The 127,505-nt window shown below is 43.7% G+C and overlaps 15 protein-coding genes across 21 annotated transcripts; 6 read left to right on the top strand and 9 right to left on the bottom strand.

Moving 5' to 3' along the window:
• Positions 1-6,485: 6,485 nt before the first annotated feature.
• LOC127766896 (DELLA protein SLR1) lies at positions 6,486-9,049 on the top strand. Its single transcript, XM_052292065.1, has one exon. It carries the CDS (start codon positions 6,751-6,753, stop codon positions 8,626-8,628), a length of 1,878 nt encoding a protein of 625 aa, XP_052148025.1. The 5' UTR covers positions 6,486-6,750; the 3' UTR covers positions 8,629-9,049.
• Positions 9,050-27,413: 18,364 nt separating this feature from the next.
• LOC127767681 (outer envelope protein 64, chloroplastic) lies at positions 27,414-37,299 on the bottom strand. The gene is made up of 13 exons (XM_052293094.1): positions 36,932-37,299; positions 33,300-33,452; positions 33,001-33,125; positions 32,292-32,417; positions 31,980-32,162; positions 31,734-31,872; positions 31,026-31,185; positions 30,090-30,224; positions 29,190-29,390; positions 28,580-28,707; positions 28,407-28,458; positions 27,971-28,040; positions 27,414-27,828 (listed from the first exon to the last, which is right to left on the bottom strand). The coding sequence occupies exons 1-13, from the start codon at positions 37,135-37,137 to the stop codon at positions 27,746-27,748; spliced, it is 1,761 nt and encodes a 586-aa protein (XP_052149054.1). The 5' UTR covers positions 37,138-37,299; the 3' UTR covers positions 27,414-27,745.
• A 7,021-nt stretch (positions 37,300-44,320) lies between these two features.
• LOC127765598 (phospholipase A2 homolog 3) lies at positions 44,321-45,925 on the top strand. Its single transcript, XM_052290536.1, has 4 exons — positions 44,321-44,861; positions 44,971-45,019; positions 45,114-45,236; positions 45,355-45,925. The coding sequence occupies exons 1-4, from the start codon at positions 44,715-44,717 to the stop codon at positions 45,525-45,527; spliced, it is 492 nt and encodes a 163-aa protein (XP_052146496.1). The 5' UTR covers positions 44,321-44,714; the 3' UTR covers positions 45,528-45,925.
• A 1,941-nt stretch (positions 45,926-47,866) lies between these two features.
• On the bottom strand, positions 47,867-51,344 carry LOC127765742 (phytanoyl-CoA dioxygenase 1). Its single transcript, XM_052290689.1, has 9 exons — positions 51,182-51,344; positions 50,898-51,016; positions 50,670-50,730; positions 50,354-50,422; positions 49,629-49,747; positions 49,400-49,547; positions 49,162-49,306; positions 48,993-49,079; positions 47,867-48,233 (listed from the first exon to the last, which is right to left on the bottom strand). The coding sequence occupies exons 1-9, from the start codon at positions 51,327-51,329 to the stop codon at positions 48,191-48,193; spliced, it is 939 nt and encodes a 312-aa protein (XP_052146649.1). The 5' UTR covers positions 51,330-51,344; the 3' UTR covers positions 47,867-48,190.
• A 1,386-nt stretch (positions 51,345-52,730) lies between these two features.
• Positions 52,731-54,365, top strand: LOC127766036 (uncharacterized). Its single transcript, XM_052291044.1, has one exon. It carries the CDS (start codon positions 52,754-52,756, stop codon positions 53,948-53,950), a length of 1,197 nt encoding a protein of 398 aa, XP_052147004.1. The 5' UTR covers positions 52,731-52,753; the 3' UTR covers positions 53,951-54,365.
• A 6,073-nt stretch (positions 54,366-60,438) lies between these two features.
• Positions 60,439-64,465, top strand: LOC127765262 (uncharacterized). The gene is made up of 9 exons (XM_052290128.1): positions 60,439-60,745; positions 60,892-60,961; positions 61,097-61,164; positions 61,867-61,928; positions 62,601-62,682; positions 62,768-63,001; positions 63,320-63,448; positions 63,540-63,601; positions 63,905-64,465. Exons 1-9 carry the CDS (start codon positions 60,695-60,697, stop codon positions 64,020-64,022), a joined length of 876 nt encoding a protein of 291 aa, XP_052146088.1. The 5' UTR covers positions 60,439-60,694; the 3' UTR covers positions 64,023-64,465.
• Positions 64,466-65,055: 590 nt separating this feature from the next.
• On the bottom strand, positions 65,056-65,842 carry LOC127766390 (peptidyl-prolyl cis-trans isomerase FKBP17-2, chloroplastic). Its single transcript, XM_052291442.1, has 2 exons — positions 65,637-65,842; positions 65,056-65,410 (listed from the first exon to the last, which is right to left on the bottom strand). Exons 1-2 carry the CDS (start codon positions 65,840-65,842, stop codon positions 65,056-65,058), a joined length of 561 nt encoding a protein of 186 aa, XP_052147402.1.
• Positions 65,843-66,024: 182 nt separating this feature from the next.
• On the bottom strand, positions 66,025-70,591 carry LOC127765261 (DEAD-box ATP-dependent RNA helicase 21). 4 transcript variants are annotated; one of them, XR_008016099.1, is made up of 3 exons: positions 68,211-70,591; positions 67,877-67,953; positions 66,025-66,741 (listed from the first exon to the last, which is right to left on the bottom strand). XR_008016099.1 is itself a non-coding variant. In XM_052290125.1 (1 exon), the coding sequence occupies exon 1, from the start codon at positions 70,531-70,533 to the stop codon at positions 68,302-68,304; it is 2,232 nt and encodes a 743-aa protein (XP_052146085.1). In that variant the 5' UTR covers positions 70,534-70,591; the 3' UTR covers positions 68,028-68,301. The 4 variants fall into 4 exon arrangements, 1 of the variants encoding a protein (XP_052146085.1); XR_008016098.1 differs by having other exon boundaries at positions 66,025-66,756; XR_008016100.1 differs by lacking the exon at positions 67,877-67,953 and having other exon boundaries at positions 66,025-66,756.
• Positions 70,592-72,182: 1,591 nt separating this feature from the next.
• LOC127767342 (myosin-binding protein 3-like) lies at positions 72,183-77,050 on the bottom strand. 4 transcript variants are annotated; one of them, XM_052292646.1, is made up of 4 exons: positions 75,436-77,050; positions 74,374-74,925; positions 72,957-74,277; positions 72,183-72,564 (listed from the first exon to the last, which is right to left on the bottom strand). In XM_052292646.1, exons 1-3 carry the CDS (start codon positions 76,460-76,462, stop codon positions 72,959-72,961), a joined length of 2,898 nt encoding a protein of 965 aa, XP_052148606.1. In that variant the 5' UTR covers positions 76,463-77,050; the 3' UTR covers positions 72,183-72,564; positions 72,957-72,958. The 4 variants fall into 4 exon arrangements, with proteins under 4 accessions (XP_052148606.1, XP_052148607.1, XP_052148605.1 ...); XM_052292647.1 differs by having other exon boundaries at positions 72,949-74,277; XM_052292645.1 differs by having other exon boundaries at positions 72,183-72,668; positions 72,949-74,277.
• A 5,605-nt stretch (positions 77,051-82,655) lies between these two features.
• Positions 82,656-86,153, bottom strand: LOC127765431 (probable transcription factor At5g28040). The gene has a single exon (XM_052290335.1). It carries the CDS (start codon positions 85,940-85,942, stop codon positions 84,815-84,817), a length of 1,128 nt encoding a protein of 375 aa, XP_052146295.1. The 5' UTR covers positions 85,943-86,153; the 3' UTR covers positions 82,656-84,814.
• Positions 86,154-87,909: 1,756 nt separating this feature from the next.
• On the top strand, positions 87,910-92,972 carry LOC127767554 (zinc finger protein VAR3, chloroplastic-like). Its single transcript, XM_052292928.1, has 6 exons — positions 87,910-88,406; positions 88,978-89,095; positions 89,293-89,654; positions 92,030-92,146; positions 92,233-92,331; positions 92,410-92,972. Exons 1-6 carry the CDS (start codon positions 87,997-87,999, stop codon positions 92,807-92,809), a joined length of 1,506 nt encoding a protein of 501 aa, XP_052148888.1. The 5' UTR covers positions 87,910-87,996; the 3' UTR covers positions 92,810-92,972.
• A 719-nt stretch (positions 92,973-93,691) lies between these two features.
• Positions 93,692-95,663, bottom strand: LOC127767555 (uncharacterized). Its single transcript, XM_052292929.1, has 4 exons — positions 95,435-95,663; positions 95,246-95,321; positions 94,987-95,159; positions 93,692-94,132 (listed from the first exon to the last, which is right to left on the bottom strand). The coding sequence occupies exons 1-4, from the start codon at positions 95,545-95,547 to the stop codon at positions 94,048-94,050; spliced, it is 447 nt and encodes a 148-aa protein (XP_052148889.1). The 5' UTR covers positions 95,548-95,663; the 3' UTR covers positions 93,692-94,047.
• A 1,703-nt stretch (positions 95,664-97,366) lies between these two features.
• On the bottom strand, positions 97,367-98,545 carry LOC127767885 (basic blue protein-like). Its single transcript, XM_052293361.1, has 2 exons — positions 98,078-98,545; positions 97,367-97,968 (listed from the first exon to the last, which is right to left on the bottom strand). Exons 1-2 carry the CDS (start codon positions 98,271-98,273, stop codon positions 97,769-97,771), a joined length of 396 nt encoding a protein of 131 aa, XP_052149321.1. The 5' UTR covers positions 98,274-98,545; the 3' UTR covers positions 97,367-97,768.
• Positions 98,546-99,137: 592 nt separating this feature from the next.
• Positions 99,138-103,220, top strand: LOC127767883 (probable disease resistance RPP8-like protein 4). The gene has a single exon (XM_052293358.1). The coding sequence runs from the start codon at positions 99,854-99,856 to the stop codon at positions 102,728-102,730; it is 2,877 nt and encodes a 958-aa protein (XP_052149318.1). The 5' UTR covers positions 99,138-99,853; the 3' UTR covers positions 102,731-103,220.
• Positions 103,221-103,755: 535 nt separating this feature from the next.
• Positions 103,756-105,616, bottom strand: LOC127767884 (chemocyanin-like). Its single transcript, XM_052293360.1, has 2 exons — positions 105,310-105,616; positions 103,756-104,199 (listed from the first exon to the last, which is right to left on the bottom strand). Exons 1-2 carry the CDS (start codon positions 105,497-105,499, stop codon positions 104,000-104,002), a joined length of 390 nt encoding a protein of 129 aa, XP_052149320.1. The 5' UTR covers positions 105,500-105,616; the 3' UTR covers positions 103,756-103,999.
• Between the last annotated feature and the right edge of the window lie 21,889 nt (positions 105,617-127,505).

Genomic DNA, 127,505 nt, shown 5'->3' on the forward strand with positions numbered 1-127,505 from the left:
CTCTCTTCGCGATAAGGATTAGCCCTCGTGAACCTATTGCCATCGAGACCCGTACCGGCCGGCCGGGCCGGCGCGCCCCTGTGAGACCGAGCGATCGAGCGGATGCGCGCGCACGAATCGCAAAGGCGTGCGTGGGGACGGGACGGGGAGGGGATCCCCCACGGAAACCGTCCGTGGCCCACGGCAGCGAAGCCGTCCCTGATTGGGTTGCGAGTTAACTGTATTGCAGCAGAAATAATGGATGCCCGAAGAATAAACAAAAATAAGTGGAGGTCGGGGTCCAACAACAGCCCACACCCGTCGGGGGTAGCCGTTTCTGCGCCTTCGCGTCGTGTGTGCCCACCTGTGGCTTTCGGTGAAATATCTACAGCAACAATGATTTCCTTTTTTCTTGAAATTAAACCGTCGATGCCCCCACGTGTATGATTTATGTGATCGGTCGTGCTTTGATTGTCACTTATCAAGGTATCATCAAAACTAGCATGGTGGCCCGCGCAGATTGCGCCGCTAGCGTTATTATATTTTCTCTCATATAATAGCATATATATTTTCTCATTATATTATTTAAATATATTAAAATGACATCATAATTTTAAATTTTGCAATAACTTTACGAAACTACAAATGTGTAATATTCATATTGTATTTTATATACGTGTTAGTTATTAATTATTTTTAATATCAATTTTAGTTATTTGCAAATTATATATATTTCTATATGGACTCTAGACTTGTCTTTTAATATTTCTTTTTTTAATTCCGAATTTTCTGTAAATTGTATAGACTCTAGGCTCTTCTTCCAATATTATTTATTTTTATTTCTGAATTTTTATTATTTCTAATTGCATTTCTATGTGGACTCTAAACTCATCTTTCAATATTCCTTAATTTTTAATTTTGAATTTTAGTTACTTCTAAATTGTATTCCTATATTGACTTTAAACTCTTCTTCCCATGTTTTTTTTTAATTTCGAATTTTAGTTATTTGTAAATTGTATTTTTATACGGACTCAAAACTCTACTTTTAATTTTTATTATGTTTATTCCGAATTTTAGTTAGTTTTAAATTCCTATATGGACTCTATACTCTACTTCTAATATTCCTTATTTTTAATTCCTAATTTCTATTTTTTTTCTTAATTGTATTTCTATATGTCTATATTTTTAATTCCGAATTTCTATTATTTTCTAATTGTATTTCTATATGGACTATATACTCTACTTCTAATATTCCTTATTTTTAGTTCCGAATTTCGGTTATTTCCTAATCGTATTTCTATATGGACTCTATACTCTACTTCTAATATTTTTTATTTTTAATTCCGTATTTTGGTTATTTCCTAACTATATTTCTATATGGACTCTGTACTCTACTTCTAGTATTCTTTATTTTTAATTCCGAATTTCAGTTATTTCCTAACTGTATTTCTATATGGACTCTAGTCTCCCCTTCTAATTCCTTAGTTTTTAATTCCGAATTTCAACTATTTCTAAATTGTATTTATATATGGACTCTAGTCTCCTCTTCTAATATTTCTTATTTTTTAATTCCGAATTTCAGCTATTTCTAAATTGTATTTCTATATGGACTCTGTTTTTTCTTTTTCTCCGATTAATGTGAGAATTTCAAGGCCATGAGAGCGAACGTGGAGGCTCCTTTTTCTATTACTTTAATAATATAATAGATAGATAGATTGATTGAGCTAGTTGGACGTGTATGGTCAACTCCGGTAATAGCAGGTTGCTACTCCTCTACAATATTTTTTTTTCCAATGAATGGTCGCTACTTCATGAGTAAATTTGATCGGCAACAAAAATCGATTGTGATTTTATTTCCATTATAACCTTGCCTCAATTTATATACATGACCAGTGATCCCAAATTTATGGATACATCTTTATCTAATCGGGCATCCGTGGGCAAGTTAAGAGTACATTAGTAAACGATACGCAAGTAAGCGTTTGAATGATACATAGAACAATCTCATTCATGAGGAGCACAATGGTGGCGTAGATTTTTCAACCATAGATAAATTTGTGGAATAAAGATAGCCTACTTGAATCATGTGGGACATTTCAAAGGCATAGACAAATTTGTGGAATAAAGATAGCCTACTTGAATCATGTGGGACATTTCAAAGGCATGTTTTAGAGCTCATGTGTGTTTTCTATTTCTATATTTTTAAACTATTGCATTGCAAAGTATATCTGAGATATTTTGGCTATAAATTTGATTATACCGTCTATTGAATAATTCTAAAAGGTTTGTCTTGTCTTGAACTTAACCATCGATACCAACGTGCAAAAATTTATGGGATCCGTTGCGATTTGGTTGTCCCTTTTCATCAAAATTTGGACTACATAAGTGGCATGGTTGACTGTATAATTAGCGGGTGTTTATAGCCATACTATGTTTCCGATTAAATTATCTCTACTCTACTAGTTAAACTGACACAAATTAATGAGATTTTGCTAAAATATGATGAGATGCAAGTCAATTCAGTTGTTACTTACAATACCACCTTACCTAATTTTGCATGTGACCAGAGATCCTAAACTTTAGATACATCTTTATCTAATTGGGGGATTTGATGGCGAACCAAGAGTACAATGGTAAACGAGGTGCAAGTAGACATTCAAATGATAGGGAGAGCAGTCTTATTTGTGAAGGAGCACAACGGTGGCGGAGGACTTTTCAACTATTGGATAAATTTATGAAACAGGCTAGACCCTATACTTCACCATGTGGAACTTCAATACATGTTTGATGCTTGTAATTGTTTTAGATATTTTTATTCAAAATTTGGTAATATTGTCTATTGAATAATTATAAAAACGTTATTAAAAAATATGTACTCTAAAAGTTGGAGCATCAGCTTTCAATTTGATTACAAACCTAAACACCGCCTCCAGATTATAAAATTATTTTTTTCAAGCTTGAAAGGCATTAAACTTAACTTTTCATTCATTTTAGCAATATATTATCTGCCAGCAACCTTCATTATCAATAAGATTAATAACATATGTACATGGCAAGCAATTAGAAATAGAATGTCCAATAAGTTTCATAGCATGATTCTTGCCTCTTTCAATTTCATAGGAATTCAAACAAAACAAAATCATCTGATGTTTCTCATAAGATGCTAAGGAACCTATGGACATGATTCTGCCCAATTTCTAACTATGCGTTTTTTTAGAGTAAATTGCATTCACGGTGCGTCAACTTGGTAGGTGGGTGTAATTTAGTGTAATAATTTTAGAAAAGAGCGTATTAGTGCAACAACTTGGTAGATGGGTATAATTTAGTTTGAGAACTTTATAAGTGAGCATACGAGTGCAATAACGTGCAAGATGGGTGAGATTTTGGTACAACAAATTAAAAGTTTATGTGGCAACTTAATTATTCCAAATATTTTTTATACATATTCAATTTAAGTATACTAGCACAGAATTTGTATAAACATATTTAAAATTTCATTCTAATATACGAAAGTCAATTAAACTTTACTATGTAGAAAATATTGTATTTTCTTTGAGATTCAAGAAGGGGAAGAAAAAAAAAATCCAAACCATCGATGCAAAATTGATGTCCAATGTAATTTTTAAAGATTAAATTCAATACTATAAGGTAATATTAGTAGGATTGCTACGTGATGGCATATTGACATCGTGAAAAAAAACTCACCTAACACTCATTAATGAACTCAACACATATTTAGCCAAGTTGCTGCACAAAAACACTAAATTATCAAATTCTTGTACTAGAATGCACCCACTTATCAAATTGATGCACTCCGACGTTCAATTGTAAATTTCGTATATTATATCACACATATCTGCCAAGTTATTGTCCCATGGTCTAATTTAATTTGTATTTACCTTTTTGAAATGAGTGAAATACATGGCCGGTCCCTAAACTTGTGTGGTGGTGTCACTTAGGTCCGTGAACTTGAAAATTGCACGTTTAGGTCCATGAATTTGGTTTAATGTACCACCCCAGTCTAAACGTCCTTTGACTGCGTTTGACCGCCAACGTGGCATGCCACGTAGGCAACACTTTTGCTCTCAGCCCCCTCTACATCACAACACGTCGCATATATCTCGTTGTAGCTATATAGTGACACCAGAACCCCCCCCCAAAAAAACAATCCTCAAATCGTTCTTCCTTCTCATTCTTCTCCTTGCATGTATAGAAAATACGGTCCCAATTAGCAATTGCCATTACACTGCCTCCTGCCGCTAATCTCACCGTCGAGGCCGCCACAGCCGCTATGGATATTTTGGGGGATTTGGGTTGAAATACACTGGTCAGGGCAAGTTATGCGCGAAGATATATCTGGAGGAGGTTGAGCACAAAAAGTGTTGCCTACGTGGCATGTCACGTTGGCAGTCAAACGTGGTCAAAGGACAATTGGACCGGGGTGGTATATTAAACCAAGTTCACGGATCTAAACGTGCAATTTTCAAATTCACGGACCTAAGTGACACCACCTCACAAGTTTAAGGACCGGTCATGTATTTCACTCTTTTGAAATTATGCAACTTTTTAAGGAGCCACGATATATCATGTTACAACTCCTTTTTTTAGAACATAGGAAAAGCTCACAAAATCCTCAGAAATTCCATCACTCAAGGAGGCCTAACAAGATTTCCAAAATATATGTTCACAATGGAAAAAACAATCCATGGTATCAAGTTACATTGAGCTTGTATTATGCTCAATTAATCCATTAATTGTTAGGGTGCATACTCACTCATTAGTACTTAATATTGCCTACAGTAAGTTTTATAACGAGTCCACTCACTTAAGGACTTGTTATTTCCCATGATATAATCCATAGTATCAAAGGAACATAGTATTTGAACACAATCTTTACGTGCACACACCTATTAGAGAAATGGGAACTAGAATCCCCATCTTCGGTTGCTTGGGGCACATCCGTCCCCAGATGCGGCCCCTGTGGGCTGTGCTTAGAGCACATCCACCTTCGAGCGCGGCCCCCTTTGGGCTGTGATCAGGGTGCATCTACCACATCCGCCTCCGGACGTGGCACCCTGTGGGTTGAGCTTAGGGCACATCCCCCCCGGGGGGCGTGGCCCTCCGTGGGCTATGCTCGAAGTGCATCTACCACATCTGCCTCCGGGCCATATCATGACATATAGATCTACGCCTTCATGGTATCAATAACACGTCGCCACATAGGTGATCTACATCTTCATGGTACCAAGAAGATAGTCAAGACCTACAAGATCTACATTTTCAAGGTGTTGAAGATGCAGCTCACGATTTGTTGCATCTCCTTCACCACGTGTCCACACGCTCTGGAGCTTCCCCATGCTCCTTGTCATACAAGATGCCCGTTCTCGGGCACAAACAGATGTTGCGTAGTCTACTTTGAGGGCCCATTTTTCTATTGCGCGATTTATCACCCTGTTTTGGTGCACCTGCTCCCTGGTCGAATCTCCGAGGGGGAATACTTGCTTCCCCTCCTGCGGAGTCTCACACTTCGACAAACAACTAAAAAATAAGTCAGAAAAAATAAGAAAAAATGTATGTGTACTTTCTATAGTATTATATCTACGTGTAAAATGACATTGAAAGAAAAAAAAATTCTAAAAGATTTATTGTCTTAAAGTTGTAAGAATATTTTTACAGCTAAAATATAATGAATTTGATGTTAAAACTTTGCAAATAGGTCTAACACTATTGATAGTATATGAATATTTTTTTCTAGATTTTTTTCGATATTTGTTAGTTAGTATGCATAGAGTGTGTACGCGAAATTTATATGCACAACATACGTTTCCTAGTATCAAATCAATTAAAGGTCATATCTACTCTTTACCTAGACTAATATAGTACTATGTAGTTTAAAATTTTATAACCAAACTTATCGTTGCATCTTTATCTGTCAGTTTTGTAAGATGCATTGGCATAAGTTCATGAGAAACCATAAAATTTCCCTAACGATAAATAAAAAAAGAAACATTTAAGTATTATATCGGGCATAGTTATATTACTCCTTTTCGATCATACTTAGGAAGTAGTTTTAAGCCCTTATGAGCTTGATAAAACATACTCCAGTAATTTTAAATCGAACTTTTTTAATGAAATGTCTCCCAACTTAAAAAGGGTACAAAGAGATATCAGGATGTAATAAGCCGCACCTTGGGCTACACAGATCGCAGGCACAGACTGGGAAAGAATTCGGCTCGCCGTTGTCTTCCGAGATGGAGAAGTGAGCCGTAGGCGTAGAGCCGCATTTCTCATCACTCCTTTTTAATTCGCGGCGATTTTTGGGGTGGTGGGCCGAAGATTTGTAACTGGATGGTGAAGTCTGTCTGGTGAAAAGGATGGCCGCGACGAATCCGTCCATCGATCGATCCAGCGCTGTGCGTGTGTGGGTGGTGTGTTGGAGAGAGAAAAGGGATGGGAGAGAAGGCACCGGTAGGGCCCACCGCGCAGTGAGAGTCTATAGATAGATGCCTTCCTCTCTGATCACCTGATGCCCTTCCTCTTCCCCCCCCTTGCTACTACTAGTTGCTTGCCTCTTCCCACCTCACCTCGCATTGCAATCTCGCATCGCCTCTTCCTTCTCTTCTTCCCCTTCTTCTCCCCTTCTCATCCAACCTCGCTTCCCAACCCTGGATCCAAATCCCAACCTATCCCAAAGCCGAAACCGAGGAGAGGAAAAAGGTTACGCGCAATTATTACTAGCTATAGCTAGGTAGGTTTGGGGGAGGCGAGATCATGAAGCGCGAGTACCAAGAAGCCGGCGGGAGCAGCGGCGGCGGGAGCAGCGCCGATATGGGGTCGTGCAAGGACAAGGTGATGGCGGGGGCGGCGGGGGAGGAGGAGGACGTCGACGAGCTGCTGGCGGCGCTCGGGTACAAGGTGCGGTCGTCCGACATGGCCGACGTCGCGCAGAAGCTGGAGCAGCTGGAGATGGCCATGGGGATGGGCGGCGTGAGCGCCCCCGGCGCCGCGGATGACGGGTTCGTGTCGCACCTGGCCACGGACACCGTGCACTACAACCCCTCGGACCTCTCCTCCTGGGTCGAGAGCATGCTTTCCGAGCTCAACGCGCCGCTGCCCCCTATCCCGCCAGCGCCGCCGGCTGCCCGCCATGCTTCCACCTCGTCCACTGTCACCGGCGGCGGTGGTAGCGGCTTCTTTGAACTCCCCGCCGCTGCCGACTCGTCGAGTAGCACCTACGCCCTCAGGCCGATCTCCTTACCGGTGGTGGCGACGGCTGACCCGTCGGCTGCTGACTCGGCGAGGGACACCAAGCGGATGCGCACTGGCGGCGGCAGCACGTCGTCGTCCTCATCGTCGTCTTCCTCTCTGGGCGGTGGGGCCTCGCGGGGCTCTGTGGTGGAGGCTGCTCCGCCGGCGACGCAAGGGGCCGCGGCGGCGAATGCGCCCGCCGTGCCGGTTGTGGTGGTTGACACGCAGGAGGCTGGGATCCGGCTGGTGCACGCGTTGCTGGCGTGCGCGGAGGCCGTGCAGCAGGAGAACTTCGCGGCCGCGGAGGCGCTGGTCAAGCAGATCCCCACGCTGGCCGCGTCCCAGGGCGGCGCCATGCGCAAGGTCGCTGCCTACTTCGGCGAGGCCCTCGCCCGCCGCGTGTACCGCTTCCGCCCCGCGGACAGCACCCTCCTCGACGCCGCCTTCGCTGACCTTCTGCACGCCCACTTCTACGAGTCCTGCCCCTACCTCAAGTTCGCCCACTTCACCGCAAATCAAGCCATCCTCGAGGCTTTCGCCGGCTGCCGCCGCGTCCACGTCGTCGACTTCGGCATCAAGCAGGGGATGCAATGGCCAGCTCTCCTCCAGGCCCTCGCCCTTCGTCCCGGCGGCCCCCCATCGTTCCGCCTCACCGGCGTCGGCCCCCCGCAGCCGGACGAGACCGACGCCTTGCAGCAGGTGGGTTGGAAGCTTGCCCAGTTCGCGCACACCATTCGCGTCGACTTCCAGTACCGGGGACTCGTCGCCGCCACTCTCGCGGACTTGGAGCCGTTCATGCTGCAGCCGGAGGGCGAGGCGGACGCGAACGAGGAGCCTGAGGTGATCGCCGTCAACTCGGTGTTCGAGCTGCACCGGCTGCTCGCGCAGCCCGGCGCGCTGGAGAAGGTCCTGGGCACGGTGCACGCGGTGCGGCCAAGGATCGTCACCGTGGTAGAGCAGGAGGCCAACCACAACTCCGGCTCATTCCTCGACCGGTTCACCGAGTCGCTGCACTACTACTCCACCATGTTCGATTCCCTCGAGGGCGGCAGCTCCGGCCAGGCCGAGCTCTCTCCGCCGGCTGCCGGGGGCGGCGGCGGCACGGACCAGGTCATGTCCGAGGTGTACCTCGGCCGGCAGATCTGCAACGTCGTGGCGTGCGAGGGCGCGGAGCGCACGGAGCGCCACGAGACGCTGGGGCAGTGGCGCAACCGCCTCGGCCGCGCCGGCTTCGAGCCCGTGCACCTGGGCTCCAATGCCTACAAACAGGCGAGCACGCTCCTCGCGCTTTTCGCCGGCGGCGACGGCTACCGGGTGGAGGAGAAGGAGGGCTGCCTCACGCTGGGCTGGCACACGCGCCCGCTCATCGCCACCTCGGCATGGCGCGTCGCCGCGGCGTAATCGCAAAGTTTTTGGGACGCTGCACCACGTGTTTGCCGCCGATCACGGCGCGACCCCCCCCCCCCCCCCCCCCCTTCTCTCTCTCTCCCCCGGCTCACCGGCGGCACAATTGAAGCTTGACGTCAACGAACGCTCAATTGCAGCGACCGATCGGGCTTACGGTTCTCGCCGGCGTGAAGAGATCGACGACTGGACTCCGACCAGACCGACGGCTTGTTCGTTCTCCTTTCCCAATTACCCCGTTCCTTGGTCCTCCTAGCCCATCTATTATGTTTAAATGTCAATTATTATGTGTAATTTCTCCAATCGCTCATATTAAATAAGGACGAACCGAACTGGATTTCATTAGCTCCAATGAGAATTTTGTATACAAGGCACCGATCTAAAAATTGAGCTATATGTTCATGAGTTACAGAATGCCCCCTGATGCTCCTGTGAACATGTCGAATGCGTTTGCTGCAACAACGGCTGCTTTGCTTGTGAAATCTACCGACCTAGGATACCTTAGATTCACGAGTCCAGCTTGCATATGTTTGTGCGTTGCCATAAATGGTTTCCCAATATTGGAGAAGCAACCAGTGATGCGTCTTACGGTTGCTGGATTGGAAACATCTCGTTAAGTTTCCTCGAGTGTACTCCGCCCTCGTGGCCGTCCTACGCTGGTAGTTTTCTATCTAAATATGAGCTTGAGCTTTCCCCCGTTAGAACTGCCTAACCACCAATCTTTCTCCTCTCCATCAGTGCTGAAACAAATCAGTACTAGTATTCATCACTGCACCTTTATCTAATTAGTCTCTAATTAGTGTGTCGCATTCTCCAGATAAAGATGGTACATAACCATAGAACTACAACATGTGTAGTAGAACCTAAAATTACAGTTTCGAATCAGACTAGTAGCAAAGAATCGAAGTCCATGCGAAAGGACTGGATCTAACTAGTGTGGACACCACACAAAGCACAGCACATATAGCTCCACTTGGTACTCCCATTTACCAAATGGAGACAGCTGCTTCGGTAGTCCCCTCTACACCGTATTAATCCCCACATAACCACCGTCGTTCAATTCTACGTCTGGTACAGGAACTTTTACTGCTCGCTGGGCTCGGATTGGCGCAGGGAGAGAGAGGGAGGAGCAGTGGCAACCTGAGAGGCCACTGGCCTGCTGCTGCACAGTACGGTACGGCACATTGCCACTTCTGTTGAGGTCTTGTCCTCCCATGGGGCACACCATGCAGCGTGGCCGCCTCCCACGGCCCGCTCGCTTTCGAAATTAACCGCGCGGCGCGCGCCGGAAACAGAGAACATTTCACGCCTTTCTAGTCTTTCACCCCAACAAACGCTGTAGCTCGCCAGTGAAAAACGCCCGTGGGGGCGGAGCGAAAACTCACGGTAAAAGCTCGGGTTTTCGGGGTGATTTTTACGGGGGTTTTCTGGGCAGCCAATGGGGAGAAAGAGAGGAAGAAGGCAGCGGTAGAAGTTGAGACGGGAACGGGAGAGAGGAGGCGGGCGGCAGCAACAGCTGTCCAATCGGGATCAGGTGGCTCATGTCAGGAGATGATGGGGCGCTGCGTGGTGGTGGGGCCCACACGTCGGCCCCTCTCTCTCTCTCTCACCCCCCGTCCGAGTCACACAGCTAGCTATAGCAGTAGTAGTAGTAGGAGTAGCTCTTGAGTCTCTGACTAGGACACCCCCTTCTCTAGCTCGGGCTGGGGACATATGGTGGGCCCACCGAGATAAAGAAAAGAAACGAAAAAGGGGAGGAAAAATCCTCCTCTCGGTGAACCGGGCGAAGGGGGGCCCCGGCGCCGGCCGATCCGGTGGTGGACTGGCGGAGGGGGACGTTTGCGCGAGGGGGGTCAATTCGGGTGTGACCACGACGGGATCGCGCGCCCGCCGTGCCGTGCCGTGCCGTCCCACTCCAGCGCGCGTTCCGTTCGTTCCGTTCCTCCCCCCTCGCCCGCCTTCCCGTCGCGGGCGCGAGAAAAAAAGAAGCGCGCGCGCCCGAGCGTACGTACCACTCCCGTACAGAGACAGTTGCGCGCGCCGCGCCGCAGCAGCCGCAGCCGCGACGTTTTCCGCTCCTCTTTTGCGGCTCTCACCCACATGCCACCCCCCCCCCCCCCCCCCCCCCCGCGCGCTGCCTATGGCATGGACACCGTCACACCCACCCCGCGGCGACCTCGCGCGCGCCGGCTCGTCCCTATCCAGTAACCAGCACGACACAAGTTCTTTTCTTTACACAAACCCGCCCCATATCCCCCGCGGCGCCCGCTCGCTCACGCCCACGCCGCGGCGGCGGCCTGCGCGTCCGCGCGTGGAATTTCGTCCGGTGCGGCCTCCCCCAGCCGGCCGCGTGTGCTGGCAGCGGTCCGCGTGGAGGCATCCCGTGCGCGCTCGCGCGGAGGGTGGGTGGGGCGGGGTCGATTCGGCGAACGATTCGGTGCGTCGTCCCCGCGAGATGTGGTGCGTGCAAACGCGATGGTGAGATGGGTTGGGTCGGCGTCGTGGCGGGTCAGGGGGGGGATGGTGATATGGTGATAAGCTAGGTTGGTTAGCTGTGGGCGAACCAACGTGAGGGGGAAATACGGGCCCGGGCCCGTGCCCGTCAACTCGTAAATGGTGGGATAAGGTTGACAAGATATGGGGTAATGTTATCTTTCTTATATTTCGTTCTTTTTTTCTTACTTACGGAACAGAAAAGAAAAAGGGGGGGGGGGGGGGGGGGGGAGGTAACGGAAAGCAATAATTTCCACGTGTTTGAAGTCTTTATATTTTGTTTATGGAGGGAAAGAAACAGAAAAGATTAAATTAGTGTACAACATAAATAGACCGGTTTGGTTGAAATCAGACCCGTACCTTATCAAGTGGTAGTGATAATACTTGACATGACTTATTTTAAGTAAACATTCCTGTAGATACCACAACAATTGGATGCACATGCTGTGTACTTTGTGTTTATTCATTTTGAAGATGAAATGTTGTACGCGATAATGCATCTGAATTTTTTTTAGATAATGAATGCATTTTGATCTAATGAAGGTCCTCAAACTTTTTTTTCAACGACTTTGCAGTGTCTCAAAATTTAGTCGTCAATCGAGTTGGACGAATATTTATCTATGGATTTTTCAACATAACAAAGTGTCCTAGCTACCTATAGAAAATTTTGCAAAAATGCTATACCACTTCCTGTAGCACCTACAGTAGGGGTGGGCACAATTAGACCGAACTGAAGAACCGAACCGAAAAGACCAAGACCGAGAAATTCGGTTAGTAGTTTGGTTTCAGCCATCAAAAGATCGAATTTATTTCTGGTATTTCGGTCATTGGGCTCGGTTAACCGAATTAACCGAGATAACCGAATTGTGGCCAAATAGGCCTACGAGGCCCAATAAGCCTAGTAACATAAACCCTAATCCTACCCTATCTCTCACTGCCTGCCTCACGCGTCACGCCCCTCACTCCCTCCTCAGCGCCGCATTCCTCCCCATCCACCGCGTGTTCGCGCTCACCGCCGCTCGGCCTCCGCCTCCACCGCGCCGCTTCCACCCTCCACCTCCAACCTCCACCGTGTCGGCGCCGCCTCCAGCCAGGACGTCTCCGCCTCGGCACCGCCCTTTCACCTGTCATGGCGGAAGAAATCGTGCACCCTCCGGTGACCCTGCTGCGCCGGAGACCTCGATAGCTGAGGAGGCCGGTCGAGGATGAAAGCGACTGTGGGAGATCGACGGGATCTAGAGCTTCAGGTGGAATTGTTGAGATCAACGGGATCCAAGTCATGGCAAGATCGATTTGCTTTTTCTTTTTTCTGAATCATGCTCTAGTGGCATCGTATTGTAGTTCTTCATCCGAGTTGCTTCGATTCATTGATCTTGTATAGAGTTTTTTTTTTGTGATTAATTTTTTTTGCTGTTTAAACTGCTGTTATGGTTAGTTCGGTCTATGATCGAGACCGAACCGAACTAACCGAAGACCGAAGTGCTTGGTCTTGAGTTTTCTTGAAAACCGGTCGGTCTTGTGATTCGGAAGACCAAATTTTCCAAAAGACCGAGGAACCAAACCGAATTTTTCGGTTAGACCGAATGCCCACCTCTAACCTGCAGCATACCCCACGTACCAGATATCACCATGTTTCCAACATGAAAAAATAACCGAAAGCTCGCCACACAACTCAATCAGATCATCCTTCTTCCGGCAGAATATTTCATCTGCATAGGTTCATGAACCTCAATCTCTGGCTCCAAATATCCCCCATTATCTTCACAAACCGAAACGATTAAAAAAAAAACTGCATCCAGTGTCACCTCCAACGCTTTGGGCTAATCATTCCAGCATTTGGACCTACCATGTCGATCGATCGATCGGCCGCTAGCTACGCACATCTCGAGATCCTCGCGAAGAGATAGCTGCTTAAACAAAGAGGCGATCGATCGGTGGTTGCATGAGGGAGCTATGACTAGGCGAGAGGACTACAACGCAACGCATCGCCAAGGATAATAATAGTATTAGTACTAATCTAATACTGCTACTACTGCTAATAATAATGCTGCTGCTTGAGATCATGAGATGCTATGTGTGGGTGTTAGCGTGTGCAGATCAGAGTTGTTTAGCCCCCTTTTTTTTTTCCTTTACTCGCACAGAATCTTTAGATTGGTGACTGCCCCCCGCAAAAAAAAAAAAAAGATTGGTGACTGCCAGGTGGTCCCCTCCGGCTCCTAACCGAGGTGTCAGAACCACACCGGCTGTGTCTAAATCTGCTCGTAAACATCTCGTTTCATTCCTGCAAACACATGGCCTGGCAGAGGAGTATCCTTTTTTTCCCCTCCTCGCTTTAATAATCTGAGCTCGTAGTTGTACTACTACTCCTAGTTCTGTATTAATTCTGTATTAGTATTCACTATTCAGACTGTAGAGTGCAATTCAGAGGGGGAGGATTCCTTGATTCCCTTGTGTCTCTTGGGATGCATAATTAACTTAAGGGTTACATTAACTTAAGAGTGCAATTAGTTGGAGCCTGAGATCGGAGTTGTTTAAGCAAAGCCTACGTACACCTTGGAAAGGTGAGTGATTGTCCGGGCGTTAGTGTCTTCATTTGCATGGCCACTTCGAGGGGTCTTGTGTGGCCAATGGTTGCAAATGCAGAGAGCAAAAGAAGCATTTCGTACCGGCGTGTATGTCTTGGGACAGGCCTGAACTTCTTCGGTGCTGGAGTATTTAGCAATTAGTATTGGGTTGCACTTTTTTTTGAGTTAATTGTACTTTGTATCAGTATTTATTGAGAACTTTTACGGTGTTTGTGTTCCAAAAAGATAAACATCCAACGCTCCTCGATAGCAGGTACCATGTGAAAAGTATTTAAGTTTTAGTATAGATACTTAGATACCAAGGATAAAAACATAAATATACTAGTTGAGAGAAACGGTAGAATTGTCCCTAAATATTTATTGGTACCGCATAGGTACCAGTTAAGTGATTTGCCGGTACTAGTTGTTCTCATTTTCATGATTTTCTATATATTTATGTTGTGCCTTTTGAGATTCTCATTTGCATGATTTTTTTATATTTATATTTTGTTCCAAAGAAAACATTATTGGAGTAAAAGTTTTCATTTGCGTTCATTTCTCTAGATTTACGTTACGTTCTCAAGAAGACGTCAAAACCCCTCTGTTTAATTCTTTTGAGATTTATATCTTTTTTACTAGAAGATATTTGTATTGTGTTTCAAAAACATGATCGGTTAAAATATCACCGAAGGTTTGCGTTGATTAAAATTATACAATATTTTATCAATTTATCACTAAAAAGCATGAAACTTCTTCCTCGACTACATAAATAACTAATTAGCTGCATAAATAAGTCATGGATATCTTCGAAGGTAGAGAAGAAAGGAGATATGATCTTTGATTTTTTTTCTCTCTTCGATACAGATTGAATCAATCGCTAAATTAACGGGGTAGCCATGATTTAGGTTTTTATTTCTCTATAATGATATCGATCTGTACAACGATACCAGTCAATAGAACCAGGTATTCAATTCACATTAAATACATATAATTACCCCACTACCATCATGTTACAATAATTTTATTCCATACCTTACCCATCTTTTGATCAATGGTTTACCTCTTTCCATCATTATGAGTCTTGCTTTATACTTGTGTGCATTGTCTTCTCAACATCTACCTTAATAAGCCCCAGGTGGACTTCCAATTTGAAAAAACACAGTCTATAGATGGATTTTCCCCCTTTTTGGATAATAAAAAAATATTATTTGCAAGATATTTTCGAAAAGCCTTTGCGTTTCAGACTAGCATTAGTTTCTTGTTTGTAGGAGATAGCCCAACAGCAAGAAACAACTGACCATCACCACTAATTTTGTGATAGCTTAGCTGAATTTGGTTCCATGTGCTATAGTTCTACGTACCGTGTGATAAACCCTAGTAGTCACCAACCATTACATAGTATAGGTCTATAGTGTAAAATATTAGAAATCGCCTTTGAAATTATAGACGCTTGTGTCAAAAGAAGGGTCCACATCACTTTCAGCTTGCCAAATATTATTTTTATTTTTAGATTATAAAAACACAATTGAGAATCAATTCCCAAGGAATTTCCCAGTAAATGCAACAATTTTCTTCCAAAATATCTATATAATTGGCCATTTTATAGGAACTTTAAAATAAACTATAGTGTTCAATCTTTAGGGCCCCTTTGAACCACAGGAATGAAAAAAAACGGAGGAATAGGAAAAACGTAGGATTTTTATAGGAATGCAACTGTAAAAACAGATGATTGCAAAACATAGAAAAATTATATTACTAACCCTTTGACAGTATAGGAATTTCACAGGAAAGAGAGTGTCAGGAAGTGTATTAATACAATAATACATGTCACTTTGGCCTTATCCACAATATCACAATGTATATTTTCTTCTAAAAGAATAACAATGATGCATAGGTCTGTCATTTACCTCGATCCTATGCACACATGATGGAAAAAAGAGGTTAGGGTGGATGTTTTCTTTTCCTATGTTTTTCTTGTGAAATGAGTTCTATAGGAAAATTTCCTCTAACTTTCCTATGCCATAATCCTGTGAATCAAAGGCTGCTACAGTGCCCAATCCTAAATCATACATTTTTCCCATGAAATCCCTATGAATCAAAGGAGGCCTTAGTTTTAAAGTCTCTCCTGTAAATTTCTCCTATGGAATTGAACTTCCTAAGGACCCATTTGAATCGTAGGATTGAGAAAACGTAGGAATAGGAAAAACGTAGGATTTTGATATGAATGTAAGTGTAAAACAGATGAATGCAAAACGCAGGAAAAACACAGGAATGACCGTTTGATTGAACCACGAGAAAAACATAGGAATTGGATGAGAGAGATAGACTCAAAAGAAAGTTAGCAAGAGGTTGAAGCTCTTGCTAAATTTCCTCCAAAATCTCTTTAGGATTATCCATTCCATAGGAATTTCAAAGGATTGGATAGGATTCAATCCTTTGTTTCAAAGGGCTTCATAGGAAATTTTCCTATAGGATTGAAATTCTCTAAAATTCCTATGTTTTTCCTCCAAATCAAAGAGCCCTAAGTTTACTACTTCCTCCGTCCAAAATGTAGAAATTCTTTTAGGTTGGCATGTATATTAAGAAAATAGATGAGAATATCTGGAGGAAGTGTGTAATTGGTTATGAAAGAGAATGGTTATGATTGATTGAGAGGAGGAGATAGGTGGAGAAATAGTTTTATTTTAGGATAATGTGCTGTGTTAGAAATATCTATATTTTGGAACGGTGCTAGTATATTTTCATACAAATCAGACGGGACGTAACTCTGTTGCAACTTGCAAAGCACTACTGAAATACACCCTCCATTCCTAATTGATCTTCATATATGGTTTGTGCATCAATACCAAGACAATCTTGCGGAGCACTTAATCAACATTGAAAACATGCATTAGCGTTTTGTATCCGTGTATGCAGCGCCATCAATTTTGCATGCCGTATGGCTGGCGAATCAGTTGTGAGCGTATTAAATCCATGCATGCAGCGGCTCCTAATTAATTTTGCATGCCGCATAGCCTGGCCAATCAGATACATGCAGTGTTCGTTAGAAAGTGTCATTAACGTCCTTCACAGGATTTTCATCGCCTCCCTACCGTAATATGAAAATCAAAGTGGAATTATCATTTTTTTTGCAATACGATGATGGAAAGGGAACGGAACGAGTAAGTCCTATCTGTTACTCACCTGGAGACCATAGTTCACCTGCTGGGTGGCGATTAACGTGGCATGGCACCATGCGGATAATAATAATTCAAAATGATATGGGCCCAAAACTCTACTACTTCTACTACTTCTACTCAAAAGGGTGATATCCTGATATAGTAGGAGTATTGACAAGAGTACTCGTACGGCGCCTCCGTCCAAACTCTCCAAACAAGTGTGCGCCTGTCTTTCACGTTGCGAGCCAAGAGAATGGGAATCGTCTGCGTGCAACGCCTTTTTTTTTTCTTCTTCGACAACACCCATCCATCTTGTTGCGTCTCGTCGTTGCCACGGATGGCATTCGCTCGCTCGTGCAGATGCTTTCCTATCGATCGGATGGCAATTTGCCCAAGTGGACGGAATATTGCCATTTGCCGTCGGATCATCACTAGTGTGGGGGATCATCACCCGCAAAGATAAAAAGGCCATTGCCCGCTGTGCTACCACCAGATATTCTCCCCTATCGTCCACCAATCAATCGGAGTTGTTTGCCTATATACCGAAAAATTTGGCGTCGTACTGTCACTTAGTAGTAGTGGCAATGGCACCGTTGTCACGTCCAACTCCTCCAAACTTTTATTATCGGAAAAAATACGGTGCGTATGCCATCGTAAACTCGTTGATCGATCTGCAGTTGGGTGTAGAAGATCCGAGCTATCTTTTGGTTCCCAATGGCTGGCAATCTCTGATCTGATCTGGGGGCTGAGCTGAAAGCTGATCTGATCCCCGCTTTGGCCATTGATTTGTGTGCAAAAAGGATCAGAAAACCGGCGTACTACTACCAGCACCAGCAGTGCACCAGTGAATGGTGGCGCGCCCACTATTGGGAGCCGCGATTTGCATCGTCTCTCTCTCTCTCTCTCGTCTTCCCCCGATATATACCCTACTCTCCCTCCCCTCACGTGAACGCCCCGACCCCCCTTTTTTGCCGATCGAGCATTTGCAGAGATCTCAGCAGTTGTGCCCTTGTGACATTCACCATCCTCCCTCTCCCTCTCTCTCTGAACCCAAGGCACGCACACATGCAAACGCAATGTAGCCACTGCGTCGGCGAGGGACCACGCCACGCACGCACGACCACCATTGGTCACCCAGATGCAGCTGGTGAAAATCGTTGTAAAAAAATCACTCCTCCTAATAATAATAATAATAATAATAATAATAATAAACTGTTTCACTCCTTGTATACAGGCCTTCTGATAGGCACGAAAGCAACTTCACCAGAAGAAACTCATCAGGAAAACATAGCAGAGAGGAGAACTGTTTCTTTTTTGCGCCGGGGTGAGGTGACGTCTACACTTTGGCAGGTCCCATTTGGACATGCGCCCAACACTTGCCGTTTTGTAAAAAATCGCAGTAGCCAATCGGTTCAGGCTCTCGAGTCCAAAGCTCAAGAGAAAAACTCTGGCTCTCGTCCGGTCGTTTTCGAGGGAACGGGCTTCGACCGGCCGTCCCGGAGAGTTACGGGACGCTGGGTTTTCTTTAATAATTTCTTTAGTGTGTGTAACGTGACACCATAATTGTAATGGCAACGAGCGCGACAGGGCTTGGTCGTTTGATCGGTTCGCCAATCCATGTCTCTCCAAAGCCATGTTACCATCAGAGCAGAAATAATGCCCATTGATTAAGAGATATACAGTGCTAAAAATACTATAACGTCTCAGTTCTAATCATGATCGGCAATTTGACCTGTCTATGTAAATACTCCGTAAAATTTCTGTGGCAAGTCGCTACTAGATTTTTTACACAAGTTGACGGTTTGACACATCATCGACCTCTCCTGGTGCTTGTTGCCAAAACGGAGATCAGAAGCAGCAACGCTTTTGGTGCCCTTTTTTATACGAGTACTACTACCACTGCATCCTTTCCCTACCCTTTTTCCTTGTTTCTATTCCATTGGGACTTTGCCTTCAACTTTCGCATCCAGCTTGCCAACTTCGTACTACTACTGGCCAGTGGCCACTACCCACTTCGATGCAAGGTGAAAGACGCAACAAAAAGCATGCAGAGGCGAGGCGCTTGTACGGGAGGGCAACCCCCTCGTCATCGTTAGCTCGCAGAATTGCTTCTGTTGCCAGCGCTCGCGTGTGCGTGCGAGCCTGTGTGCCACCGTGCCTATCCATCCAATTCCAAACCCCGGTTTGAGATGGTCTTTGCTTATCGCCCAGATCACACAGGAGTTTTGGTGATATACAATCGTGTTGAATTGGAGACAACTTCACATAAAAAAGGACGCTTTGGAATCTGTGGGTCTTCGTGGAGTAGTAGGCTACTATTTCAAGCTAAGTCAAGCTTGGAGGGAAAAAGTGTGTTTTATTTATTTCACGTTTGGTGTTTTTCGCGTTTGGTGTTACATGTACGAACGTAGCACGTCCAAGAGCCAAGTAAAGGCTTAAGAAAAAAGGGTGCCAAGATCAAAAGGCTTTTGTTTTGACAGAATCAGAGGATAGCAAGTGATGTCTTGTCCGGTCGGGCTTGGCTTTGTGTTGGTTCCACATACTAACACCGTAGTACCACCACCACCCAGCGAGCATCATCCGTTCGGTCCCGTCAGCTTTGTTGGCTTCAGCGAGTGAGCGAGCGAGGCCGTCTAAAGGTGTTTTTAAGAATTTTTTATAGTTATAGCATGTCCTACAATTGAAAGTTTTTCTAAATAATTTAGTTTTTCATTCAGATGCTAAAATATATAGTCACAAAATCTAAAAACGAACTAGAAGTAGGATTCTCGGTTTATTGGTTTCTCCATATTCTTAAAACTAGCTGCCAGTGCCAACCATATCTTTCTCACAATTTGAAGCCCATCGAACAAGACCTAAGAACCTAACACCACCACGCCGCAAACGATTCATCAAGACAGATGAAAAAACTCAACCTGATAATATAATAAGAAAATAATAGAACAATCTATTCGTTACCATTATGTGAAAATCACAGAGATTAAAAATACCATCATATACGTTGCTGATAGGTGGATTCAAAGCCCCACATATCGTTTCCACGTACGATTGTATTTTACACCTCACACGTATCTCTATTTTCCATTGACCGTCTACGACGGGTATGTGATCACTGGCCGGGCGTCCGGTCCCGCGCCGCGAGCACCACGATCCGGACGAGACCGACGCGCTCGCGGGGTAAAGCGTAAAAAAAAAAACCTCGTCGTTGTCGCGGCCATGTGCGGGGCGCGCGAGCCGGCGCTGTCGCGACGAGGCGCCATGCACCCGGACGCGGACTACACGGGGCGTGGGTGGAGCCGAGCTAGACCCAGCCGAGGGTTGTTTGAGTGTAGTGTGTGAGCTGTTGCGGTTGACGGCGATCTGCCTGTGGCTGTGGCTGTGCGTGTGTGTGCGCGCGCCACGGCCTATGCTGGATCTAGGCGCACGGCCCGGTCGGCCAGGGCGTACGTTAATTTGCACGGTGCGCCACAGGGGTTTGGGGTTGAGACGACCGATCGTCGTCCGGTGCGTGTGTGTGCCGGTTTTCGTCTACATTAGGTGGTCCAGTCCGGTGCTCGATCAAATCGAGCGTTGAAACGTACTACACGACCGGTCACACAGGATTCCGATGAAATAAATACTACTCCCTCCGTCCCAAGAATATATAGAGTTTAAAGTTGAACACGGTATTAAGGAGGTACATTGAACTAAATAGCAAAGAGATTGTGATTAGTTGAGAAGTAAAGGTATGTGGGAAAAGTGAATAGAGGAGGGTTATAATTAGTTGGGAAGAGAATGTTGGTGAAAAAATTATTATATTTTGAGATAAATTTTAAATGCAAAAAATTATTATATTTTAGGACGGAGGGAGTATCTAAATCTTATGTGGTTGAGGGAAGGGAAGCACCGAAGACCAATGATATGATATGCTGTGAAGTCGTGGGCACATAACGTTATTCATGGTTCTAATAGTCGGAGTTTATACAATACCGACGGAGACCAGCCGTTTCTTGCAAAAACTCGTCATGGTTTTGAGGGGGATTTTGAATTATTTTTTAGAAGGTCAAATTTGATACAGTATATTTGGTCAAATTTTCCAATTTTGATATTTTGCTAGGTTCGACCATCGACGGTAATATAAACCCAACTACCGTCTAGAGATATTATACATACATATGTATTTTCAAATAGAAATCAATAAGGTCAAGGATTTGCCATTGTTATCGATCTCTTCGAGGTGGTTACACAGTGTTTCAAATTTGTTAGGGCAACAACAATGTATATTGCAAAAGTAGTCTATATAGATGGGACTCACACATATGGACTATAACTATTGTTATCTTCACAATGTATATAGATAGCAACTAGTATTAAGAGGAGAGAGGAAATAGAGAGGAATACCATATTTTATTCTATATGGGCAACCCATATGCTTATGGGTGGCTTTTGCTATTTTCTTGCTATGGATTAGTTCCACAATGTTGTTAGGTGGCTGAATGGAATATTTTATTGCTTATGGACTAGTTTTAGACTACATTGTGGATGCCCTAAGTAATGTTCGAGGGAGTATATTAGAAGTCGTTTTGTGTAGGTGTGAAAAAAAAAGACGCGGATATTATGAAAGGATCTAATATCAAATAATTAGAAGAGGTGAGGCTTCAAACACAGATCGTCTAACCCACCACCTTATAGAGTTAAACAGAAGACCTCTAGACGTTTCTCCTTGTGTGGGTGTGTAATCCGGATACACATGTACGCTATTTTTATAAACTGGAATTCACCTTTGTAATTAACCGTATGTCAACGTCTTTCTGCATGACGATAAGATCTTCTGGTTGTATGGAGATTACGTTAAGGTCAAGTGCTAGCTAGCAATGAAAAAAGATAGTTAATGGGTCCAATTGTAGTAAAGAAGGGTCTAATTATAGTAGATTAAAAGGCACATCGAAAGCAATCTTTGTACGGAGAAACTTAATTATAGTATTTGGTGTTGTCGGCCCAAGGACGCGTGGGGCTACAGGCAGGCATGCTTAACTCTACAGGGACTAAGACCGAACAAACAGTTAATTATTGGCTAATTGGAACGTGGTCAGCTTAATCTCACGAAGTTTATAATTTTTTAAATTTAATAATCACTTTTATATACGTATAAGTTGCATACAATTAATTATTCCTGCTCTCACAACCAACACAAAACATGAGAACCACAAGCTTTTTTCCATGCTTGTGATAATTAACAATAAGGGCCCCTTTGAATAGTAGGGTAGAAAAAACGGAGGAATAGGAAAAACACAGGATTCTGACAGGAATTGAAGTGTAAAACAGAGGATTGCAAAACATAGGAAAAACACAGGAATGGTCGTTTGATTAGAGCGCAGGAAAAACGTAGGAATCGGATGAGAGAGATAGACTCAAGGAAATTTTCTAAGAGGTTGGAGCTCTTGCTAAATTTCCTCCAAAATCCACATGCAATGTGCCATTCCATAGGAATTTCATAGGATTTGGAAAGCTTCAATCTTTTGAATCAAAGGGCCAAATAGGAAAATTTCCTATAGGATTTGAATCCTATGAAATTTCTACATAAATACTTTGATTCAAAGGGGGCCTAAGTGATATTGAGACAAGTCTAATCTGATTGAGGAGTCTATCCAGCAGCTACAGCTAAGCTACGCTATAGCTACACGACTAGCAGAGGGAATCGAAACTGTGGATCTGGACGTGAGAGGCTCACTTCGCAATAACTCGCCACTGTTTAATCCTAGCTCCTGACGGAGAACGCGGCACTGTTTGTGCATTGTTTCGGCTAAGCATATCAACGATTTATTTTGTTATAAACGGAGCAAAAATAAGGTGATATACAGTATTATGAATCTGACTGATAGATGAGAGATCAGAGAGAGCAGGAAGCAGTAGCAGGCAACTTTGATTGAGACTGGGCAAGTAACCATACGATTGTTTTTCGTTTCCTTTTGCTCTTTAGGGCAGGGAGGTGACCAGCCTAGATACTAGAGTGAGGCTCAAGATGATCACGAAGAGAATACTTCATGATCAACTACTGCCTCCGTCCTAAAATATAGTAACTTTTAGCTAAAAATTCATAGTTAAAAATGTTTACATTTTGAAACGGAGAGAGTAGTTAACACTATATGTCTTATTTAATTTCCTTATCCACTTTATCATCTGAACAATCACAACCATTTCTCATCTTACCCTTGATTTTCGCTAAAACTTTCAGAAATACTTGTAGGGAATTTCTTACATGTGACTTAAGTTTTCACTGACCTTCCTTTTATACATATGGCAATAAGACCTCTTTGTCGAGCTAATCTCAAGATTAAGGGGCGCATGTTTGGTTTGTAGATCAACCCAACCAAACTTTAAAAAAAATGGTGAAGCCAAAAAAATAACTACTATCTATTTTAGTTTTGAGAAACAATTACTATCTATTTACTAGATCGAATTGCCAAATTATTTTACTTAATTGAATTGAGGCAGCAGAAACACATACACACACAAAAAAAATATGCAATTTTCATGTTCTTAGCAAAGTTCAGAAGTGGCAAGGAACAAAATAGTCTCCTTTAAAACAAGAGAATTTTAGAGAGATTTTATAGGAAGAGAAGCAATATCTGTAAAATTCCTGCATTGTAAAGAAGCCCATCAAATACTCCTACCAATTTGAGCTTATCTAGAAGGCATTCTAGATTGCGTGAGCTTGACCTATTGACAACTTGATTGGTGTATGCTTGAAAATAAAAACTCATCAGCTTAGTCAACCATCTGATAACGAATGGCACTGTACTACCGTACCATACACCGTATACAAATATAATGTCAATACATTGCATAAGAAGCTATGGAAATGTGGGATTTCAACGAGAGAAGTAATCAAACCCCCGTTACAAATGCCAGGCACGTACTGTGTTCCTCCTTCAAGGTTCCCAACCTCACATGGCTCGTTTTTCATGCGCACACTTTCCAAACTGCTAAACAGTGTGTTTTTAAAAAAGTTTCTATACAAAAGTTGCTGTAAAGAACTATATTAATTTATTTAAAATTAATTTATTTTTAAATAAAGCTAATACTTAGTTAGTCATGCGTTAATTAATTATTCCATTTTACTTAGGAAGGAGAGAGGTTTCCAACCCTCCAAATGAACGGAAATTGCTGTACGTACGATTTTTTCTTACGATCTTAGTACGATAACGGCGCGAACACACGGCGCATGCGCACGCGGGCCCTCATGGACTAAGAGAGAACGTTTCATCGTATAAACATCGTAAAAATAATCGTACGTATAGCAGCGCTCCAAATGAACACAATACGTGTCTGTCCCACGGCTCCCACCGTTACAACTCATCTCTGATCTGGTTAATCTTTCCCCCGAAAAAAAAAGTTGCAGTCAGGCAGGAGCAGCAATGCATTTGATCTGGGGTCCCCCGGTCTCTGCAAAGCAAAAGAAAACCCAGCACCACATGCATGCGCTGGTGCTTGTGAGCAAGCGAGTGAGTGATCGACACTGGTCGCATTGCATGCATGCACCCCCAAAACATGAGGCTGTTTAGATCTAGCAGCAGAAAGGCAACCGCAGCAGCGAGCCAGCGAGCGAGCGAGCAACGCGAAGCTTGTCGCAAGATGGTCCTCCTTCCTGCTACTCATCTCTCTTCTCTCCTGCAAGGCTGCAACGCAACTTCCAAGGCTTAATGGCGATGGTCAGTCACACACCGAGGAAAATGAAAAGCTTTGCAGTGCAGAGCAGGTAGTTGATGCGCAAAGAGGAGTGAGTTCAGGATCGGTTCTCTTGAAAGTTCAGTTCAGGATCGATCGATCGATTGTCACATGAAGAATGATAACAATAGTAATAATAATAATGGAGACTCCCTCTGCAGGTGGTAGACCCGAAAATAATACAGGGCCCATGGAGCCTACTGGGTACACGGATGAATAATACAACCACGCATCACATGGGTAGAGATGGAGAGATTAGACGGGGAGAATTCGCATTATTAAAAGATCTACCCCAATCGCTAGCTTAGCCCTCTTGTTAATTAGTGCCGCTCTAACCTAATCGACAGGAAATACTAGTCATTAGTCAAATGGCACACCATATACGTACAGGGCGGATCTACGGTGTTAGCATCGGTGTCAGGTAATTCCGACGATTTTTAGTACCTATGGTTAAACTGCTTATTCTTATATTATAATACATAAATCTAAGTATAACTAGAATGCTATGATATCTATAGACACATTATGATATCAGTGAACCAATTTCCTGGATCCGTCGTTGCTGGCGATGGGGATGAGCAGGTGGTGTGGTTCACTCACGCGGTTGTCATTCTCTCGCGCCACGTCTGAGCTGTGGTGGTGTGGCGTGGCACGCGATTCTGTTTCGCCGGCAATGGTCCCGGTCTGCGGCCTGAGCCCGGGGGGATCGATCGGATTGAAAGCTAAAAAGCGCTGAAAAGAGGAGCCGTACCTAACCGCCACCGCGGAGCCTTACGTACGTACTCCACTCCGCGGAGTACACACGCACACGCATCTGTTGCTGTTGCTGTTGTTTTGGTTTAGCCTCGTGCCGTCATGATGCGTGGCAACGAAACGACTGGGTCGGCGGGCGGCGGCGGCGGCGCGGCTCGCGTGATCCTCTCTCTCGCCGTGCCGCCGCGGCCTCCGGTCTCCGCGAGGCCACGACGCGGTCGTCCTGGAAAACCAAGGGCTTTTGTTCGAAATGATGCCAAATTACACCCTATTAAAATTTTAGGAACTTCAGTAGTGTTACACCGTGTTCGTTTGGGATGGTTAGGAACCAAACTCCCCGCACGGAAAATGGAGCAATCTATTAGCACGTGATTAATTAAGTATTAGCTATTTTTTAAAAAAATAGAACAATATGATCTTTTTAAACAACTTTGGTATAGAAACTTTTTAAAAAAAACGCACCAAAATAATATATTGAAAAGCGTGCGCGCGAAAAACGAGAAGGGGAGTTGGGAACCAGGGGAAACAAACTTAATGTGCCATATAAAGTGTTTGATTTGCTACCGATTTATATGTTTGCTAATATAGTACCAAATTTGATAGCACCAAAACCTTTGGCACTGCTAAAATATTTGGTAGGATAAAAATCGGCACTAAACCAAACAAGCCCTAAAACCTCGGGTTGTCTCCTTTTAGGCGTGGCATAGATATGAATTATCCCTGTCACGTGTTTAGAAGTAGGATTTCTCAAAAATATTCGTCTGTAACAGCGGTTATATAGCCTTTTTCTAAGGTATGCAAACTTTAGAGTATTTGATTCATCCTTTTCTTTTCTCTATCCAAAATCTATCAAATTATTCAGTTAGAACGCGACGCGACCTAAAATGGGGATAAGTCTCTGGCTTCGTTCGCAACAGATGAATTTACCCCCCCCCCCCCCCCCCCCCCCCAAAAAAAAAAAAAAAACCGATGCATGCACCCGTGGAAGTGTGTCTGTCGACTTTTTTAATCCTTAACCTGCTCGTGCGCAAGATGGGGATGGATCACGAATCGGGAATGGATGTTTTACCTTTTCCCTGAAACTTTTCCATCTCCAGCACCGCGAAATTCGGTTTAGATTAGAGTTGAACGATCACACTGAAGGCTGTAGTGGAAGCCAGGTCAAAGGGAGAGCTCCCCCGTGCAGCTGGGGGCCGGCCGGCTTGACTTTCACTTGAAATGATGGGGACACGCACTCGGCGGCATCAGCCGCTCCGGCCGGCCACGTCGCCGGCGCCGCCGTGCAGCCTTGCCCGTGTCGCCCCGTTCCGGTCAAACCAGCAGCTGTTCTCCTCGCCATTCATTGCTATTTTTTATTACCACCTGGTCCCGGAATTATTATGCACTAATGCACCTGACCACACGCTTGTTGAAACTGCCTGAGACAGGTCATAGAGTCATATAGAGAACAAAGATCTGGGTGGTGAAATTCTGCACTGGGTCCGGCTCTAATTCTTGAACAGATCATGGCATCTGAATGGCCAGGTTGCATCGAGGAGATTGGAGAATCTTAAGGTGTATAGTAGTATACTTTCTGAGCTACTCCTAACTGGTTAGTGGCATGGTGGTTGCTACTGGAACAAACATAGCCTGATAGCCAATGACCTGCCTAGCCTAAAAACTAGTCATCCTGTACTGGATCCAGAACTGACCCAACAAACCTGAGCCTAACTTGAGCAATCAATGTATCGCACCCATTTATTAGAGCCAGAAAATAGCCCCAGGCCCAGTGGCACGTCCATGCACAGGAACGGTCCCGTGCTTAAGCAATCCGGCGCTAGATTAGGCACACATCACTGACGCAGACATCTTCAAACACAGGAAGTTCTAGTGACAGCAACTCGCGAACAACCAAAACCGAAAGAAAAGTCCGAAAGGTTCGGCTGAATATATACTAGTTTAGCCAGCTAAGCAATTGGGCGTCAGCACATGGCTGCCTAACAGCCTCTCCGCGAGTGACCTCACGGGAGGAAGCCGTTCAGTACGAGCCCTGAAAGCTGCAGTTCAGAGTGGCAAAGATGTGCACAGCGTACAGGTGATCATGGCAAAAAGTTTTCAACAGGAAAAATATGGGTGCCTCAACAAATAATTGCCAAAACCGATATTATACATGGAAGTGGGCCAAGAACACCACTAGAGCATATTTAAAGGCATTGTTTACTATGATCAACTCCCAAAATTCTGTTTTCGATTCCACTTTTCCAAAACTTGGGGGGTAACAACTAATTGAAAACACAGATGATAGACAGTTCTATCGCCAGTAGCAACGGTAGTTAGTACCTTATTAACTTGGATGTGCAGCAGCATCAATCGGTGGCACTCAGGTACCTTCTTTTTCACCCCCCAGGCATGTAGAACTTGAGTATCTTTATGCAGAAAAAAAATCCAACAGCCAAGTATTTACGGAAATAGCTTCTTTAACCTATTGATGGCCACACCAGCTGTCTTGTTCATGGGTTCTAGAACAAGGGCGTGGCTGAAATCTGCAAATTGTAGTAAAATGGATACACGATAAGAACTTGTACAAAATAGTGGACACAGTTTGCAGATTCCAAGGGAGACCTGTTAATGGTTAATACTGTGAAATACTGGTAAGGTATACAGAGGAAGAAAGGTAAGACGGACCATCAACAGCCTCCTTATAGTAACCCAGCATCTCCCTTGCAGTGCCTCTCCTCAAATAAGCTTTTACAATCTGAAAAAATAAAAAGATCAATGTGAATTCTCACATCAATGTATATAAAACACTACTCAATGAATTGCGAAAAGGATCACACTTATCAGAATCTCAACTAGATGTGAAAGCACCTACTAAAAAACTTATAAACAGCACTGCATTAATCAGAAACAGCCCAAATTCTTTGGATGGTTGATTCAATGACAGAACCAGCTCATCATAAAGTAGGAAATATAGCATTTCGAGAAAAGAATTGGAAGAATTGTCCTATATCTTGTACTTCCCCTTTTGTTTCATTATCACTAATAACATCTTAATAGTAGAATAATATATACAAATCTGAATGTGCGTATAAAAGTCTGAACCAAGAAAGCAGATCCTAACCTTTGGATCAATATCGATGGCACTTGTGCAATCTGCCTCAGCTTGGCGGTAACTGAAAGGGGTCCGAAAAGACAAACCATGAAATAATTGATGCGCGAAAAAAATAAGTTACAGAAGCCAGCTCATCAAGGTAATCTTTGAGAAAAAAGATGCCATAGAGGTTAATAACATACCTAGCTAGCTCTAGAAAAGCAGCAGCTCTGTTGCTGTAGTATGTAGCCACTTTATTATTTAATTTGATTGCTTCAGTATAGAAATTTATTGCCTTTTGCCATTGTTTCTCCTTAAATGCAATGTTACCCTGTCAAGGAACAAGTAACAGAAAGAAAAACTCAGTAAGGACACAAAAAAGGGAAGATATTAATGTAATAAATCCATAATGGTGGCTTTGTTTTTTACTTCAACAGTGGTTCAAAAGAACAACTTGAACATAATTTTGGGCCATTACAAATAGTTTTACTGCACTATTAGACCTACTGGTTGGTACTGATCTGTATACATTACTATTAGATCTGTACCAGTGAGTATACTGACATACTGATTTCTAGGTTATTACTATTAGACAACCTTTTTTTCTCTTTTCCTTTAACATGACAAATTATAAGATGTAACATCTAAAAACTGGCATGTATCGACTAGTGCATTATCATTAGCCTTTTTCTTCAATTTCCATCTAGATGGCAAGCTAAGTGCTACTACGGAAAGTAGTAACTGTGTTGAGCAGATGTTAGAAAATCGAAAGCTATGCTAAAAAAAAATCATCAAAATAAGAAAGGAACTGACTTTCTCTTTAGCAGCTTCAGCAGCTTCTTCACTCATCGCCTGTTTACTCGAGACATTAGACTTTGCTAGGGCGTCAACTTGCTCTTGGATGGTAGCATAAATTGTTTGAATGGTGTCCAATAAAAATCGATCACCACCATGCCTTGCAATCAAAGAAACTGAAACTGGACACTTATCATGTGTACCCAGAGGAACCGTCACCTGAAAAGGGTCATCAAAATAGTTGAATTAGTTAAGATGCAATAAGGGTTTACCAGAAAAGCATGCAAGTCCATGTGCAATGAAGCTAAAGCTAGCCTTATCAGATTCATGCCCTCCCAAACATTCGCCTGTATCCATCTCAGGCCAAAACATAACCACGGAGAGTTTGCTCCTCCAGAATCAGGAGCGAAATATCACCACAAAATCATCAATTGAAGTCAGATAAAAACTAGAAATTTTCAACTTTCATGGTTAGCTATCAGCAATGTTAACTTATTCATATGCTATCATTCTGTGTTATTCATGTGTCTTAACCATGCTAGTGCCTTAGGCTGCAGCAATTTTGAAATTATTTTTGCAAGTCTAGTCACTTCACTGGCTATGTTGGAACTGCCCTTGTACTAATGATGAAACTTGCATGCAGAGCTTTAGAAACTCGATTGTATTGATGCCCAGCGAAATTGCAATTAAAGTTGCCCAATAAAAGCATACTATTGCTGACTTTAAGAGGCATGTAAATTTTGTAGAGTTTATGTTGTTGTTTGTTAACTTCCATGAAAGTTTCACCCGTCTAAAATGCCAAATGGATCCAAAGAGTTGCAAAATTAAGCAGCACAACTTCCATTGGAGGAAAAGAAAGAACAGGATTATATGTTAGAAACATAACCTTTGAATAGCATATGAATTGTACTATCATACCTGGCAACACCCTGACATGCTAGCTAAAGATGTAAGACATGATGTCTGAACATTGTAGTCCTGAGATGAAAGTTCCCTGGCATTTAGTTTTGGGGGGCATCCCAGAACAGTTGGAATGACCAGAATTCCATCATCCTGTGGATTAAGAAACATCATGACAAAGAAACTAACAGTATGATAACACTAAATAAGATTATCACAGCACATTCAACGACATGTTAACGAAATAGCATCATAAAATAAGTAATCAGTACAATACCAACAAATAAGATTATAACAGCACATCCAATGGCATGTAAAGATTATGAATCAGAAACAAGAGCAGTTCAGGAAAACTATCACCACATAACATGGATCCTCAGGTAGACACTTTTACTCTAAGCCTTTCTGTTTCACAAAGAAAGTTCTCAAATGTATACTTCAGGCTAGCAGTACAGTACTAAAAGTAAATGAACCACTATTTTCATTTCCAGAAGAAGAAGCTTTGTAACTGGGCCCAACATTGTGTTAACTGCTAAGTAATTGGTTCAAAACAATAATATAGCGAAGGAAACAAGAGCAGCATGAAATATCACTGATGAAAATAACATATCCAAGTTCACGGTTGCAGAAATATGTTAAATATTTCAATTTGTCCATATATTCAATTGATTCTAGATTTCATCCACTTGTTTTCAAACAACATAAATTTCAAGGAAATGACATTTGTAAAACCTAAAAAGCATTAGATATGCTTTCCATCTATCGTTCAGAGGAATAATAATATGTTTTTCAATAACATTTATCCAATAAAACCAGCAAAACTATCAGTGATGGACAACTAAGTGTGTTAAGAAATCAGTCAGAAGATCAAACAAGCAGTTCCTGACAATGTAGGTACTCGCTACTGAAATCTCGCTAAATTCCAGTTCATCCCAAACTCAATTCTTTACCAACCTTAAGAAGAGCACCGAGAGCTGCACGGACTTCTTTCCTTGCATCTTGACTGTTATTGATAGTTGACTCACCATCATCAGACAAATTACCAACTATGCATGCATCAACAGAAGGCTTAACAGAGTTTATCCACTCCATATGTTGATCTTTGAATTCATGTCTGGACCGAATAACATGATACTATTAATTTTTTTGGCACGAGTCAAATAGAATACACCAAATAGAACAAACAGACACGAGAAAAATTATCAGTTTAATTATTAAAAAAAACAAGCCATGTATATAAACAACAGAGTTTGTCTACTATGTCTTCTAAAATTAGAAAACCTAAGCCAAAGCCAAAGTAAGACCACATAATAGAGCATGGAATGTGTTCTTTGTTTGCAAATGCCAAAGCTTGCAGTAGCTAAGGGAAAAAAAACAGCTATTCCAATTATTAATTATCGTGATCTGAAAATAGATATGTAGGAGGGAAATAATCTACATGCAAGCAACGAGGGAAATAATCTACATGCAAGCAACCTACGGAAGTATGTAGTTCAAGTCAACTAACATCATTGTTTCATAAACCTGTGAACATCATCAGTTTCCACATAAATAACTATACAGGCTAGAACTCACAGAGGAAATTTAATACTACCATATTTTATATGTAACCAGTAGTTACTTATTTATTTAATAACATGATCATGTAGGGCAGGAGCATACTTGTGAAGAAACTGCATAGCCCTAGAAAGTGCTAGCAATGAAGAAAACTTTGAGTCACCATGACCATTTGAATTGTTCCTCAGGCTGGGTATTCTTGAAGCCAAATAATTTTCAAGATTAACATGACCCAGGACTTGTCCTAATGTAATACGCAAGGGAAAAAAATCAACATGAGGAAGTTGGTGGCCAGCAAAAACTAAGGGAATTTTAAAATAAGAATGACAAGTGTAAAGAGGAGATACATACTCCCAAATAGCTTTTCCACAGATTTCGTCACCACCTGAGTCAATCTTCTTGCATGCACCTTTGACATTTCAAAGCAATCATCTGCTATGTAGAAATGTCTGGGTTGTCGAATATCAGCGTAGGGTAGCCTCAGAAGGAGATGGCCAACACGACGCAGTACACTTGGATCCCTCGCAAACCAACCTACAGACAAATTAATTAAAAATAAATGGGGCACGGCAAGTTTACAAATTTGAATTAAGAGTGATTCTGGAAGAGATTACAAGTCAATACATATTTTGTTCTTTAAAAGAAATATATTTTCAAAGGTACCTATGGCATCCAGGCTAGGAGCGACAGGAATAACACCATTGTTGGGGACAACAGCATGTGAAGGCCGGAATGCCAAGACGCCACAATAACTACCTGGTACCCTTACTCCTCCAATGGTATCAATACCTGCAGAATCACATTCTCAGCGCATTATTTATCTATTAAAGTATATATGACCCATGCACACAAGACCTTATGGTTCCACAACTGTCACAAAGAGGATGTATTAATTTTGGAAACCAGTGAAATCATGGACAGGCACCAAAGAAATTTCAAGTCAATGCCTGAGCCTAAACATAGAATTGTTTTGGATCCTCTACAGTCGCAATGAAGGTTAACATCTAATGGAGGGAAGTCAGATGGATCAGACTTGGTAGAATGATGCAATGTAAAGGAAGGCAGTCACATCAGAACAACTTCTTTTCTTGAGATGCACATAATAGTAAACCAGGAAAATGGATTGAAAAAAAAAAATCATACATCAACCCTAAAACTGACAATTGTCAATTGTCAATCCTGAAATCCAGATAATCACTACCACACATAAACAACTAGTGAAGTAATTCAAATGTACAGGAAATTCAGATTTATACTAAGCTCTGATACTAAAGGATGAGGAGAAAGTGGCATTAAACAAAATGTTGCCCAAATAAGGACAGCATGTTGCACGCATAAATCTCTAGACAATGAATTAAAATAGTCAGCTCACCTAAGGAAAAATCTACAATGCCAGCAGCAACAGCAACAGCTGACCCACTTGAACATCCTCCAGGTACTCGATCTGGAGCAGCAGGATTTGTTGGTGTGCCAAAATGTTTATTCTCACCATGGATACTGCACGTGTATTGCACAATAAGTAAGATGTAAGCACACATTAGACAAGTGAATTATGGCAAACTAATCTTATAAAATGTAGAGAACATTTCTGCTTTTGTGATATTTCATAAAATGAAATAGAACATGGAAGGGTTTAGTGAACCCATATGCAGAAAGAAAAAATGGTTTTACCTAAATGCCATTTCATCAATAACAGTTTTTCCAACACACATAGCACCACCATCTACAAGAGATGAAACGACTAGAGATGTTTGTGTTGCTGCATCATGTGTCTTTGCCCATTCTAAGCTGCCAAAACTTGTTATATAACCAGTTACGTGGAATCTGCAAATAATCAAAACAAGACATCTGAGGTCAAGGATAAATAAAATGATGTACACGACGAATGTTAACACCAAATTGATAATACCGGTCTGCCCCTTCACAGTGCTAGGAACAAGTTAAGTACAAAAATGAAAAGGTGCAACAGCATTTTGTGGCCAATAGTGCGCAAATTTAAGAAACACACTTTGCCATTTTTGGCACTAAAAAAGAATTGTCATGCAGGCATGCACAGTTTTAGATAAATACATACATAGCTGCTGCGGATCAAATGTCCATTTGGATAATTTGTGTAACCTAAAATTTGTGCCAGTAGTTGGGTTGCAGAAAATAGCATTTTCTCCACGAAGCAGATATGCCCACAATACAATTTTCAGGTCCTAAAATAATTAAGTTCAGATTGGTATCTATTAGCAAGTATCTATTAAATTTATAAGGATATAAGAGCCTCATGACCTTGAGAAGGCTCGTAACATGAAGCTTCTGCTTTGTGCTTTTGAGCAGCTCTCAGGTCTCAAGATTAACTTTCATAAGAGTGAATTATGCTGTTTTGGTGATGCTCGAGCCATGGAAGACCAATATACCGATCTCTTTGGTTGTTCTTCTGGCGAATTCCCATTATGCTACTTAGGCATTCCTATCCATTATAGGAAACTAAGAAATGCAGATTGGAAAGGGGTAGAAGAACACTTTGAGAAGAGACTCAGTAGCTGGAAAGGGAAACTACTTTCCACAGGAGGACGTTTAACATTGATAAACTCAGTGCTTAGTAGTCTTCCACTGTATATGATGTCTTTCTTCGCAATACCAAGAGGTGTACTTAAGAAACTTGATTATTTTCGCTCGAGATTTTATTGGCAGTGTGATGATCAAAAGAAAAAGTATCGTTTGACGAAGTGGAGTATTATGTGCCGACCCAAAGAACAAGGGGGTTTAGGACTTCATGATTTAGATATGAAAAACATTGCCCTTCTTAGCAAGTGGTTATTTAAGCTATCACGACCGATGGGGTCTGGCAACAATTGATTCGTAACAAGTACTTGGGCTCAAAACATGTGTCACAAGTTGAGTTTAAAGTTGGGGACTCACAATTCTGGGCCAGCCTTATGAAGGTCAAGCGTGACTTTTTACGATTTGGCAAATTTATTATGAGAGATGGTGCCCAAATCAGGTTTTGGGAAGACAAGTGGTTGGGAGAAGCACCATTGCGAGAACAATATCCTTGTCTATACAATATAGTTAGGAATAAACATGATACTGTAGCAAAAGTGCTACAAAATTACCCTCCGAATGTATCTTGGCAAAGGGATCTCATTGGGCCAAAATTAGTGGCGTGGAATAACCTTCTTCCACGAATCGCTAACCTAGTTCTTACTCAGGATCAAGATAAGTTTCATTGGAATTTAACCCAAAATGGAGAATTTTCAGTGAAGTCGCATTATCTTGCCTTGGTACATTCAGATTTGCCCAACATAAACAAAGTAATTTGGAAATTAAAAGTACCGCTTAAAGTAAAGATCTTCCTATGGTATTTACGTCGTGGGGTAGTTTTGACAAGGGATAACCTAGCTAAGCGCAATTGGCAAGGAAGTAAGAATTGTTGCTTTTGTCACAAAGATGAGAAAATATTACATTTGTTTTATCAGTGCAGATTTGCCCGTTTTGTGTGGTGCATTATACAAGTGGCTACAGGGCTTTTCCCGCCACGTGGTGTATCCAATATGTTTGGTAATTGGCTATGGGGAATTAGGAAAGACTTGAAGTCACTTATCCTGTTAGGGGCAACCACTATTTGTTGGTCATTATGGCTTTGCAGGAATGATATGGTGTTTGACAAAAGAAAAATCTCTTCTCCTTTACAGGTTATTTTTTTAACTATCCACTTCCTTCGTACCTGGGCTATCCTTCAGAAGCCTGGTTCACGGGATTTGGTTGCAGCGGCGTGTCAACGCTTGGAGCAGGCGGTCAGGGAATGTTTTACCCAGGGACATGGGTGGCGGTCTAGCCTGAAGATTGGTGCTCCCTGATTTTTACTGCTTTCCTTCTCTTGTTACAAACTCTTTTGTGGGTTTGTGTGTTTTGGCTGTGTGCATCCTAGTTATGCAGAGGCCGGGAGTTTTCTTAGTATGGTTCTATCAACTTGATGTAATCGTCTGAGATTAATAAAAGCTTCCTTTATCAAAAAAAGAAAAAAGAGCCTCAGAGGAGAACTAAGTTCACTTCAGAAGAAGTAGTGGTATCTTGACCCAGAGAAAATACCTTATTCCAGTTTTAGTGTTAGAATATGCACTGAACTGTAAATGCACCTTAAGTAGGTTAAAAACTAAAAGGTTCCAAAAAAATGTCTGGCTTTGAGTTGAACCAGATGAGAGCATATCCTTAAAAGTTCAAAACTATGATATTATCTGGTATTTTAGAACAAGATAATTAACCATAGTGTTTATAAGTTTGCATCACAGCTTCATGACTGTATGAATGATAAGGTTGACCATTCCCCCCCCCCCCCCCCACCCACAACAATGCTTTCAAATTTTTTTTCACAATGAAGCATAGAGCATCTTATTATTTCAAATTTGTAACACCTTGTACCTTTTATACACAATAGTGTCTATTCATAAAGCTGCAAATACTTTAGATGGGTGGTTTCAATACTCTTCCAACGATAGTTCAAGAATTCTTTGGCAATAGAAAAAAAAACTATTCTGGTGTCCTTTGAATGGTTAAGTAATCAGCATCTTGAAGCAAATTATAGTCCACGTGCTAAAAAACTGTAATCTCAACTTCAAAGCTAAACTTTAGGAAACAACCATTTTTCATGCAAAACTTAAAGCGGATGGTTTCATGAATAAAAGGTATAAGTATCTAATAATGATACATTCATGTAAGTTTAGATACATGCATGATACATTGCCTTGCCAAAGGCGAAGCGGCCACAGGATGCTATGCCTTCTTGCATAATAAATTCACCTTACCACAAACCATGGTACAGTTACTAAGCAATGTAATACTATGGTAGATCATTAAGTAATCGAATAAACATTACATGGCATTGTTTCCCATTTCAGTGTCAGCCAATAATATTTGGCAAGTGATACATGAATATATCTCATTTAAAGGGCGTTATAATGAACTGTAAGACCATCTCCACTCTGCATCTTTTGGACCAAAATAGGGTGATGCAAACACACCTAGCTACAAACTACTCGCGTTTTGAAAGCTTTCCATATATGTAAACAAAAGGATGATATAATTCAGCAAACCCAATGTGCCATCTCGAGTAAATTCGTGCCTCCCTAACTGACCTGATACCAATACCCCAATGAGAAGTAGTGATACCCTGATAGCATGATCAAACTGATCAAATTACCGCTCTTAAACCGGTGCTAGCACGCTCCCAACCAATCCAATCAGGGACTACCAACTTCAAATCACGCAAAAAAAAAAAAACACAAGCGAGGTCGGGGAGCGCGGAGAGAGCTTACGCGTCGGCGATGGCGAAGCAGAGCCCCGTGAGTGGGTGTCGCGCCTGGGGGGGCGGCGGCTGCGGCGGGGGGAGGAGCTCGAGGCGGGCGATGAACGCGCCGTTGTCGGGCCGCGCGGGCCGCCGCAGCCGCTTCGCCGCCAGGAGGACCCCGGCGATGCCGAGGCCGAGCAGCACCCACAGGTTGGCCGCCGTCGAGGACGCCATGGGGTCGGGTTGGGGTAGCCGCTCGCCTGCTCCGCGCGGGGGCGAGTAGGGTGGGGGGGAGTTCGAGGGTTAGGGTTTTGCCGCGAGGCGGCGGCGGCGGCCGCTGAGGCGGACGGCGAGGCGGCGGCGGAGGCGGAGGCGTGGCGGAAGGATTGGATAATACCGGGGGTTCGCTGCTGGCTTCGAGGACTTAAATACGTCTTTGGAAATGAAATGAAAGCGAGCTAGCTTTGGCTGTATTTAGATATAAAGTTTGCATTTTAATCCTTTTCCATCCCATCAATCTGTCATACACATATAATTTTTTAAACTTTACGCTGAACTAAACACAGCCTTTATCAAATGGGTTATCAAAGAAATTTGTCTCTCTTTTTTAGAGTTTTTTTTTTCAGTGCAAACATATTTTTGTCTGGTGGTACAAATTGAAAACTTGACGGTATTGTATCGTGTTTACGTATGTGTGTAAGTTGCAAATAATGTATTGAAAAGTTGTTACAGCTTGCAATGTACACTAAAACCTAAGAATGAATTAAAAAGCAAAATCTGCCCTTCAGAAGCTTTTGTCTAAGGTACGTAAGCCGTTGAAATATAAGCAATACAAAATACTGAACGTAAACCTAAGGCTGCGAAAAATGGTGTAGACAGTATTTTTAATACCGTCACTTTATTGTTATATAATTTTCTATGTGCAAGCAGTACACGGTTCGGTTATATGCAGAATGGACGATCGTATAGGGGTCTAAGAAATTAGGGCAATTTAGGTTTCAATCCAAACAATTGTATTTTTAACATATTTTTGGTGTTTCTTAGTTAATTCTCTTTATCTCCTTCTCTCTTTGTTTAGCTTAAATGGATTTATTTTTCTTGGCCGCAAAAAGTGTTACATAATAATCGTACCGACTCAAATATATGTATTTTCTGGACACATTGTGAATGTGCATTTCAAGCATGAAGTTTTTTTTTTAGAGTGGGTTTTATAAAACTCCACCAGTTATAGACAAAGTTGTACAAAACAAAAGGGATTTTAGCACGTAACTCATAGCCATGAATATTATTGCTCAAAAGTTTCACATGACCACACCATTAACCAATTTAACATACTTCTATATCAAAATTTAAAAAGGCTATACTTGCATGATATAACATCTTTATGATGGATAAATAAAAACTCATGAATTTGATATAATAAATCTAGAACTCAGAAGTTGTCGACGAGGGATACTCATGGACCGATGAGTTGAGTATTGGGGTACGTTGGAACGAGGGTCTACGTAGTACGACATCACGCAGACAGAAGACAAGGATTATACTGATTCAGACCCCTTATCAAGTAATAGCCCTAGTCCAGTTTATATGAGATTGATGATGATGAGAACAAATTACAAAGAGAGTAGTCGAAACAGATGGTACCGATGAGATCGTAGTCGAGGGATTCGACGAGATCTCCCGGCGACTTGGCTCTGTGCACTCTGGCTTCGTAAACTTTGGTGGGTATGTGGATGATGAGATGCGATGCCCTTTACCTCCCCCTAGGGGCCCCTTTTATACCGTAGAATACCTTGACCCCAAGTAAGACTTAGGGATATGTAAACTGGCACGATATAACAAAAGACTTTACCCCTTCCGAGTAGGACTCCGGCAATTTCTTAACTCATAGAGATATTTTCCATAATTTGAGATAAATTCCTAACGACGTATACGAAAACGATCCGTACACGTGAAGGTATACCTTATCGGTATATTCCATAAATCGTATGATAGAGGATATGCCTTATCTGTAACCCTGATAGAAGTATATTAGATCAAAGTTCAAATGATCAATAGTGTGGTTTTATGAAACATTATGACCATAATACATGGGATTATCCGCAATGTACGAAAATCCCTATAGTTTTGTGCAACTTAGACCATAATACGCGTGGTTAGGTGAAATTTACTTTACAAAAGTTCACTTACTAAGTAAAAATGAACCACCTAGTTAACATGCATTTCTTCTTTCCAGTTTCTATTTAGGCAAAATGCTTGAGTTCCTACTACATAGCCATGCTCATCTAATTTGGTATCATTGCCATAGTGATTATTTATAGACAAGCACCATATATGTACCAGTGAGTGCACCCTCTTACCAAACAATCAAAGGGAAAAAAAAACAAATGACATATCTCTAACCTCGCTATAACCATTAACCCCAGCAATTCACGTATGTGTAATATAATCCTTTGTGAGGTTGGAAGAGATGAAGTAGAAGAACTATGTGATTTTCACCATAGGTTTTTTTTTTCTATACCTAGCAAACATTGAATATGATTGGCCTGTCCAATAATCAACCCCTTACATGGCTGGTCGTCGTCAACAAGATTGCAAAAGAAGTTGCTCTTTGGTGCGCAGTCAGGAGAACCGACACAACAGTGATAGACTTCACGCCCTAATACGTTTCTTTCCTTGTTTAGATTGTCTTTTCTTCCATCCTGTGAGATTATCCCTAGCATTCTTTCTCTAAGGCCGCTTTGCCGCCATGACGACACGTACTTAAAACATTCTATCTTAATATAAAAATGTGCATTTCTCTTGCATATTCGCTTTTAAATACATAATAAAAGTTGATAGTGGTATACTTGTTTTTAGAAAAGAATTAAATATTACATATTATAAACCTAACCCAGATAGCTTGGAACAATGGGTATAAGAAGTTTTTGAAGAAATCATATTTTTGAAAATAATCTACAAATAATTGGCAGCCAATGAACTATAAAGAACAGGCCGTATCTAGTTTCACCAACAATTGGGCCACGTTGGATGTAGCTATTGTTGCCTTTAGGTCATTCCAAGTGAGAGATGCCATTTTCATATTTTCAAGGGCGCCATATAAGCAATAAAATATTTAATTGATGATTGAAATAGCTCATATAGTATATGGTTTTAAACTATTGGAAACAACATAGACATCATTGCATCACTTACTTTATTAATTCCTTTGCAACATCATAAAAATGTTGACATGACATTCTATTTAATGACAAAGAAACTCCTATTGAGAATAGCACTAGGAGTAAACGATGGCACCATTTCTCTTCAGACTCACATTTACTTCGGTGAAAGTGAAACACCATTTCCACCTAAAAATGTAAATGACAAAAATCATAACATCTGCAACATTATACGTGGACTATTTTTTTCGTACGAAAGTTGTATCATTACGTACTAGCCTAGCGGTACTATTTATTTGTTAATATTCTAGCTAATTCGAATGATTTTCCCCTTTGTCTACACCAATAGTTCACCAGCGTGATCACCAAGTTTTCATCTTCATCATTATAGTTTGAGGGGCCATGAATTGAACAACTGTACGTCTATATATTCATCTCTTATCATCAAATCAGTTGATATCATCACTTAGATTAAATTGCTTACTCTTTGGTTTTCGCGTGTTTCCCCATATAGATGTGAGACCAGTACGTGCGGAGTCCTTTCGGCCAAAGTTTTGTAGATATTATCGATCATGGGTTTGGATATCAAATGAGCATTAGCGATTACAATGACCAGCTAGCAATAAGATCGAGGTTTGTACGGTTGTATCAATTCCATATAATCGTAATTTAATCATAATATATCTCATATGCCCTCTTGTCAAAAATATTTGACTTTTAACACAAGATTTAGTCAAAATTTTAAAACTTTAAAAATTAATTTTGTGTTATAATAAATTTGTAAAAACCTATAGAATTTATAGTATCATGATAATACTTTTCAAGACAAATCTATCTGCACTCTTTGCGTGTTTTCTAAACTTGCTCTCTCTAGTTATAAATATTTGATGTTTAGGATAAAATTCAATCAAATTGTTAAAACTATTACCCCCAATAATTTCTCAGGTGCTTAGTTAAAGAAAATGTATGTGCAATTCTGTTTTGAAATTTATTACTAGATTTTACAAACACGAGATTATGGTTTCTTTCACTGGTGGAGAAATGTTTTTTTACTCCCAGTTGGTAACCCCCCGTAGTCCGGTCTTCCAACCAGGACTAAAGATAAAAAAATAGCTCTAACCTTTTGAACTCCCCATTTTTATTACAACCGGGACCATTGTGGAATTTGGTCGACCATGGCTACCATGGATACAACCATTGCTCACATCATGGATCAAGAAGAACACTTCAAGATCAAGCCGTCCAAATTCTGGAATCCAATTCGGTCACCTGCTACCGTGCTGAATTCAAATGGCCGCCAAATGTGCATACGAGCTCCGTTTTGGGTCCGTGAGTACTTGATGGAAAGTTCTCGGAGTCCTCTTTCCAACAAATCTAGCCTCGTATACAAATTCCATCTCATTTGGCTGCAATCGCATAAACAAGGTGCTGCATCACCTATATTGGGCCAATGGGTTTGTAACTTCGTTTGGGACCCTGGCCTAAGTAGGGCCCATGTGGGGTGCGCCCCAACCAGGTGGAGCACGACCCTAGGCACCACTATTAAAGTTTAGCTTTGCTACTTTGCCGTGTAATCCTGTGATCGGTTAGATCGCCGGTTTACTCGTCACGTAACCCCAACTTATCATTTGTACTCAATTCCTATTTGCAATTCAGATTGCTTTTATCTTGTTCTTACTTGTTTCTTCGATTTGCTTGCAGGAATAAGGTTGATTTGCATCGGCAAGATCAACAGCCCACGGAGAGGTGTATTGATCGCTAAGGCGCAACGCAACGTCTTGTACGGTTGTAGTCGAATCGTCAACGTTTCTCTCAAATCGTAGTTATCATCAACTCACCGAAAGATCGGGCCAAACAACTGTCTTGAGTGTCAAAATGAACTCAGGGGTTCATCATGGTTTCTCCGGTAGTTTTCTTATTATTATTTTAACTAAGGTTTCTCCAGCAGGGGTTATATCTAATCGATCTTCCCGGTCACATGAACGTTCAAACACTACAGCTAGAAACTCAGCCTGCTGCATATACCTTGCTAGATATGGTTTCCACATCCAAAGTGCAAACTGCAATCTCGCATGCATGGATTCGTCTTTCAGCAAACTAAGCTTTTTTGGCGATCAGACAGGCGCCATTCGATATCTCAAGCATGACTCAATCATGTTCGTCACTGTCATGTCTCGGAGGGAACTGAACGCTAGCTAACACGGCACATGGAGAATAATTGTCGAAAAACGACATGGCACACGAGCAATCAACCGACGATGGCTACTCACGGAATTATATATATCATCGTTATCGTGTACTCTTATGTAGTATCAAATTTATGATGAAGCCATCTCCTTTTACACTACTACTTTCTTTTTAAGAATCGGAAACTACCTACTAAGCGCATATATTCTGCCGTAACGTGCTCATCGTCCTCTAACCCAGTACATATGCTGATTGTAATCCATAATAGCTTATCAATTATCCAAAATAATTAATGAGTATATATATTATTAACGATTTAAAAACCAATATAAAAAAACTACAATAAAAACTAAAATAAACTATGAGCTGTGATAAACACAACAGAATTTTAAAGCTTGTTTAGAGAGTTTAAAATTTTGAGAAGCTAGTAAGAATCTGAAAAGGTTGAATTTTCCAGTATGACTTTTACTTCATTTTCTAAATTCTAGCTTGTAACAATCTAAAAAAAATTGGAATTTTCAGCCTCTAACTTTTACTTTGTTTTTTAAATTCTACAACTATATATTATTAGAAAAAATACCCGTGCGTTGCAACGGGTGAAGTCTATTTTAATCTTATTATTGTTATATGGTTTAGTTAAGATGAAATTCACTGTGAGAATTCGCTTATATATATATATATATATATATATATATATATATATATATATATATATATATATATATATATATATATATATATAGAGAGAGAGAGAGAGAGAGAGAGAGAAAATCATGGGCTGTAGTTAGGACTTCGATTGTCTCAAGTTAGCATGCGAGTTTTTTTAAACATATTTTTTATATGATTATTTCTGTATTATCAAAAGTGAACGATCTTAAAAACCTACCCATACACGGATAACGTATCAAAATACCAGCAAAAACATCTTCAATTTTTATAATAGATAATATTTCAGAGACTGAATGACAATCTAAACTATTGAGTAAAGTCCATCTGGTCCCTAAACTTGTACCGTTGTATCATCCCGGTCTCTAAACTCGCAAATCGACCGTTCAGGTCCTCAAACTTGTTCGACTGTGTCATCCCGGTCCCTAAACTTGTAGATCACTCGTTTATGTCCTCCAACTTGTTTAGTTGTGTCACCCCGATCCCTAAACTTGGATTTGAATATCATCTGGGTCAAATAGGACGGTCTAAAGACTTTATATTTAAAAATAATTCATAACTTTTTCATGTGAACTCTAATGAAGACAAACTTTATATCAAACTTATAGCCCTCGACGCGATCTATAACTTTGTAGTTGAATTTTGATATAAAGTTTGTCTTCATTAGAGTTCACATGAAAAAGTTATGAATTATTTTTTGATATAAAGTTTTTAGACCGTCCTGCTTAGGGACCGGGGTGACACAACTGAATAAGTTGGAGGATCTAAACGAGTGATCTGCAAGTTTAGGGACCGGGATGACACAGTCAAATAAGTTTGAGGACCTGAACAGTCGATTTGCGAGTTTAGAGATCAGGATGATACAACGGTATAAGTTTAGGGACTGGCGATGGACTTTACTCTAAACTATTTAAAGGAGTTTTTAACTGTTGAAGATTCAAAGCTCATCAAGAGCTCTCTTAGCGCCCTTTTTCTTTTTGACTAGGACCTATTAGCTTAACATTTTAAGTCAGTTTTTTATATGATTTATAAACTAATGGATTTAAAGTTTTAAGTTAATTGGTGAAGTCATATCTCTATCTTACATAAACAAAAATAATTTTTTCAACCTAGTTTTTGGCTTAATAGTGTATAAGAGTGACTTATAGCTTTAGAAGACCAAACAAAAAGCTATTATTTGTTTAGATTTGGAGTTTTCGACTCATAAGTTGATTTATAAGCATAAATAAGAGGGATTTGTTTAAACTGGATCTAAAAATACACCACGATTACAAGCGGCGTCCCGGTAAGCAAAACAACCTAAAAAGGCGCCTGCGCACATTGCCTTGCTGGACGACGCTGGTGCATGCACGCACGCACGGCATTGCAGAGCCCGTGACGTGAGGGCGAGCTAGCCAACAACGCTCACGAGCCGAATACAACCAAACGCCGCTCCGTCCGGCCACCTCCCCTTCCTCCTCCATCATCTCACCGGGTGCGCTTCCCCTCCCCTTCGTACAACGAAGATTTGCTATTCGCCAGGGCCCAACCACAGTTATAGCTCACGTAGCCGCTACAGGCTTCTTCGCCGCCTCGTCTCCTCCTCGATCTCCCTTCCTCCCTAGAAAATCTCTCGGATCTCGCCGAGAGCTAGCGGCTGGCTGGCGGCGGTGGCGCGGTGGCAGCAAAGTATACGCTTTGCAGTTGCTGCAGGCGCGGCGCGGCAGCGGTGACGACGAAGAGGGAGGAGGAGAGAGGCTGTGTCGGGTTTGTGTTGTGTTTGTGTGTGTAGTGTGAGATCTGGAGACGGCCGGGAGGATGGCGCGCGGCGGGAGCTTCTCGCGGCTGCGGCTGCGCGCGGGGGTCGTTGTCGCCGCCGCCGCCGCCGCCCTGCTCCTCTTCGCCGTCGTCGCGCCGCCCGCCGCGGCGCTCAACATCGGCCTCCAGTCCGCCGGCGACGGCGCGGTACGTACACTATATACGTCACTACCCACTCTCTCTCTCTCCTAATCTGCTCGTACTCGTTGGCTAACAAAGTTGATTAATCATTATGACTGGGGGAGCGACGCCGCAGAGCAAGGCCGGGTTGTGCAGCCGCACGTGCGAGTCCGACCACTGCACGAGTAAGTGGCTATGTTATTCGTCGTCGTCGTCGATCCTAAATTTGATTGTGATCTTTGCTCTGACGACGGTGATCTCGATTGGGTGCGTGTGCAGCGCCGCCGTTGCTGCGCTACGGCAAGTACTGCGGCATCCTGTACAGCGGCTGCCCCGGCGAGCAGCCGTGCGACGAGCTCGACGCCTGCTGCATGCACCACGACAACTGCGTCCAGGCCAAGAGTACGTCACAGAACTAATCCATCATAATTACCAACTACTGTCCCGTATTTGCATAGCATATGCTGCTTAATTTTCTATGTGTATATATATATTTTTTTTCTTTCGTTCATATCATCAGATGACTACCTGAGCACGGCGTGCAACGAGGAGTTGCTGGAGTGCCTGGCGAGGCTGCGGGAGGGCTCGTCGACGTTCCAGGGGAACAAGTGCATGATCGACGAGGTCATCGACGTGATCTCGCTCGTCATCGAGGCCGCCGTCGTCGCCGGCAGGCTGCTGCACAAGCCTTAGCTTACATAGCCTCAGCCGTGCTGCAGGCACCACCCCTGCCGGCGGCGAACGGCGGCCGGATCGACGGCATGGGCGGCGCGAAGGATGAGCAGTATTGTCCTCTAACTTCGAATCACTGACGTGTAGGTCCAGTAGATGTGGGGCCTACATGTCAGTCAGTCACAGTCAATAATGACCGTACTACAGAGGATAAAGTGCTTGTGCGTTATTGGGTGGGTGGTACATGTTTTGCTTGCTTGGTGTGTGTCAGTGTGTGTGTGTGTGCAGCTTAGCTAGCACCGGGCTGGCGGCTGCGTGCGTCGCCTTCAACTTCACAGTTCACGTGGGCTCCCCCTTGACAGAGGCCCAGACTTACGACAAATATATGCAGATCACAAATATTACTACATGGTTTTGGACTTCGGTTTTGTGCCATTTGCTGCTTTATTTATCGTGCACATCTGGTGTGATAATGTTATCAATAAACGTATACATGTCCCACATAGGTATGACAAGACAATTCGTCTGCCGGTTTGGATTATGTGATGGCAGATGGTATCATAAGCTTTTCCTTTCCTTCAGATGGATCTTTGTAAGATTTGTACTTGGACGGTTGGCGAGTGTCTCTATGACGGGATATTTAGGACATCCATGATATAGTAGAAAAGTAAATATTAGTAACTAAAAAAATCTTATTATCAGGTAAGATATATCGTGGAAAATAGTAAATAGTTACTGCCAAATTATGGGCTTACTTTCAAGATATAAACACTTTGTGACGTGTCCTACCTATTTTTTAATTGTGCATTGCTTATGTTTGTGGTTTTTTCAGTTCACCTTGTTACCCGTACTTTTCACATGTAGACATTGTGATGTAGGCTGTGTTTAGATCCAAGGGTGAAAAATTTTAGCGTATCACATCGAATATTCGGACGCACATTTGAAGTATTAAACCTAGATTAATAACAAAACAAATTACATATTCCTCCTGTAAACTACGAGACGAATTTATTAAGCCTAATTAATTCGTCATTAGTAAATGTTTACTGTAGCACCACATTATTTTTTTATCTATATTTAATACTCCGCGCATGTGTCCAAACATTCAATGTGACAGGGTGAAAAAGTTTTTACGTGGGAACTAAACATGGCCGTATTTTCAATTTAGAGTAAATTACATCCACGGTGTATCAACTTGGTAGGTGAGTGTAATTTGGTACAAGAACTTGATAAATGAGTATTCTAGTGCAACAATTTGGTAGATATGTACAATTTAGTACATGAACTTTATAAGTGACTGTATAAATGCAATAACTTGCAAGATATGTACGATTTTGATGTAATAAGTTCAGAAGTTATGCGACAATTTAATTATTTGGAGCACTTTTTTATACATATTCAATTTTTAAGTACTTATTTTAACAATATACTAGTGTGGTTTTGTATATAAGCATATTTATATTTTTATCCTAATAACTAATAACTGAAAGTCAATTAAACTGGATGTAAAAATTATTATATTTCAGTTGAGATTTGAGAAGGTGAAGAAAACAAAAAAATTTAAAGGTAATTGGATGTGCAGTATAATTCTTAAAGATTAAATTCAATATTATAAGGTATTAAGGTAATATCCGTACTATTGCTATGTAAAAGCATATTGACATCGCGAGAAAAACTCATTTAGCATATGCTTAGCTAAGTTGATGTACCAAAATACTAAATTGTCAAGTTCTTATACTAGAACGCACCTACTTATCAAGTTGTTGCACTCGAACGTTCAATTCTCAAGTTCTTATACTATATCGCACTCACCTATCAAGTTGTTGTACATGAGTGCAACTTGTTCTTTAATTCACCATTAACATTTGACATGGGTTTATCTAACTATCCACTTTTGTAATAAACATTGAGGATGCTCTAGGATCTGCGTAACTATAAAGTACTACTGAACAGTGGGCTAATCAGACAACTTAAGAACACATGGTCATAACTATGCAGGATGCAACCGTGTTCTTAAACAGAGTCGTTGAGCTGTGTTTATTAAGGAAACTGCAATAATACATGCTATGACCGTGTGATTAGTTAACAGCCTAACTTACAATACTGTTTATTAGTCCCGTTGAACTGTATCAACCATACGGCAGATACTCCCGGAGTTGGACCGCTTGCTCCTAGGATCAGCTACTGACCACACGGTAAAAATCAGGCAAGAACAGCAGTTGAAGCAAATATTTTTTTTTTGAGGGGATAGAAGCAAATCTAAAGAAATGTTGCTCCGCTTCCACGATTCATCGAACAGTGGGCTAATCAGACAATCAGCGTCTGTTTGAAAATATGACGAGCATTGCTGATTTGCTGTCGGCATTTGGTAACATTAAGAACTGGAGATAGATTTTATTAAGCATAAACCCCTGGAAACAGAGTAGCAACGTAGATGTGTGACTTGTGTCTGAAGACGGGGAAAAAAGCACAGCTACTCTACATCGTACATCAAATCTATTGCCATAAAATTCATCCATGAAAACAGAGTAGCAAGGTATTTACATTGTCTGAAGACGGGAGAAGAAAGCACAGCTACTCAACATCGTACTGCAGATTTATTGCGACGAGGATAGGTAATCAGCATCATCACCATTGCTTCTAGGTCATCACTCGTTTATTTGACATATAGGTAACTGCTTCAACTAATTTTCATAAAGTGGCTGAGGTGGGATTTTCCTTTGTAACCTGAGAAAGCATAAAAAAGCATGCTAGCAAAATTTAAAAAAAGGTGGAAAAGTTTATGAAACATCGATAGCTATAATTTTACGATGTTGTATGAGGTGTACTGGTGTAGTATCCACTTCAGCATTGCAAGCAAGCAGGTAAGTTTAAGATGGAGTACTTGTTATGTATAAACAGGGCCAAATTACCTACAAAATTTCTGCTAACAGTGACTTAAACAAGGACACTAATAAATTTCTGCCTTCGGAGTTTTTAAGTGATTGACATGAAAGATAAATTAAAACATCATTCCCATTTGTAAAAATACAAACAGCGGCACAATACCTTGTTTCAATATATACAGGTACAAGTAACCAATATGTGTCCTGTGTTACAGGCTACGGCAAAACTATACAGTATCAAGTACAAGATTATGCAGTATAAGATTATACAGTCTAAAACAAGTACTTCCTCCGTTTCGCAATGTAAGACTTTCTAGTATTGTCTATATTCATATAAATATTAATGAATCTAGACATATATGTATCTAGATTCATTAACATCTATATGAATGTGGGTAATGCTAGAAAGTCTTACATTGTAAAATGGAGGGAGTAGCTTGGTTTGAGCAGTTTAGGACAAGCTTGGAAGTAGAATAGCTTGTTTCTAGGCAATTCTAGACTTCTACTGCGCGACAGTAAGTTATGCAAAGACCACCAAGAGCAAATATAGAAGATAGAATTTTAACTTTAGAATTCTCCAAAAGTGTTAAAATAAACTAACCAGTTTTGCTTGGACCATTCACATCCTTCGGTATCAATTACATGTAAGCTCAGTGCATGTCTTGACACCGGAGAAAGATTTTCAAAGCTGGCAAAGAAAGTTAAAACATATTAGTAAAAAAATGAAGCAGTTGATTGCAAGCATACGCAATATAACAGGATAACTTCACCTCTGGTGTATAAGATCTCCATGAATAACCACCAAATCACCTGACTTTACTTCTAAGGGCACAAATTCTTTCAGATCATAGGTTGGCGAAGGATGATCAAAATGAGTATCGATTTCATCTCTGATCATTCGCCTTTTCAGGCCATCTGGTACAAAGCATTGTAAATGATAAACAAATCAGAAGCTCAGATAAACACAAGAGGATTCTTGAAATAAAATAATTTGATGCGAAAATCTACTTTTATGTGATCCAGGAATTGCCCAAAGGCAACCATTCGTTTTTGTCGCATCTTCGAGTGCAAGCCACAGCCCTGTGCATGATGGAGGGTCTGTATATAGGAATGTATTATCCTGGTGTGGTACCACCTCGCCACCAATGCCTGGTTGCTGAGTTGTGGAGAAATTAACCCAATAAGGAATAAAAGTTATAGTCAATGCCAACAAGAAACTAGAGACTGCACAAGGTACCTTAAAGATGTACATAGATTGAATAACTGCAGGTCTCTTGTAGCGTAAAGAAGAGAACAGGCTGGAAACATTCGCTCCAAAAGAGAACTTTTTGAACACAGGGTCAAGTTCATGTAACGCTGCATAAATTACTGAGCAGTGAATGGCAATATCTCAAGATATATTGTTATAAGTATACAAGTATACAAACAATATAAGCTTTTCAAAGCATGGAAAATACTAACGTTAACTAGAAAATAGCAACCAAACAGGCAAATTCAAAAACAAACTAACTCAAGAAAATTTCTCTTAACCCAGATTAATGGAAATGCAAACAGCAGAAATAGCAAGGTTGAACAAGAAAATTTATGTTCAGAACAAGAAAAGAATTACCAATAAAAGTGCTACACGATTGGTTATAAGACTATTCCAGCAGCACCTATGAATCGAATGCAATCTTGTTTAGGATGTTACTTTGTTATCTTTCGGCCTAGATGCAATGTAAATATTTGTTTGAGCAATCAGAGAAGTCTATTACAATTTTCGACTTCTATATTTAAGTAGGAAAATCCCTGACTGTTTCTCACAAGAAGTCATCATGCTAAGACAATTTACAACTTGCATAGCAAGTGGCATCAGGTTCCAAACCATGCAACATAAACAACACAATAATCTTGCAAGATTCAATCAATCATCATAGTACAAACTACACACATGTATAACCAATTTCTACTCGGCATACTGACCGTGCCCAACTTTATTGATTGAAAGTTCCTTTGCCTGCTTCAAGCATCCATCATCTCCAAATGCCTTTTCTGTGAGTAATAGAAACAGCAAAATATATAAATATAAATCACTATCCAAATCCAAGTAAACCTGCACATGCTAAAAGATGTAAAGCAACAACAGAGCCAGAAGAACTGTTCGACACTAATAGGTCTGTAACTAGTACACATTATCTTCTTGTTTTTTTTTTAACAAACTACCAACCAATTCCTTGTTCAGATAGCATAACTGATGAATGTTAAACTCCACAACTCCAAGAGGATGAACTTCACTTACCCTCAAAGAAGAAAGAGATATTCTCCGCACTCTTGAAGAAAAAGTCGTTCTTCACCTGCCGCTGCATTGGGAAACAATGTAACAGTAAGTTCAAACCGCGATGCATGTGCCACTGGCAATCAAATCTAGCAGCGAGACTAGAAACTACTCCTCCTGATAATGTACATACGACAAGCATACAGAGACAGCTATTCAGTAAAGGGGAAAAATATCTTTCCCCAGACATACGTGATCCTTTGTGGAGAAGACGTCGCCAGCGCCGTCGAAGCCGTCGACGAGCTCCGCCATGCGGTCCCTCATCGCCCTCACCTCCTCCGCGCTGGAGAACGACCCCAGCACGAGGTACCCTGCGACCAACGAGACCCCCCCACGCGCGACAAGGATTTAGGTCCCCTCGTATCGTACATAGTTCTAGCTGGGCAATTCGCTGCCTCCGATTGCTGGGAGCGACACTGACCAGATGGCCGCGGAGGAGGAGGAGGGGAGGGGAACGAGCGGTGGCTGGCGCTTACCATTGGCGTCGAAGAAGCGGAGCTGCTCGTCGTTGAGGCTACCGGCCGGCGGCATGGCGGCGGAAGGGAAGGGGAGATGAGAAGTTTGACGAAACAGGGAGCGGGTGGATTGCAGGAGTGGACTACAGGATACTACACGAAACCGCATAAAGCTGGAATAATTAACTACTCCGTATTTGCCACTCGGCCGTGTTTGCAATCCTGCGTTCCCCACCCTTCTCCATCGTATTCCGCACACACGTACTATTTAAAATTGCTAAATGGGTGTTTTTTCAAAAGTTTCTATAAAAAATTATTAAAAAATCATATTGATACATTTTATTTTAAAAAAAATAGCTAATATTTAATTAATCACGTGCTAATAGACCACTATGTTTTCTATGCACACTGTACATATTGGAAACCCATGATTGCAAACACAGCTTTAGGGTGTTCGGAACCAAGTGCCTGCACGGAAAACGGAGCGATCCATTAGCGTGCGATTAATTAGATATTAAATAATTTTTTTTCAAAAATAGTTTAATTTGTTTTTTAAGCAACTTTTGTATAAAAACTTTTTGCAAAAAATACACCGTTTAGTAGTTTAAAAAACGTGCGCGCGGAAAACGACAGTGATAGGTTGAGAAGAGAGGGTGCCGAACACAGCCTTAATGTGGTGATAAAATTATTTACCACTAAACTCACATGTCATAGATATATGAGGTCTCACATGTTATAGACAATGAGTGGCAAATAATTAATTGCCACATCTTAAAAGTGGCATAGAGTTAAATGTCCCATTTTTACGTTTCCTTGAAGCAAAAGCGGGCATCGAGTTTCAGCCACAAACGTTTACGCTTCCTTGGAGGGAAAGCAGATTATTGTGGTGCGAGCGTCATGGGCTTTTGTTTTGTAGGCTTCTAAGCTGCCTAGCAGGAAGCTGGGCCTTACGTAGTCCCTCTGTTTCAAAAAAAAGACAAACATTGGGTTTCTATCCGTCTTATATGAAAGTTTTTTATAATTAGTATTTTTATTATTGTTAGATGATAAAACATGATTAATACTTTATACGTGACTTGTCTTTTTAATTTTTTTCATATTTTTTTTCAAATAAAACGGACGGTCAAACGTTGGACACGGAAACCCAGGGTTTGTCTTTTTTTTTTTACGGAGGGAGTATATCGAAACCTTTGATCCGTACGGATAAGTTTTTTTTTCATTTTTCATTTATTTATTTATGAAAATATTTATAAACATAATTTTTATATTTTTCAAAGTATTGCAGATTTAAAGATCTACACCCGAGCTTCTTGATAGGGGGTAATATTTGAAATTACAAATTATTTTTCTAAATATTTCAATAAAAAAATTAATAAAAGAAAAAAATCTACTACGTTGCGAACCCACAGCTTAGGAAAAAAGCTAAGGTCACCCAAAAACGGCGCGCGTGAGACGTAAGCAACTCCCGAAATCGGCAACCGCCTCCGCCGCGGCCGATCGATTCCTCCCTCTCGTATAAACACACGAGCCTCCCCGCCGTCGCCGGCGACCCCCCCCCCCCCCCCCCCTTCCCGCCGCCCCCACGACGCAGCCATGTCGGGCTGGTCGGGGATCCACGACGACATGCTCCTCCTCGTCGTCGGTCGCCTCCCGGCACTCGACCTCCTCCGCTTCCGCGCCGTCTGCGCCTCATGGCGCGCCGCCGCCGCCATCTTCGTCGACGGCCGCGGCCGCCCGCGCCCCGACCGCCCCTGGCTCCTGCTCCCCGCCGACGCACCCGATCCGGATGATGGCTGCCGCTTCGTCGTGTCCCGCGACCGGGAGGTCCCCGTCGTCGCCCTCCCCGCGCGCCTCGGCCGCGATGGGGGACGAGGGTTCGTGCCCCTCGGCTCCTCCCGTGGCGTGATCGTGGCCGCCGATGACCGCGGCGAGATGCACCTGCTCGACCCCGTCACCGGTAAGCGCAGGGCGCTTCCCCCCGTCATCTCGCTCCCGCTCGTCGACGGCGTCGAAGGGGGTCCAGCGGGGCTGAACGTCCGCCATGGCGGCGGCACCGTCTCCCGCATCGACGGCCTGATCCACAAGGCCGTGCCGGTGCCCGCACCGGACGGGGGGCTCCTCGTGGTCGTGATCTACCGGCAGGTCCACCACCGCAACCAGTGGGCGACGGCGCGCCCCGGCGACCGCGCGTGGAAGTCCGTGAAGCCGACGAGCATCCCCGCCGTGGTCGACGTGGCCGTCCACCGCGGGCAGCTCTACGCCAACACGCGGTACGGGATGGTGTACGCGTTCCCGGAGCTGCGCGGGCTGGGCTCCGCCTCGCCGGAGATCATCCCCTCCGTGACGCGGCGGCCGAACGCGTACGTGGAGCGCAGCTTCCTGGTGGAGTCCCCGCCAGGCTCCGCCGGCGGCCGCCGCGGGCTGATGCAGGTGGAGCTGCTCCGGCCCGTGGCCGCGTCCGGCGGCGGCGAGGACGAGGAGGAGGGGTTCGTGGTGCGCGTGCTGGACGAATGCGGCGAGACGTGGGAGGAGGCGGACGACATCGGCGACGTGGCGGTGCTCGTGGACGCGTCGGGCGCGGTGGCGGCGTCCACGCGGGAGTGCCCCGGGCTGCGGCCCAGCACCGTGTACTTCGCCGTGGACCTCGCCGGCGAGACGCGCGTGTGCGCGTACAGCCTCGCCGCGGCGGGCAAGGGCAAGCACAAGAGGATCGAGGTCATCGAGTCGATCCCCATGGCGGAGGGGTACAAGCCGCCCTGCTTCTGGTTCGCGCCGGTCTACACGCCGTGACCGTGCCACCGCGGCGGCTCGAGTTTGATGGTGACCATTGCCTTTGGATGGACGTATTGCGAGTTGGATCTAAGCCAGAAGAACTCAGAGAATTGTCCGTCTTCTTCACAGTGGAATTCTTGCATGGTTGCATATGTCTTTGCATGTCTAGTGTTCATCAACCTTGAGTATTTTTATCTCTTGTGGATCATAATGGAGTGGTAGATTATCAGGAATCCAGGATGTTCTCTGCTTTGTGTAAAGTAGATCAGTATAGGAGTATTAGATTATACGGAGTCATACATATGAAGGTTCATCCCAAATGTCAGCAACTTTTGAGTCCCCGGCGATTGTGTCGTTTATCCCAAATGTACCAACAAATTCTCTTTTATACAGTCGTAAGAATCTCCTTTATTAATGCGAGCTACAGCGAGATACTACTACTATACTCCCTCCGCCGATGTGCCCCTTCTAGTACAACAAATCAGGATAAAGCTCTATCCAGGTCCTCTCCTAGGTTAGCTTTTTTTTTAGGACGGAGGGAGTAGATGTAAGAGGGATGCTATATAATGAAATCTCGTTTTCGAACGGGATGATACCGGTTAGGTATCAGGTTCGGTATCGGGTGATAACTATCAGATATCAGGCGATTCTACCACGTTTCAGGTGATACTTGCGAGGTATCAGGTGATACCTATCAGGTATCATGTGATTCTTACCACATAGAAGGTGATACTTGCGATGTATCAGGTGACACCTACTAGGTGTCAAGTGATACCTATCAGGTATCACGTGATACCTGCCAGGTATCACGCGATATATACCCGACGTACGCCGACAACCACTGCCGCCCCAGCGCCCCTTCCTCCCTAGCTCCGACCACCGCCGCCGCTCCCTCCTCCGACTCCGACGCCGCACCACCGCCACCCCCTCCCTCCCCAGGATCCGGCTACCACCACCGCTGCCCCTCCCTCCCCTGGCTCCGGCCACCGTCGCCGCTCCCTCACCCTGCTCCGGTCACCTCCGCCGCTCTCTCCCTCAGCTCCGGCCACCGTCGCCGCCCCCTCCCTCGGCTCTCTGGCTCTAGCCACCGGTGTAGCGCCCGTTCCGTCTTGGCGCCTAGCGGGAAAACTAGCTCTTAAAAATCCTATTTGCGAAATCCGTTTCTTTGCTTGTTGTCTAGTGCCCGTGCCATCTCAGGTCTCAAGTCCCCGATCCATCGTCGAGTTCAATCCCGAATCCAAATCCTTCCCAAATCAAATCCCTCCGCAAAAGTCTATTTTGCCTCCCTAGGGTTCGATGGGCCGAATCCCTCTCGGCCCATCTCCCCCTCCCTCCCCGGCTCGCTCTCTCTCTCTCTCTCTCTCTCTCTCTCTCCCTCTCCCCCGCTCTGCCCGAGCGCTGCTCGCGCGGGCGCGGGAGCCGCGCCGAGCCCTCCCTCCTGCTCCCGCTGCCGTTCCCGCCGACGCCGCCAAATCGTCGCCGTGCGCCGTTGCTTCCCGCGCGCGCGCGCCGTGGTGGCCGACCGCCTGGTCGCCGCCGCCGTCAGCCTCTGCCGCGCCTGCCGCCCGTGTCGCCGCTCCGCTCCAAGCCGCCTCCGCCGTCATCGCCGTCGTCATCGACCCGGCCCCGCCACTCCGCGCGCATGCTTCCAAGGGATGGAGGCAGAGCTCCTCCTCATCGCCCTCTCTCCTTCCTCCTTTTTCCGAAGAGGAAAGGGGCAAGCCCCCTTTCTCCCTTCCTTTTCCCTTTTCCCTTCCCCGCCGGCGTCATCCTCCCTGTCGCCGTTTTGGCCGCTAGTCGGAGCTTCAGCCCGCTGGCTCGACCGCCTAATGTCGGTTCCTCCCTCCCAAACCGACATTGCCGCCCTATAAACCCGAGCCCTCCCCAAACCAATCTTCCCCGTTTTCGCCCTCGCCATTGCCGCCCCTCTCGCCGACCGCCGCCGACGCGTGTGCCGGAGGAGCCGGCACGAGCAAGGACGCGGAAGGGGACTCCGGGCGCGCCCTCTTCTTCCTCTTCCCCGGCCCGAGGCCGGAGAGATCGCTCCCGTGCCGTCGGCCTCTCGTCACCGCGCCCTTCCCCGCACGGTAGTGTCGCCCTCCGTTCTCCCTCCTCGTTCCATCTCCTCCCCTTAGACTCGGGTAGTAGCACGAGTAGCCTCCCCGTAGCTAGCTGGCGCCGCCCCGACCGTTGCCGCCGCCCGCCGTGTGCTCACCGCCGTCGCCGCCCGAGCTCGGAAGCGCCGCTCGTCGCCGGCCTCGCTCGGCGTAGCTCCGCCCAATCCGACGCTAGCAACGGATTCCCGTAGCCGCGTAGATGCTCTCACCGCCGGGAATCGACCCCTCGTGACCTCATCGCCGTTTCCCCCTTCTCCTGCCGCCGGTTGCCGCCGCCGCAATCCGCCGCCGTCGAGCATCCCCCGGCGAATCCGAGCCGTTGGCTCGTCTCCTCTCGTCCCGTGCAACCTCCCGGTGTGCTCGCTTTCGCCTGTATCGCCGTGGTTCGCTCCGCCGCTCGCCGCCGCCGCCCGCCGTCCGTTTCGGCCGACGTCGTCGTCTACCTCCCGCCGGCCCGCGTGGCAGCCACGTAGGCGCCACGTCGGCGCCACCTCGGCCACGACCGGATCGGCTGACCCGGCCAGCCGCCCCCTCCGTTTCTCTCCCCGTGCGCGCGGTCCACCGCGAGCCGTGAGGCTGCGCGTGGGCCCGTCGCACCGCGTCCTCCGCGAACCGCGCGCATGCGCCGCGCCCCCCTCCCCAAACCCTAGCACGCCCGTGTGCACCTCGCTCACGGTGAGCCGAGCCGCCGACAAGCGGGTCCCACTTGGGACCACGCGGAATGGACCCGGCCCACCGGCTCTTTCTCTCCCCTCCCCGCTCGCGCGCGCCATGGGCCGCCTTCTTGGGCCGGCCGGCCCATTAAGCTCGGCCGAGCCGCCCCTTTCTCTCGGGCCGCGCCCTAGCCGCCCGAGGGAAGTCTAATTTCCCTCCCTCTTTCTTTTTCTTTTCTTTTCTTTTTCAAAAAGGGTTTAAATAAATCCTTTTCCTTTAGACCAAAAATCCAATAATCTTAGAAATTCAATATCTTCCCAACCGTAAGTCCGTTTGACTCCGTTCAACTTCCAAAATTCCTCAAATCTCGAGATCTATCTAATGGCACGCTTAGAGGTCAATAATAGGGCTTTATTTTTTGCCGTTTGTTGAGTTGCCCCGTTTCGCGTGTAGTGTCGGAGCCCGAAGATCCGCAGTGCGAGGATTTCGAGGATCAAGCTCCAGATCTCGAGCAAGGCAAGCCACCTTTGAACATCTTGAGCCTATATTTGAACTTAATTAATTTGCTTGCAAAATATTATGCATTGATAGGATTGCACTTGATCTGTTTGCCCCGTCTGCAAGGCAGACCGGTGGGCCTACCCAACTTGTTGCATCTGATCCTTCCACTGTTAATTGTTATACCATGTTCCCTTGTAACCACCTAGTTGCGCCTCGATATTCGTGCACTCTGTGCGAGTATCGACGGTCGCCTTCAAACTTAAAATCTGAGTAAGTTCTTGGGTAAAACTTGGATTTTTACAAAAGACTTGGAAAACCCGACACCTGGGTCGGTGCTTGCGAACTAAATGAATTTCCAAAACCGCGGACCGGGGAACGTACCGGGAGTACGGTTTCCCGCTCTTGCACTTAAGGACCGTTTCCTTGGAATTTCATCCGAACATAAGACAAGTACGACCACATGGGTGGAATGGGACACCCCTGGCTGAGTAATTAGCCAATCGGGGGAGCCTTGATGCCAAGAGACATGTGGATTCGCCGGGGTGGTGTCGGGGAGGACCCCTGGGCTTCCTGGCACAGTATGGTCTGGGACCTAATCTGGTGTTGGTCTGGGACCCCTCTCGTTGGCATATGGTGAACCTGTGTCGGCTTTCGAAATGCCTTGTCATGAAAGCCTTAAGGTCTCTAGTCGTGGCCGTTCTGCACGGGCTGGATGATCCGGGTTAGTAATGTCGTGTGGGTAAAGTGTACCCCCTCTGCAGAGGTTATTAAACTGTCCGAACAGCCGTGCCCACGGTCATGGGCGGATGTGAGGTGATTCCTAGCGTAGTTTTGTTTGACTACTGCCTTGTGAAATTTTGCTGTTGTGAAATGGGTTTGGTGTTTGGAAAATCTGCGGCTGATGGGACCAGCCAGGCCCGGGTGGCCGTTTGAAAGCTATTGGCTGGGTGCCAATCTTGATCAATTCAAAAGACTGATACATTGCACAAACTCCGACCGGACGAGACGCACTTTCTCATCCGTGTCGTTTGAGAAGCACTCACTTAGTTGTTTCAGGAAAGAGTTCAAATAAAATCAATTGCAAAAACAGCAGCCCTTCTTTGAAGCCTGCATTAAACACTTATTTCCCATGGCTTGCTGAGTACTCTCGTACTCACCCTTGCTCCATATAAATAATTCCCCCCCCCAGTTGCTGAAGAAGATGAAGCGGATCCCGCTGACGAGGAGTTCCTTCAGGAGCAAGCCGGCTACGATGAGTTTTAGGGTTTCGGCCTAGTTCCCAAGTCGCGCCTGTGATGTGTGGTCCAAGTCTTGGCTTCCGCGTTCCTTTTGTAATGCAGTTGTGAGCTCGGGATCTGTCCGCAGCCCAACATGACTGTACCCCTACTCTACAATAAAGAGACCTCTGTTGCTGTGATATTCTGTCTTCCTGTTATACCAGCACTGTTTCCTGGGACTGGTATCAATTAACAGGTTAATTTGGAGCGTCACGGGCTAGTTCCGCTCGGGACTAGTTCGGGGCGTGACAACCGGCATCCCAGCTCCAGCCACCGCTGTCTCTCTCTCTCTCCCTTGGCTCCGGCACCCACCGCCGCCCCCTCTCCCGGCTCTCTGGCTCCAGCCACCGCCGCCGCTCTCCCCCCACCATCGGCTCGGCCGTTGTGCCTCGTGCTCTTGCGGCTGATGGAGGTGGCACTACACTGATCAGGTCATCTCTGACGGGCTCATACCCTTACCTGTGACGGGTTAAGCACTGGTCACAGATCAGTGGTCACTGATGACTCGGAGTCACCCGTGACGGGTAAAGACCCGCCAGAGGTAAAAGTTACCTTTGACGGACTGAAAACTAAAATCCGTCATAGGTGAGGTCACCTGTGACAGAGGGGTCTGAATTGGGACCCGTCACAAACCTCAAAAATGGGAGAAAAATAATATTATAAGCCTAGCTAGTCGCAGACCATTAGGCATCACAAATCACAAAAATGATCACATTCACAGTCATTTCGACACAAGACAGAATCACAAAAATCATCGCAATCATATTCATCTGGCCAAAGAACAAAATCACTTCACATTCACAATCATTTAGGCACAAAACAAAATCACAAAAATCATCACAATCATATATCATCTGGCAGTGGTGCGGTGGTGGACGAAGCGGCCAACGGTCAAGAGGGATGCGGTGGCCGGCGGTCAGGAGGTTGGGAGGCGGCGGCGACCGACGGTCGGGGGAGAGGCCGTGGCGGCCGGATCCGCACCTCGTAGGCCAGATCCGGCGACCGGCGGTCGGGAGGCGGGGAGGCGGCGGCGGCGGCTGACGGTCAGGAGGCGGGGACGCGTCAGCGGCCGGCGCTCGGGAGGCGGGGAGGCGGCAGCGACCGACGGTCGGGGGAGAGGCCGTGGTGGCCGGATCCGCGCCTCGTATGCTAGATCCAGCGACCGGTGGTCAGGAGGCGGGGAGGTAGCGGCGGTTGCCGGTCGGGAGACGGGGAGGCGTCAGCGGCCGGCGCTCGGGAGGGCGCCATGGATGGGGAATCCGAGGGGAGGAGTAGGGTCGCAGGGGGGTGGGTGTGGGATTTTTTGGTAAGTCATCTCTGACGGCTATAATTTTTTAACTTGTTTGAGATGAGATATCTAATCTTTGACGGGTTGCAAATTTAACACCCGTCACAAGTGAGGTCAAACCAGTAACGGGTTGGAGAGCAAACCCGTCACTACCTCACCTATGACGGCTTAAAATTCAGTCCGTGATAGGTATAGTCACAGGTGAGGTGATACCTGTGACGGGCCATGGCCGGATGCCTCACCGATGACGGCAAACCTAACGACCCGTTAAAAGTGACGGTCATCTGTGACCAATACTTAAGCCCGTCACTGGTGTGCCGTCACAGATATAGGGTTCTGGCATAGTGTGGAGGGGAAGCTATCCCGTTAGGGCAACGGTATCCCGTCCCCTCGCATTCCTGTAGATGTAAAGATGCTTAACGCCATTCACAGTCCCGATTGACAAGTCACGTTGACAATTCAAGTCAGAAATTCGAGTCAGAACTCAGAATAATCTTGCGTGATCCAAGTTATCCAACTAATCAGAAAGCAGCCAGATTCCCCCCCGAGAGTATTGGGGAAATCTTGATGGGCGCACGCACGCACGGCCGCGCAGCCAGTTGAGGCTGACGCGCTGGCGCACTGGTCCACACTATTCTCCACCCGCTTCCTTCCCCTCCGGGCCAAAGGATTGGTTCACGACCCGCGCCGCAAGCATGGTCCAGCCTCGCTGGCCGCACTTCAGCCGCTCGCCTTTTGCTTGGGCCGCGCCCCGCCGCGCCGGATCGGCAGGTTGACGCCGCCGTCGACCGAATCCAATCCAACCCGTTAATTAAAACCCCCCTTCCCATGCTCAGTAAAACGAGCCCGATTGGCAGTTTGGCACCAGCACCAGCAGCAGGAGCAGAGACAGGTGAGAGGAGGAGGATAAACGGAGGAGGCCGCGATGGGAACCGTGCTGGACTCCCACTTCCTGGCGCTCACGGCCATCGTCACTGTGAGCAAATCCCTCGTCTTTTCCTCTTCCTCTCTCTCGCCGGTGCGGCGCTCATGGATGTGGTTGGAGGTTCCAGGAGACGTGATTGGTGTTCTTGGGATTTTTTTTTTAATTTCTTGTTCCAATTTTTGTGGTGGTGGTGGTAGGTGGGATATCAGCTGGTGTTCTTCATCATCACCGCGCTCCTGCGGTTCGATAAAGTCACTGATTTCGCAGGTAATTTTGGCAATTGTTTGTGTACAACTTTTCATGGGAAACTGCTTATATTATTCTTGAATATAAGTTCTCCTCAACAAGGAAATTGCCTTTTAAATTTTTGGTAATTTCTGTTACTGCGTTGTTGTCTTACAGGAAGTACGAATTTCATCATACTTGCAATCCTCACGCTAGCTTTGAAGGGAGCATGGCATTTCCGTCAGGTAAATAGTTGTCTGAAGTAAAACGTGCCCACCTAGTTATTTTCTTGTTGTAAACATGGTCCCAATGTCTTCTCAGTCACAGCAGAATGAAAGCAAGCTGTTCATTTGAGAATTAACTCTCATTCTGCCTTCGGATTATTCATTCTTTGGACTTGCCATGATTTTGTTGTTTGTTCGGTTTAGGATGACATAACATCATTAATATGCTGATGAATTAGGTTGGGAATGGATGTTTCTGTTGACAGATACTGTAGAATTTGCAGCAATGTTACCTGTTTATTTCTTCATTGTCTATTATTGAGTAATACTGTTCATGAAACGGGATAAAAATGCCTCACTTATAACAAAAGTGCAAACCTGCAAATGGTAACATGCCTATAAAAGAAAGGATGAAAAGAAAATGGGTAGATTAGTACGAAAATTAGTGGCATGGATGTGTTTTTCTGATAAAATCTAATATTTCCAGGTTGTAGAAAAGAATACTGCAAATTAACCTGAAAAAATTCCTTTCAAGTGATTTTGTTTCAAGCGATGTTGCATCAAAGAGTTAAAGATAACCTCGTTCCATTTTACAAGGAAATCTACCGACGGATAGTAGCATTAGCCAACTCTACAGTCCATCTGTTTGTATATTCTTTTATAATTGTAACAATACATGCTTTTTTTAATTTGTGGATTTCTTAACTTTCATCCCTTTATCAGGTTGTATTGACTGTGCTCGTTGTGATTTGGGGTCTTCGCTTAGGACTATTCTTATTAATGAGGTATATTATTATAAAACAGCAAAGTTTGTTCAAATATGAAATGCATTACTAAACTTTCTACTATCTTAAATGCTTCATGCCTTCACGCGTATATTCTGTGTTGTTGGTCTGATGTAGGTTATTGTTATCTTTTTTATGAGCAACAAAAGGATCTTATCAGTCAAACCTGATAATTAATATTGGTTCCATTTTGGAATTTCACTATGGTGCTATCTCTGAAGGCTGTTGCTCAGCCCATCACATAACTCATTTCACTTATGAACTGGTTAATGAATTTGATCAATAAGCATGCTCAATATGCAACCACCAAAGCACAGATGCAGATGGATACTGTGAAGAGAAGGCATTTATCATCTTCACAATATGCTTATGCAGATGGATGCAGATGCAGATGCACAATATGCTTCTTACTACTTGAGTCCAGGACTGATGTGGTGTCTTGATAATTCTAGCAGTTTCTCAGTTTTCAGGAAACAAGCCTGATTTTTCAAGGAAATCAACTTTATTTTGACGTTATTATTCATGACTATGATGTTGTAGGGCTGTTACATGGCCTATATATACTTTATGTAACTTCCTTACTTGCTACATTGCTTATCCTTAGCTTGAGCCAAAACATTTGATGTTATCCAAAATGACTTACTAATGCTTATATTGTCTAAATTTGTCTAGGATTCTTCAATGGGGAGAGGACAAACGGTTTGATGAAATGCGCGATAACTTGGGAAAACTAGCAGTTTTCTGGATTTTCCAGGTAACCTTTTGTAACTTTTTTTGCCTGCTTAATTTGTTAGTGGCTTAAGAGAGCCTTACCGGGCCTTCTGTCCTGATTTGGGCAGGCTGTTTGGGTATGGACTGTCAGCTTGCCTGTTACAATTGTGAACGCAAGTGACAGCGATCCCTCAATTGAAGCCCGTGATATCATTGGTTGGATCATGTGGCTGATCGGGGCAGGTATGGAAGCAATAGCTGATCAGCAGAAGCTTACGTTCAAGAATTCTCCGAGCAATCGTGGAAGGTGGTGTAATGTGGGTCTTTGGAGTTATACTCGCCATCCAAATTACTTTGGCGAGGTTAGTCAGTTTATTTTGCACGAACAAGCTTGGTTTTCACTAACCTGTAAGCGAAAAGTATTTGCCTATGCAGTTTGACCTTGAAAAATAAAGTAAAACATAGGTCAATAGTTTGCTAAAATAAACTGTTGAAAACTTGGACCTTCTCATTCTCTGCCATTCATCTTGCATAGCTATCTGTTTCTACCAATTGCAGATATTTTGTTGTGCACTGCTGGTTATATATATTCTGCACACACTTTATATGATATAATCTATTTAATTTTACAGTGTTTTGAACAAATACTGACATTTGTTTGACAATTTAATTCGACACAGATATTCCTTTGGTGGGGAATATTTGTAGCATCTACTCCAGTTCTCTCAGGAGCTGAATGGCTCGTGATCCTCGGACCTGTATTCCTGACGCTCTTGCTTCTCTTCGTTAGTGGAATCCCACTTCTGGAGGTTAACAACCACAACTTCTCTTTGAAATTATATACTTTGTTACTTGCAAAAATGCTAACACATCACACCATTTTATGCTCCTGTTTTGAAGGCTTCTGCTGATAAGCGCTTTGGACAGAACGAAGAATACCGCACGTACAAGAACACTACAAGGTAAGGAAGAACTCCTAGACATGACACTTTTCATGGGGAAATTTTGGGAAATACAATCGCAGAGATTTCTGAGTTGTAAAGTACCATCCTACATGAGAATGACATATGGGACTTGGACCCGTATATCAATGATACATATGATAGTATTTTCGAACTCTGTGATTTTTGCGATTGTATTAAGCAAATTGGCCCGTTTTCATATCCCCACTCCAAGGGTCCAAGCATTTCTTTGCAGATTTCAACAGCAAAGGATTTCAACAGCAAAGGGTGACTAGCTTATGCATTTGTATTTTTTATCTGCAGTCCTCTTATCCCACTACCACCAGCTGTGTATGGAGCCCTGCCTGGATGGTTCAAGATGGGCTTCCTCTTCGAGCTCCCGCTCTACAATCGTGTACCGCAACGTGATCCTGTCAGCTGATGATATCAGTGATCTCTAGCGATTGTTGTGTACAATGTGTGTAGTATAAGATACTTCCTCCGTTTCACAATGGAAATCATTTTAGTATTTTCCACATTCATATTAATGTTAATGAATTTAGATAGATATATATGTCTAGATACATTAACATCAATATGAATATGAAAAATGCTAAAATGACTTACATTGTGAAACAGAGGGATTACATTGTTATTGTCGATAAGTGATTTCTTTTCGCTTTGGTTATTAGGGCAGTGAAATTGTATCCACGTGAAAACATTACGTTCCCTTCAGCTCTGTTTCTAAGCTATCCTTTTGGTCCCTTTTTAAAATTTCCATGATATAAACAGCCAACAGCCATTGACTATGGTTATTTGTCTGAGCAAAACACCTTCTGATATGATTGACAATGGGGTCAGCACTAAACGAAGTTTGTACTCCTACACATCTTGACAATTATTTGTACAGAGTAGCTACTCCCTCCGTTTCAGGTTATAAGACATTTTGACTTTAGTCAAAGTCAAATTGTTTTAAGTTTGATTAAGTTTGTAGAAAAAAGTAATAACATTTTTAACCCAAGACAAATTTATTATGAAAATATATTCAATTATTAATTTGATAAAACTAATTTAATATTATAAATATTATTATATTTATCTATAAATTTAGTCAAACTTAAAAAAGTTTAACTTTAACCAAAGTCAAAATGTCTTATGACATGAAACAGAGGGAGTATATTTAAAGCCCGACGTGCATTTTAACATTGAAAAAAAAACATCAGAAAGTATATGTTAATCTCTGCAGTTTTAATGAAAATGGAGCAAACAGGCCATCCTCTCGCTAGATATACGACGGCCAAATAGCTGTAGAGACAATAGAACTTAAACTAGGGCCAAAAATCAAAACATTCTCTTTCAAACAAAATACGAAATCGCTGTGCAAGTTTTAAATCCTTTCGAGAGATTTTCGCTGCAGGGGGTTGTCTCCAGGCAGCAGCTACGTATACGGAGTCTACACGTCGCGTCGATCACGCTCACGCCGGCGCGATGGACACCTTGTCGACCTCCACGACGTACTCGAGCGTGGCCCCGGGCGGGACCTGCGCGGCGGCGTCGCCGAAGTCGGCGCCGTCGTCGCCGAAGCCGAGCGCCGGCGGGACGACCACCCGCCGCTTGCCGCCGGCCCTCATGGACCGCAGCACGTACTCCACCCCCTCGCACATCCCCCTCGTGTACGGCCTCGACCCCATCACCAGCGCCAGCGGCCGCTTCCCGTCGCCGAACGTGTCCACGAACGCCTCGCCGCCGGTCACCCTCCCCTTCAGGTCGATCACCACCAGGTCCCCCGGCCGCGGCACGTCGCCGCCGCCTACTCGCATCTCGTAGTACCTGCACGAACACCAACGTCAGATCCCCATAGATACAAGCATAGAGTGACCAAGTGCTTGGCGATCGAGCAGATTGCGTGCTCACCGTATTCCGTTGGGAAGGACGACCTCCTGCTCTTGCTCCACGTCCCTAGGAGGAAGAGGAAGCCATGGCGACGAGTGTAAGTTAAAAGCGGAATTCAATGGAGGAAGCTGATGAATCAATGGAGGAGGGAGATTTGACCGACTTGGTGTTGGCCAGCTGCTGCGCGACCTCGAAGCGGGTCTTGAGCTGCTCGGAGACGACGCCGAAGGCGAGGAACCCGACCCACGCGAGCCCGGCGCCGATGCCGAACCGCCGCGTCAGCGACGTCGCCACCCAGTCCGTCGAGTCCGCGCCGGACGCCGCCGCCGCCGGCGCGCGCCTCGGCCTCGCCTGCGGCTGGGCTTGCATGGGCTGCTGCTGCGTCGGCGTCGGCGTCGGCGTCGGCGGTTGCTGCTCCGGCGGCGGCTGGGCGCTGGGCGGGCGCGGCGACTGCGCGCAGGAGAGGTGCGGCTTGGCGGCGACGGGGCGGGCGAGGAAGGCCGGCGAGCTCCCAAGGAAGGTGGCCATGGCGGTGGCACGGTGCGTTCTTGGCTTGGCGAGAGTGAGCAAGCAAAGCAAAGGCTAATGTAACGAGGATTTTTCTGGAGATTTTTCCTCGCTTTCTTTTTGGGCGTCGTTTTGCAGCGTCTGTTTTGGGGCGAAATGTGTCCACACAAAACAAGCACGGCTACTACACGAGGCTTATCTGCTACTACTCGTTATCTGCTCGTCTTGAGGGCTACGTGCCGAGGCCTGATGGCGCAATCTGACGGCTTTCCGTTGTCGACAATACGTGATCATAAGCACATCGGGAACACAAAGCAAGCCGCATTGCAAAAAAGTCTTAAAAAGACATTTATCTTTTTTGAGTCTCACAAAAACTTGGATAAGACTTTCGGTGCTCTATAACCAATTTTGCATAAACCCTTCCCTTCTTAATAAATTTTGGCCGGCTCAGCTATAGAACCAATTTTGCCAAAAGGAAAATCGGTTTCATTACAACAAAAGATCAAGACAACGTCGCAGCGGGCCTGGGCCTGCGGTGTAGCCGCCAGGCAATGCTTCGCCATGGAAGAACGACGCTTGGTTGCAGAACCACCACTACAGTGGTTTCGTACAATATCACAGCGCCCCCGTCTCAAGAAATGGGGTATAGTAATAATATGGAGAACAAGGACGGGCTACAAGAATGAACAAGTTTATATAAACTTACACTTATCATTGTCATCTGTCAGCACCTGAAACAAGCACGGTCCCGCTGGGTACGTCTGAATAACAGCATTCTAGATTTCAATAGTTGACAAAAGTCAAAACCAGTACGTACAGCTTTTAAGATATTTCAATATAATTAAAAGGATGAACTCAGAATATACGGAGTTGAATCAAGAAAACAAAGCAACATAGTCACACAACTTAACAAGATGCACATATGGCAGCATTGTAAATGAATAAACTATTACTACAAAACCTGAAAACTGGGTATTATTTATGTCACCTAAAACTTATGCAATTTTTCATTTGTATCCTAACCACCTGTTTATATCACTGACCAAGTTTTTACGGATAGAAACTATCTCATCAAGGACTCTTAACGTAGTATAGTAACCCACTATGACAGGTTAAAACAGAGTAATAGAACCTGAAAACTGGGTATTATATATGCCACCTAAAAATTATACAATTGTTCATTTGTATCCTAACCACCTGTTTATATCACTGACCAAGTATTTAGGGATAGAAACTATCTCATCAAGGACTCTTGACGTAGTATAGTAACCCACTATGACAAGTTAAAACAGAGTAACAGACCGAATTTTAATTTATAATAAACTTTATCAACTCAAGGACAATTCAATAGCCAGACGCAACGGTTGAAAGTATTAAGAGAGAAACAATGATGATAACACAAACCAATAATTGGATGGTCAAATTTCTCATCAGCTAGAACACAATCTGTGGTATTTAAAATTCTTGAAAATTTCAACCTTTCTACAATTATAAACTAAATCCACGGTATTTAAAATACTTGAAAATACCAACCTTTCTACAGTTCTAAATCCTCATTGTATTGTGGATTCTGATACACAAGACAAGCATTCAAGTATAAAAAAGCAAGACCTGCCCTTACTTTTTTTTTTCATATGGGTATAGAAAATTTATTAGGATAAACTTTGGAGAAGCAAGCACGAGAGTCGTTATACAGAAATAATAGTGCACACCTGCATGCCACATACAAAACAAGCCTTCAAAACTACCTTGTATGTTATTCAGACGGTTTTAGATAGTTCAGGGGTTATTTAGGCAGTTTAACAGTTCAGGAGGTGGAGGTGACAGATTTCTCCGTTTTGAATACCAAGCCAAACGGTGTACAAAAACATATGAAAGAAGAAAGAAAATAAGCACCTCTTTGGACTCAAATATTCAATGTTGCTAGACCACATAAAATCTCCACAATGAAGATCAGATACAATATATGCCCTCTGCAAAAATGATAGAAGAACAAATCTGAAGCAATACGCTACTGTAAACAACAAACATAACAAAATATGATATATATTTAGGCGGTAAAATAATGCACTACATGGGCCATAGTAGAGTTTGCATTGATCACCAACAATAAGAAAAGATACATAAGTCCAGAACTAAACCATCATAAACATATCCTAAATTCATGACAATATAGGGCATGGTTTTCAGACATATAATAAAAAACGAGTAATCATCATAATGTTTGTACCTCGAAGTACTAATCTAGAATTAGATCCTTCTGTTTCCAAAAGTTCCCTTGTAATACTGGAGGATCTTTGGCCCATTCTGCAGTAGATGCTTCAGTGAGTTGCATAGACTGTGTCATTTCGTCTTGGAGGTCTATCAGGAACTGAGCCTGGCTTAAATTTGGATGCTTCATGCCTTGCAAGTTCAGGTGGCACAGGACTGTTGCTCTGTATAAGCATCTGTTTCAGATCAAAGAAAATGTCAGTGTTCTCCAGAGTTAAAAACGAAGTTGCCAATCCCTTCTTTCCTGCACGTCCAGTTCTTCCAATACGATGTGTGTATGTATCGATTGAACTAGGCATCTCATAGTTGATGACATGAGCAACATCGGGAATATCAATACCACGCCCGGCAACATCAGTTGCCACAAGAACAGTGAACCGCCGGTTTCTAAATCCATCAAGGCTCGTCTCTCTCTGCTCCTGTGACTTCCCACCATGTAGTGTTGTGACGCGGAAGCCTGCCTTGTCTAGATCCTTCGCACGAGCATCTGCTGATTTCTTTGTGTTGCAGAACACAATGGCTGGCTTATCCCCAAGATCTGTGAGTATCTTCTGGAGCCTTGACATCTTCTCTGACTCCTTCGTCATGATCACGTTCTGTGTGATGAGATCTGTGGCCTTGCCAGCTGTACCAATTGTGACAACGACTGGGTTCCGCAGGTACTTCCTAGCAAGCCGCTCCACAGCAGGTGGCATAGTGGCGCTGAACATATAGGTAGTCCTATAGATCGTTTTTGCATCAAGCTCCTCATCCTCATTCTCAGGTTTCAAGTTACTCGATGGCATAGCATCAAGGACTCCAACAACCTGCGGCTCGAAGCCCATATCAATCATCCTATCAGCCTCATCCAGAACCACATAGTTGCACTGGTTGAGCACAGCATACCTCCTCTCCAAGCAATCAAGAAGCCGACCAGGAGTTGCAATAACAACCTCACAGCCCTGCCTAATCTTAAAACCCTGCTCTTCAATGGATTGACCACCAACGATAGACACAACCTTAATGCCAAGATAGGTCGCAAATTTCACAGTCTCTTCCTCAATCTGTTGAGCAAGCTCACGAGTAGGTGCCATAACAACAGCATAAGGACCCTCAGCCTCATTTTCCTCACTTATGGGTGGGAGGCGGGTAATGTACGAAAGCATAGGGAGCACAAAAGCAGCAGTCTTGCCAGAGCCTGTTTCAGCAATACCAATAACATCACGCTGCTGGAGACCAAGTGGAATGGAAGCCATCTGAATCGGCGAAGGTTCCTTGTACCCAGCTTTCTCGACAGCACGAAGCAGCTCAGTACCAAGCTTGCTCTCAGACCACTTCCGCATGGGACGGGGTACCTTAGAACCCTTATAGGATATATTGAAGTCCTCACGGAATATACGCCAATCCCGCTCCGTCATCTCATCAAGAGACTTCTGAGTCCAGTGCCTGTCCACGCGCATGTCGAAGGCATCATACTTCGCTGCAGCATCAGCCTCCTTCTTATCAACTGCGTCGTCCTCAGGGCGGTCATCCAGACCGGCCTTGCGCCGCTGCTCGGCACGGGTCTCCTTCTCATGCGCGGCGGCCACCTTCTTCTGCTCGCGGCGATCAATGCCAGCCAGGAATCCCCGGCCGTAGAGCAGGCGGGCCTCGTGGGGCGACTGGTAGAGCGAGTTCATGTCGCGGCTGGTGTCCTCCGTGTTCTCCCAGTCGAACGAGAAGCGGAACTTCTCAGACGGCTTGATGACCCGCTTCTTGGGCTTCTTGGAACCCAGGTACTGCTCCTTGATCGCGTCCAGCTCCTTCTCCCGCTCCCTCTCCGCCATCTTCTCCAGCCGATCTTTCTCCCTGTCCCCTCGCTCCCTGTCCCTGTCCCCGCGCTCCCGGTCACGGTCGCGGTCGCGGTCACCGCGCTCCCTGTCGCGGTCGCGGTCACCGCGCTCCCTGTCGCGGTCGCGGCGGGAGGAGTCGCCTCGGTCGCGGTCCCGATCCCGATCTCGGTCGCGGCGGGAGTCGTCGTCGCGGCGGCGCTCCCGGTCACGGTCCCGGTCCCTGTCCCGATCCCGGTCCCGGTCACGGTCACGGTCGGAGGAGTCGCGGTGGTGGGAGGAGGAGGAGTCGCGAGGGGGGTTGGAAAGGGGAGGCGGCGGCGGCGGAGGGGGGCGGGGGAGCGACTGGAGCAGGTCGAGGGCGGAGCGGCGCTGGTCGGTGACGGCGGCCTGGCGGCGCTCGAGCGCCAGCTTCTCCCGCTCCTCCCGCGTGAGGAACTTGGGCTTCTCCATCCCGTCGGCGGCGCGCTTCATGGCGGCGGCGGCGGCGGCGGGATTCGTGGAGTTGGGGAGGGTTTGTGTGGAGGACGAGACGACGGGTTCGGGTATGGGCGAACAGATGGGCGCTACTACTTGTCTACTTGGGCCGTGCAGGCCGCACCGACCTAGTGAATTTGGGCCGTGAAATGAGCCCAGATGCGTCGGAATCCCGGAATTCGGAGTGGATTCGTGGATTTGGGGGTTTGGGCTTGAAAATTTGCCCCAAATGTACAGGAAGGGAAGTGCTCCCAGTGATGATGAGTATGAACCTTATACTTGTTTTCCTTCAAGATCCATATGAAATGGTGCGTTGATTAGGAATTTGAAAAGAATTTGGAAGAATCGTTCCTTTGTTCCAAAGGACCAAATAGTTTTTTTTATCTATAGGTATCCAATCCTACAATATTTCTCCAGTTTTCATTTGTTGCTAAGGGGTCCTAAAGAATGATTTCCCTCTAAGGCCCAGTTTAGATTTTAACTTTTTTCTTCAAACTTTTAACTTTTCCGTCACATCAAACTTTCATACACACAAACTTTCAACTTTTCCGTCACATCGTTCCAATTTCTTCAAACTTCCAATTTTAACGTGGAACTAACACAACGTAAATTACTGCACTCCAATATAGGGCAGCTAAAAGCCTAAATTTCAAATTGTCACTTTCACGATGAAATTTGATCTAACTTAACTAGAGATGCTTAACTAATTAAACAGCATAGCGTGTGCTGCTTGCAGGGTTTACAAAAACATGTTGCTATCGTGGTAATTACATACAGTAACTTTTTCAGTTTTTAAAATTACGGTATACAGTAACTTTTTCAGTTTTTAAAATTACGGTATACTTCACGATAATCGCACGGTTGTGCTGTAACCGCCAAACCAGTGACACCCAAAACAGTCTAGGAAACCTTTGTTGCTTGCGCCTACACTCTACACAGTGAACAGGGAGAAGCAGCGGGGCCCATGTATCAGTCTAACAGGGCTTGCTCTAATCAACCCATGCTTAACGCCAAAGCAAACAATCACTGTCGGATCAGTTGGGTAGATGCGACGCAGCTCGCAAACCTGTCCGCCCCTTATCTATCAGAACGAACCCTCTCAATTACATGTGGGCCCCACAACGAGAAAAAAAAACCTGTACGAGCGTGCCGACACATCTAGCCTACAACGACACTGTCCAGGCTAGCTTAGTGGCTTGTCAAGAATCAAGCAGCTACTAGCTTTCAATGCAAGAGGCAGCAGCAGCTGATCTTGTCAAGCTAGCAGAGGAATTGCAAAGAACAATGGATGATACTAACATGGTAGGGCAGAAGCAGAGCTGGCAGGTCCACCCAACAACAGATTTTTTTGGTGACCAAATGGTCCATCCATCTCATGATTTCTTTGACAGCTAAACCAAATCATGCAAGACCTGTTGCTTTCCATAACCATAATTAATTAGCACTTCGTGTTTGTATTTTGCATTTTGTATATGAAGAAACGAGAGAGAAGAAAGGGAACAGATAAGCAAAACCATAACCGTACGTGTTACAGCCAATGCTCATCAGACAATGATGCTATGCACAATGCACTCAAGAGCAACCCACATTCCAAAAGCATTACATACAACTTAGAAAATTTACAGGGGGAAAAAAAACAGAACAACTAAGAAAGGCACTGAGGCCCTTTTTCTTTAGCCTTTTTTTTGTACTCACTCTACCTGGCATCAAAGCTGGCAGAGGCATATGTTTCGTGTTAATGAATTCCAAGGCTTTTTCAAAAGCCATGGTTTTTGCCACAAAACACAACTCATGGAGGGGGCAGCTCACCAACCCCTCTTGTTCTTGAGTAAAAGTTTGGAACCCCCCCAATCCCCTCATATAATGAAACCAAACGAAAAAGGACGTGGAAAGCGGTCCGCGAAAAAAACCTGGACCTTTGGAAGGCAGAATTGCTCCATGATCTGCCATCCAGACGGCAATGCCGAACCAACTTGAGAATTCGAGCACCAGGTGGATCTCCTTTCCCTCCTGGTCTGCGCCAAACTTCTGGCATGACAATACTAGTTAGTCAGCAATCTTTTTTCGTTGTTTTATAGCTTTCATCTTCAATGCATTTTCCTCGAACATGATCATAACGCTCTGCAGATGATCTGGAACCAGCAAGAAAGAATCAAGGTTCTGACAGAATTCAGTTTGGATATAATGTGGTATTGTTAGGCAGGAACATTTGGTGAACATTTAGTATTTGTATAAAAAGGAGTTTGTGGGGTTGCACATCTTCTTTTAGTAAAGTGGTATTTTGTCTATTCAATGTTCTGGAACTAAAGAGTTTGTACTAAAGTAATATCCATGTGGAATAAATAGAAACAACTATTGTACTATACATGTGGAAAAGAAAATTCGTCAAGTAATCATGAATATGAACTGCACCTTTTTACCTTCAATCCGTGTAAGGGTGCAGATAATGCGGTGAGAGCTCTCCAGAGTTCCTTGTACGCTGCTCGATCCTTCTCAGGTCCCTAAGATGCTGCAAGATCTCCTGAAGAAGATCAAACCCCTTGTCTCCTTTCTTCAAAGACCTCACACACTGTTTTATAAATTCCTTGTCTGCCTCTAGAGCATGCAGCCGCTCATGGACTTGATCAATTTCATGCGCTATTGCAAGTTTATCTTGCTCATTAGCTGGTTCCAACACAACATTTTCTGTAGAATGGTCTGCCTCAGGATCTTGCCTTGTTAGGAGGTCGTTCCCATCTCCCACGGTAGTGTCATCAAATAATGGGAGCAGCTTTTTTCCCCTATAGCTTACACCTTTTCTTTTGTCATGAAGTTTGAAGTTGCTATCATCATCAGAGAAACCATTTGAGGCACCCATCAAATGGTTTTCTTCTGATAATCGCTTGTCCATCTTAACACTATCTGAATCTTCATCTTCGAGGTCAAATAGCCTCTCCTCTAGCAATTTGAGCTGCTCCAGTATGGAGAGTCTTTCTTCCTCAAAATCTGCGAGTGAGCAACCAAGTGTCCCCAGATGCCTAGCAGTTTCTTGTAACACAGCATCAGTAGGGATACTACCATTGCTTCCATTAAGACCATGGGCAGATTCATCGCCTTCATAGAAACTTTGGGAATGGTCATCGCTGTCCTCAGCACTGGATGATGCTGAGGATGACCCATTGTGGTCATCAGCCTTGTGCCTGGACATTTTTCTCCTTTCCTTCACCTCAAAGAGATGAACCTTGCGTCTGTACAACTCGAGCTCTCTCTCCAGATCTTGTTTCTCCTTCTCTCTCTTCACAACTAGTTCATTCAACCTCTCTAGCGCTTCTTGATCATACTCCGATTGTTCTTCCATAAGTCGCTGGTACTGGATTGCCTCCATCTGCATTGCCGCCTTTTGTTCTTGCAAGCGATTTATCATTGCCATAGTCTCATCAGCAGCGATAGCAGCTGCACTCCTCTCATTTTCAAGCTCAGTATATAGGGTGCTCAAAGATTTATGTGCAGATGCCAAAGCAGATTTTAACTGATCAACACTAACCAGTTCAATACTTTCCAGATCAACTGACTTGGTATCAGAAGTCATTGCTTTATGGTCTGGCAACTCATGTAAACCATCGATATCTTCAATGTGAATTGGTGTATCCGGAGCACTCTCTGATTCAACATCATTATAGTCAGGACATAATTTGTTTAAGCTTGTTGATGGTCCATAAGAGAATTGATGTAAGCTTGGTAGAGCAGCCTCTGTTGGATTAACTGGATCAATTTGAAAAAAAAAAAAGATGATCAGTTGATCACACTAGAGAAGTCAACAAAAGATACAAACCAAATGATTAAAATCTTATTTCTTACCGTTGCCTGCACTGATGTTAGCATCAAACAAGTCTGTTACATACTCAATAGCACGTACTGTCATAAAAGTTGATTGATGATTCAGCTCAGACTGTTCAGCCTGATTCTCTTTGGTGCCATCATTTGAAATCAAATGAACTTCTTCCCAAGAATCAATTGTCACAGAGTCCAATCCTTGTTTTATCTCAGTCAGTGAAATTCTGTCCTCTTTAATTTCTTCATCAGCATGCTCCCTAGAGTATATCGGCATCAGATTCGATTTCTGGCTCAGCTCACCTGGCTGAATCCACTCCTCCTCATTGTTCTCAGTTGAAGTTTCAGAGGCATGCACTCCAGCTTCCACTGGCATCGAATTCCATCCATTATTGAGATCAGCCTGATGAACTGTCTCAGTATTTCCTTCTAAATTGTCAATACCAAATTCATTCCCCCTCGGATTTGTCAGCACGCAAAGCAATTCTTGTTTTACAGCACCCTGCTCATTCTCAGGTATCTCACTCCCGATTGAAATTTCCTGGTTGTTGTCTTTCAATCCACTATGCTTCTCACAAACTGCATGCAACAAAAATAAGGCAGATTGCATAGTAACATTAAATATACAAAACAACCAGCACTGAACAACTCGAAGTACATTTAGTGGCGTGAGTTTACTTCTATTTTGTTACAACGTCCATTTCACCCTATCAACATTCAGTTAGTTCAGGCTGTTCACGTTTTTCTTTCAATAAAGGTTCATCAGTACAAATGTGGCAGTACAGGCAAGATGGAAAAATGAATGCCAACTACAGTCTACAGTACCAAGCGATGTTGCAATAGCTAAAATTTGAAATCTAGGCATGGGTATTCAATGAACATCCCCATCACAGTAACATGACAATTTGCAAGAGAAACTGCATTAAACTGTAGTATCGAAATGGTTAACAGAACTAGTATATATGTAGTGAAAATGGCGGTACAATTAAAACATATGTGGCAAAGCAATAGCAGGTGATATTTATAGCCACAGATTTGGTAAACCGGAATACCATGAATGCAAGTTTATCAGAGGAAAGAGTGCCTTACATTGTTGATGATCAGCAGCTAAGCTCTCCGTGGTTTCCCCATCTATCTCGCAGCTGAATCCATCCTCAATACAATCCTGAGAGAGGACTAACGCAGTAATTTCTTCGTCGATCATCTTACTAACCATATCACCCACCTTGTCATCATCATCAGAGGACACCGCGGATTTATCCTCACTGGTGTTAGCCATGTTCTTCAGCACCACATTGCGCTGCTTCGAAGTTACATGATCCATTGCATCATTCCCTTCACCACGGGATTCATATGATACTGCACTCTTTCTGACATTTGACAAATCAGCTGATTCAAGAGGCACCAGCTGCAGGACATTGCCAACAATCTCGGCACATTGAGCTGCCAAGCCAGCCATGGCGCCGATCGGGTCCTCCTCCTCCAATGGCTTCTCATCGAAGAGCTCGATCACAGGGCCCTCCTCGGACACGAAGACCACATCGCGATTGAGATTTGCCATGGCGGCGTCTCTCCTGTGGCCACAGTCCACGTCGCACGCCGCCGGCGCGGGGAACAAGAACGGCGGCGAGATGAAGCCGCTCTCGAGCGCGACGCCGCAGCACGCGCATGCTAGGTCCCGCTCGCCGAGCTCGCTCCGCCTCATCCACGACGACGCCGCCGCCGCCGCGGAGGCGGACACGCAGTCCTCGCACATGTCCCCGGCGTCCGCGAGCCGCCGGTGCGCGCGGCAGTAGCCGAGGCGCGACACCTCGGCGGCGTGCGCGTCGCACAGCACGCGGCGCAGGGGCTCCGCGCCGGCGCCCTGCCCCTCGCCGCGGGGTTCGAAGAGGCTGTCCACGCCGAGGCGGGAGCAGAGGGCGCACGGCGGCGCCAGGCCGAAGAAGGCGGCGAACCTCGATATGAGGTAGGAGAAGACGCCATTGGCGAGGAGGAGAGCTATCAGGATCCACTCGAGGAGCGCGTAGGCGAGCACCCGCGCGACCCGGTTGCTCCTCTTGCACAGCGCCGCGGTGACGACGACGGCGCCCGCCGCCATGGGCGCCTCCGAGACCATCTCCCCAGCTCTCGGTGTTCTCGCCAGCCAGGGAACAAAATGCGATCAAAAGATGCCAAATTCGCCCGCCCAGAATTCGCCGTGTAATCGAAGAAAAGCACAGAAATTCCTTCCTTTTGGCGCTAAATCCCTCGGCGCCCGTCGCCAATCGGATTGGGACGAAGCAAAGAACACGATCCAACCACGATTTCTCCTAGAACAACAAGCCACTCCCACAAACTGCCGATTTCTTCTCGTTCGATGAAGAGAAACAGCAAATAAAAACAAAAAACAAAGCCTTGCTCCTCCACTTGCTCCTTCTAAAAAGCTGAACAAGAACCTCCTCAAGACTATCAATCCGGATTGCAACAAAGAAGACTTTTTTTACAGATGGAATCTGGGATTGCGAACGAGATCAGAGAACCTATAGAGATTGAAATCTCTGATAACGCGGGGAAGAAGTGGGACTAGTGACAGTGACAGGATGATATCATCTAAGTATTCACAAGAACAGTGAGAAGAGGGGGAGAAGAGGAGGAAGGAAAGGGGAGTTTGGTGAAAAGCTGAAGCGAGACTAGACGAAGAAGCTCCTCTATAGGCAGAGAAAGCCGGAAGCCTTCGAAGCAGAGAAATATCACCAGTGGAAAAAGAAAAATAAAAGAAAAACAAAGCTCTGTGTGTGTGTGGGTGGATTGTTGAGCTACTAATCCGCATTATTAAGCCCTAATGGCCGTAATCAAGCCGCCCTAGACGAGCACACAGCCGAACGTTGGGGGTGACGCCATAATTAGCTGGTAATTGCTCTGTTTGGAAAAGGTTAATGACACTCTTTTGACTGTGCTCGTGACAGGATTAAGGCGGTGAATTCAGACATTACTACGCAGCAAAGAAAAAAATGACCCGTTACACCGTACACGCAGTACTGCTTTTCATTTTTTTTTTCTTCTCTTATCTTTTCCTCACGGCCACAGGTACACAGATTCAGATTCTGCTCCGTCGCATTCGGACGGCGACGTCGGCGAAGTGAGTAACCGACCAGTAAAAAAGAAAGAAAGAACTAAACGAAAACTATAGGCCGTTTCGTAGCCGAAGACGACCGGATCAGTGGATCGTCCGTTGTTCTAGCCTGCCCTGACCTGAAGGAGTCGCGATCCGGAAGAACGTGGCGGCGATTAAGGGGGAAATCCTGCCGCATTTGACCGGGCTGGAGCAGGAGGGGCTTGGACAAGCCACTCCTTTCCTTGTGCGACTTTTGGTGGTGAGGGGCGTGCGGATCAGTGGATGGGTTCTGAATTCTGAAACTGTCTGAACATTCCGCCAGTCTTATGGATTTATCTTCGGTATTGCTAAATCTCTGTCGCCACATTTTGGGTTCGATTTCAATCGGATAGTCTGACCCGCATGATGCGCTTGCGAGCGTCGTGGGTGACTCACGTCCGTAGATCACGGCCGGCATGGGCAGAGATATCCCTCGCTTCTCTTTTTTAGTTTAACTTTTTATATATTTACATAAATTTATACAATAGTTACATTGCACTTACACACCACTTAAATATATAATTTTGTAGTTTACATATGTAATTTTAGAACTTACATATGTAATTTTGAGACTTACATTATAAATGCACTAAAATTACATATGTACTTTAGAGATTTACAATGTAAATATATGCCGACTATTTTTTGATGAAAAATATGGCGCCATAAATATAGTCACTCCCTTTATCTTTTCGTTTATGCTTCGCTTATCAGCAAAAATTTAAACTTCGATCTTAAATTTAAAGAATTTTGGTTTTTTTTCAGTTGTAGTTTATTTTTTTAGCATTTGTTTTAGATCGTTAAGACTATATATATATATAAATTTTATTCATATAATATTTTTGTTTGTGAATATGTCATTTCGCCTTTTTCTCAAATCAGCCAATCGATGTGGCTGTTAAGGCACGTACATGCATCATGCAAGTGTTTTTGGTGGGTGGATTGGCTGAGAACTTTAGGCCAAGCTGAATTTTGTGCTGAAATAGCGCAAGTGTGCTTGAATTGAACCCACTCTGAATGATAAGAGTTCGTCCCGGAAAGAATGCATGAACATTATAGGATTTATTAGTTAATTCTCACCAAAACCTTCTGTTTCAAAGAAGGCGTTCAGCCCTCAACAGCTCAATATAAAATTTTTGGGTTATCAATTGATAGATAATCTATTTTTTATAACTATTAACCGGTACGAACGAATGAATTTAATATTAAAAATTATATATAAAAAGCTTTTGTAAAAAAAAAACATCGCTTCTAAGAAGCGTACGAACAAAATCCAGAATCTACAAGACATACCCTTGGTTAACTCTCCAGGTGAGCTTGCACTGAAACGAACAATTCTCACGCACATTCAGCTCAAGCAAAAAATCACACTTGGGTAATTTGGGTACAAAGGATTCAATGTTGAGTAATTCAGTGATGAGTTGCGACAGGTCAGGTGGGGCGCGACATTTGAATGCATTGGATCAAGCAAGCACGTGGACGAACGGAAAATCAAACAGTGAAGAGCTGGAATCAAGTCATCTGCTGTTGGCAGAGACAAAAACAGCGGGGATTTCAGAACCCAAGAAGCTGAACTGCCCTATAAAACACACACGTGGTAGCCATTTGTGTTTGCTGCAAGTTCGGCAATCTAGAGGCAAGTTTGGTCTGTCTTGCCGTATTGCACGTTATTTTAGTTACAGACGAAAAAGAATTATTTCTTGTTGCAGTTTGCAGTATAGGCTATATTTTACCGTCAAAGTTTTTTTTTTAACTATCACTACCACCACCACCATTGACATGTGGGACCATGAGGTACGCTACAGCAACACCACCATTAATATATGGGGTCATGAGGTACACTGCATGAGATCATTGTACTAAGTAACCCTAAAAAACAGGTGGTCTACGTTTTTCTTTTTAATATGAAGAATCTTATTTGAACCAGGTAGAGATAAGTATTCCCTTTTTAACCATGAGAACTACTTTTTTTTCTATTTTCTACAATCCGTTGCAACACACAGTTATTTGGCTAGTTCTTAAAATATAGCTAACAAAATGCACCATAGAGCCAAACTTGTCCATTATAACTTCGTAAGTGAAATAAAAAGGGCATATTTATGCCAAAATATGTCATTTTGTACATCCAAACAGTCTTCAGAATATATTCCGAGCACTGGTTCTACTATAAGATATTAGAAAAAACATATAAAATTATAGTATAATATTATAAAACACTTATATAAATTTTACACATAAGATGCATTTAATCAAAACATTTAGAAAGATATTGATTCTAAAAAAAATAAAAATAATGATTTCAAATATGCCCCAAATCATATATTTTTATAACTGATAAGCATCTTACGATAGTAAATCCATACGATAAAATGTCCCGCTACAATTGGCATGTGGGGAGCTTCCTGTAATTTATTTTAAAATCAAAAGCTTCCTCAAACAACATAATCCAAAAAAAAAAACCGAAGGCAAAAGCTTGTTTTTTTAGCTTCTCCAAATTCCAGCCCACCAGTTGCTTGTTATAATCTAAATTTAAAGCTCTTCTAACTGGCCCAATATCTTGATGCCAACCATTCCTCTGACATCATCATAAGTGAGTGAATGGGAATGTTAATAGAGAATTGGTCTAATGCTATGCCATTAATAAAATGGATATTTATCTAAAGAAATAAAATGGATATTGAGGTCCCCTAGTATCTTTTGCTTTCGGCTACTCATCCATCGGTGACAATTGACGAGCGCCTAAGTGTGGCTTTATCTGTAGCTTTCCAGCGTCCAGCTCTCTAAAGCTCATCTTTACTTTACTCTGCTCGCACGTACGTATTCCCAATATTTTTTTTTAAAAAAAAACTATTAGGCGTAACAGGGACCAAAAAGAATCCGCATTCAGATTAATTTAGTATCCCTGGAATTTTTCTGTACTTTTCAAAACAGGATGACTCGAGAAAAAAATATCACTTCATCGAAGATGTCGTGATGGTGCATCATTACAATGTTAGTGCACGCACGTGTAAAGCTTGGAAAAAAATATTAATGCTACTAGTATTATTGGAAACAGGAAATGTACATCTAGAATCATGTCAGGGGATGGTGAGAGTGTCTGTTTTGTTGTCCAATTCAACAAATAACTTAAAATTATCAGTGCCAAAAAAAGAAAAGATAATTTTGTTTGCCTATACCCTTTCAAAATAGAGAAGCAAATCAAACAACCATAATTCACTAAAGTTTAATGAGTCAATGACCCAACCAAATCCAATATCTTCAGCTCCAGCACTCCAGCATCAACTGGCTTTGTGATGTTTATAAAAGGAATAATTAATGCTAGTATTACTGAAAACAAGAAATATGTACACCTAGAATCATGTAAAGGGATAACGAGAGTGTTTGTTTTGTTGACCAATTAAACTATAATTTAGAATTAACAATGCCGAAAAAAACTAGACACTTACATATCTTGGTTGCCTGTACATTTCCAAAACTGATAGCAAATCAAATAACCATAATTAACTAAAATTTAATGAGTCAATGACCCAGCCAAACCAATATGTCCAGCTCCAGCACTCCAGTATCAACTGGATTTGTGATGTTCATTTGTTAGAACTTAGAGCTAAAATCACATTATTTGTTGAACACAATATAATGGTTCAACACAATCAACAACTAAAACAAAACGGTTTTCTTAGAGGACCAAGTAAAATGGTGACCGCAGAGCGAGCAGAACAGCCCAGAGCCCACTAGACAAACGATTTGGACAAACAAATTGACCATATCATAGGTTTGGATGCAACCGGACCGACTACCAAGGACAAAAACAACGGTCAAGCACAGAAGGGTAGTACTATTAGGATTTTAAATGAGCAAATACCAATAAAGAGGTTTTAACATAGGAATAAAGAGTGGCCAATTTCAGGATCTGATGTAATTGTGCATCTAGTTTACTAGTTGTAAATTTCATTGTCAGATGAAATTATCTATGTCAGTCAGCATAGTTTTTTTTTCCAACATGTGGGTCTTCCGCGACCCTCTTCCTCCCTGGTGTCGCCTCTAGCACCTATGGAACCGCCATGCCATATTTAATCCCCTATGCCGCTCTCTCCTCCTCATAACCCAAATTTATTACCACTTCATCTTATCTGATTCCGATGCTTCAATTTCAATAACGAGTTTCACCAGTTGCCAACACCACCCCACCGCCCCTCCTCCTCTGCCATGGCTAACGAGGTACCACCGTACCACGGCCACCTCGCAGCTCTGCTATGGCCACCTGCCATCCCCCTCCCCCTTTGCTTGACCTCAAAACCTAACACTTGAGAGCTCAAACTATTACGACTAAAAAAAAGTGAGATTTGAAGGGAGAGACATCCCTCCAAATATTTTTTTAAGAAGAAAATGTGAGTGTGTCGGGATTGAACACAAGACCTTAGGGTTGAAAACCACACACTTCTTATCACCCGCACTATTAAATGCATCTGAAACTACTATTCCATCCGTCCCAAAAAAAAGTGAATCTAAGATTGGATGTGACATATTCTAGTACAACGAATTTGGACAGATGTATGTTCAGATTCATCTTATTAGGAGGTGTCACATCCGGTACTAGGTAGGTTTTTTTATGGGACGGAGGGAGTACGACTGAAGCATGAATCAAAGAATAAGGGGATGTTTGTTTGATGCCTAACCTTGCCATAACTAAGTTTAGGCTAGTTGTGGCATGGTGGCACAAATGTGGCTTAGAAATAGTTGGCCACAAGTGTGGCATGCTCAGCTCTAAATTTAAGAGCATGACATGTGGGTCCCAAAGTTAAGAAAGTGTGGCATAACACAATTGTGGCAGCGAACCAAACACATGCCTAAAAAAACTGTGGCATGACTAAAGTGTGGCGTGGCAAAGTGTGGCAACCAACCAAACAGCCCCTAAATCGCAAGGTTAGCGATTTCATGTGGTTTTGCCCAAAAATGTGTCTGTCGAAGCGATGTAGAGCATTTCCGATATTAGATCTATCGTTGTTGTACGCCAGTTTCAGGATACATGTATTGTGTGACTTGTGTCCAAGTATTCACTCCAAAAAATGAAGACAAGATTTCCTAGGTACCGAGAAATAATGCTACCAAGTTATAGTTCACAGCAGCCGCACACCTGACAACTCAAAGGTAATCCATGGAATCTTCCTCGCACCATGACAAATTGACAGTTGACAAAAAATGAGAAGATCTGGCAACCTTCTGCCGTATGAGACCATTTGCATTATGCAGTTCTGCTCAAGATGCAACAAAGTTACAACAGGACATTAGTGGACAATTTCATAACTGGGATTGACACGCGGAGATCATTTCAAATTATTCTCGAAATGCACGGACTGCAAATCATTTTACATTTGCTACGGTCAAACGTATACCGAACCTTACAGGTTTTGATTAACTTCAGTCATCACTGCCACTCAAACGTATACTCGATTGATCTGTTTCTTTCTGTTGTCACAGGACGGGGGAAAAACAGATTAAAACTGCAAATGGTGCATCTTTTTATCTTTTTGAACACATAGCGGTTCTCTTATCTGAGTATATATGTCATGCTTGAAATTGTATGGTGTGCTGAGACCACTGGAAACCAACAGTACTTACACAGGAAAATACACCAGTTAGGAACCATAAAAAATATGAATAATACATAGTGCAAACAAAAACACATTCGATTGAGAGTTGAGAACATGGATGTCCCGACCTTTTGCCAGGTCAACAGGACATTTAAAGTAAACCACTGTTCCCAATATCTCATAATAACTGTACATGAGCCACAAATCTGCCTGCCAAAAAAAAAGGCTGCATGGAGCACCATCTTACTGAAAAATCAATTCACTTGCAAAACATTACATTAAGCATGCACACTGATATTTAGAATGGCATGCTTGTGTTTAGCACAAAAACATGGAAGAGAAGACAGTCCTCTGACAAGGGGCCTAACGGAGTGAAAACAAAAGAGGACTGCATTGCTACACATCCTGAAATGGCACGCAAATGAGATATGAAGCTTCATATAAGCTAACCATGCCAAGCTTCAATTCAAAATAGATACTTCAAAAGCATATCAATTTAGGGACTGTAATCAGTTATCATGAGAAGGCATTCTGATGTTAGTCAAACTGGGATACCAAGGCACCAATTCTACACATTATCTTCAATCTGTGCAAAGCAGGTAATCTGTTGGCCCTAATGCTTTCTCCACAGTAAGGCGATTAACTGCTGCAAGCACCCATAGATCTATCAACTGTGCAGACCAATCACTACCAAGATCCACTACGGAATTTCTATCCGTGAACTATTGGCAAATATATAATGTTTTAACTCAAAATACAGTTCATTTCAAAATATCCTAGTCATGGAAATATTGTTGGATAGTCTGCGAGGATGGCAGAGCGATTATTATTGGCAAAACAAATTCTATTCAGCAATATTCCAAAAAACATCTAACTCAGTAACTCACAAACTTGTTCGGATTCAGGCAAGGGTTATATGCCTCTCTACCTTGTTCTCCACTTCTCCTCTTGGCTCTTTCACTAGTATAAATGTATAATCAATGCAAAACCGTAAAAGGCAACTGGTTTAAAATGGTCATCTGATAGATGTCTTAAAGAATCAATTAGACTCAGCTTACAGAATGAGCTAGAAAAGAAACTTTTGACTGCTCCTATCAGTACCAAAACGGAACAATATCATTACTTCATATGACAACCAAATGAAATGCAGAGACTTCATACTAACTACTCCCAAATTTCTCACACTTGTAGAGCTATATTATGAGCATATTTTTATAATATAAAACATTTTCTATGCAATGACATCAATTGTTCATGCTTAGTTAGTATAGAAAGCTTAAGCAGTTATAGGTATAGCACTGGGATTGGGTAAGAAAAAACTCTGGATAAAAGTGGTTTTTTTCCAAGGGAAGAGGATAAAAGTGGTTGACAAGGAAACAAAATTCTGTTATTTCACAGCCTATAAGTAATAAGTTATGGAAGCAAAAGAAGGTGAATGGATGAAGCTACATGAACTAGTTATCAGAAACGTAAATTAAAAATAAAACGATTGCAACAGCAGGCAGCTGTATAGATAACAATGCTGGAACCATATATATTATGCTGCTGAAATAATTAAACTAAAAGGCAATATCCGTAGACAATGTACATAGGCATAAATAATAGGCATATTAGGCTGACTAAGGCAAGGCCCAAGCTGAGTGAGGAACTACAAAAGCATATAGCATAATAATCTAGATTTTAATATTTTATACACATGGGGTGAAGGGTGGAAGCACATCACCAAAACCACCAGTATGTCCGCTTAGCGACCAGCCGCTGCAGCATCCTCAACAAGCAACCTTAGCCTCCGGCTCAACACATCAAGCTCATCAATCCTCTGTGCTCTCCATCGCCTTGCAAGTTCACTGCCCCCATTCACATTAGCACCGTAGGTAATGCCATTGGCCTTCACCTCTCGCAAGCACTCCTCGAATATATCCAGCACGGCATTTGCCATGTGATGCTCATTGCTACGTGGCACCACGGCCTTGCCGTTGCCATTCTCACTGTGAACCGCAATGTCCCCGATACTGGGGAGGGCAGGAAGAGTCTCAGGCTGCACCTTCACAATCCCATCAAGGCTTCCGTCAGCCGCAATCGCGACATCTCCATGATAACCAAAGTGCCCACTTTCCTGCTCAAGATACATCATTTCCTCACCACCGTGCCCATCCCCAAATGCGCCGGGCGTACCGGCGCTAATGCCGCCGTTGTAATCATGGGAATTGCTGTCCCCTGAGGGATCCGGGGGCATGAGCGGCCCGGCGCGCGGGGCGGCGCGGCGGCGCTTGTTCCCCGAGGAGGCGTCACCGGCAGCGGCGAAGGGCGAGGTGGTGGCGTTGGCGGGGTCCCAGAGGCGGGAGCAGAGGTGGAGCACGTCGCGGTCGTGCGGTGCGAGGCGGGCGGGGTCGAGGCCCCGTGCGACGCGGGCGGACATGCCGCGGAACTTGTTCTTGAGGCGGCGGAGCTTCTCGGAGAGCTGGGAGCGGGTGTAGGGCGAGGGCATGGACTCGGAGAAGCGGTCGTAGAAGACGTTGAGGTCCCGCGGGAAGACGAGCCCCTGCGCGCCGCAGCCGAGGAGGCCCTGCAGGAAGCGGAGCTCGTCGGACTCGGACCAAATCCGCTGGAACTTGAACGGCGGCGGCGGCTGCTGAGGCTGCTGCTTGGCGGCGGGGTCGGAGGCCGGGTCGGAGGAGGAGGGGGAGGAGGGGCGCGGCGGCGGGGAGCGGCGCTTGACGGGGAGCTTGCGGGCGGCGGCGGCGGCGGCGGCGGCGGGTGCGGAGGGGTCGTCCGCGTGCGGGAGGAGGGGTGCGGTCGGGTCAGGAGGGTTGGGCGCGGCGGGGGGCAGCTCGACCGAGACCGGGACGGGGAGGGTTTGGTCCGAGGCCATGGCGACCTAGCGCGCGCGCGCACGGATCGAGCGAGCGACGCAGGCGAGACGAGGCCACGAGGGGGTTGGGTTGCGGCGCGGCGCGGCCGGACGGGACGGGGCGGACGGGAGGGGGGGAGGTGGTGGGATGGAGACGGGACGGCTGGCTTGGCTTGGCTAGACCTAGCTAGGCATGGATGCCTGGATCAGATCCGCGGGATTGGTTGGCTCGGCCGGAATTCGTGGGCGCTGGCTCTGGTTTGTGTGCGCGGTGGTGGTGGTGGTGGGGATTGGGAGGCTGATGCGTGGACCGGACTGACCCACCCCACCGGCCAACGCCAACGCCAACGCCACCGCAGCGCACCTACACGGTGGGATGTGTGGGCGTTTTGTGGCTACACGGTGGTGGTGGTGCCGTGTGGCTGGAGGCTGGGCGGGTTTCTGGTAGCGGCTAACCGGGTATCGGTTGCAAAAGAAGGGTTACACATAGGTTGATTTTTTGTTCCAAACTTAAAGGCTGGTTAGCTCGATTAAGAGCATCTTATTAATATTATTGTAATCTAGATTATTTAGCTATATCACTATAAGCTGGATTATAATAAGCATAACCTTTATTTCTCTTGATTAGTAGCTATTTGTTAGCTGTTAGCTATCCAATAATTTTAAAAAAAATCACCTTTAAAGTGGATTATCAGATTATAGAAGTATGGCTTATAGATTGTAATAATCTATCATAATAAGCTATCTATTTGTTTCAGTTTACTCATAATAATCCTAAACTAAATCAAACAGGGTCTTAGCAGGTTTTTAACTTATTATTGTTTAACTCGATAGGTTTGGAGTGAAGTTGTGGAGCAGTGTAAAATCCCGTTCCATCTTTATTTTCTGAAAGCATTTTAGCTTGCTCTACTTTCTTTTCGAGTGGATTGCAGCTTTAGAAGAGGGGGGGAAACTTAAAAGAACTCTAAACATTTAATCATGTAAAATGATAATAAACATAGATACTTAGGTTTAAAATAACACAATATGTATTCTATGCTATATCATGAAAATATGAAAACCAGACTAAAAATATTAATGTTTTCACTTAAACTAATGTTGATTGATTAAACATGCACACTATTAATGTTGACAAATAAAATTGTGACACCGACTATATTGGATTTGTTTGTATGCATGTACGATTTTAGTGTTTATATAAACCAAATTAATAGTGAATTTTACATACGTATTACTTCCTCCTCCGTTTCATATTATAAAACTTTCTAGCCTTGCCCACATTCGTATATATGGTAATAAATCAACACACACATATATATATATATATTAATATGAAATAGAGGGATTATTTTATATCGTAATTTTTATATTTGAATTTGGTTGGATAGGTTCCACCATAAAAAAAACCAACCAGTTAAGCTATTGCTTAATTCATGATTGATCGAATATATAAGGAGTATAATTATATCAATGCATATATAAGTTAATGGTTGTTCGATATGTCTAACGCAATTGTGCTTTCAAAGTCTACTTTATACACAATACCGCCATGGCTTCCTCTTCCTTTGATAATATAATATATAGATAAATTCTCTAAGATAATTTGCACACAATATTGATAATTTCTTTTCACATTGTAACTATGAAGATAATCTCTCTAAAATAACTTGCACACAATATTAGTATAAATATAGAGATAATTCCTATCTTATACATCATACCACTTAGTTTTCTATCTATTACTCTATCTTATGAATAGTAGATGATTAATTTGGAATGGAGGGAGTAGAAGCTAAGAGTTGTGTATTAAATTTAATTTGTTGGCTCGTGTTAAATTACATGAAAATCCCGTTCGTGAAGATAATACCTTTCTACTGTTTTTGCATTTAGAAATTTAGCTCGTATAAAACGGTGTTACAACTTGAAAATTGAAGCAAAAACATGATAAATTGCTAGTTTCCTACGGACGCTAAACGAGACCGCGACATTTCTAAACCCTTAAACCCTAATCCCCTCCTCGCTCCCGCCTCCATCCCTGCTCACCTGATTCCCCGACACCATCGCACCCAGCCGCCATGGCCTCCTCCTCCAAGCTCCTAGCCCTCACCCTCACCTCCTCCTTCCTCCGCTCCTCCCTCCTGCCCGCCCCGTCCCGCCGCCTTCCCACCGGCCCACTCCTCTCCCTCCGCTTCTGCTCCGCCGCGGGGGATGTCGCCGAAGCTCCTGCCGCCGCCGCAGCACCAGATCATCCGTGGCCCGAGTGGGGCGATTTCCTCGAGAAGCTTCGGGCCAAGGGGTACTTCGAGCAGCCTACCCTCGCGTCTCGCGCTGATGCTGCGGAGGGGGAGGTGGCTGCGACCGCCGCGGCGGCGGCGGCGGTGGGGGAGGACCCTGGGGCCTCGGCCGACAATTACCCATCCAAGGACCTGAACAGGTTGAAGAACGCATGCCTCAAGTTCGGCCGAGAGCGCTTCGATCTCCTCAGGTTATTTGCCCGTGAGATGGATGCCTTGCAATTTATTATCGCCTCGGTTCTGTGCATGAACTGGGCTTTAATTAGTTTATTACTTTGCTTAGTGGGTGAGGTTTTTGCGTTAGTCACGCACTTGAAATTGTTGCGGAAATGATCATGTCTGGTAGAAAAGCAGTAAGATTCGGTAACTTGGACATTCGTGAGCTGAGAGTAGTCAATTGTTCTCCCTAATCCCAATGTCCCGAGAATCCCATTAGCATGGCATGCAGTGTTGATTTTTCTGTGTCTACATTTTGGTTAGTAAGCTAAATGGTTTGTTTTGCCTTTCTCCTCTATGATTATTGTGCATGTTTGGTAAGAACTTGTCGATGATCACGTCCCTAAGCATGAACTCATTTCATAGTGCTATTTTATTAAATACAAAATACATTTTATCCAGAGAAGCTATAATATAAATGAAAGCTGGAGTCATGTGTGTCAGTGGTATAACTGATTCTTTGGACTGTTTGTGCCCACTACTTTTGCAAGTACTCATTTCTTTCTATGTTGGTTGGATCTTAATTTGACTGGATTATTGGGCCAGTGTCCTTCCCAAGCAGGATATCCGTGCTATTGTTGAGTTTGGCTGTCCTAACATCTTCCGGAAGCCTGTGAATTCTGCAAAAAGACTCAGAGAGTTTCTTCAGATTGATGAAGGAGATGTAAGTTAACTGTTCTGTTCTGAACATACTGTATTGCCGTTCTTCCTGTAGTGGACTCTTGATTTTTTTCACAACTGTCACATTTCTCCCTGCGATGGACTTTTGACTTTTCCTCTATGCGTAACGTGCTGCTTCCTTTTCTCATAATTTACTTTGACTTTGCAAAAAACATTCACAATATTTTGTGCTTTATACAGGCCTGTAGTGCTTGCAAATTACGTGGATCTTGTGATAAAGCCTATGTCATTCCAAACGCTGAAGACGAAGCTCGTACTGTCGATGTTATGCGCATACTGCTAAATTATGCAATAGATCCAACCAGCCTTTCAGGAGAAAACTCTGTTAATGGTGGTGTTCAAGAATCTGCGAGAAAGCTTCTTTCAGAGCTTACTATGCTTAGCGACACAACAATTGATCCATCAATTCCTAAACCTGTATTCCAAACTTCTAGCAAGACCAAAACTTTTGACAAGGGCATTGCAAAGCCTAAGTTCTCAGCTGGAAAGGGTAGGGAAACAACTGAAACAGAAATGAAGAAGGGTGATTGGCTTTGCCCAAAGTAAGTCTTTTATGGTATAGTACTATAGTAACTGGGTGTTATGCTTCCATGCCTATTGTTATGAACCTTTATTTTATGAGTAAATTCCAGAAAACCTTACGGTTTATGGTCAAAGTTGCAGAAAACCACGGGTGCTATGATTTGTGACACTTAACCACAGGTTTTATGGTCAATGTTTCATAAAACCCCACCTTATTCAAATCTTGATTAGTTTCAGCATGTTTGAAACATTTTTTTCAATGTAGCGAAGAGTTAAACTATCAGCCTTAGTCAAGAACTTAATAATTAAAATTTTCATATGCACCATGTTTTAGAATTTTAAGTAAATTTGTGCTCAACATACATAGGTCATAGGGGTGAGGATTTGTGAAACTTTAGAACCATAATACCTGAGATTATGTGTCACCAGTCATAATACCTAGGGTTTTATGCAACTTTGACCATAAAACATGGGGTTTCCTGAAATTTACTCTTACTTTATTTATATTTAACTGTCAGATTACACCGATACATTATCATATGAAATATGTGAGGGGCTAAGGGCATAAATTGGCCTTTTGATGATCCCCTCAGGTAGTTTATAAAACCAGGAATCAATACCATTGTTAGCACCAGTTATTTCTGACCAGGTTTATCACATTCTGATGAATTGCTTTACTTTTAGTGCTTGCCACAAGTAAAACACCATGAGTTTTTAGCTTTTCATCATGTTGCAGAAGGGCATCTTTGACTACCATTTTGGATTTCATACTTATTCCCATTTGAATGCTGTTAACTAATTCATCTAATAAGCCATGCCATGACATTGGTTTGTATGCCTGTTTGTACCATAGAAATGTTGCTAATCATAATATAATGTTATGACTACACTTACAAAAACGATACTAACCTCTGTCCCAAAATGTAAGGGATTTTGGCAATGTAAATGCATAGCTTTCCCTTATATTTTTGGGACGGAGATAGTACAACTCCTACATGGTTCTGTTTATTGAGTATTGTACTATTTGATAGCTAAGAATTTTCTTTGGACTTAGCTTCTCTCAAGTTATTAAGCTTTCTGAATTTTTGTTTGAGCTGTGCTGTATGTGTTTGATTCTTGCGTAAGCTGCGAATGTATTCTACTGTAGAATGAGAAAAAAAATAGTGCTAATAGACTTGGTCCAATATGCCTGGCCGCTTGGCAATACCATCAAGATGTCACTGTATAATGCTGTAGCATATGTTATCTACTGTTCTGTGTTAGGCATTGGGCCAGGAGGCCACGGCCGATGACCAGGCCCAAGGAGAGCCCTCTTCAGATGACGTGAACAGTACCCGCAAGGTACTGTAGCAGCTGTTAGAGTTAGTTGCTTGGAGATAAGATTAGATAGGATTAGGTGCCAGCCTATATAAGGGCTAAGTCTTTTGGAATTGAGTTTTATAAAGAAGGTTAAACTCTAGTTTCCCTCAAGTTCTCTCCAACCTATAATCTCCTCTCATCCCAATCAATCTGATGCCATTCGGCTATCTTCCTGGTGGTATTTACCCAATGAAATCCCAGCCCACAACATTCTGCATTATTAGCTTGAAGACTATTTGTTTGTGCAGAAACAGCCTATGTAAATTTGAACCAGATCCAGAAGTACTGATTATTTAAAGTAAGGCATGCTTGGAAGTACACGTTTGAAAATTCATATCTAATGTTGTGATATGATTACCTGTTTCCTACTTTGTCCACAATGCTCTGATTATTACAAGGTGGATACTAGGAGTAGAAAGAACCATTTCATACTAATCTAGGAGCCTTATTCCCGATGTTGTAGTTAAACCTATAGGATTCATTGTATGCTTGGTTGTAACAGTTTCTCAATGAGTGAATCCAAATAATCTGGGTTTCGGCTTGTAGTCGCTCTTTGGTACTCCCTCCGTCTTAAAATATAGCAATCTAGTACTGGATTAGACACAACCTAGTACACGAATCTAGACCTCTCTATCCAAATTCATAGTACTTGGTTTCTATATTTTGGGATGGAGGGAGTACATTTATAGTGTAAATATGTCTTTGCTTCAACAAAGAAAATTGCACGGTACTTAAAGTAAGTATTGAGTTAAATGGTTGGACAAGAAACCTCTAGTATTACTATGGACTTTACAATATTTGTAATGTTCTTTGTGGATCATAGAGGCACACCTCTTAGATGATATCAGGTTATGGTTAACTATGGTGTTAGAAGATTATGATATTATGGTGGCCTGTTTTATCGTTTACTTCACTGTTATTATTTTTATTCCCCATCCACAGTGTGTGTGCGCGGGCGTGTGTGTGTGTGCTGGACTGTTGATGCCTGGTTATGCCTTGTGAATGACCCTGTCCTAACATCCTCTCATTTTGGCAGTTGCAACTTCTTAAATTTTGCTCGAAATCGGCACTGCCTTGAATGCAAAGCAGATGGACCAAAGAAGATAGAAACAGCTACCACTGAAATGAAAACGGGAGACTGGATCTGTCCACAGTAACCATCGAATGCCATATTTGTTTTCTTGTACTGTTCAACATTATTATATATTTGCCTTGATAACTTATTTATTTTTGTTTCAGGTGCCACTTCATGAACTTTGCACGGAATAAGATGTGTTTTAAATGTGAAGAATCTCGACCAAAGAGGCAGCTCATCCCTGGAGAATGGGAGTGCCCCTCGTATGTTATACGACTACCTCAATCTTTCTTACTGTTCATCTCCTCAACACGCTAACTAGACATCATCTCCTCCTATAGATGCAGCTTTGTGAACTTTCGACGCAACAAGGTCTGCTTGAAGTGCAAGCATGAAGGCCCCGAAAATGATACCCATGACAGCCAGCACGGACACAATAGGTGGAGGAACACGAGAGGGGCTGACAGAAGTAGAAGTTTTGATGACTCTTTCGATCGGGAGGACGATGGCTCTGATCCAGACGAAGGCGAGCGCAGACGTGCCGCAGTGCGCACTACGGCAGCATCAACCCTGGGGAGATCCACTGGCAAGAGCAAAATTTTTGACTCGATTCATGAGGATGGTAACGGTAGGGAGGATGACAGCGAGGATGTCCTGCCGTACGAAGGGCAGCGCAGGCATATTGTGAGCAAAAGGGCGACACCAGCACAGAGGAGATTCACTGCTGGTAGAAGCAAGTGAGGATATTTGATAGTCTGATAGATATATATAACTTCGATATTTTTCCATGTAGCGTATAGTTTCATTATGTACTGTGTACTATTTACTCGAGCACTTTATGGTTAGACTAGCTTGGTTGTAATTCATACTGCTTAGTTCCAAATAAGTTCATTTTTTATCAGTCCCATAAATACCACTACAAAACAAAAAAAAAACTAGAATACTTATACTTTATCAAATCTTAATGTAATTATTTCGGATTTTGGAGCTGTTCAGACTGTAGCCAAAATAAACCTTATTGAATTTTGGCAATTTTGCCAAAATTTTGGCAGAATTTCTTATGTATTTACTAAAATTTGGCAAAAAAACTAAATGGATGCACATATTTGACAACTCTACCCAAAAAATAGTATGGTTTGAAATGGCATCAATCTGAACAAGCCTTTTATCTACTTCTAATACAATATGTTCTACTTTCACAAACTTCAATACAATGATTACTCTAAAATTAAATTTATTTTGGGACAAATGGAAAGAGCTAAAAATAAACTTACTATGGAGTATGGATGGAGCAAGTCATTTTGATCTCCATATGCTCCGCTGTTGACATCTAATAAACATATTGGATGTTACCTGTAGTTCAGGTCTGCAGGCAAACAAGATTTGAGTACAAGATTTTTTTATTTTTTCACGTCTTGACAAGTTTTGTTTGTCGTTGATGCTGTTTGTCGACGACTCCAATGACTGCCAATCTGCCTTTAGCAAATCTTGGTCGTTCTACCAAACGTTTTGGACTATATGGTGTACTCCGTAACTGGCGAAGTTGACGATACTCTTTCACACTTGTCTTTCACTAGAGCGTTTGATGTTGGAATGGACGCTCAAATATGACGGAAAATAATATAAAAAAACGTACTGCATTGACGTTGTTAATCATTTCCCATCGCAGGACAAGACATGATAAACTTATAAAGAAATTTACAACTGCACTTAACACTGATGATGTGGTGAAAGGTAAATCTTAACAGTAAAACCCCTCTACAAAGGAAGTAGAGTAGAAAGGAACAGGGAAGACTGCAAATCCATCTCCATGTAGTCGTATTTTTAAGATGGAACTACAACCAGCCTTATTAACACCAAAGGAAAAACAGAGACTAAAATCTAGCTGACTGAAGTCACAAGACCTATACGCCTATAGGCAACATCACAAGTCGCAACGGAAGCTCTCAGCTGGTCAGCTCATGGATCAACTGAAGAGCTCAGATGGATTCCCTCAGGACCAGGTTGATGCCGAACGAAGCCGTGCAGATGATCAACCCAAAGATCGCCAAGAAGTTGAGCCCCCTGAAGCATTTGCCAAAAAATTAATCCGACCAGGTTAGAACCACTATGATCGATCAGAAACCAAGATATGAGATGGTTGACAAAGTGATAGGTGTGCCATTTGGTGCAAATTCAGATGAAACTTCAGTTCAAGTGATCCTTTCTTTGCTACTCAATGCAAAGGACACCGATAGACTAGACTATCATAACTGTGGTGATTGGTGCAGGGTTGCAATCTGCATTACCCACTGACGTACGAGTCAACCCATAATTAATAGCGATTTAGCAACGACTCGAGCAGTCTGAAGTCTGAAGTCTGAAGTCTGGACACACCTTATATATACCTCTTGAAATGAGTAATGAAATACTAAATATGTAAACTTTGGAAGTTTCATCAACGTCGTGCCAACAAGTAGCTGCGATCTTTGACAGATTATAAAATGAAGAGATGGGGACATTTGCACGATCCGTACCATGTTGAATAGTATACTGTATGATCCACTTCAAAGCTACTCCACGTTGTCACCCACTCCTCAATCTTGACATATCACCAATTAAACACGCACCTTTGACATTTTTCTTTGGTGTACTACACCTACTGTATCCTCCACTTAATTGAGCATTGACCACCTACCCCACTTAATACCATCAGTACTTGGGGAACCATTCATAAATGAAGTCAAAGTTCAGACTTCAGAGTGTTGGCTGATTGGTTATTGCTACCCAAGAAACGAACAGGACTAGCGTTCTAGAAATCAAGGTTAAGTTTGAACTAGCTATGCATACGAATCATCTTTCGTTAGAGCGACAGTTTAATTACCAGCACAGCACACAGAATAAATCTCCAGTAGGAAAATTCGCAAAAAGAAACGTACCCAATCTTGAGGCGGTTGTCCGGGATGCCGGTGGCGTAGCCCTTGAAGTAGAAGAACCTCGCGACGGCGTAGAACACCCCGAGCCCCGCGGCGACGAGCGGGTGCTGCAGCCCACCGACCAGCAGCGTGACGAAGAACAGCGGCATCATCTCCAGCGAGTTCTGGTGCCCCCGCTGCACACACCACCAAAATTCTCATCGGTCAGAAGAACGGATCGAGGAGCAATCTCGGGGTTGGGTGGGGCGACAGACTGACAGACCTGCACGCAGTTGAAGAGCTTGGCGTCCTTGTTCTCCGACTCGACCGCGTACATGGTGGGGTAGAACACCTTGTACCTGATGGCAGCAGCATCAGCCAAGAACATTCAGAGAAAATCCCAATCGAAAATTCTCTCCAAATCAAGACGAGCGAGAGCAATGAACCAAATCTGGGAGGGGCGTAGACTCACTTTCTGCGGGCCTTGCCGACCTGGAAGCTCATCCAGAAGTTGAGGAACGCGTAGGCGACCAGCGCCAGCACCACGTACCCGTATTCCTTGGTCAGCTCGATCGACACCGCCATGGCCGTCAAATTGCTGCGATTTCTTCTTCTTCTCGAGAGGGAATGGAGATTGGAGAGGAGGAGGGGATTGTTTGTTTATGGATTATAATGGGTTTTTGGATTTGGATTTGGAGGCTGTGCGGCGTGGATGCCTATCTTATACGGGCAGCGGGTGCGTCTAGAAGGTTCCAGAATCTTGTTCTGTGCCTGCCCTCCGGCCCAAGAAAGCTCTGACCAATTCCTTGGACCTATTGGGCCACTGCTCTTTATTTTTTTTCACATTTTTTTTCTTTCTATTAAAGATCTTTTTTTTTTTCATGAGGACAGATGATGCTTTGGTTGTGTGGAAAGAAAAGGATCGATCGATTTGGAGATCGTTTTTGCTACTGTTTGAGTAAATTTTGTCCAAAGTCAACGGTAGATCCGTTATTTTCAATACGTCATGCCTGATGCGATATTGCTAACGGATCCTCTCTGCAAGGGATATTTCAGTGTGTTTGAACGAGATCAGCACCCGTAGGCCGTAGCCCGCGACTCCACGACGTGGCTTTCCAAAAATCAAAGTGAAATCGACTTCTCAAGATTGCCGTCTTGAATTCATCGGCATATTGGCAATTGGCATAGCATTTCGTTCTTTTTTGGAGACCACGAGCACGGACAACTCGAGGTTTACGTTTGGAATGTCTCGCCGCAACGAGATGTGATACTTCTGTTTTAAAATATATATTTACCTAATATCGATAAGGATCTCGATAAGGATATGTATATATTCATAATAATAAGATATGTCACATCTGATACTAAGTTGCTATATTTTCAAACAAAGATAGTAAATTATTTCCATTTATCTAGCAGAGGGAGAGAGTAATAGAGCCTGAGATTACAGATCAGAAGAGCATGCAGACGCATAGAAGCTTTGGAATTAATAAGGTGAGTTTTTCTCTGATGAGTTCTTCAGAAAAGATAAAAGCTTGCCTGCTATATTTCTGATTCATCGATTACCAGATCAATCCATAATTCGAAACTATATATATGATGAAACAGTATAGTTAGTACATCATTTTCAAGTTTACGAGATAGACTCGCTAATTTCGTGCCTGCGTCATGGCTGATCGATGTGTGCTTACGGTAAGACAATGGTTGTTAAGTCTTCCATTGGTCTCTCAAAATGTATTTTCCACGCGCAGCTGGTAGAGCAGCTAGAGTTATTAACAACCAAACCATGGTCAATTTGATCGTACTCTTGCAGCACAAGTCGCAAAGAGTTCTGTATGACTTAAATTTTAAATTCAGAAAAGCCCAAGCCAGTGTACCAAATGTCTACTCTACATGATGCCAAAGAAATTGACGGGACGTCAACAGAAGATTTGGATCAGATTTAGTACCAACTAATCGGCTGGTTAGTCATGTGACTTACAATTATTATATCTCCATGTTCAGATCATCAAAGTCCTAAGAACATTCGTCAGTGCGCAATGTCCGGTGTTGCGGTGTTGCCTAATCGGTAATCGGCGTTGGGATAACAAAATCACCATATACTTCTCCCACTGTTACATAAAATAAGGAATAAAATAAGGAATTTTGAGTTTTTGCTTGCATTGTTTCATCACTCGTCTTATTTAAAAAGTTTGTGCAAATATAAAAACGAAAAGTTATGCTTAAAGTATTTTGGATAATAAAGTAAGTAAAAAAAATAATAATTCTAATTTTTTTTAATAAGACGAGTTGTCAAACAGCGCAAACAAAAACTCAAAATCCCTTATATTATGAGACGGAGGGAGTAATAGATAACACTAAGGCTGTGTTTAGTTCCACATTAAAATTAAAAGTTTGAAGAAATTAAAACGATATGACGGAAAAATTGAAAGTTTATGTGTAGGAAAATTTGATGTGATGGAAAAGTTAAAAATTTAAAGAAAAAAAATGGAATCTAAACATAGCCTAACTGCTATCTTCGCTAAAGAATTTGCAGTAGATGTCATCATCATCAGTGGCAAAGACAGGGACTTCTCTTCAGATTTCAGAACAAACGCATCTTGTCAGGGTCAACAATGCACACACAATTGGCAAACCGAGTCGTGTCACACCGGCATAGAACAGCTAGAGAATCCTCTAATCAATCATCCAAAATGCTAAAAACTGAGAACGAACCGGATGGAACAAGATAGAGAGAGTGTGACATTTCACAGCATTTTCGCTCGATCGAGACGTACGAAACAGTCTTGACATGTTTCTCCCTCAGTCACACGGCGGTGACGACCATCTTCATGCCGAGGTTGCAGTGGCCGTAGCGGGTGCAGACGAAGAAGTTGTCCCCCCTGGCGAGCCTGACGCTGTCGGAGCCGGAGGTGTAGTACCTGGAGAACGGCGGCGGGTTGCAGTCGGCGTACCCGTCCTCGTCGACGGCCACCACGTTGTGCATCCACGGCAAGTACCTGAACACTGCCATGTCCGCAAAACGGTTTCAGTTACAGCTGGCTTTGTCTGATCGATGAGAAAAATGTTCAGAGATTGATCGAAATGTTCAGAGATAAGTACTCCTATGATTTACCGAGGATGTCGCCGGCGTGGAACTTCTTGCCGCTGGGCCAGCTCCCGCTGCCGAGGGACCAGCCGAGGCTGTCGCCGACGTAGTAGGTGGCGGCGTCGGCGACGCCGCAGCCGGAGAGGAAGATGCAGCTCACGACGACGGCGAGAAACGCGACGGCGACGGCGCCTCGCATTGCACTGCCTCTTCCCCGAGCCATCGATGCCACTATCTCACTGGTCACTCACTCACTCACTGACTGCAACCACTACACTGGTTGGGTCTTGAGATCTTGGCCTGATGCTTCTGCCTGGAAACTGGGCAAAGGAAGAGAAATCTCTGCACTAGCTGGGGCCTGGAGGTAACGATGCCATTGCCGTTGCCATTCTATAGTGAGCTGAAGTACTCCTACGGAGGCTGGAGTGCAGTGTCAGTGTGTAGCTGGAGGCTGGCTGGTTGCCAATGCCGGGGGAGAACCAATGCCAAGTCTGGATTTCTGATAATCAATGCTGTGCAGAGAGGGCAAGCAGCGGTGACAGAAGACTGTAAAAAGTGTAGCAGTAAATGTGTATAGCTTCAATGCCGAGCGTAGGACACGGGCCCGTGATCACATGACTCACGAGTTTTCACAGTCACAGCTGCAGGGCTATCGGGTTGTAGTCCATCGCATTGGGTGCTACGGCCGCGCAGCGCTACGAGTAAAGAAGAAAGAGCAAATCTTTTCTTGTTGTCTTCAAGAAATATATCCAGTCGCCGGCTCGCCGCCGGCCGACGGATCCGCCGGAAGGGCACCATGGCAACAGCCGAGCAACAATTTGTCATCGCCTACTATTCCGTACCGGCCCGCTACAGAAACGGGCCGTGCCGAATGGCGGCCCAAGCACGGCACGGCCCACGAGCTTCCGTGCCCGTGCAGTGCTGGGCTGGGCCGTTGGGCCGTATCCTGGCCCATTTTTCCACCAGGATCCCTAGTTCTCTAGTCCCTAGTCCCTACTAGTGGACTGGACCGTAATTTTTCAGATAGGTCCTTGATCCAACGGCTGAAATATGCAAACAGGTCCCTGTGGTCGGTGGTGTGGGAGTCCGACGCTCTCCCAGCTCTCCGCGCCCCTCGCCGCCGGCGGCCGTTTGCCGTCGCGGATGAGATCGCCATCGGTTTCCCTCTCCAAATCAAGCCCCAATGCCGCCTTAGTCTTCATGCCTAACGCAGCCCAGCTCAGCTACGCCCGGCACGCAGGCCACTACGATTCCTCGTTGACGACGCCCTCCCTTCCCCTTCACGCGTCGGCGGCCCAGATCCGGGCGAGTCCTCATCGTGGCGGGCAAGGGGATTCAAAGGAAAATTTGTAAGAGGTTGGAGTTCTTGCTAGCTTTAATCTAAAATCTTTATAGGATTGTCCATTTCAGGGAGTTGATAGGATTCGATCTTTTTCTTTCAAAGGCTCACAGAGAAGTTTTTTCTATGGAGCTGAAATTCTTATGTTTTGTTTTAAGTCAAACGGGGCCTTAAAAAAACAACACACCACCCTGGTAAAAAGAACAGCACCTGGATCAACCTGACAATGAGTCAATGACTCAGGATAAAATAAGCCGATCAGCTGTAGGAATTTGGACTGGAGTGGATGGGTACGACTTATCTGATGGTGAAATTTTCCTTTTTCTAAAGAAGATGGGTAGCGTACATGGTGATGGTACAAAAATTTACCCAAAAAAAATTATGCCTTCTGAAAAGGATCCGATGGGTGCTGCTGCTTCATACCTCGGACCACCAAAGGAGAGAGGAGTAGTAGGCTAGCAGCCATGGCAGAAGGTGCTTTTCTCTCTAGCCTCGTTGACCGTCTAAGCACCACAGCCTTGTCGGGGATCACCTCGTTGTGGGGCGTGAAGGAGCAGGTGGATTCACTGATTCACGAGCTCCAGGCAGTGGAATGCTTCCTCAAGGATGCCGACCTGAGGGAGATCCGTCGGCAAGCCACATCCAACAACAATTGGTTCTGGTTACACTCCCTCAGAGATGCCGCCTACGACGCCGAGGACCTCATCGAGAGCGTCGAGCTCCATGAGGGGAGGTATCACACCCTAAACCCTCTCCTCCAGCCCTTAAACTCCTACAGATTCGCCAAGCAAATCAACGAGATCAAATCCAGATTCCAATCGATCATAGATGGTTGGGCCAAGAATGCTTCCATGTTACGTGAGCTAAGGGATATGAGCAGCAGCAGTAGTCTCACATCTGCTGCCGATTCCTTGTGGAGGCGTTCTTCTTGCCACCTCGGCGATGATGTCGTTGTTGGTCGGGAGGAGGAGGCCGGCATGATCATCGATAGATTGCTGCGCTGCACAGCACACCGTGAAGTGGTTGGGATAGTGGGGATGGGAGGGGTCGGAAAAACCACACTTGCATCTCTGGTTTACAATAAGGTTTCTGCAATCCAAACAGGGGGCACCTCATTGCGTCCTGATTCACCGAAAGGAACGAGCTCTCGAAGTAGTGTGGAGATGTATTTTGATGCTTGTGCTTGGGTTCCAGTTGGGCAGAACGCAGATGCTTTAGGCCTCTTGAAGATCACATCAGCTCAAATTGGGGTTGAGTTGAACTCGACACAGGTAGCTGCAGCCAAAAATGCCATGTTCAGGTTTCTGCAGCATAAGAGATACTTGATTGTACTAGATGACATATGGACGACAGAAACTTGGCTTGAATTAAGCGAAGCTTTCCCCAAATCTACGAATGGAAGCAAAATCTTGCTGACCACTCGCTCCAAGGAAATTGCGGTTTCTGCTGACCCATCTTCCCTTCCCTATGAGCTAGATCCACTGAGTGAAGAATTGAGCTTTCAGCTATTCATTACCAAAGTTTTCGGGTTGAATCATGTTGACACAACAAGTTGTCCACCACAGCTCAAGGATGTAGGGCACCAACTTTCGAAGAAATGCGGAGGGTTGCCTCTTGCTCTTGTGGTATTGGGAGGACTATTATCTGGGAAGGAAAAGCAATTCGAAGTTTGGAGGAATATATTGAAGAGCATGAAGTGGAGCAACTACGAAGCTGGGAATCAGTGCTTGGAGATACTGGCCTTAAGCTACAGCTGCTTGCCTTATCATATGAAGCTGTGTTTCATGTATCTAGGTGCTTTCAAAGAAGAAACTGAAATCAGTGTCTCTAAACTGATAAAACTATGGATCGGAGATGACTTTATACCTCAGCAAGATGGAAAAACAAGAGAGGAAACAGCAAATGACTATTTACACGAACTCATACAAAGGTGCCTAGTTCAACCTTTGTTGCCTGCGCATAAGCAGGGTTTCAAAAGGGTCCGCATTCATGGCCTATTATGTGAGCTAGCAAGATCAGAAGCAAGAGAGAGTCGATTCTTTTATTGTGAAAATGGTGATGCAGTCTCAAGAGCAGAAGGAAAATACTATCGTCGTGTCGCTCTCCATACCAAACTTATTGCATTTCATGAACTAAGTAACAGTGAGAAGCTAAGATCTCTGCTAATATTTCCAGGAGTAATTGAATCTTGTGTGATTACTGTTGGTCATCAAGCATTAAGGCCTTTTAGCAGGGCATTTTGTCACGCTTTCTTTTTGTTTCCTCTGTGGGGTTTCCAGCACAACATCTTGGAACAGTTAACAAGCATGCAATACATAAGAGTTCTTGAACTTGAAGGACACGAGAGATTGGCATGTGATCTTAAAAGTGTCCAAAGTAATCTGAACCATTTGAGATACATGAGCCTGAGAAATACTAATCTTGGTGAATTTCCATTTCCGGAAAGCAATTTTCCGTTGCTACAAACACTTGATATAAGGGGAACGTTTATTAGAAAACTTCCAGGTATATTGGAGAACCTTGATACTCTTCGGCACATCTACCTGAATTGGAGGGTATCTCTTGACATAAGACGCCTTACCAATTTACAAACATTACATGGAGTCATAATTCTCCCCAATTCACAAGCTGAAAGGAACTTAATGGCATTAACAAATCTCAGGAAACTACGTTTTAGGACCTGGCGGGGAGTTGAATACAGACCAGAGTCCCCAAATGGGTTTGATATTGATCGGTACAATGCACAATCGAGTATGGGGAATGAAAACCACGCACTAGCCGAATCTCTGAGGCAGCTAGGGAATCTCCATTCAATATTTATAATGATGCCGTTTGCCTCATTTCAACCAATTACTTCAGATATAGTTCAAGCAGTGACGAGCCATGAGCAACTTCATAAGCTAAAACTACAAGGAAGAGTACATCGCAATCTCCTGCTAGAAGATCCACATTTCAGTTGCATCAAAAGCATCACATTATCTGGCTCGTGGATTGTTTTGAGCCCGATGGAATCACTAGGCTCACTCACAACTCTTTATGAACTCAAGCTAAAGGATGACGCGCTCCGGTGCTCAGAGGTCTCATGTTTACAAAACAGTTTCCCTGAGCTGCGGTACCTGAAAATCAGTGGACTAAAGAAGCTTAGGGTGTTCCATGTGGGGAATGGCTCATTTCCGAATCTCACCCGCTTCTCCATCCACGACTGTACAGAATTCCTTAGCACGGTTGAGGTTATGGAGCATGCTACAAGACTGCAAGTTCTGAAAATTAAGGAAATGCCGTCAGTCCTGCCTGATGTTACAGATTTTTGCCACAGCAGAAACATCAACCTTATCAGCTGATCTGGCATCAAAGTTATGTATAGTTGACACCATTACTGCAAACACCGTTTATTTTTTTATCTCGTTCCTTTTTAGTAAAATTCAGCTCAGGTTCTTCTGAGTTCTGATGGCAAGAAAAAAGAAGGCTTAGCTGATCTGATGACAAGAAACCATACAACGTTCCAGGAGAACATGATCCAAAGCCAGGAGTCCAGCACATGATAGCTGTTTAATTTCTTTGCTTGAGCTCAATGTAACCCAATTGTACATGGAAAAAGAGTAATGCTAGATGTTTGGTGTAAACTTTGCAATATTATTGTCTACTAATTATTCTCTGGAGATAGATGATGTCAGTAAACTGTAGTAGAATTGGTGATGAGAAGTGAGAGTTGTACAGTTAAGTGTTGTGGCCACATGTTTTTCAGGAGTTCAGAAATGAACTGGTATACCGAATTGGTTCAGAAGACATTCAGAAGTTCCCACTGCCGTCTTGAATAACAGAAATTGCATACTTCACACTATGAGACTCGAGAACAAAGGCTTCATTACTAGAAGGCCTAGCGAATGAATAGTAAAAAAAAATGTTTCATTACTAGAAGGCTTACTAGAGCACACCCGCGCACACTGTAGATCGTAGTAAAACATACAAGTATTGTCATCAAGCATTTGCCTGTAATTTCTAATGCTTCGATCTACAATGTCTGGCAGAGTTTGCAAGTAGTCAATGGACTTGGGTTACACTAGGCCTGAACTGAACTTGTAGCTATGAAATCTGAATTCTTTCCAGCCAGAACGAGCATAACTATCAAATAGAAATTGTTTGTTCTTGTGTGAATAAAATTGCTGTGATTCAAGACGGCAGTGCGAGCTTCTCAATGTTGAAACTAAACATTTGACTGTTATTAGCTTCTGCACCAATTAGTTATACCAGTTCACTGAACTTCTTCTCTCAACTGCCACAGACGAATGTAGGATGGTACAAACATGCATGAACCATCGCATTCACACAAAGCAATTTTCAGAACCTTGTACTACATATATACGGCTGGGCCAGAACGCAGCTGTTTGGCTTTTATTAAATTCTTCTCAAAATACACATCACATAAATCATATATTCCTCTCTATACTTGCCAACAATCAACTAACCTGCAACAAAGCAGAGGCCTAAACACGAAGACGGTCATTCAGCAACGTTGGACACTGACAGAATTATTGGATCTACTTCCCGGATATTTAGAGATTGCCACTACTACATTCGATCCCGCCGGACTCCGGCGACCGGCCGGCCGATCAGGCGGCGGTGACGGCGATCTTCATGCCGGCCTGGCAGTGGCCGGGGAAGCTGCAGATGAAGTAGTTGGTGCCGCGCGCCAGGGTGACGCGGTCGCTGCCCGACTTGTACACCTTGGCGCCCCTCGGCGCGCTGCACGACTTGTACCCCACCGCGTTCACCGCCACCACGTTGTGCGCCGACGGGCTGTACTTGAACACTGCAACACGCATGGATACGCACAACATTCGTCACATTGATGAGATCATGAGAGCGATGCGAGATATATGCAATCGTGTCAAGATTATTATCTCCCGATTAACATTTGATTAGCAGTAATCATCGATCTACAGCCTAATCACATTTGGGTATTCAGGCATGTAAAAAATTCCTCAAGTTCGTTATGTGAGGACACTTTGGGCATTCAGAAAAAAATGGATCGGGGTAACGACGATGGTATATTTTTCTAGGATAAAGGTTCGTCAATGGCAAAACATCGAACATGGCATTTGTCTGTGGCCGTGTGCTTACAAGGGGAAAAATACAATGCTCTGTTGCAGCCTGTAGAGGCAGTTTTGTGCACGTCACACACAGTAGACGCCGAACTCGTCAAACGAAAGAGAAATTTACAAAAACCATCCATAAGTCACTTAAAACTTAACATTTCACATTATAAGTTATTTTATTAAATACGCATCGACTACTCAATTTTGTTCTAAAAACCATCCCACTGCACACATGTTTAACCATATCAATATATTGTGAGCCGTCAATGCGATCTTTATTGAATTTAAATACTTATAGGAGTATAGTCTTGACCTTTTTTTTTTAGAGATTCTACATTGAAATATGAATAATAAGTCTAATGCAAGTACTTATCCAAGATTGGCTTAGCTAGCTTAACCTTTGATGGTTCTACATCAGTGATACGGGGCCCTTTCAATTCAGTAAGTGCACATTAGTGTTTTTTACAATAATTTCTAGGGGTGAACAGTTGCAACTAAATAATTTATGGGGCGGCTTTCTGTAAATTTCCCCCAAAATAAAAGTTGGGATAGTCGCTAGTGCCAAGCAAAGCAACCAGCCAACCATATGCACACGCCGAGCCGCGAGTGGTTGCTCGATCGACCAGGTCCAGGTGCAATGCAATCGGTCAGTTGGTGACTCATTCATGAGCCGCAGTGCAGTAGTCGTACGTGTGTCACGTAAACAGTTAGGTAGCGCACCACTTACGCGCCGCGCTAGTTGGCGACACGAAAACGGTTTAAAAAAAGAGAAAGCGTTCAAACGACACGATCGACGAGAAACTGAATCGATCGATCGAACTCACCGAGCACGTCGCCGGCGCGGAAGCGCTTGCCCCTGAGCCAGCCGCCGGAGTTGAAGCCCCAGCCGCCGCGGTCGCCGACGGTGTACACGGCCGACTCGGCGAGCTCGCCGTGGAGGAGCACGCAGAGGAGGACCATCGCCAGCACGGCGGCGTTGCGTCGTCCTGCAGCACTGCCCCTTCCCTGAGCCATCGCCAGTAGCTGATCGCTTTGCAACAATTGACTGACCGTCTACTACTGATCTCAGCTAGGGGGTGCAAGTAGTGCTGAGCGAGTGAGTGTGAGGCGAGTGGTGGTAGTGCCCAAGTTCTGGCGACGCGAGCTTCCCTTTATAGGGGAGCAGTACACCCCACCCACCCACCGATAGCCATCACTGAACACACACTTACTCCTACATGCCATGAAATAAATAGGAAATTGATTAATTAACCAAAATTAGAGCTTGTGGCTGTCAATTGTACATATGTGTGAAAACTGTGAAACTGAGCTCAGCGACCGCGTGGGAATTGGGAATGATAGCATCGGCGACGCGCCGGCGACACAGTGCAACTAGCGAGCTAGCCTGGCAGCTGGGAGGAAACCACGACTTCGTGGGAGTGAATTTTAATCCCTCGAAGAGACATTCCTGTGGTTTTTTTCCTTTCAAATTCGATACAAATAGTTACAAAAAATTATAAAAAATTGATAATATAGAGTATATAGTAAAATCAATAGGTAATAAAAATTAAGTTTAAATACTCGGCTTTAGTGAAAAAATTCAGATGTGAACCGTATAATACTATTCATATGCTGATATTTTTATATCTCGATATATGAGTTGAGTTTGAACTTAATATTTTGTGGGGTTATATAGATATGTTGTATAAGTGTTATCAAATTTTTCCATAATTTTTTATACTCCCTCCATTCCATTATATAAGGTGCAACTATTTTTTTAAATGTTTCATAATATAATTAAGGTATACATGAATACATGCCATTAACTAGCATTTTCTTTCGAATCCTCCATACTCAATATATTTAATTCTATTGGTTGCATGAGTGATCCAAACTATGAGATGATAATAATTATTTCTTGGTCTTTAGATTAAGAGTGGTTGAGCCTTTTACTCCCTCCGTGCTTATAAAGGAAGTCGTTTTGGATAGCGACACGGTCTCTAAAATACAACTTTAACTTCTTATTTCTATAAAAATATTTATTGAAAAGTGATATATGTATACTTTTATGAAAGTATTTTTTAAGACAAATCTATTCATATAATTTTTAAATTTTCAAACTCAACAACTTAAGAGTTATTCATGATTTATATTTTCAAGGTTTGACTTAAACATTGTCCTAAACGACTCTCTTTATTAATACGGTGGGAATATTTTGGAATGGAGGAAGTAACTATTTAAATAATTTTTAAGCAAATAAGGGATATACCATCGAGTGATCAAAATAGTTTCCCGAACTTTGGTAGGCCAACCACCCACATGGCGGCACCGAGAAGTGGACATAACTTTTGGACTAATAAACCACGAAAGTTGAGCGCAAGCTGGTCAAGGGCCGATCGAGAGGAAAAACGACGAGCAAAACACCGCTGCGATGGGAAAACGAAGAGGCGACGGTGCGGGGTTGGGGCAATTGAGGGTACGAGTACGACGACTAATTTGTACTACGTACGACGCCGGTCGCCTCGCTGTCTCCCGGATGTTGTCTGGTACGTTTCCATTTTGGTAGAGACCTCGTCGTAGCCAGTTAGGTCAAGTCGGTTCGCTTTGATTTTGTGGGACAGTCCTGCTTGGTTAGACTGTCAGTGCGTGGTCAGCTTACGTACGCGTTGGGCTGCAAGGTTTGTGAACTGAAAATTGCTCTTATACCTAAAGTTTAGTTAAGGGTGTGTTTAAGAGGTGTGCTCGCATTTGTCCCAAAGTTTGGCTTTGTAAATACTAAAATTGTCCCCTAGCTTATGTGTCTGCTTCTGTTTAGGACTAGTCGATAAATCTTCTTCTAAAAAGTTATTAAACATAAATACAATATAATTATAATTATAGTGTAATTATATTTTTTAAACTTTATATAACTACATTATAATTTATATATATAACTTTAGAAAAGGGTATTAGTGATGTGGTAGTGGGTTCACGGAATCGAAGCTCTTCACCTATACATGCGCCGTGTTTTTTCCTCTTTGCACGACTATCGAAGCAAATCTAACAATTCAAATTACGTGAAGGTTACATACAAGTAATATTAAAGTTACATGCAAATTATAATGTTATTACATTACAATTATAATATATTTATATTTGTTAAATTTTAAAGAAAATTTGTCAACATACATATAACAAAATCGTTTTGTTTTGCCAACACACCATGTAAAGCACCAAATTTATCCTCTTCTTCATCCTTTCCTAGCTCATCTCCATTCTCTTCTCACTGCCTAACTCTATCCATACACATCACCATCCTCAGTTCCAACCAATTGTACATCTCAGCTGCAGAAAGCTCGTTGCACGAGGGGATGGCCAGGATGCCCATCCCTACAGCTAAAGCTCGCTATAAGGGCAATAGCAGTGCGTCCGGCCCTCATCAAGAAGCCCAAGCTTCCACGTAGGTAAAAAGCAAATGAAGCTCCCATCTTTCAGTGTGCGTGTAGTTTTGGTGGGCATGTTACCATTTTTTTCTCAGGCCAGCCCCACCATGAAATCACTTTCCCCATTCAACTCTTTCCTCAATCGAATCTCACACACCTACCGCACCGCGCCGCTGCTCCTTTCCCAACCTCTACACCGCGACGCCACTCCTTCCCCAACCTTAGCACTGCGCCGCTTCAGATCGATCCAGTGCTGCAGCTTCCTATCGTCCTCCTGGTAGCACTACTCAAGGCGGGACCGGGCCGATGAGCTCCCAAAGAAGGCAGAGATCAGGATGGGTGAGATCGATGCGGCCGGCAAGCTCCTGGCGACACGGATTGAGGCGGGACAGGACCGACGAGCTACCCCCAGGGCCGCAGATCGGGATGGGTGAGGTCGAGGTCATCGTCGCCTTCATTCGTCGGTCTTCCTAGTATGCTTCCTGCTTGCCTCCATGGCTCCACTGCTACCACCATCTCCTGCTCGAGCTTCCAATGAATTCGGTCATGGGGGGAGGGGCCACACGCCCCTGGGAGGGGGGAGGGGGAACCACAACGCGGCAAGGCCACGACCTCCACAGCACGGCGCTCCATTCTCTTGCCTGCCCTCAAGTTGTTAGAGAGCCGTCGAAATAACGAGTGCCCAAACTAGGCTCCGCGAACTTTGTTTGGTCACACGCGATGTCTAGCTGGCCGCAGATCTCCAATGTGTCGAGGGTTGGCTGAATGACACGTTGGAGCACTGTGAATGACCTGAACGCTTATGCAGGCTCCCAATGAAAAAGAGGGTACGCATGAGTTCAAGTGTGAGGTGGTGCTGGTGAAGCCCATGCTCAGCATGCGTCAGTGGTGGAGCTTGGTAACGGCTCGATCAGGGTGGTCAGTAGAGGAATAAGACGAGGAAAGGGGGCTTTATTTTAAGGGTTCATTAGATCCATGCCATTAAAATTTTACCGGTTTTGAAATATACCATTACTATTTGCGTATTTGTAACGATGCCATTGCTACTTGTTTCTAATCTTAGCGGTGCCACTGAGATACGCATTTTGCATGTATTGGACAAAAATACCCTCATCTTCTACCTCTCTCTCTTCCACATCTTCTACCGTCTCTCTTCTCACTACGCCGCTCGCTCCGCCGCCATCCCGCTGCGTGCGCTGCAGCTTGCTCCACCGCCGCGCTGCTGCTGCTGCCGCCGCCGCGCTGCCGTTGCTGCAGCTGCCGCCGCCGAGCCGCGTCTCGCTGTCGCTGCCGAGCCGTGTCGCGCCGTTGTTGCTGCTGTGCCGCCGCGCCGCCGCCGACGCACCGCGCCGCGTTGTTGCCGCTACTACCGTTGACGCGCCGCGTCGCCCCTGAGAAGGAAGAGAGGAGGAAGGAGAAAGGGGAAGAAGTAAGACGAGGGGAAAATGGGTAGTTTGGTCCATTTTTATCTGGAAATGCATCCAAGGGGTAAGTAGTGGTATCTTTTGAATATGTGTGAAATTATAATGGCATATTTCCAAATACATGAATACTAGTGGCATATTTCAAAACCATAAAAATTTTAATGGCATGTATCCAATTAACCCTTATTTGAATATAGGTTGTGTTTAGTTCACTTCAAACTTCAAACTTTTATGTCACATCAAATGTTTGGACACATGCATGGAGCATTAAATGTAGACGAAAAACCAATTGCACAGTTTGCTTGTAAATTATGATACCAATCTTTTGAACCTAATTACACCATGATTTGACAATGTGACACTACAGTAAGCATTTACTAATGATAGATTAATTAGGCTTAATAGATTTGTCTCGCAGTTTACAAGCGGAATATGTAATTTGTTTTGTTATTAGTCTATGTTTAATACTTCAAATGTGTGTCCATATACATCAAAAAAATTTGGATGGGGAACTAAACACGGCCATACTACCTTCGTCTTAGATATAAAAATCTAAAATCGGATGAAATATGTTCTAATACTACAATTCTGGCTATGTCTTTTTTTTTTCAGATTCGTAATATTATAAAATGTTTTCTTCGGATCTAGATTCATATATTTTAGAATGAAAATAGTAGATGGCATTGTTGATTTTTGGCTAAGTTTAACATTCATATTTTTTAAAAAAATATAAATATAATTGATTTTAGTGTGAACTATATTAATATTAATTAGACGTACTTTAAGCATTTCTTATATTTCTACGTATTTACTAAAAAATTTAGTAAGTTGAATAGTAAAACGTATATCTAAAATTCACGGTGTCATCCATTAAAAATCATGAGGAGCATTTCACCTGGTTTCTGGCAAAAGAAAAGACGTACAGACACCTTAACTATGGAGTAATTTTGCAAACCAATGAGTTCATTATTTGCGACTCTTACAAGTGGTGATAAGGATTTGTCACTGGACCCATATGTCATAGGCACATAAAGGCCCACATGTCATAGACAGTGAGTGACAAATAATTAAGAGCAAATTGCACCGGCTGTACATGAATTTGTCGGGTGTGTGCAATCTGGTGTATGAACTTGTAAAATACTCGTTTTGGTATATGAACTTATTTTGTGCGTGCGAACTAAGGTCAAAAGTACAATAAATGCACGATTAATTTTATTGATTTAGGTGCTGATTAGGATACTGCGTAAACATATATACGAGAAGGTTGCTACTTAGACATACACCTATTCAATAAAAAGATAAAATGAGATATAGCGATTGTAGAGAAAGATATAAAAAAACTGAGCAATAATACAAGGTTAGAAACATACGAAATTTAAGATAAAGTAGAGAATAAATTTATAAATATAGTATGTTTTATGCATACTCACTGTACGTACGTATGTACGCCACCTTCTAACCAACATCAGCTAGGTAAATTTAACCTTGCCAAGCTATTTTGGCACGGATTAGATAAGTTCGTGTACTAAAATGAGCATTTTACAAGTTCATGTATTAAATTGCACTCACCTAATAAATTTATGTACTACCAATGCAATTTACTCAATAATTAATTGTTACATCTTAAATTTACGAAAAGTTAAATTTCCCCAAATGTAAGTACACCCTTCAAGTTTAGAGTTTAGCCACGAATGTTTGGATGTATCTTATGCACTTTGCACCTGAGATAGGTCTTTAGTTTTAGGATAGCGGGTATTGTAATTGTATCATCTCGGCTGGAAACGAAACTTCCATTAATTGAGTGATTATGGAGGTTGCCAATTCAATACTAATGCACATTTAATTGACTGGTTGCAAGCTGGTAGTGGTACATCACTTGCCACTGCCACTACATAGTACTAGTACATATATTCGATTTTTGTAATTGTTAGTCAGGGCATGTTTAGATCCCGCTTCAAAATTTTACACCTTATTACATTGAACGTTTGAACACATGTATAGGCTAATAAAATAACCACACAGATTGTGATTAATTTGTGAGATGAATCTTTTAAGCCTAATTGCTCCATGATTTGATAATGTGGTGCTATAGTAAACATGTGCTAATGACGAATTAATTAGGCTTAATAAATTTGTCTTACGGTTTACTGACGGATTCTGTAATTAGTTTTTTTATTATTGCCCGAACACCCCATACGACAACCTATATAATACCCGATGTGACACGCCAAAACTTTACACCCTTATATCTAAATACCCCCTTAATTAAGTGGATGTTCTATTGTACTACAGCATACTGCACCCTGTGCATGCCCATACATCATAAAAACACTATGAAGATTTTGTACAGAACTAAACAGGCTCATTTTTTCGTTTATACTTATGCTTTTACTTATTAGCTATACTTTAAATTTTCAAACTTAAATTTAGAGTTGATTTTGAGGTTTTCTCATTAAAGTTTATTTCTCAGCATTTGCTTTTAGATTGCTAAGAACATGTATATAAAATTTTTATTTATAAATTATTTTTTGTTTGTAAATATGTTGTTTGGTCAAACGATGGGAGACTTCTTCTGTGCGTGCATGTCACTCGCCAACTACTAACTGACTTGCTTTGGATGGACTCCTTCCAGAATGTTTACCATTCCACGCTCACCCTATTTTCTTGTTACGCTTAATGGGAAACTGCCAAAGAAAGCAGGTCAACTCGAGTCCCCGAAGTCCAAACCATTTGAGTGCAGTTTCCAAATCACATTCATGACGAACGGTTGGATCAATGAGCTCCCATACTGCAGGCCTTTCGCAGCACGTCTGGTCCTGAAAAGAACTTTGAAGTGGTTGGCTGCCCGAAAGATTGGCACAGAAGAACTCGGTCGATCGTGTCGTCTCTGAATTGTTAGGTGTCAGATAAAGTACTCATGCGTAAGAACACAGCATACCTACCGCATGAGAGGGGGCTCCATTGCTCCAACGCATACTGTAGATGTTTTATTTGTACATGTTGATCATTCAACACTTCCAGTATGTGCCACACTAATGAAGAAGTGATCTTTGCTAGGTCATGTAAAAATCAAATTAGTCCCGGTTCGACTAGAAATCGGGAGTAAAAATATCTTTAGTTCCGGTTTTAAAGCCCACAGATACTTTTTGATTTTTAGTCTTAGTTGGTGTTGACAACTGTAACTAAAGATAATTTTTAGTACCGGTTCAATAGTTGTCAGGTCCCAACGAACTTACCAACCAGGACTAAAGATAGATCTTTAATCCCGATTGGTATCACCAACCGGGAATAAATATCTCTCTCCCACATCATCCCCATCTCTCGCTCTCTCTCTCTTCCTTATCTCCTCGTCGCGTACACGCACGCCTCCTCTTATCTTCTTATCTTCTACTCCTCCTCCTTCCCTCCACTCTCCTCCGATCCTCTCTTCCCCTCCACCTCTACGTCGGCGGCAGGCAGCGCCAGATGGCAGGGGATGGGAGGCGGGGGGAGGCAGTGGGGAGGCGAGGGCGGCAGACGCGCACGGATGGGAGGCGGCGGGCAGCGGCGGCGCACACGGAGGGGAGGTGGCAGGCGGCGGGCAAGCCGGAGGGGAAGCGATAGCCGCTGGGATGACTTTTAGATTTTGTGATGTAAATTTATGGATGATTTTAGATATTTTTTGAATTTGTAGATGATTTTGTGATGCAAATTTGTAGATTATTTTTAGATGCTTTTGTGAAGTTGCGGATGATTTTGTGATGTCAATTTGTGGATGATTTTATTATTGAGTTCGGTGCGAAATCAATATACAAGTAGCAAAAAATAATAAAATAAATAAAATAAAAAGCGTCGGCCACGTGGCGCTACCATATTTAGTCCCGGATTTGGAGTCCTGGTTTGTAACCCTGGACTAAAGACCACTTCTCCAGTAGTGCCAGTTCGATAGTACTCCCTCCGTCCTATTTTAAGTGCAACCATAAGTTTCTGTTGACCATCTGTCTTATTTGAAAAATTTTTATAATTAGTATTTTTATTGTTACGAGATGATAAATCATGAATAATACTTTATACATGACTTATATTTTTAATTATTTTAAAAAAAATTCAGATAAGATGAACGGTCAAAATTGTGTACGAAAAATTATGGCTGCACTTAGAATCGAACGGAGGGAGTAGCTACGAAGGTGGAGATATTTAACCATTTGCCACATTTAGATGTGACAATTAACTTTTTGCCACTGGACCCACATGTCATACATACATGTGGGCCCACATGTCATTGAGATAAGGGTGGCAAATAGTTAAAAGCCCCCCCCCCCCCCCCAAAATGACACAACATGCATGCAGGTCTCGTCAGTCACTGTATTGGATGGAGGCCCTGTTTAGTTCCCAAAAACTTTTTCCCAAAAACAACACATCGAATCTTTGACACATGCATGGAGTATTAATAAATATAGATAAATTAAAAACTAATTGCACGGTTAGGGGGGAAATCGTGAGACGAATCTTTTGAGCCTAATTAGTCCATGATTAGCCATAAGTGCTACAGTAACCTATATTTGCTAATAACGGATTAATTAGGCTTAAAAGATTCGTCTCGCGATTTTCAGGCGAGTTATGAAATTAGTTTTTTCATTTGTATCCGAAAACCCCTTCCGACATACGGTCAAACGTCCACTGTGACACCTAAAAAATTTCTTTTCGTAAACTAAACAGGCCCGGATAATGCTTCAGGAAAGGAAGAAGAGAACGACAGTTCGGTACAGTCTCAAGGCGAGAAGAAACAGAACCATGCTGTTGTAAGAGCAGTAGAAAGAAGAGAAAACACAGTACAAACATATCATTTCATTATTCCAGTTGTAATTTCTACTGGATTCTACCAGTAATAAACCGTCGTAAATGTTTTAATTGTAATACTTCCTCCATACTCGTAAAAAAAGTCGTTTAGAACATCGACACGGTCTCCAAAACACAACTTTGACTTCTTATTTCTATAAAAATATTTATTGAAAAGTGATATATCTATACTTTTATGAAAGTATTTTTCAAGATAAATTTATACATATAATTTTTACATTTTCAAACTCAACAACTTGAGAATTATTCATTGATTTATATTCTCAAGGTTTGACTTAAATATTGTCCTAAACGACTTTGTTTATGAGTATGAAGGGAGTATATGGTTCTATTGTTGTTGAAATGTCCTTTTGATCGATCCAATAGCTAGCTACTAGCTACTATCTCCTTTTCAGATTATAATACATTCTAGCATTGCCCACATTCATATATAGATATTACTCCCTCTGTCTCATAATATAAGGGATTTTGAGTTTTTGTTTGCACTGTTTGACCACTCGTCTTATTCAAAAAGTTTTGGAATTATTATTTATTTTTTTGTAATTTATTTTATTATCCAAAGTATTTTTAAGTACAGCTTTTTGTTTTTTATATTTGCATAAATTTTTTGAATAAGACGAGTGGTCAAACAGTACCAGCAAAAACTCAAAATCCCTTATATTATGGAACAGAGGGAGTAATAAATTTAGACACACATATATCTTGATTCGTTAATATATATATATATATATATATATATATATATATATATATGAATATAGGCAATGTTAGAAAGTGTTATGATATGAAACGGAGGGAGTAATATTTGCACTCCGGCCGTCCGGCGTGGCACACTGTCCACACGGTGAATCTGTGACGAGTGACGACACGCTTCCGTATGAGACTATTAGAATACAGACGGCGTTTCTCCTGTGATGATGCGAGCGGTGTTGTTGAACTGTTTGGATGAGGTACCTAAAAGTAGGAGGAAAACAGTGCGCTATCAAGCCAATATATAGTGCTTCCAGGGTTATGTTTGGTTCCATAGGCTAAACATTAGCCCCCACTTTTTAGCCATGAATTAGCCCTTAAGGATCCAAACAAGTGGGCTAATTTTTGGCTAAAGTGAATTAGCCCCCTCAAAACATTAGCCTCTCTAAGGGGTGCTAATGGGGCTAATTTTGTATGGGGACCATAAAAAGGCAGTCCTCTCTCTCCTTCTCTCTCCTCTCTTTCAACTCTCTCTCCACCTGTTAGTCTTGAATTAGCCCATGGATCTAAACTTACCATTCTAGGCTAATGTTTAGCCTACCAATTCATGACTAAATATTAGCTCTTAAAATTAGTCATGAGCTAATCTTTCAAATAGGGCCCAGATGTATGGCTAGAATTAATGCGACACGGGGACAGGGAGCTAATTAAACAACAGTTCTTAAGTGTGCAATTAAAGTTCATGTGTTTCGGTGTGCTCGATCGATTAATCTGGCCCACAAACACAAAGGAAATTAAGATGAGAAAGCTAAACTGGACTGCGCATTCGTATAGTTCTTTTTTTAGGAGGGTTAAGAAATTAAGAGCACATTCATATAGTAAAACACAGTTGCTTGGACCTGGGCTGAGCTGAAACCCAATGTGCGATTTCATTAGTACTACCTATACCAATTACGGTCCTCCCGTTCCTCACACCTACCTGGCTACCCCTACTTACAATACTCTCTTCGTCTGTCTTATTTTAAATGCAACTATGAATTATAAATTTTAGTGCTCAACTTTAGTCGCCTATCTTATTTAATTTTTTTAATTAGTACTACCTTTTGTTGTTATGAGATGATAAAACATAAATAATACTTTATACGTGACTTATATTTTTATTTTTTTAAAAAAAATTTAAATAAGATGGACGATCAAAATTGGGCACGGAAATCCATGACTGCACTTCATATGAGACGGAGGGAGTAGAATACATTAGCATTGAGCCCCATGTCAACAGATAAACATCTTCTTCCTCCGTTTCACAATGTAAGTCATTCTAGCATTACCCACATTCATATTGATGTTAATAAATCTAGACACAAATATATATCTATCTAGATTCATTAACATCAATATGTTTCTAGATTCATTAACATCAATATGAATATGAGAAATGCTAGAATAACTTACATTGTGAAACGGACGGAGTACTATTTTCGTCTCAAAATATAAGAATGGAACATATCCTGTAGTACGAATCTGGTTAGAGTATGTTTAAATTTATAGTGATAGGATGTTGTGTTAAAAATAGTGATAGGATAGATCCTATATATATATAATTCTAATTTCTTAGTACATTTTAAAACTGATGCAGTAGGTATTATATGGTAGACTCATAAAACCGTGCAACTCCTCGAGCCCATCTTACGCATCATTAGCATCAAGAGCGGCTGCTATATATATACTTATGTTATTGCATGCATGATTAGTTACCTCTGCTAATTAATCTCCACACTAGCTGTGATGCACTGCTGGTATATGCTTCCTGATGCACCGGTTGATCATCGATGTAGCGCACTAGCCGAGCAAAGCCGAGCAAGCAGGACGTTCCACGACGTCCACGCATCCGTGATTTGTCCCGGCCCGACGCAAAGTACACGCCCCAGGTGCGCCCACTTGGCTAACCATGAGTTTATTACTTGCTCGCGCGCGCGCGCACTACCACCACCGCCGTGCGTGGCGGGGCCGGCGGGCATGCGTCGCCGTCGTCGTCGATCGGCCTTTTGCCCGGAGAAGATGGGAGAGGGGGCAGAGCGCGACGCGGTGCGCGATCATATCGGTGGTGGTGGATGGGAGTCGGTGTGTGACGGTGCGTGCATGGCGCGCGGGCGTGGTGCGTGTGTCGGCGTCTCGCGCGGTGCCGGTGCGCACACATGTGGCGTCTCGGCGAGCCGAAGCGAATAGCTAGCATGCGCAGCGCAGGAGGCGCCGCGCGAGCGAGTGTAGCCCGTACTGCCGTCGCTTCGCGTCGTTGCGGGTTGCCCCCGCGTGCGTCATGATCACGTACAGCCTGCTAACGACTACTGACTAGGGTGTACTTAGTTCACGTCAAAATTAAAAATTTCATTGAAATTGAAACGATGTGATGAAAAATTTAGAAGTTTATGTGTGTAGAAAAGTTTTGATGTGATGAAAAAGTTGAAAGTTTGAAGAAAAAGTTTGAAACTAAACATGGCCTACAGAGTGCTCGCGAGTGTCAATGTGTCATGTACAAGTCAACGGGGGCGAGGCCGAGTATACGGGTCAAACTAGGCCCATGTAGAAAGTTTAAACCGTGAGCGGAAGCAAAGGAATAGTCCACTTCGAATCCCTCAAATTATAGTTTAAACCTGATTCATTTCTCTAACCATCATACTGGATTTCTTGATGCTTAACTATTAAGGCCATGTTTCTTTCAGCTAAGGATTATTATAATCCAGATTATTGGGAGTAAGCTGAAAGAAACAGACAACTTATTAAAGTAGCTTATTATAATCTGGAGCCCAGCTTATTGTAATCTGATAAGCTCATTTAGGTGAGCTTTTTCCAGATTATTGGGTGAAAAATTACCCACCATGCCACCCCACTCCCTCTTTAGACTTGCAAACCCAATAATCTAGGCTCTAATAATCTAGAAAACAAATAACTAACCACTTATTCTACTACAGATTATAACAATCTAGCTTATACTAATCTAACTCAATAATCTAGATTATAATAATCCCAAGCTGAAAGAAACAGGGCCTAAAACATGTATAATTGGACTCCCGCATCAGCGGTTTTCACTGACGTGACGTGTTGACTTGGTCCGCCTGTGTTGACGTGGTAGCCCAATCACAAAATAGAAGTTCGGCCCACATGTAAGTGATGGGAAAAATAAGAAAAAATGTAGGGCTTACTTGCAGTGCCCTTCTCCTCTCTCTATCCTTTTTCTCCAACCACTCCACACCCGGCGCAGCTTAGGTCCGACCCGTGGTGGCCATCGTCGGACAACACAGCGACAACAAGGCTGGTGAACGCCGTGGTGGCCACCTCCATGCCGCCGGATGTGTTACACTACTTCTGAAGTCTATCCTATCCTCCACGTCAATCACATGCAACCACGTGCGATCATGATCTGCAGTTAGAGATAGAGTTCCTATTATCTAGCTAATCTTGTTTTGCATGCGATGTAATCTCTTCCAGGTTGTTAGGCAGCTCCCTGGTGATCGCTCCCAGGTTGTTGGGCAACTTCCTGGCGCACATGTAAAGCCACAATCGGGGCTGTTCTGATCTAATTAACGCGAACGCTCCGCACAGCGTGAGTGCGAGAGTTTCCATCCAATAGAGAAAACTCACATGGTATCAGAGCGTTGATCCAATCTACCGAAAAATCAATCCCTTCCACCTTTCCCTGCCATGGCGTCTTCCTCTAGTAATGCCGGCAATTCCTTCTTAGGCCACCCCGTGAGTGAGAAACTTGGGAAGAACAATTACGCGTTATGGAGAGTTTAGATCAGCGCTGCAGTTCATGGTGCTCGCCTCCAAGGGCACCTGACAGGCGCGACGAAGAAACCTCAAGCGCAGATCGTCGTCACAAGCAGTGACGGCAAGACAACAGAGAAGAAAAACAATCCGGAGTTTGATGATTGGGAGGCCTCGGATCAACAGGTCCTTGGCTACCTCCTGTCGTCTCTCTCACGAGATGTTCTCATGCAAGTCGCGACGTGTGAAACTGCGGCAGAAGCATGGACAATCATCGAGCAAATGTTCTCGACGCAAACGAGGGTGCGTTGCATCAACACAAGATTCGCGCTCTCCAACACCAAGAAAGGCAATCTCTCGCTCCCAGAGTTCTTCGGGAAGATGAGAGCTCTAGGAGATGAGATGGCCACCGCATCTGGCAAGCGGTTGACGATGAGGAACTAATCCAGTACATCATCATTGGGTTGGGCGAAGACTACAGCGAAGTGATCTCCGCCATGTGCGCACGGCCAGAACCCATGACGGTGGGTGACCTCTACAATCAAGTCCTCAATTTTGAGGCCCGCAGGTCTCTCTATCGGGGGACTCAAGAAAACACCGTCAACGTCGCCAACAAAGGAGGTGGCCGCGGCGGAGGAGCTCCACGCGGCGGTCGTGCCTTTCCTGTTCGCGGCACAAGCAATGGAGCACGCGGTCGAGGACGCATGCAAGGTGGGGCGGATCGCAGGCCGATCTGTCAAGTTTGCTTCAAGAGGGGACACACCGCCGTAGATTGCTGGTACAGGTATGACGAGGATTATATTCCTGACAGTAAGAATATTGCTGCAGTAGCAACAAGCTCCTATGGCGTTGATACCAACTGGTATATCGACACTAGAGCCACTGATCACATCACAGGAGAACTGGAGAAACTCACTGTGAAGGACAAGTATAATGAGGGAGAACAGATCCACACCACCAGCGGAGCAGGTATGGATATAAGTCATATTGGCAATACTATTGTTCATACCCCTAGTAATCGTGATATCCATCTTAAAAATGTTCTATATGTTCCACAAGCCAAAAAGAATCTTATATCTGTACACCGTTTAGTTGATGATAATTCTGCTTTTCTTGAACTTCACCGTGATTATTTCTTTCTTAAGGATCTGGCGACCAAGAGAACTCTTCTTAAAGGAACATCACACCGCAGGCTTTATCCCCTTCCCAGGTCATCCTTGAAGCAAGCCTGCAGTGCCACTAAGTTGTCCTTGACTCGATGGCATAGTCGTCTTGGGCATCCCTCCTCCTCGGTCGATAGACAAGTGGTCAATAAGAATAATCTCCCATGTTTAGATTCTATTAATGAGTCAGTTTGTAATGCTTGCCAACAAGCTAAGAGTCATCAGTTACCTTTTCCTGTTTCATCAAGTGACTCTCATTATCCTTTGGAACTTATTTTTTCTGATGTTTGGGGCCCAGCTCCAGAGTCTGTAGGATGAAAGAAGTACTATGTCAGTTTTATTGATGATTTTAGCAAGTTTACTTGGATTTATCTCTCGCAAAATAAATCCCAAGTTTTTGAGAAATTTAAAGAGTTCCAAGTTATGGTAGAGCGCTTGTTTGATAGAAAAATTTTAGCCATGCAAACTGACTGGGGAGGGGAGTACCAAGCTTTAAATAATTTCTTCTCCAAAATTGGCATTGTTCATCATGTGTCTTGCCCTCACACTCACCAACAAAATGGGTCTGCTGAGCGCAAATATAGACATATTGTAGAAGTTGGTCTCTCCTTATTATCTCATGCCACAATGCCATTAAAATTTTGGGATGAAGCCTTTCAAGCAGCAACCTATTTGATTAATAGGGTTCCTAGCAGAGTTATACAAAATATCAGTCCTTTGGAAAATTATTCCAACAAAAACCTGATTATTCCTCTTTGCGTGTTTTTGGGTGTGCTTGTTGGCCCAATTTATGTCCCTATAATAAGCACAAGTTGAAATTCAGGTCTAAACGGTGTGTTTTCCTTGGTTTTAGCAATATGCACAAAGGGTTCAAATGCCTATAAATTTCTTCAGGTCGGATCTATATTTCTCGGGATGTTGTTTTTGATGAAACAGTATTCCCAGCTTCATGCAAATGCAGGCGCTCGGCTTCGGTCTGAAATACTCTTGTTTCCGTCTTTGTTTACTAGTGGGGATGACAATGTATTACACCATTTGACTAATCCTATAAATCCTGCTGCCAATGAGTTTGCTGATGCAAATATTGAGATTGATACAGCACATTCCGTGGCCACAGAAGATCCCGCAGGGATTGATTTTGATGCAGATTCGGCAGAACAGGAGCCTGACACCTTCCTGTCGCCAGGGTCTGTTCACACGCATTCGCCTGGACCTCACCATTCAGGAGCTGACACGCGGCAGCATCAGGAGACACATGCTGGCGACAGAATTATTCTTCCAGGAACAGCTCGTCAGGAGGCACAGGGGGAGCAGCGGTCATCTCCCTCCGCCGATCTGTCCTCTGCTGATCCATCATCATCGCTGTCAGGTACTGATGAATATTATGACACTAACAGTGATCATCCCGAGCAGGAGATAACACAGGAACAGGAGCCTGCACGGCAAGTCCGACCCAGAACAAGATTACAAAGCGGCATTCGGAAGGGGCATTCGGAAGGAGAAGATATATACTGATGATACAGTTAAGTACTCTTGTTTTACCCGTTTTGAAGAACCTAGTAATCTAGTAATGATATAGAGGCTCTTAAAGATAAAAATTAGAAAAATGCTATGGAATCTGAATATGATGGCTTAATCAGAAATAATACCTGGCACTTAGTCCTACCTCAGAGAGGGAAGAATGTCATAGGATGTAAGTGGGTCTATAAAATTAAAAGGAAGGCTGATGATTCTTTAGACAAATATAAAGCCCGCCTAGTAGCAAAAGGGTTCAAACAGAGGTATGTAATAGATTATGAGGATACTTTCAGTCTAGTGGTCAAGGCTGCTACAATTAGAATCATTTTATCTATAGCTGTGTCTAGAGGTTGGAGCCTTAGACAGTTAGATGTGCAAAATGCTTTTCTTCATGGTAATCTAGAAGAAGAAGTTTATATGGACCAACCACCAGGATTTGAGGATGTCACTAAGCCACACTATATATGCAAACTAGATAAGTCCTTATATGGTTTGAACAAGCTCCAAGAGCTTGGTTTGCCAGATTAAGCAACAAACTGATTGATCTTGGGTTTAGTGCCTCAAAAGCTGACACATCATTATTCTTTCTGCATAAAGGAGATATTGCTATTTTTATCTTGGTATATGTAGATGATATAATTGTAGCAAGTTCCTCAGAGAGGGCAACAACAGCATTGTTACAGGATCTGAAGGTAGAATTTGCTCTAAAAGATCTTGGTGAGTTACACTATTTTCTTGGCATTGAGGTAAACAAGACACACAATGGCATTGTTCTTACTCAAGATAAGTATGCTACTGATTTACTAAAGAAGGTAGGGATGTTGAATTGTAAACCTGCTACCACTCCTTTATCTGTTAGTGAGAAGTTGTCTTTACATGAGGGATCTCTCTTAGGACCTAATGATGCAACACAGTATATAAGTATAGTTGGTGCATTACAGTATTTAACTCTCACTAGGCCAGATATAGCTTTCTCTGTTAATAAGGTGTGTCAGTTCCTTCATGCTCCTACAACAGTGCATTGGACAGCAGTAAAAAGAATATTGAGATATATAAAACAGTGTACTAGTATGGGGCTTAATATACACAGGTCTGGGTCCACACTTGTGAGTGGATTCTCAAATGCAGATTGGGCTGGCAGTGTAGATGACAGAAAGTCCACTGGAGGTTTTGCTGTGTTCATAGGCTCAAATCTAGTGTCATGGAATGCTAGAAAACAAGCCACTGTCTCAAGGTCAAGTACAGAGTCAGAGTACAAAGTCATAGCAAATGCAACAGCAGAAATAATGTGGGTACAAACCTTATTAGCAGAGTTGGGGATCAAGAGTCCTTGAGCAGCAAAGATTTTCATGCTAGAACAAAGCATATAGAGGTTGATTATCACTTTGTCAGAGAACGGGTGAGTCAGAAATTACTAGAAATTGATTTTGTTTCTTCAGGTGATCAAGTTGCAGATGGGTTTACTAAACCGTTGTCAGTTCGACTGCTAGAGAATTTTAAAAGCAATCTTAACCTTAAACGGTTATGATTGAGAGAGGGTGTTACACTACTTCTGAAGTCTATCCTATCCTCCACGTCAATCACATGCAACCACGTGCGATCATGATCTGCAGGGGAAACTATTCTAATCCCTCGAGGGGATGTTCCCTCGTTTGTTTAAAAACCATCCAAACGGTTATGAAAAATTCTGGAAAAATTTGACAACATTTATACAACACATATATACAACTCTATAAAATCTTAAGTCCAAACTCAACTCACACGTCGAGATATAAAAAAGACAAATTCAGCATATGAATAGTAGCGTACTGTTTATATCTAAATTTGTCATTTTTGTTTCTAGATGTGTAGATCGAATTTGAACATGAATTTTGGTGGACTAGTAGGTATCATTATACTTTATATTATTAATTTTTTCAGATTTTTTTACAACTATTTACATCGAATTTGGAAGAAAAATGTATATGAGGGGATATCCCCTCGAGGGATCAGAATCCACTCCCTGATCTGCAGTTAGAGATAGAGTTCCTATTATCTAGCTAATCTTGTTTTGCATGCGATGTAATCTCTTCCAGGTTGTAGGCAGCTCCCTGGTGATCGCTCCCAGGTTGCTGGGCAACTTCCTGGCGCAAATGTAAAGCCACGATCGGGGTTGTTCCGATCTAATTAACGCGAACGCTCCGCACAGCGTGAGTGCGAGAGTTTCCATCCAATAGAGAAAACTCACAGGATGGAACCGTGGCAGAGAGCACGTCCAAGGAGCTGTCCGCCATAAGCCTGACGCGTGCGTCCGTCGAGGTTGTCGCAACATTAGTGGGGAGAGGAGCGGATGGAGCGGACAAGTTAAACATGGAGACAAGAGGCATTGAGGGAGAAGCTAGCGAGTTCTCTAGCTTGAGCGGGGCAACGATTTGGAGACAACGGAGCTCTCTAGCTTGAGCGGCGTTTGTATGCGTCGCGTGAAGGGGGACGGCGGTCGGTGGCTTCGACAGGCCAGGAGCTTGGCGGAGCGGCGGTGCCGCGGTGGCGCGCGTGGATGTAGCATCTTTAGCGGTTCTCCAGTGGAACAGAAGACATGACTCTAACAACGAGATGAACACAGCAAGCAAAAACTCCACCTCCATGCTTCAGAGCCTCGATCTGCCCCACTGTCGGGAAGCCAGCTGCTCCAATCTTGTTGGCCACACCTGCACCGCTTCCACCCCTATTGAATTCGAGCTATGCGGGAAGGGAGGCAGTGGCATCGGCAGTCAACGAGCCCAGTTGAGGTCGAGCTCGCCCTCCCTTCTGTGACGGCGCCTCGCTCAGCAAGAAGAGCATGCGGCGGGCACGCCGCGGTCATCCCCTCAACCACCACCGCCACTGCGACTGTCGCCGAGACAACTGCAAAGATCGATGGCACAACGAACTGGTGAAAAAGCTCATCTTCTTCAGCCTCATGGCGTTGGCCTCACCATTCGACCTGGAATACTTGCTACATGCGTTCGCCTCCCGTCTCCTCCATTGCCCTCCTACCGAATGCCGATGAGTCTCCCTGTCGTCCCCCGCCATTGCTCTTCTGCTGCCGCGCATCACTCTTGTTTTTGTCGCTCAATCCAAAGAAATAAATAGGAATACGAATCCTCATCCCCAAAGCCCGGGTCCTAGACTACTACGAATAGAAAGATTTCTACGGATATTCTTCATATCAATTTTATAATGCTTATCACCTCCTTCTGAGCTATTCCCACGGTGCCTTCGGGTCGAGCTTAATCCTTAATAGCCAACCGATGCCTGGCACCACCGCTAAGCACAAGGGTAAGAAAAAGATTGGCTTTAAAAGATCCAAATACTTCCTTGTGGGTTTATAAAAAAACCATATCATATCGAAGAACTTGATGGTCTTTTCCCACCCGTTCGATTACTTCTTAAAAGGATTAGATATAGAAAAAAAGTAGTCTACTCAGGAGAAAGAGATAATGCTCATAATATCGCTAGTAACCAACCACAAAAGTAAACCACCGTGCAAAGGAAATATGGGAAAGAGTGAAGTAAGGAAGGAAAGGAGTCACTGACATGTGGACTTCATACGTTGACTTACGTGGTTGGACTAGGTCAATGAAAAACACCTTCAAAACCATTGAGGGAGTTATTTTGCATTGGTTTTAAAAGTTTGGGGATCAAGATATCCACTGTTACGGTTGAGGGATATAAATAGAATTGGATCTATATTTTGAGGGATTAAAAGTGGACTAATTCTGAAAGCAAACTAGTGTACTCCGATAACAAAGTTCACACCTATTTTGGGGAAATCTGTGCATCCAGAAACCTATTTTGGTCCACACTTGAGACGCCGGAAAAGCTAAATCGCGCACGTTTCCGGGAGCAGCCTAACTAATTGAATTAGTTTTAGACTCCTAACTAACTGAATTAGTTTTAGATAATGACGATAATTAAGATAAGATTTTTCTTTTTTGGAAGATTTTTTTACTAACAGATTAAAAACTTTTATGTTAGATTTAAAAACTTTCGACTTAAGATTTAAACTTTGAAGTTGAATTTTAAAAACTTTCAACTCAAACTTTGAAAATTTTCAAATCAAAATTTAAATTTGTACGAAAAATTTTGAAAACTTTAAAATTAGATTTGAAAATTTTCAACTCGAGATTTGAAAGTTTCTTCAAAATGAAAAACTTGTAAGTTAACATTTGGAAACTTTCGGCTCAAATATTTTTGAAAACACGTGTGCTAACGATTAAAAGTATAAGGAAAAAAAAAAGGAAATACGCGTGAGGGGAGGAAGCGAAAAAGATGGCAAAAAAAACGCGTGGGGAGAGTGAGCTCGCGCGCCAATTAGCAACCCCTAGACGCTGTGAGTAACGGCCTAAGGCCATTCACAGTGCAAACACCTCATTTGCGTTATCTCGTATGCCACGTAGGATAGATACACAACGAATCCATACCTCTCACAGTGCAGGGTACGATCCCCAAACCAACCACCCCAACCTATTCTCTCTCCCACTTTCCCCTTTCTCTCCTTTTCCCTTTCCCTCTCCTACTTTCACTCCCACCGACCCGACAGAGCCGGAGCGTGCGGCGGTACAGGTCGCCGTCGCCCACGGCGGCGCGTGCCGTCCCCGCGAATCTCTCGGCGGCGATGAGAAGGCGGAGTGAGGAGGATGGTGGCGGCGCGGATCTGGAGCGGCGGCGGCGCGAGAGGACAACGGCGGCGGGCGGATTCTGGAGTGGAGCGGCGCGCGCGTCCTCGTGCTCGTGCTCGTGGTCGTCGTCCTTGGAGCGGTCATCGGAGCGGTCATGGCGGGCGGCGGTCCTCGTGCTCGTCGTCGCCGTCCTCGGAGCGGTCATGGCGGGCGGTGGTCCTCGTGCTCGTCGTCGCCGTCCTCGGAGCGGTCATGGCGGGCGGCGGCGGCACATCCTCGCCCCGCTCTCCTCACCGACGGCGCTCTCCTCACCGCCTGCCCCAACGCCAAGCGGCGGCGGCATCCTCGGGACCTGGCGGCGCGGATCTGGAGCGTCCTCGCCGTCCTCCTCAACGACGGCGGCGGCGGCGGCGCGTCCTCGCCCGCCCTCACCGGTGACGGCGGCGCGGATTGGAGCTGGAGCCGGAGTCCCGTCGGAGTGGAAGGAGTTCCTGCTCGGGAATCAAGGTCGGCCTCCTGCACGGCGCGCGTTCTCGTCCTCGCATCTCTGATCGGTGGGCCCCGCGCTCGACTTTTTGAGCGAGGCTCTCGTTCCTTCGCTAGGAACCGAAGAAGCTAGTGAAGCTATGGGCCCTACCAACTTTTTTCACCACGTAGGACGAAGTAACGCTCCAGCTAGACGGAGGAACGCCCACTGTGAAGGGCCTAAGCAGGGGAGCATTCAGCCCAAAGGGTGGAGGGGACCAGATCTTTAGTGGGCCAACTACGAGGCCATTTTAGCGCAGTAGTGTCGGACCCAAAGTCCCCAGATACATCTCGAATAGCCGTAAATTGAGGCCAGTATTGGAATTTTCCGCTTCCCGTGGTTGCTGAATGCGGCATGCCGCCATTGCACAGCAGCAGAGGCAGGCAGCCCAAGTGCCAGTATACACTCTACTCTGCTGAGGGCCACGAACGTAGAACTGAATTTGTATCGGGTGGGTAGTGCCATTATTCTTCTGGTTTATATCACAACCGTCGTGAAATGTAAGCAAGTATTTCTAGCTCTTCCTGTCGCAGTGTACAACTGTACGAGCGATTTCAATATGGAGTATTCTACTCAGCATTAGCATAATGGATGATTTGGTGCGACACAGCTGAGTAGATTGTCGGGGATGCGGAATCTAGATGCAGACATGCAGTCCTCCGAAATGGAAAAAAGTTGACACGAGAACTTCCGTGCAGAAATCAGCCTCGTCTTTGCCATTAAAATGCGAATAGGTATGAGCTTTTCTTCTTTCGATGGTCATCAACTTACCGCGAACTTTCCACTTTTCCTGCGCTGCCTCTGTTTTTAGTGGGTTTTTCATTCTCAGCTTGCTCTGTTGTCCAATTGGGTTTGCTGAAATTCCGTATCACGTCCATTTTTTTATGTTCAGAATGAACTTTAACCGAAAGCACACGGAGCGCGTCCATGGAGGACGAAGAAAAGCACCAATTAGCTGGCATCACCAACACCAAGTCCGGAGAGACGGCAATGCCATATTGCTAATCATATATTCCTACATCTCTTACTATAAACCAGCGGCTAAAAACGCAGT

The sequence above is a fragment of the Oryza glaberrima genome, chromosome 3 (genome assembly GCF_000147395.1).
Source record: "Oryza glaberrima chromosome 3, OglaRS2, whole genome shotgun sequence".
In the NCBI taxonomy this organism is placed as follows: domain Eukaryota; kingdom Viridiplantae; phylum Streptophyta; class Magnoliopsida; order Poales; family Poaceae; genus Oryza; species Oryza glaberrima.

Bases quoted from the DNA above. Each gene is read 5' to 3' on its own strand.
- LOC127766896 (XM_052292065.1), top strand. From the start codon at position 6,751: ATGAAGCGCGAGTACCAAGAAGCCGGCGGGAGCAGCGGCGGCGGGAGC.
- LOC127767681 (XM_052293094.1), bottom strand. From the start codon at position 37,137: ATGGCGTCCTCGACGGCGGCCAACCTGTGGGTGCTGCTCGGCCTCGGC. The intron at 33,453-36,931 runs GTAAGCTCTCTC...GATTATTTGCAG, and splicing joins TGCTTCGCCATCGCCGACGC to ATTCCACGTAACTGGTTATA. The intron at 28,459-28,579 runs GTATGTTATTAA...GACCCCTTTCAG, and splicing joins GCTTTTCTAGAGCTAGCTAG to TTACCGCCAAGCTGAGGCAG.
- LOC127765598 (XM_052290536.1), top strand. From the start codon at position 44,715: ATGGCGCGCGGCGGGAGCTTCTCGCGGCTGCGGCTGCGCGCGGGGGTC. The intron at 44,862-44,970 runs GTACGTACACTA...GCGACGCCGCAG, and splicing joins AGTCCGCCGGCGACGGCGCG to AGCAAGGCCGGGTTGTGCAG. The intron at 45,237-45,354 runs GTACGTCACAGA...TCATATCATCAG, and splicing joins CAACTGCGTCCAGGCCAAGA to ATGACTACCTGAGCACGGCG.
- LOC127765742 (XM_052290689.1), bottom strand. From the start codon at position 51,329: ATGCGGTTTCGTGTAGTATCCTGTAGTCCACTCCTGCAATCCACCCGC. The intron at 49,548-49,628 runs GTACCTTGTGCA...TCCACAACTCAG, and splicing joins AATCTATGTACATCTTTAAG to CAACCAGGCATTGGTGGCGA. The intron at 49,080-49,161 runs GTGAAGTTATCC...TTTCTTTGCCAG, and splicing joins GGAGATCTTATACACCAGAG to CTTTGAAAATCTTTCTCCGG.
- LOC127766036 (XM_052291044.1), top strand. From the start codon at position 52,754: ATGTCGGGCTGGTCGGGGATCCACGACGACATGCTCCTCCTCGTCGTC.
- LOC127765262 (XM_052290128.1), top strand. From the start codon at position 60,695: ATGGGAACCGTGCTGGACTCCCACTTCCTGGCGCTCACGGCCATCGTC. The intron at 60,746-60,891 runs GTGAGCAAATCC...TGGTGGTGGTAG, and splicing joins CGCTCACGGCCATCGTCACT to GTGGGATATCAGCTGGTGTT. The intron at 60,962-61,096 runs GTAATTTTGGCA...GTTGTCTTACAG, and splicing joins TAAAGTCACTGATTTCGCAG to GAAGTACGAATTTCATCATA.
- LOC127766390 (XM_052291442.1), bottom strand. From the start codon at position 65,842: ATGCAAGCCCAGCCGCAGGCGAGGCCGAGGCGCGCGCCGGCGGCGGCG. The intron at 65,411-65,636 runs GTCGGTCAAATC...GTGTTCGTGCAG, and splicing joins CAGCAGCTGGCCAACACCAA to GTACTACGAGATGCGAGTAG.
- LOC127765261 (XM_052290125.1), bottom strand. From the start codon at position 70,533: ATGAAGCGCGCCGCCGACGGGATGGAGAAGCCCAAGTTCCTCACGCGG.
- LOC127767342 (XM_052292646.1), bottom strand. From the start codon at position 76,462: ATGGTCTCGGAGGCGCCCATGGCGGCGGGCGCCGTCGTCGTCACCGCG. The intron at 74,926-75,435 runs GTAAGGCACTCT...TGTTGCATGCAG, and splicing joins AGCTGCTGATCATCAACAAT to TTTGTGAGAAGCATAGTGGA. The intron at 74,278-74,373 runs GTAAGAAATAAG...AAATTGATCCAG, and splicing joins TAACATCAGTGCAGGCAACG to TTAATCCAACAGAGGCTGCT.
- LOC127765431 (XM_052290335.1), bottom strand. From the start codon at position 85,942: ATGGCCTCGGACCAAACCCTCCCCGTCCCGGTCTCGGTCGAGCTGCCC.
- LOC127767554 (XM_052292928.1), top strand. From the start codon at position 87,997: ATGGCCTCCTCCTCCAAGCTCCTAGCCCTCACCCTCACCTCCTCCTTC. The intron at 89,096-89,292 runs GTAAGTTAACTG...TGCTTTATACAG, and splicing joins TTCAGATTGATGAAGGAGAT to GCCTGTAGTGCTTGCAAATT. The intron at 92,147-92,232 runs GTAACCATCGAA...TTTTTGTTTCAG, and splicing joins GGAGACTGGATCTGTCCACA to GTGCCACTTCATGAACTTTG.
- LOC127767555 (XM_052292929.1), bottom strand. From the start codon at position 95,547: ATGGCGGTGTCGATCGAGCTGACCAAGGAATACGGGTACGTGGTGCTG. The intron at 95,322-95,434 runs GTGAGTCTACGC...TGCTGCCATCAG, and splicing joins GTCGGCAAGGCCCGCAGAAA to GTACAAGGTGTTCTACCCCA. The intron at 94,133-94,986 runs GTACGTTTCTTT...CAAATGCTTCAG, and splicing joins GACAACCGCCTCAAGATTGG to GGGGCTCAACTTCTTGGCGA.
- LOC127767885 (XM_052293361.1), bottom strand. From the start codon at position 98,273: ATGGCTCGGGGAAGAGGCAGTGCAATGCGAGGCGCCGTCGCCGTCGCG. The intron at 97,969-98,077 runs GTAAATCATAGG...CGGACATGGCAG, and splicing joins CCACGCCGGCGACATCCTCG to TGTTCAGGTACTTGCCGTGG.
- LOC127767883 (XM_052293358.1), top strand. From the start codon at position 99,854: ATGGCAGAAGGTGCTTTTCTCTCTAGCCTCGTTGACCGTCTAAGCACC.
- LOC127767884 (XM_052293360.1), bottom strand. From the start codon at position 105,499: ATGGCTCAGGGAAGGGGCAGTGCTGCAGGACGACGCAACGCCGCCGTG. The intron at 104,200-105,309 runs GTGAGTTCGATC...TGCGTGTTGCAG, and splicing joins CCGCGCCGGCGACGTGCTCG to TGTTCAAGTACAGCCCGTCG.